This window comes from Salmo salar, chromosome ssa09, assembly GCF_905237065.1.
Source record: "Salmo salar chromosome ssa09, Ssal_v3.1, whole genome shotgun sequence".
Taxonomy (NCBI): Eukaryota; Metazoa; Chordata; class Actinopteri; order Salmoniformes; family Salmonidae; genus Salmo; species Salmo salar.
This window is the reverse complement of record NC_059450.1, coordinates 37,074,491-37,218,669: the sequence shown is the minus strand read 5'-3', so window position 1 is coordinate 37,218,669 and position 144,179 is coordinate 37,074,491. Positions and strand designations below refer to the sequence as shown.

General features: G+C 43.8%; 3 protein-coding genes across 3 annotated transcripts; 2 read left to right on the top strand and 1 right to left on the bottom strand.

The window, feature by feature from the left end:
- Window positions 1-8,509: 8,509 nt before the first annotated feature.
- Window positions 8,510-37,513, top strand: rin3 (Ras and Rab interactor 3). The gene is made up of 14 exons (XM_014211312.2): window positions 8,510-9,056; window positions 17,303-18,512; window positions 18,767-18,881; window positions 20,005-20,077; window positions 20,621-20,712; window positions 21,721-22,889; window positions 23,132-23,295; window positions 28,482-28,636; window positions 31,313-31,509; window positions 31,735-31,846; window positions 32,189-32,323; window positions 32,483-32,646; window positions 33,814-33,947; window positions 34,559-37,513. Exons 1-14 carry the CDS (start codon window positions 9,010-9,012, stop codon window positions 34,941-34,943), a joined length of 4,152 nt encoding a protein of 1,383 aa, XP_014066787.1. The 5' UTR covers window positions 8,510-9,009; the 3' UTR covers window positions 34,944-37,513.
- Window positions 37,514-52,805: 15,292 nt separating this feature from the next.
- Window positions 52,806-53,714, top strand: pth2 (parathyroid hormone 2). Its single transcript, XM_045687066.1, has 2 exons — window positions 52,806-52,921; window positions 53,405-53,714. The coding sequence occupies exons 1-2, from the start codon at window positions 52,806-52,808 to the stop codon at window positions 53,712-53,714; spliced, it is 426 nt and encodes a 141-aa protein (XP_045543022.1).
- An 18,427-nt stretch (window positions 53,715-72,141) lies between these two features.
- tmem121aa (transmembrane protein 121Aa) lies at window positions 72,142-135,756 on the bottom strand. Its single transcript, XM_045723621.1, is given in 5 exon segments — window positions 72,142-73,556; window positions 73,558-73,710; window positions 74,535-74,705; window positions 74,993-75,891; window positions 135,277-135,756. Coding segments are annotated over 4 exon segments (969 nt in total). The 5' UTR covers window positions 75,107-75,891; window positions 135,277-135,756; the 3' UTR covers window positions 72,142-73,025.
- Window positions 135,757-144,179: the final 8,423 nt, after the last annotated feature.

Below are 144,179 nucleotides of genomic sequence, written 5' to 3'. Positions count from 1 at the left end.
TCACATCACATCATCACATCACCACATCATCTCATCACATCACCACATCATCAGATCACCACATCACATCTCATCATCACATCACCACATCATCAGATCACATCACATCACCACATCTCATCATCACATCACTGCATCACATCACCACCACATCACATCATCTCATCACCACATCATCAGATCACCACATCACCACATCATCAGATCACCACATCTCATCACATCACATCAAAAACATCATCGCCTCATCTCATCATCACATCACCACATCACATCACCACCTCATCTCATCACATCACCACATCATCTCATCATCACATCACCACAACATCTCATCATCTCATCACATCATCTCATCATCACATCACCTCATCACATCACCACATCATCACATCACATCATCTCATAATCACATCACATCATCATCTCATCATCACATCATCTCACCACATCACCACATCATCACATCACATCACCACATCACATCATCATCACTTCCCATCATCACATCATCACCACATCACATCATCACCACATCACATCACCACATATCATTACATCACATCACATCACCACCAACTACCTGATGTCTCAATGTGCTCAATTACTGTTTTGTGCCTTGTTTTGTAAAGACTACAGGTACAAACCTAGATGACCAGCCTATGTACAATCATTTATATTAAGTGGTTTGTAAGGATGGTAAATTAATACTGCACAAAAAGTGGTTGTTTTCCATGTTATTGATCAAGACAAATATTACATTTGATGTGGATGTTTTGAGTCTTTGCCCATAACTTTGCACCTTTTTATGTAAATGTTTGAGTACAGCATTTTGATCTTTCTGGATTCCATTAGAATGAAAATCGGAAAGAAAGGGACAGGGCAACAACTCTTACAATTCCAACTATTAAATCCTGCAAGATATTGTTCTTAATTATACAATTACATTTTTTGTTGTTGTTGCCTGCACTACAGACTTCTATATAGGTCCACTAATACTATTGTAAGAGTTGTTGCCCTGTCCCTTTCTTTCCGATTTTCATTCTAATGGAATCCAGAAAGATCAAAATGCTGTACTGAAACATTTACATAAAAAGGTGCAAAGTTATGGGCAAAGACTCAAAACATCCACATCAAATGTAATATTTGTCTTGATCAATAACATGGAAAACAACCACTTTTTGTGCAGTATTAATTTACCATCCTTACAAACCACTTAATATAAATGATTGTACATAGGCTGGTCATCTACTTTTGTGTTCTCCAATGTTTTTTTAAAATAATATATATTTTTTAAATTCAGGGGGTGCTGTAGCACCCCTACTACCTATGTACACAATAAGTATAGTATGTCTCACACACTCTTTCCTATCTTTCCCACTATATTTCCTTCTCTCATTTTCTCTCTGTCTTTGTCTCTCTGTTTCTGTGTGGATGTCTCAATAAAGAGTGTCAAAAGTCAAGGTCCCCGCTTTCTCGCTCTCTCTCGCTCTCTCTCGCTCTCTCAAATCCACTGCCCGGCAGGGGTCACACACTCCACTAACAGGAAGCACCTGCTTTGTTACGCTCGGTTGCTTTAGATAAACAAAAAGAGGAAAAGCATTTGTGCAGATGTCGTTTAGATTTTCAGTGACTGCTCACTCAAACAGCCAAAGTAATTGCACTGGCTGAAACTCCAAAAAGTTCCATACAATTATTCTATGAAGATTCAAATACAATACTTCTATGGGCAGGTGAGAAGTAGGGATTGAGATGAAGAGTGGAGACTGGGTAGCCTGCATCCAAAATGAACTATGGTGTGAAACGGAGCGAATAGAGTAAAATGGAACAATTCAGTTTGAGGGGGGGGGTTAAGAATGCCATTGTGCAGTGTGCACTAGCAGCAGTGAAACCGACCACATGCTATAGTACCCTACATTCCCCGGGTCTGGGTTTGGGGGGGAGTAAAGGTGGTCAGCATCTGGATCTGTTTAAGCACCAAAGGGACTATATGGGGAGCAGGTCAAAACCTGTTGGGGCTAGGGGGCAGTATTTGCACGGCTGGATAAAAAACGTACCCGATTTAAACTGGTTACTACTCTTGCCCAGAAACAAGAATATGCATATAATTAGTAGATTTGGATAGAAAACACTCTAAAGTTTCTAAAACTGTTTGAATGGTGTCTGTGAGTTTAACAGAACTCATATGGCAGGCCAAAACCTGAGAAGATTCCATACAGGAAGTGCCCTGTCTGACAATTTGTTCTCCTTCATTGGCATCTCTATCAAAAATACAGCATCTCTGCTGTAATGTGACATTTTCTAAGGCTTCCATTGGCTCTCAGAAGGCGCCAGAAAGTGGAATGACGTCTCTGCAGTCTCTGGGCGAAAAACAGCAGGAGTTTTTGTGAGTGGTCCGGCTGAGAACAGTGACACTGGAGATGCGCGTTCATGTGAATTCTCCACGTTTTTCTTTCTCTCTTTGAACGAATACAACGTCGCCCGGTTGGAATATTATCGCTATTTTACGAGAAAAATCGCATTAAAATTGATTTTAAACAGCGTTTGACATGCTTCGAAGTACGGTAATGGAATATTTTGAAATGTTTTGTCACGAAATGCGCTCGCGCGTCACCCTTCGGATAGTTACCTGAACGCATGAACAAAACGGAGCTATTTGAATAAACTATGGATTATTTCGAACCAAAACAACATTTGTTGTTGAAGTAGAAGTCCTGGGAGTGCATTCTGACGAAGAACAGCAAAGGTAATACAATTTTTCTTATAGTAAATCTGAGTTTGGTGAGGGCCAAACTTGGTGGGTGTCAAATTAGCAACCTGTGATGGCCGGGCTATCTTCTCAGAATATTGCAAAATGTGCTTTCGCCGAAAAGCTATTTTAAAATCTGACACCGTGATTGCATAAAGGAGTTCTGTATCTATAATTCTTAAAATAATTGTTATGAATTTTGTGAACGTTAATCGTGAGTAATTAACCTCTCTAGGGTCGGCGGGACAAAATCGTCCCACCTACGTAACAGCCAGTGGAATCCTGTGGCGCGTTATTCAAATACCTTAGAAATGCTATTACTTCAATTTCTCAAACATATGACTATTTTACACCATTTTAAAGACAAGACTCTCGCTAATCTAACCACACTGTCCGATTTCAAAAAGGCTTTACAACGAAAGCAAAACATTAGATTATGTCAGCAGAGTACCCAGCAAGAAATAATCAGACACCCATTTTTCAAGCTAGCATATAATGTCACATAAACCCAGAAGACAGCTAAATGCAGCACTAACCTTTGATGATCTTCATCAGATGACAACCATAGGACATTATGTTATACAATACATGCATGTTTTGTTCAATCAAGTTCATATTTATATCAAAAACCAACTTTTTAGATTAGCATATGACGTTCAGAACTAGCATACCCCCCGCAAACTTCCGGTGAATTTACTAAAAATTTACTAAATTACTCACGATAAACGTTCACAGAAAACACAACAATTATTTTAAGAATTATAGATACAGAACTCCTCTATGCACTCGATATGTCCGATTTTAAAATAGCTTTTTGGTGAAAGCACATTTTGCAATATTCTCAGTAGATAGCCCGGCATCACAGGGCTAGCTATTTAGACACCCAGCAAGTTTAGCACTCACCAAAGTCCGATTTACTATAAGAAAAATGTTATTACCTTTGGTGTTCTTCGTCAGAATGCACTCCCAGGACTTCTACTTCAATAACAAATGTTGGTTTGGTTCAAAATAATCCATAGTTATATCCAAATAGCGGCGTTTTGTTCGTGCGTTCAAGACACTATCCGAATGGTAAAGAAGGGTGACGAGCACGACGCATTTCGTGACAAAAAAATTCTAAATATTCCATTACCTTACTTCGAAGCATGTCAACCACTGTTTAAAATCAATTTTTATGCCATTTTTCTCATTAAAAAAAGCAATAATATTCCGACCGGGAATCTGCGTTTAGGTAAAAAGACGAAAGAAAATAATGCATGGGGTCGACTCGTGCACGCGCCTAAGCCCATTGTCCTCTGATCGGCCACTTGCCAAAGGCGATAATGTGTTTCAGCCAGGGGCTGCCTCGATATCGTTCAGCTTTTTCCTGGGTTCTGAGAGCCTATGGGAGCCGTAGGAAGTGTCATGTTACAGCAAAGATCCTCAGTCTTCAATAAACAGAGACAAGAAGCTCAAGGAATGGTCAGAGAGGGCACTTCCTGTAAGGAATCTTCTCAGGTTTTTGCCTGCCATATGAGTTCTGTTATACTCACAGACACCATAAAAACTGTTTTAGAAACTTTAGGGTGTTTTCTATCCAAAGCCAATAATTATATGCATATTCTAGTTTCTGGGCAGTAGTAATAACCAGATTAAATCGGGTACGTTTTTTATCCGGCCATGTAAATACTGCCCCCTACCCCCAACAGGTTAAGTAAATTCACCGGAGGTTTGCGGTGGGTATGCTAGTTCTGAACATCACATGCTAATGTAAAAAGCTGGTTTTTGATATAAATATGAACTTGATTGAACAAAACATGCATGTATTGTATAACATAATGTCCTAGGAGTGTCATCTGATGAAGATCATCAAAGGTTAGTGCTGCATTTAGCTGTGGTTTTGGTTTTTGTGACATATAGGCTTGCTTTGAAAATGGCTGTGTGATTATTTTTGGCAGGGTACTCTCCTGACATAATCTAATGTTTTGCTTTCGCTGTAAAGCCTTTTTGAAATCGGACAGTGTGGTTAGATTAACGAGAGTCTTATCTTTCAAATGGAGTAAAATAGTCATATGTTTGAGAAATTGAAGTAATAGCATTTATGAGGTATTTGTATTTCGCGCCATGCGATTCCACTGGCTGTTGACTAGGTGGGACGCAAACGTCCCACCTTGCCCAGGGAGGTTAACAGCTAAAACACACATTATTCTACATATGAACCCAGAGCAAGACGTAACACTGTAAAACACACATTATTCTACATATGAACCCAGATCAAGATGTAATTTATTTTTAGTCTCCACACTCCTTCCAGAGAAAAGAAGACGTGACCATTGAGGAACTACGTGTGCATGAGAGAGAGACAGAGAGAACTACCATGTGTGTGTGTGTGTGTGAGAGAGAGAGAGAGAGAGAACTACTGAGAGTTTTTGAGAGAGAGAACTACCAAGTGTGTGTGTGTGTGTGTGTGTGTGTGTGTGTGTGTGAGAGAGAGAGAGAGAGAACAACACTAGACAATACGGAACACAAAGATTTTACTATCTCATCCTGGATAATAACAGGGTTGGAGGTCATCTGCCTTTGGCCTAAAGAGCAGGATCCCAGACTTCATCAAATAAATTGGAAATATAGACATTGTCATCCTACAAGAAACATGGTATAAAGGCGACGGACCCACTGGTTGCCCTCTAGGTTACAGAGAGCTGGTAGTCCCATCCACCAAACTACCAGGTGAAACACGGAAGCGTCTCAGGGGTATGCTAATTCGGTATATAGCTAACCCACTCTATTAAATTAGTCCAAACAGGAACATTTTACATCTGGCTAGAAATGAATAAGGAAATTACCTCAACAGAGAAAAATGTCTTCATGTGTGCTACCTATATCCCCCCAATAAAATCCCCATACTTTAACAATGACAGCTTCTCCATCCTAGAGGGGGAGATCAACCATTTCCAGGCCCAGGGACATGTACTAGTCTGTGGCGGCCTAAATACCAGAACTGGACAAGAACCTGACACCATCAGCACACAGAGGGACAAACACCTACCTGGAGGTGACAGCATTCCCTCCCCCATATTCCCCCCAAGACAAACTATAACCACATAACCAACAAAAACATGTCACAACTCCTGCAGCTCTGTTGGACGCTGGGTATGTACATAGTCAATGTTAGGCTTCGAGGGGACTCTAATGGTAGGTACACCTACAGCTCATCTCTTGGCAGTAGTACTGTAGACTACTTTATCGCTGACCTCAACCCAGAGTCTCTTGGAGCGTTCACAGTCAGTCGACTGACACCCCTATCAGATCACACCAAAATCATATTCTACTTGAACAGAGCTTTGCCCAATCATGAGCCATCAAAGCCAAAGGAACTGAATAATATTAAGAAATGTGGAAATCTACAAAAAAATCTATTAGGCAACAACAAATTCAATCCCTTCTAGACAATTTCATGGACAAAATGTTTCACTGTAATAGTGAAGGTGTAAACTTGGCAGTAGAAAACCTAAACAGTATATAAAATATTTGTTTTTCAAGTAGACAATCTAAGAAAGATTAACAACAATGACAAATTGTTTGATGAAGAATGCAAAAACCTAAGAAAGAAATAGAGAAACCTATCCAACCAATAAAATAGAGACCCAGAAAACCTGAGCAAACGCCTTGACTATGGTGAATCACTAAAACAATACAGAAATACACTACAGAAAAAGAAGCAACAACACGTCAGAAAACAGCTCAATGTTGATTTCCAAAAAGTTTGACACAATTTGGCATGAGGGCCTACTATATTGATGGAAAGTGGTGTTGGGGGAAAAATATACAACATTATAAAATCCATGTTCACAAGCAACAAGTGTGTGGTTAAAATTGGCAAAAAAACACACACCTTTCTTTCCACAGGGCCGTGGGGTGAGACAGGGACGTAGCTTAAGCCCCATCCTCTTCAACATATATATCAATGAATTGGCGAGGGTACTAGAATGGTGTGCAGCACCCGGCCTCACCCTACTAGAATCTGAAGTCAAATGTCTACTGTTTGCTGATGATCTGGTGCTTCTCTCCCCAACCAAGGAGGGCCTACAGCAGCAAGACAAGTAAGACAGACAGTAAGACAAAATTAATGATGTTCCAAAAAAGGTCTAGTTGCCAGGACCACGAATAAGAATTCCATCTAGACACAGTTGCCCTAGAGCACACAAAAAAATGTACATACCTCGGCCTAAACATCAGCGCCACAGGTAACTTTCACAAAGCTGTGAACAACCTGAGAGACAAGGCAAGGACCTTCTACAACATCGAAAGGAACATAAAATTCTGACGAAAAATACTTGAATCAGTTATAGAACCCATTGCCCTATACGGTTGTGAGGTCTGGGGTCCGCTCACCAACCAACAATTCACAAAATGGGACAATCACCAAACTGAGACTGAATGCAGAATTCTGCTAAAATATACTCTGTGTACAACGTAAAACAACAAATAATGCAGGCAGAGCACCCGCTAATGATCAAAATCCAGAAAAGAGCCGTTAAATTCTGCAACCACCTAAAAGAAAGGGATTCCCAAACCTTCCATAACAAAACAATTACCTACGGAGAGATAAACCTGGAGAAGTGTCCCCTAAGCAAGCTGGTCCTGGGGCTCTGTTCACAAACACAAACAGACCTCACAGAGCCCCAGGACAGCAACACAATTAGACCCAACCAAATCATGAGAAAACAAAAAGATAATTACTTGACACATTGGAAAGAATTAACAAAAAAACTGAGCAAACTAGAATACTATTTGGCTCTAAACAGAGAGTACACAGTGGCAGAATACCTGACCACTGTGACTGACCCAAACTTATGGAAAGCTTTGACTATATACAGACTCAGTGAGCATAGTCTTGCTATTGAGAATGGCCACCATAGGCAGACCTGGAGAGAAGACAAGCTATGTTCACACTGCCCACAAAATGAGGTGGAAACTGAGATGCACTTCCTAACCTCCTGCCAAATGTACGACCATATTAGAAACACATATTTCCCTCAGATTACACAGATCCACAAAGAATTCGAAAAACAAACCCAATTTTGATAAACTCCCATATCTACTGGGTGAAATACCACAATGTGCCCTCACAGCAGCAATATTTGTGACCTGTTGCACAAGAAAAGGGCAACCAGTGAAGAACAAACACCATTGTAAATACAACCCATATTTATGTTTATTTATTTTCCCTTGTGTACTTTAACCATTTGCACATCGTTACAACACTGTCTATATACATAATATGATATTTGAAATGTCTTTATTCTTTACACTCTTCTGTGAGTGTAATGTTTACTGTTCATTTTATTGTTTATTTCACTTTTGTATATTATCTACTTCACTTGCTTGGGTAATGTTAACATATGTTTCCCATGCCAATGAAGCCCCTTGAATTGAATTGAATTGAAAGAGAGAGAGAGAGAGAGAGAGAGAGAGAGAGAGAGAGAGAGAGAGAGAGAGAGAGAGAGAGAGAGAGAGAGAGAGAGAGAGAGAATAACTAACAAGTGTGTGTGAGAGAGAGAAGTACTACCAAGTGTGTGAAAGTGAGAAGAACTGCCAAGTGTGTGTGAGAGAGAGAGAAGTCCTACCAAGTGTGTGAAAGAGAGAGAAGAACTGCCAAGTGTGTGTGAGAGAGAGAATAACTACCAAGTGTGTGTGTGAGAGAGAGAGAGAGAGAGAATAACTACCAAGTGTGTGTGTGAGAGAGAGAGAGAGTGAGAGCGAGAGAGAGAATAACTACCAAGTGTGTGTGTGAGAAAGAGAAGCGGGACAAGAAGAGGAGAAAGAGAGGGGGGGTCTAGAACTAGAACCGTTTTTTTAGGAGATCTGTGATCTTGGCAGACCTGAAGGCGAGCTGTGTGAAAGGGGTAGTGGAGTGGAGGAGAGGAGAGGAGGGCGGCAGGCTGACCACACTGGTCTACCTCTTCCTGAAAGCAACGCCACTCAGAGACAGGAAGTAAAGACACACAGAAAGAGGGGAGGGGAAAAGAAAGAGTCAGAGAGAGAGAATACTTTTCCTGTCACCTAACTTTTTGAAAACTGTGGAACTAGAGTGTGAAAAATAAAGATAGAGAGGAACACAGTGTGAGATAGAAAAAGGAGATTGAGAACAGATCCAAGGACATGGAGGAGTTCTCAGGCTACCAACATGGATTGTTCCAGTGGAGTTGTGTGTGACTGACGGAGGGGGTTGCTTTGAAGACGGACTTTAGGAAAGAGTTTGGAGTCTGAACGACAGAATGATGAAAACAGCTGTTCTCTCTCAGGAGACCGGAGCATCTACTGGGTATGAAGAATCAAACTCTGTTCCAACCATAGAAATATAATATCTAGAATGGGCTTAGAGCCTCTAACTGGTCCACGCCAGCGGTAGTAGAAAATATTTTTGTATCTCAGATTGTTATGACAATTCTCACATAGAAACTTAATTGGGAGGAAGGATGTTTTAAATGTTTTTACATTTGTATCACAAACCATTTTTGAGAAAATCATTATAAAAGTGGCCATTTTAGGTCCTTTTTAGACACGTCTCTTGTAAGACCCAATGATCTGTCAACCGTACATGATACAGACAACGTCTTGGAGCCATTATACTCCTTATAGTGTGCTCTAACATATGGAGTATGTCTAGATTCTGAAATATAATTTTCATGTTCCTTCATTCAACATAAAACATATTAACCTTTTTGATTTTGCTTATTTTTTACACATATAGTTTTTAACAATTTACTCTTCAAACACGTCAACTTTCCAGAGTGGGCTCTCTGGTACTTTTAATGACACATTCTATACATAGAAATTGACATTAAAGGTCATTAACCAATCCCCACCCTCCTTTAGGATTGCACATTCAGCAAGTTTATTGCACCTTTATTTAACTAGGCAAGTCAGTTAAGAACAATTGCTTATTTTCAGTGACAGCCTAGGAACAGTGGGTTAACTGCCTTGTTCAGGGGCAGAAAAACTGATTTTGACCTTGTCAGCTCAGGGATTCAATCTTGCAACCTCTCGGTTAATAGTCCAATGCTCTAACCACTAGGCTACCTACCACCCACAACAGCAGAGGGAGTTTCCTTTGAATCCATTTTCCCATTCACTGCATTGCTGGTGCTCTTAAAATGTATCATACCTTCAGAATTAGCAGAGAGCCCACTATGGAAATTTGATGTACTTGTAGATTATATTGTTCTGAACAATATCTATTCAAATTAACAAAATCAAAAAGAGTAGTTTTGAGATATCAATATTTTTTATTATGAATAAATTAATGTGAATAATTGCATTTCAGAATCTAGCCATACTCCATATTTGAGAGAACACTATAGGGAGTCTGTATCATGTACAGTTTACAGAGGTCTTACAAGAGACGTGTCTAAAAAGGACCGAAAATGCCCACTTTCATAATGATTTTTCAAAAAAATGGCCTTTTCAACAAACTGTCACCTTTTCTTTACTGCAACTCAGTATTAGGAAAGTAATATTACTGTTTAGTATACTCAGTGTATATGTACACCCTCTGGATGCTAATCTATCACAGGGCCTTACACCCAATCTATCTCCCTACTGCTGAGTGCCAAACAGGGATGCACCAGGTCCCATTTTTACAGTCTTTGGTATGACTCGGCCACGGATCCAACTCCCAACCTTCCAAACTCAGGGAGGCCATTGACTTGGTCTTCAGAGTAAATAGTATACATTTACCCCCAAGCTTTATTGCACAGAAAATTTTAAATTGGGTTGTGAACCCCCTGCCAGGACTGGGTAGAAATGAAAGCAAGGAGAAAGCAGCTTCAGAGGAAAATTGATTTTTAGATAAACTGAATCTGCTGAGAATGGGGGAAAATGTTCCAAACTGGAAAGGAATGAGACCGGCATATATGATGGAGGGCCCTGTGTTTTGGGATGTCACGTCACATGACCTCGATTTTTACCTTCATTTTAAGCCTTTTCCAGGAATGAGAATTACACCTAAATGAAATCAATTGTCTGAGGATGGTGCTGTCCATCTGACATAAAAAGAAAAGGTGACAGTTTGTTGAAAAGGCTTTAAATAGAGGTCCAGGTCAGGTGACATAGTTATCCAAAACACATGGCCCTACACATGAGTCATGGTTTACAAGCTTTTTCATGAACCTTCTCATCCCGCGGATCCTCCAGCAGAGGAGGCGGCTCCGGTTAGGGGCGTAACCCCCGCTCCGCCCGCTGATCCCTCCGCTTTTGTGTCACCGGACTCTGGATCGTCGCCGAAGGACCCGGACCGTGGATCATCACCAGAGGTTCTGGACTGCGGACTGCCGCTGGAGGTTTTGGACTGCGGGCCGTCTCAGGAGGTTCCGGACTGCGGGCCGTCTCAGGAGGTTCCGGACTGCGGGCCGTCTCAGGAGGTTCCGGACTGCGGGCCGTCTCAGGAGGTTCCGGACTGCAGGCCATCTCAGGAGGTTCCGGACTGGGAACTGTCGCCGGAAGCTCTGGACTGGGAACTGTTGCCGGAAGCTCTGGACTGGGAACTGTCGCCGGAAGCTCTGGACTGGGAATGCGCACTGAAGGCCTGATGCGTGGGGCTGGCACAGGTGGCGCCAGACTAGTAACACGCACCTCAGGGCGAGTGCGGGAAGCAGGAACAGGACACCCCGGACTGGGCAGGCGCACTGGAGGCCTGATGCGTGGGGCTGGCACAGGTGGCGCCAGACTGGTAATACGCACCTCAGGGCAAGTGCGAGGAGCAAGCACAGGGCATACCAGGCTGGATAGACTCACTGGAGGCCGGGTACGTGGGCAGGCACAGAATATACTGGGCCGTGGAGGCGCACTGGAGATCTCGAGCGTAGAGCTGGCACAACCCGTCCTGGCTGGATGCTCAACCTAGCTAGACATATGCGGGGCATGGGCACAGATCGCACCGGGCTGTGAATGCGCACTGGCGACACAGTGCGCATCACCGCATAACACTGTGCTTGCTTCGTCACTCACTCCCCACATTAAGCACGGGGAGTTGGCTCAGGTCTCCAACCTGACTCTGCCAATCTCCCCGTGTGCCCCCCCCAATTTTTTTTTTGGGGGGGGGCTGTCTCTCGCACTTGCCTCGTGGTTGGTATAGTGCCTCGTAATATCGCCGCTCCGCTTTCGCTGCCTCAATCTCCTCTTTAGGACGGCGATACTCCCCAGCCTGCCTCCAGGGTCCTTTCCAGTCCAATATCTCCTCCCAGGTCCATTCCTGTTTCTCCTGGGCACGCTGCTTGGTCCTTTGGTGGTGGGAGATTCTGTCACGGTTGTAGTAGGAAGGAGCTGACCAAAGTGCAGCGTGATTATCGTTCCACATTTTTATTGAACTGTGAAACTATGCAATATATATAAATAAACTGAATAACAAAACAACAAACCGTGACGCAGAGGTGAAACATACACTAACTCAAAGACAATCTCCCACAAACCCAGGTGGGAAAAACACCTACTTAGGTATGACCTCCAATTAGAGACAACGAGGACCAGTTGCCTCTAATTGGAGATCATCCCAAACAAAACCCAACATAGAAATACAAAACTAGAACATAGCAACATAGAAAAACTAAACTAGAAAACCCCCCTGTCACGCCCTGACCTACTCTACCATAGAAAATAACAGCTTTCTATGGTCAGGACGTGACATACAGTATATACACTTTTGTAATGATGTACAAAAGAGAAAATAAGTAAACATAAATATGGGTTGTATTTACAATTGTGTTTGTTCCTCAGAAATATTGCTGCTGTGATGGCACACTGTGGTATTTCACCCATTCTTTGTGGGTCTGTATAATCTGAGGGAAATATGTGTCTCTAATATGGTCGTACATTTGGCAGAAGGTTAGGAAGTGCAGCTAATTTTGTGTGCAGTGTGCACATAGCTTGTCTTTTCTTGAGAGCCAGGTCTGCCTACGGCAGCCTCTTTCAATAGCAAGGCCATGCTCACTCAATCTGTACATAGTCAAAGCTTTCCATAATTTTGGGTCAGTCACAGTGGTGCCAATGTGCCACTATTCTGCCAGCATGTACTCTCTGTTTAGGGTCAAATAGCATGCTACTTTACTCATTTTTTTTGTTATTTCTTTCCAATATGTCAAGTAATTATCTTTTTGTTTTCTCATGATTTGGTTGGGTCTAATTGTGTTGCTGTCCTGGGGCTCTGTGGGGTCTGTTTGTGTTTGTGAACAGAGCCCCAGGACCAGCTTGCTTAGGGGACTCTTCTCCAGGTTCATCTCTCTGTAGGTAATGGCTTTGTTATGGAAGGTTTGGGAATCGCTTCCTTTTAGGTGATTTTAGAACTTAACAGCTTTTTTCCGGATTTTGATCATTAATGAGTATCGGCCTAATTCTGCTCTGCATGCATTATTTGGTGTTTTACGTTGTACACAGGGGATATTTTAGCAGAATTCTGCATGCAGTCTCAATTTATTGTTTTCCCATTTTGTGAATTGTTGGTTGGTGAGCAGACCCCAGACCTCACAACCATAAAGGGCAATGGGTTCTATAAATTATTCAAGTATTTTTAGCCAGATCCTAATTGGTATGTCAAATGTTATGTTCCTTTTGATGGTATAGAAGGTCCTTGCCTTGTCTCTCAGATCGTTTACAGCTTCCCGTACCCCTTAATACATTCAACCTCCAGCTGCGTACCCTCTCTAGTACCAGGGTCAGGGCACTCTCAAATGTTGTTTTTTGCCATCATTGTAAGCCTGCCACACACACACTGTACGACACATATATTAAACATAACAATGAGTGTAAGTTGTCACAACCCGGCTCGTGGGAAGTGACAAAGAGCTCTTATAGGACCAGGGCACAAATAATAATATAATAACAATCAATAATTTTGCTCTTTATTTAGCCATCTTACATATAAAACCTTATTTGTTCATCAAAGATTGGGAAAAACTCACCACAGGTTAATGAGAAGGGTGTGCTTGAAAGGATGCACATAACTCTGCAATGTTGGGCTGTATTGGAGAGTCTCAGTCTTAAAACCTCTCTTGGGGAGGTGGGACGCTAGCGTTTCACCCACGGTTCACACTATTCAACAGCCAGTGAAAAATCAGAGCGCCAAATTCAAAACCACCAAATGTCATAATTCAAAGTTCTCAAACATACGACTATTTTACAACATTTTAAAGATACACGTCTCCTTAATGTAACCACATTGTCCGATTTCAAAAAGGCTTTATGGCGAAAGCATGAAGTTAGATTATGTTAGGACAGTTCCAACACAAGAAAAACCACACAGCCATTTTCCTAGCAAGGACAGGCGTCACAAAAACCAGAAAACCAGCTAAAATTATGCAATAACCTTTGACGATCTTCATCAGATGACACTCCTAGGACATCATGTTACACAATACAGTCATTTTATGTTCGATCAAGTTGATATTTATATCCAAAAACAGCATTTTACATTGGCGCGTGATGTTCAGAAAATATTTTGCCTCCAATACTGTCGGTGAATCAGCACTACAATTTACAAAAATACTCATCATAAACGTTGATAAAATATTAAACTGTTATTCAAAGAATTATAGATGAACATCTCCTTTATGCAACCGCTGTGACAGATTTCAAAAAAGCTTCACGGGGAAAGCACACTTTGCAATAATCTGAGTACTGTGCTCAGAAAAAGACATCAAGCAATACAGATACCCGCCATTTTGGAGTCATCTAAAATCATAAATAGCATTAGAAATATTCACTTACCTTTGATGATCTTCATCAGAAGGCACTTCCAGGAATCCCAGGTCCACAATAAATGTTGTTTTGTTCGATAAAGTCCATAATTTATGTCCAAATACCTCCTTGTTGTTTGCGCGTTCAGTAAGCTACTCCAAGTGTAGGAAGCGCGGCCAAAATGTCACGACGAAAAGTAAAAAAAAGTAATATAAAAGTAATATCATTGCATAATGAATTAAATACATTACAGTTCAGGGGCCTTGCTTTAACAAAGTTAATCATTTTCACTGTAGTGTCCAAAACGTATTTCAAGCTGTCAGGCATTCCCTTGGCAGCAAGAGCCTCTTGGTGGATGCTGCAGTGTACCCAAGTGGCGTCGGGAGAAACTGCTTGCACGCATGTACCAGGAGCTGTGCCAGGCCTGCCACGTCTGTTGACTCATCCAGCTGTAACACATAGAAATCACTGGCTTGTATGCGAAGCAGTAATTGTTTCAAAACATCTCCTGCCATGTCACTGATGCGTCGTGAAACAGCGTTGTTTGATGAAGGAATTGTCGGGAAAGGTTTTTTGGGTCTTTTCCCCCAGCATTGTCCCAGCCATATCCACAGCATCAGGAAGAATTAAGTCCTCCACAATAGTATGGGGCTTGCCTGTCCTAGCCACTCGGTAGCTCACTGTATAAGACGCTTCTAGCCCCTTCTTATTAATGGTATCTGTTGCTTTTATACGTCTTACTACTCGAAAGTTGTCTTTATTCTCGCTCAAAAAACTCCCGTGGCTTATTTTTCAAATCGTCATGTTTCTTTTCTAAATGTCTGCGCAAGAGTGAAGGTTTCCCGCGAGAGAGTAATGGTTAATGTGATTGGATGTTAATTATTTGACTAGGCTACCTGTATTTGACATTGTGTTGTTATTTCGCTGAACACTAGATGGTTTCATTTTATTTTTGGCAGTGAAATGAGGCTACTCAAGTGAGAAAAAAACCTTACCCAAATGTATAGCCCCATTGGAAAATATACTGCTCAAAAAAATAAAGGGAACACTTAAACAACACAATGTAACTCCAAGTCAATCACACTTCTGTGAAATCAAACTGTCCACTTAGGAAGCAACACTGATTGACAATAAATTTCACATGCTGTTGTGCAAATGGAATAGACAACAGGTGGAAATTATAGGCAATTAGCAAGACGCCCCCAATAAAGGAGTGGTTCTGCAGGTGGTAACCACAGACAACTTCTCAGTTCCTATGCTTCCTGGCTGATGTTTTGGTCACTTCTGAATGCTGGCGGTGCTCTCACTCTTGTGGTAGCATGAGACGGAGTCTACAACCCACACAAGTGGCTCAGGTAGTGCAGCTCATCCAGGATGGCACATCAATGCGAGCTGTGGCAGAAAGGTTTGCTGTGTCTGTCAGCGTAGTGTCCAGAGCATGGAGGCGCTACCAGGAGACAGGCCAGTACATCAGGAGACGTGGAGGAGGCTGTAGGAGGGCAACAACCCAGCAGCAGGACCGCTACCTCCGCCTTTGTGCAAGGAGGAGCAGGAGGAGCACTGCCAGAGCCCTGCAAAATGACCTCCAGCAGGCCACAAATGTGCATGTGTCTGCTCAAACGGTCAGAAACAGACTCCATGAGGGTGGTATGAGGGCCCGACGTCCACAGGTGGGGGTTGTGCTTACAGCCCAACACCGTGCAGGACGTTTGGCATTTGCCAGAGAACACCAAGATTGGCCACTGGCGCCCTGTGCTCTTCACAGATGAAAGCAGGTTCACACTGAGCATGTGACAGACGTGACAGAGTCTGGAGACGCCGTGGAGAACGTTCTGCTGCCTGCAACATCCTCCAGAATGACCGGTTTGGCGGTGGGTCAGTCATGGTGTGGGGTGGCATTTCTTTGGGGGGCCGCACAGCCCTCCATGTGCTCGCCAGAGGTAGCCTGACTGCCATTAGGTACCGAGATGAGATCCTCAGACCCCTTGTGAGACCATATGCTGGTGCAGTTGGCCCTGGGTTCCTCCTAATGCAAGACAATGCTAGACCTCATGTGGCTGGAGTGTGTCAGCAGTTCCTGCAAGAGGAAGGCATTGATGCTATGGACCGGCCCGCCCGTTCCCCAGACCTGAATCCAATTGAGCACATCTGGTACATCATGTCTCGCTCCATCCACCAACACCACGTTGCACCACAGACTGTCCAGGAGTTGGCGGATGCTTTAGTCCAGGTCTGGGAGGAGATCCCTCAGGAGACCATCTGCCACCTTGTCAGGAGCATGCCCAGGCGTTGTAGGGAGGTCATACAGGCATGTGGAGGCCACACACACTACTGAGCCTCATTTTGACTTCTTTTAAGGACATTACATCAAAGTTGGATCAGCCTGTAGTGTGGTTTTCCACTTTCATTTTGAGTGTGACTCCAAATCCAGGCCTCCATGGGTTGATAAATTGGATTTCCATTGATTATTTTTGTGTGATTTCGTTGTCAGCACATTCAACTATGTAAAGAAAAAAGTATTTACTAAGATTATTTAATTCATTCAGATCTAGGATGTGTTATTTTAGTGTTCCCTTTATTTTTTTGAGCAGTGTATAAAAATGTACTATTTGAAAATATTTTCTTTAATTTTTTAAAATGTGAATCACATTTTTATTTGCCGTACCCCCGATGGCATTGCACATACCTCAGTTTGGGAATACCTGCTCTAGGGCAATGGTGTCTAGATGGAATTTGTATTTGTGGTCCTGGCAGCTGGACTTTTTTTCGAAGAACATTATTTTAGTCTTTCTCTCTCTCTCTTTCCTATCTTTCTCTCATATCTCTCGTCTCTCTCTATAGGGTGAATGCTGAGCCTCGCTCCCCACCTAGACCCCTCCTCACCCCTACCTTATCTTCAGGATCAACAGCACTATTCCCTCCTCCCAGACCTGCTCTCTCCCCAGGACCACCCCTGATGGCTCCTCCGACTCTCCACTCCAAACCCTCCCCTCACCCTGACCCAACTCCCTCACCTCCACCTGTCTACCTGGACTCCTTCTCCCTCCTCCCTTCACCCCTCATACCCTTCTCACCCTCCTCACCCACACCGCCCCTTCATTCAGCTTCTGAACCACTCCCTTCTCAAATTGACTTGGCCATTGATGCCACTGACACAACTGATGTCCCCGATGCAGCTGTCCCTAAGGAATGTATTCCCCCTTTATCCAGACCCCTAGTCCTCGATGTCCCGGACATCTCTACTTCCACCCTTGTCACATCACTACCCCCTCAAGTCTTAGAGACCTCAACTCCTCCACTCCCCACACCCCAGGTACCTGATGTTCCAGAGACATCTACTCCTCCCCTCCCCACACCAGTACCCCCTCAAGTCTCAGAGCCCTCTACACTCCCCCTTCCTGACATCCTGGATGTCTCTGCTCCTCCCCTCCCCTTACATATGTCCTCTTCAGTCCCAGAGCTTTCCTCTTCAGAACTAACCCTACCAGCACCTTCATCTCAGCCAGTCCCAAAGCCCTCATCTATGCTCATCTCTTCTCCCACTGTAACTCCCATCTCAAAACCCTCCTCGCTTCCTATCTCTTCTCCCCACGTACCCCCTATAGCAAAACCCCCTCTGTCCACTCCCCCCATTCCTCCTCTCTCAAAACCCTCCGTACCGCCGTCTCCCCGTGTTCCTCCTTTCTCAAAGATCTCCTCACCCCCTCTTCCTAGACCCTCAGCACCTCGAAAACTCTCTGGTCCACCCCAGCCGAGACCCCCCGTACCTCACCCTCACTCGATAGCCAAACCCTCCTCTCCAGCTCTCCCCAGACCCCCACTTCCATCCATGAAGTCCTCCTCTCCCCCTCTACCCTCCCCACTAGTCCCTCTAGCTCCCAAGCCCGCCCCAGCTTCGGCCTCATCGCCAGCCCCATCTCCAACCCAAGCCACAGCCCCACGTGCCAGCATCAGTATCCTGGAGAAACTGATCAAAACTTGCCCGGTGTGGTTGCAGCTGGGTATGGCCCAGGAGAGGACCACACTCATACTGAAGAAAGAAATCCCTGGGGTGAGAGTTACTAACATGTTCTTTACATAAACACATAGGCACATGATGTATCTGTGGTCGACTGTGGTCGACTGTTCTGCAGCCGAACAACGGTAATGTAGCTGTACAAACCATTCACACACTCATTCATTGGTCACATACTCATCAAAAATACTTACAAAACACATGTAGGGGCAGCCATCGTTGAAAGATTTCCTCATGTATATTAGTTGTATGATAATAGATATTAAAAGCATTACTTTGTGTACCCACAGATATTTTTAGTGCGTAAAAGCCCCGACCAGAAATCCATGGTGCTGTCAGTAGGTGTATCTGACAAGCAGGAGGAGCTTCAGGTCCAGGACGTTCTGATTAAGGAGGAGAAGTCACGTGAGTATCCTAACCAGAGAAGGTCAATATAGGGTTAGGATAAATCCAGGCTTGTAATTGGATCTATCCTAACCCTAAGCCTCAACTGTCTCCCACTGAAATGTCTGTGTCCTGTCCTCAGACCCTGGTGAACAGTCTGTGGTAAAAAAGTATGGGGACTATCTGTGTTACAGCCATCGGTCTTGCTACGCCATCCATCAATCCAAACACAGAACACATGATGCTACCCCATCCATCAATCCACACACTGAACACATGATCCTACGCCATCCATTATCCACACACAGAACACATGATGCTACGCCATCCATCAATCCAAACACAGAACACATGATGCTACGCCATCCATCAATCCACACACAGAACACATGATGCTACCCCATCCACCAATCCACACACATAGAACAAATGATGCTACCCCATCCACCTATCCACACACAGAACACGTGATGCTACCCCATCCATCAATCCACACAAACAGAACACATGATACTACCCCATCCATCAACCCACACACAGAACACATGATGCTAGCCCATCTATCCACACACACAGAACACATGATGCTCGTCCATCCATCAAACCACTCACAGAACACATTATGCTAGTCCATCCATCAAACCACACACAGAACACATGATGCTAGCCCATCCATCAAACCACACACAGAACACATGATGCTAGCCCATTCATCTACACACACAGAACACATGATGCTAGTCCATCCAGCCACACAGCTGCTCTATGTGACATGCTCTATGTATGACTCCTGTGGGGGAGAAGGGTGGGGGTGCTGTGTGACCACAAGCTTCCTGTCCTGGGCTGGATGTTGACACTACTTTGAGCTCACCAGACCCTGGTTGCAGCATAGGGGTGTGTGTGTGTGTGTGTGTGTGTGTGTGTGTGTGTGTGTGTGTGTGTGTGTGTGTGTGTGTGTGTGTGTGTGTGTGTGTGTGTGTGTGTGAATCTGTTGAAAAGTATGTTTGCAGTTTCATCTGTTGAATCATGTGTGCAACCTCTCGGTCCCAATCTATCTCTACTGCATGACTAAGAGATCATTCTGAAGTAGAATGTCAGTATTCATATAATATTCTGTTATAACAACCTCTCCCTCCTCTACCAGTGATATACCTGGAAGGGTCTGTTTTGGTCTTTGACAACATCTTCAAACTCATCGCCTTCTACTGTGTCAGCCGGTAAGACAAGACAATCCCCATCAGATCCTATGGTTCAACATAAAAACAAACTAAAACATATTCAAAGATGACAAAAAATGTAATGTGATACAATTTTGTATCACTTATTTTCAATTTAAATCCGTATAATAAAATGATAGCAACACCAATGCTAGTATCCTGTAGTATCTACTGAGTAAGTCGACAAGACAAGACTATCTTGCAGATCCTACAGATGTAGGATCTTAATTTGAGCCAGTTTGATACAGCAGGAAAATAATCTTGCCGCAACAGCAAGTTTGAATTATTATGTGGATTATAATTCATGGACATTTTAGTAGGGGTTGATACATTTTTCTTAAGGGAAAATCAAGTCTGAAATTTTAAAGTGTAAATTAGAAACTTCAGAAGCCTTTTTCAACCTCAAATACACTACAAGTTTAAAATGTCCTGAATTACAGGAACGTTCTCCTGCAACAGGCTGATCAAATGAAGATCCTTCATCTCGCACTTGAAAATATTTTTTATAATAAATTAATAATAATGTGATTAATTATCTTCCAGGGATATTCTACCCTTCACCCTGAGGTTGCCTCAGGTCATCGTCCAGGCAACCAAGTATGAAGATATAGAGATGATATCGACATTAGGCTCAGGTAGGTAGTGGGACATTCTGAACACCTCTGTAGCATGTCATTATATCACTTTCAGGCAAGGTTGACTAGAGAAAGACCCTGTGAGCGAAATGGAGGTGAAGTGTCTCAACAGTGTGAGTGAGTGTGTGGACTGTGTGTTTCAGTTTCAAGTTTGAATGTCACACGCACAAGTACTGTGTGTGTGTGTGTGTGTGTGTGTGTGTGTGTGTGTGTGTGTGTGTGTGTGTGTGTGTGCGTTATATGGGCTAGCTTCCTCCTTTAATAGCTATGAAACAAAACCCTCCCAATTAATCATAGAACAGAGATCCATTTATAGTCTAATGTATTTAGTTCCTCTCTGCATTGTGAATACTGATCGCTCATCATCAACCAGTTGTCTTTGATAAAGCTTGTTATTTAGTGAAAATAAAAGTATAATTATCTGACGATAATAGTGTCAGAGTTCAGCCCTAGTGATGGTAGACTGGTAACTCTTTCTGATGGTGGACTGGTAACTATTTCTGGTGGTAGACTGGTAACTATTTCTGGTGGTAGACTGGTAACTATTTCTGGTGGTAGACTGGTAACTCTTTCTGGTGGTAGACTGGTAACTCTTTCTGGTGGTAGACTGGTAACTCTTTCTGGTGGTAGACTGGTAACTCTTTCTGGTGGTAGACTGGTAACTCTTTCTGGTGGTAGACTGGTAACTCTTTCTGGTGGTAGACTGGTAACTCTTTCTGGTGGTGGACTGGTAACTCTTTCTGGTGGTGGACTGGTAACTCTTTCTGGTGGTGGACTGGTAACTCTTTCTGGTGGTGGACTGGTAACTCTTTCTGGTGGTGGACTGGTAACTCTTTCTGGTGGTAGACTGGTAACTCTTTCTGGTGGTGGACTGGTAACTCTTTCTGGTGGTGGACTGGTAACTCTTTCTTTCTCACCTCTATGAAATAGATCACCATCACACAGAAATAAAGCATTACTTTGAAATGTTCTCAGTAATCACAGTGACCTATTTCTTTCTCCTCACAGATTTCTGGGGTTCTCAGCTTCACAGCTCCTCAGAAATGGTCAAACGTGAAGACCCGGGTCAGGGCCACAGCAGTTCGTCCTGTGAGATCCAGCTGTCCACCGGGAATAGTAATGACCGTCTGTGGTACATCAACCCCATCTTCATCAAGGAGTACTGCAGCAGCCTGGAGGCCTCCACCCTCGTCCCAGCTCCCATCCACAGGAACCAGAGTCTGAACACCCCAGGCCCGGGGCAGGTGCAGGTACCCCCCAAGTTCAAACGCCCCCCACCCAGGCCCCCAAATGTCCCAGAGGGCTTGATTCTGTCACAGGGGGCTAAGCAGGGTGCCAGAGGGGAAAGTGTCTCCCCCAGGTCTCCACCCCCACCGCGAACAGTAATAGCCAAGGCAGCAGGTCAGAAAGCAGAAGGAGACAGCAGCAAAGACACTGAGGAGGGAGAGGGAGCTGCTTCTCAACTCGTCTCGGAGAAAGAGGTGTCAGTTACTGTTACTGACTCAGTAGCAGCTACTCAGCCTCTACAGCCACTGTCATCGCGCGGAGCAACAGCAGGACAGAAACACCCAGCACCCCGACCACCCCCACACAGGATACCACTCGTACCCCTTCGGCGGAAACCCTCAGAGAACCGTCCCTCAATCCCGGGACAGGAGGCCGGTGTTGGTCCAGTGCCTGTTGCTTCACTGGTCTGCATCGATGACACCACTAACATGGCAGAGGAGAAGTTAGGAGTGGAATCCCATGCATGTGAGACAGAGACACTGCAGAACAAAGGGACATCAGGGGCTTCAAACATCAGTGAGGTTGTTACCGTGGCTACAGCCCCGCTGACGAAGAGGGCCACACATCCAGTCCCGCCTCCCAGGAAGAAGAAACCCTCTCAGTTCACGCCCACCAGACCTCTCTCCAGAAACATGATAAGCGGAGGACTTCTGTCAATCAATTCATCATCGGATACCCACCAGAACTCTAGCACCCCCTCGCCTGCTTCGAGGCCGACCTCCTTCCCCGTAAGGGAGGCCAGGGGGACAGATGTGTCCCTGTACTCCCCTGATGGTGAAGCTGTCTTCCCTGCCCTGGAACATGACTCCTACTCTACCAGCAGTACAGAGGAGGAGGCTGACACTGTGGCCAGCGGGGCTGTAGGGACCGGTGGGACCAACAACACCAAGGTTCATATATCTTTAATTGATTTATTTCACCTTTATTTCACCAGGAAGTCCCCTTGACTTCCCATTTAACATTATTACGAACTGTATAACTAACATCATACACTAACCTAACTAAAAGCTTCATTTCTGTACCTATTCAATTGCTGCTGTGACTTTGTTACTGTATGTGAATCTGTATGACATTTTCCTGTAACATAATCAAAATGAAATACTTATCATTAAAAATCAATAATACCCTCCAGGTGTCGATGAAGAGGACCCCTACCATCATGCTGGACCGAGCCAAGCACCGCTTCTCCAGCGTGTTCACTAACTTCATGAACACCGACCACAAGCTCCAGAAGAGAATCCTAGAGCTGTCCAGGGATGGGAGCTCCTACTTCGGCACCCTGGTGAAGGACTACAGGTAGAAGATCCGTTCAACACAGATTTCTCAGAATCGCTTAGTTGATGGTTAGGGCCACACATATTTTGACTCACAACTGGATCTTGTTCATATCTGTCTAATGGGCAATTGTAATGCTTTTCGTAGGAGAAGTATTGGAGTCAGGCGCAGGACACAGGGATGAGTGCAAACAAAACGTTTTACTCAAAAAACAATAATCCAACTTCTCCCACAGTAATAAAACATGGCTGGGAGAAAACACCTCCAACAACTACAAAACAGGAAACAATCACAGACAAGACAAACATGAAAGCCAGAGGGTTAAATAATGAACATAATCAGGGAATATGAAACAGGTGTGTATAATTAAGACAAAACCAAACGAACAGGGAAACATAGATCGGTGGTAACTAGTAAGCCGGTGACGTCGATCGCCGCCTGAACAAGGAGAGGGGCCGACTTCGGCAGAAGTTGTGACAGTACCCCCCCCCCTTGACGCGCGGCTCCAGCAGCGCGCCGACACCGGCCTCGGGGACGACCCGGAGGACGGGGAGCAGGGCGATCCGGACGGAAGCGGTGAAACTCCTGGATTAATGATGGGTCCAGGATGTCCTCCGCCGGTACCCAGCTTTGCTCCTCCGGACCGTACCCCTCCCACTCCACGAGGTACTGAAGGCTCCTCGCCCGACGTCTTGAGTCCATAATGGCTCGTATTGTATACGCTGGGCCCCCTCGATATCCAGAGGAGGCGGAGGAACCTCCCGTACCTCAGACTGCTGGAGCGGACCAGTCACCACCGGCCTGAGGAGAGACACATGGAATGAGGGGTTAATATGATAATCAGGGGGGAGTTGTAACCTATAACAAACCTCGTTCAATCTCCTCAGGACTTTGAAAGGCCCCACAAACCGCGGATCCAGCTTCCGGCAGGGCAGGTGAAGGGGCAGGTTTTGGGTCGAGAGCCAGACCCGATCCCCCGGTGCATAAACCGGGGCCTCACTGCGGTGGCTGTCGGCACTCGCCTTTTGCCGCCTGATGGCTCATTGTAGTCGTACATGGTCAGCTTTCCATGTCTCCTCCGAGTGCCGAAACCATTCATCCACCGCAGGAGCCTCGATCTGGCTCTGATGCCATGGAGCCAGGACCGGCTGATACCCCTTTTCAGTGTGTGCTAGGTTAAGATTAGTCGAAGAGTGGCGTAATGAGTTTTGGGCCATCTCCGCCCAGGGGATAAACGACGCCCACTCTCCTGGCCGGTCCTGGCAATAGGACCGCAGAAACCTACCCACCTCTTGGTTGACTCTTTCCACCTACCCGTTACTTTCGGGGTGGAAACCTGAGGTAAGGCTGACCGAGACCCCCAGGCGTTCCATAAACGCCCTCCAGACTCTAGATGTAAATTGGGGACCCCGATCAGACACTATGTCCTCAGGCACCCCATAGTGCCGGAATACATGGCTGAACAGAGCCACCGCAGTTTGTAGAGCCGTAGGGAGACCGGGCAAAGGAAGGAGACGGCAGGACTTAGAAAACTGATCCACAATGACCAGGATCGTGGTGTTACCCCGTGACGGGGGAAGATCCGTCACGAAATCCACAGATAGGTGTGACCACGGTCGTTGCGGAACGGGAAGGGGTTGTAATTTCCCTCTGAGCAGATGTCTAGGTGCCTTGCACTGTGCGCATACCGAACAGGAGGAGACATAAAGCCTCACGTCCTTAACTAACGTGGGCCACCAGTACTTCCCAGCAAGGCAGCGCACCGTCCGACCGATACCAGGATGACCAGAGGAGGGTGATGTGTGGGCCCAACAGATCAAACGATCGCGGACATCAAACGGAATGTACACGTGCCCAACGGGACACTGGGGGGGAGTGGGTTCTGCACGTGGCGCCCGTTCGATGTCCGTGTCCACCTCCCATACCACCAGTGCCACCAGGCAAGAAGCTGAAATTATGGGAGTGGGCTCCGTGGACCGCTCCTCTGTATCATACAGCTGGGACAGTGCGTCTGCCTTCATGTTCTGGGAACCTGGTTTGTAGGAAAGGGTGAAAGCAAAGCGTGTGAAAAACATAGCCCACCTAGCCTGGCGAGGGTTCAGTCTCCTCGCTGCCCGAATGTACTCCAGATTTCGGTGGTCAGTCCAAATAAGGAAAGAGTGTCTAGCCCCCTCAAGCCAATGTCTCCACGCTTTCAGAGCCCCGACCACAGCCAACAACTCCCTATCCCCCACATCATAGTTTCGCTCCGCCGGCTGAGTTTCTTTGAAAATAAAGCACAGGGGCGGAGTTTTGGTGGCTTACCCGAGCGCTGAGATAGCACAGCCCCTATTCCAGCCTCGGATGCGTCCACCTCAACTATGAACGCTAAGGAGGGATCAGGATGCGCCAGCACTGGAGCCGTGGTAAACAGAGCCTTCAGGTTACCAAAAGCTCTGTCCGCCTCAGCCGACCACCGCAGTCGCACCGGTCCCCCCTTCAGTAAGGAGGTAATGGGAGCCGCCACCTGGCCAAAACCCTGGATAAACCTCCGGTAGTAGTTGGCAAACCCTAAAAACTGCTGCACCTCCTTTACCGTGGTTGGAGTCGGCCAATTACACACGGCTGAAATGCGGTCATTCTCCATCTCTACCCCTGACGCGGACAAACGGAACCAAGGAAGGAGACGGACTGTTGGAAGAACAGACATATCTCCGCCTTGACGTAAAGGTCATGCTCCAACAGTCGACCAAGCACCATGCATACAAGGGACACATGCTCAGCGCGGGTAGTGGAGTATATTAGAATGTCATCTATATACACCACTACACCCCGCCCGTGCAGGTCCCTGAAGATCTCATCCACAAATGATTGGAAGACGGACGGAGCATTCATTAACCCATACGGCATGACGAGGTACTCATAGTGCCCAGAAGTGGTGCTAAATGCCATCTTCCACTCATCCTCTCCCTTGATACGCACTAGGTTGTACGCGCTCCTGAGGTCCAATTTTGTGAAGAAGCAATGACTCTGTCATACTAGCGATAAGAGGCAGCGGGTAACTGTATTTTACCGTAATCTGGTTCAAACCTCGATAGTCGATGCACGGGCGTAAACCTCCATCCTTCTTCTTCACAAAAAAGAAACTCGAGGAGACAGGTGAAATGTAGGGCCGAATGTATCCTTGTCCCAGAGATTTGGTGACATATGTCTCCATAGCCTTCATCTCCTCCTGTGACAGAGGATACACGTGACTCCTGGGAAGTGCAGCGCCCTCCCGGAGATTTATCGCACAATCCCCCGGTCGATGGGGTGGTCATTGAGTCTGCCAAATCGGCATATTCGGGGGGAATGTGCATGGTGGAAACCTGGTTTGGACTTTCCACCGTAGTGGCACCTAAGGAAACACCTAAACATCTCCCTGAACACTGACAGGACCATCCCTTGAGAACCCTCTGTTGCCACGAAATAATAGGATCATGAGAAGCCAACCAGGGAAGACCCAAAACAACGGGAAACGCAGGAGAGTCAATCAGAAAGAGACTAATTCTCCCCTCATGACACCCCTGCGTTACCATAGCAATGGGAGCTGTGACCTCCTTAATCAGCCCCGACCCCAAAGGACGACTATCTAGGGCATGTACAGGGAAGGGAACATCAACGGGAACAATAGGAATCCCTAATCTGTGAGCCAAAGACCGATCAATAAAGTTCCCAGCTGCACCTGAATCTACTAGCGCCTTATGCTGGGAATGTGGGGAGAACCCCGGAAATCCTATAGATAACCACATGTGAGCAACAGGGGGTCTGGGTGAGTCGTGTGCCTACTCACCTGAGATGAACCACCGGTGTTCCGCCTACCACCTCGACTTCCTGGAGAACCTCCCCAGCACTGACCAGCAGTGTGTCCTCTGCAGCCACAGCTAGTGCATGGAATGGTTCCCCCTCCAGTCTCCCTCGTACCAGCCCCTCCCAACTCCATAGGTGTTGGGTCTAAGGGGCTGGGGGATGGAACCAACGAACCCCAAGCCGGGCGTCCGCGGGAGGCCAACAGATTATCCAGCCGGATTGATAAGTCCACCAGCTGGTCCAGGTGGATGGTGGTGTCCCTACAGGTTAGCTCCCGACGAATGTCCTCTCGCAAACCACACCTGTAGTGGTCGATCAGGGCCCACTCATTCCATCCCGCACCCGCCGCCAGAGTTCTAAAGTCCAGCGCAAACTCCTGAGCGCTCCTCTTCCCCTGTCTTAAATGCAACAATCGCTCCCCCGCCGCTCTCCCTTCCGGTGGATGATCAAATACTGCCCGAAAGCGGCGGGAGAAGTCCTCGTAGTTATCCAGAGTAGGGCCTTCCCCTTCCCAGATGGCGTTGGCCCACTCCAGGGCTTTACCAGTCAGACAGGAGATGAGAGCGCTCACTCTCTCACGTCCCGAAGGTGCCGGCTGGACAGCCGCCAGGTAGAGCTCCAGCTGGAGTAGGAACCCCTGGCACCCGGCAGCTGTTCCGTCATACGCTCCCGGGAGTGAGAGCCGAATCCCACTGGATACTGACGACGGATGGTTGAGCACGTGTGTATGATGTGGATCTGGTGGCGATGGAATGGCTGGGTTGAAGGGAAATCCTCTTCTCTCAATACTGTCCATAGTCTGCAGCACGCGATCCATGGCTGTCCCAAGACTCTGTAACATGATCGCGTGCTGCTGGATGCGCTCCTTTACTGGAATAGAAGTACTGGCTGCTCCTGCTGACTCCATTATAGTGGTCCGTGACTCTGTAATGCTTTTCGTAGGAGAAGTATCGGAGTCAGGCGCAGGACACAGGAATGAGTGCAAACAAAACGTTTTACTCAAAAAACAATAATCCAACTTCTCCCACAGTAATAAAACATGGCTAGGAGAAAACACCTCCAACAACTACAAAACAGGAAACAATCACAGATAAGACAAACATGAAAGCCAGAGGGTTAAATAATGAACATAATCAGGGACTATGAAACAGGTGTGTATAATTAAGACAAAACCAAACGAACAGGGAAACATAGATCGGTGGTAACTAGTAAGCCGGTGACGTCGATTGCCGAACGCCGCCCGAACAAGGAGAGGGGCCGACTTCGGCGGAAGTCGTGACAGCAATGGAAAATGTCATTTACATTTGTTCAATGTCCCTAATTTTGTAATCGATTTGGACACCCTTGATGTACTAATCAATAAATGTATCTGACCCCAGATTGTATATCCTGGAGACCATGGGGAAGCACAGCTCCAGCACTGAGCTGCTGCAGGAGATCAGGCAGATGATGACCCAGCTGAAGAGTTACCTCATCCAGAGCACTGAGCTGCAGAACCTACTGGAGCCCAACATCTACACAGAGGACAAACTAGGTGAGATACAGTCTAATTAGAGGCTAGATACAGTAACATAGTCTAGCAGTTGTAATCTTAGAGTTACTGCAGTTAGTAGAGCATAGCGTTGCAATTGAAGGATTCTGGGTTCGATTCCCTGGGCCTGCTTAATTCTCCTTGATATACTCAACATGCATCTGTCAATACACAACGTTAGACACACCATTTTCAAGACTCTTTACACACTCAAAATACTGAGTTCCTCTTGCTCCTTATTTTGAGACACCCCCCCCCCAAAAAAATACATTTTATTTGTCTGATACAGTTTGTAATAATAGTAATAATACATTCCATTAGCAGACACGTTTATCCAAAGCGACTTACAGTCATGTGTACGTACACATTAACACTGTCTTTCACATGAATGCTTCAGTTCTCACTAATCTTCAAATTAACATGCGTAACATATTCAGTGTCCAACATCACATTTGGCAAACAGGATGTTCCCCTTATTTACTGTCAAACAGGAGACAGTTGTATATCACAGTCTTCACTGTGTGCATTGGAAATGAGACTTTCTAGTGACACCTGTGAAATTACAACAGGGACAGACAACATGGTTGTTTATGAGGGTTGTCACTGTTAACATTTGATGGTATAATTGTGTTTAATATCAAACTTATTTGGCCTCCACCGTGAATGCTGGATGTCAGGTTTTCTTACATATAAATGCAGTATATATGCAAGTGATGATAAAATTCTTACTGAATTAATAAGCCGACATACACTACATGACCAGAAGTATGTGGACACCTGCTCGTCGAACATCTCATTCCAAAATCATGGGCATTAATATGGAGTTGGTCCCCCCTTTGCTGCTATAACAGCCTCCACTCTTCTGGGAAGGCTTTTCACTAGATGTTGGAACACTAGATGTTGGACTTGCTTCCATTCAGCCACAAGAGCATTAGTGAGGTCGGGCACATTGATGTTGGGCGATCAGGCCTGGCTCGCCGTCGGCATTCCAATTCATCCCAAAGGTGAGGTAAGGGCTCTGTGCAGGCCAGTCAAGTTCTTCCATATCAATCCAGATCGACCAATTTCTGTACGGACCTCGCTTTGTGCACGAGGGCGTTGTCATGCTGAAACAGGAAAGGGCCTTCCTCAAACTGTTGCCACAAAGTTGGAAGCACAGAATCGTCTAGAATGTCATTGTATGCTCTAGCGTTAAGATTTCCCTTCACTGGAACTAAGGGGCCTAGCCCGAACCATCAAAAACAGCTCCAGACCATCCTCCTGCACCAAACTTTACAGTTGGCACTATGCATTCAGGCAGGTAGCGTTCTCCTTGCGCCCTGCCAAACCCAGATTAGTCCGTCGGACTGCCAGATGGTGAAACGTGATTCATCACTGCAGAGAACACGTTTCCAGTGCTCCAGAATTCAATGGCAGCGAGCTTTACACAACTCCAGCCGACACTTGGCATTGTGCATGGTGATCTTAGGCTTGTGTGCGGCTGCTTAGCCATGGAAACCCATTTCATGATGATCCCGACGAAAAGTTATTGTGCTGACGTTGCTTCCAGTTGTAGTTTGGAACTCAGTAATGAGTGTTGCAACTGAAGATTTTTACGCGTTTCAGCACTTAACGGTCCCGTTCTGTTAGCTTGTGTGGCCTACCACTTCACGCTGAGCTGTTGTTGCTCCTAGACATTGCCACTTCACAATAACAGCACTAACAGTTGACCGGGGCAGCTCTAACAGGCCAGACATTTGCATGGCTGTGTACACCTGTCAGCAACGGGTGTGGCTGAAATAGCCAAATCCACTAATTTGAAGGGATGTCCACATACTTTTGTATATATATTGTAGACGGATGTGGTGGATTGAGACACACCCCATGCAAAAAACTCTCTAGATTAAAGATAAACTCCACCCAAAAACGATATTTCGATATTTGTTTCATTAGTTCATTCTTGACAGAGTCCCAAATGTTTTGCTTGTCAGCAATCAAGTTTTCAAGATATGTAACTTTGAAAATAAAGAAATCATCCCCGTATGATGCATTTTGCATCAGTTGATGGGGATTTTTTTTATTACGTTACTTAGATGGACACACGGGTGCGTCAATAGACTCTGGATTAATATAAACTGGGTGGTTTGAGCCCTGAATGCTGATTGGCTGACAGCCGTGGTATATCAGACCATATGACAAAACATTTATTTTTACTGCTCTAATTACATTGGTAACCAGTTTATAACAGCAATAAGGCACTTCGGGGGTTTTTGGTATATGGCCAATATTCCACGGCTAAGTGCTGTGTCCAGGTGCCACGTCATGCCTAAGAACATCCCTTAGCCGTGGTATATTGGCCATATACCACACCCCCTCTGGCCTTACTGCTTAAATATAATAACTTATTTTTCCTCCAGCGTGAATGCTGAATGTCAGGTTTTCTTACACAGTGTACGTATAAATACTGTATATATTCAAGTGGGGATAATATTCAGACTAAATGAATAAACATTTGGTTATCTTTTGTCCATAAAGAACTATAACTGCAGGCAGAAATATATTAGTCAGAGCGCGTAGAGTAGACAGGGAATCTAACATAAAGTCGAATCATTACGTAGCTGCCTGCAACAAGCTCTCTTCTCAACTAGAAATGGTGCCCACTGATTTCTAACCAGTGGGTTTTGCCATGTTCCTCTCCAGAGGTGATTATTGAGGCTGCCATGTGTAAGGCTATGCTGAAGCCTCTGAGGGAGGCTGTGTATTCAGGCCTGAAAGACATCCACGCCAGGGACGGCTGTCTGAAGAGACTGAGGGTGAACCAGAGTGTCGTCCTGGGTACCACCACCACAGAACTGGGGATCACCACCAGCGTCCCAGAGACCCCTGTCATGGAGAAGGTAGACAGTAATGGGCTGCATCTGAAATGGTACCTTAATGGTTCCTATGTAGTGCTTTACTGTTGACCGGGGCACTCACCTTTACATGGCCCCTGACCCTGCATTCTGTTTTGGTCTTGTACAGTGTGGGTTTTGTCTGCTGCTGTATGACATGAATTTCCCATCAGGAATTAACAAAGTACATCTTTCCATCCATCTATCCATCCGTCCGTCCGTCCATCTTAGATCCAGCTGAAGTTGACGACCCTCCACCAGGAATACTCCCCTCAGAAGAAGATTGATCTGCTCCTTAAGACCTGCAAGATCATCTATGAATCCATGTCTATAGGCTGTCCAGGTGAGGAGGCGTCTTTGTTGCTGGGCAGATTTTGGTGGTTGAATTATAACGAACTTTGTTATGTTGTTTGTTAGCATAAGAGTAGTCTCACGATGCCATCCTCCCAAGTCTCTTTTTAATTAGGACTCCACTATCTCCAAACGAAAGCCAGGAAGCATGAAAATCAGGGCTAGTTTACGAGCGCAGATTGACTTTGATAATGATTATTACTGCTGGACGACACCAGTGTCTACAAATACCTGAATGAGAGGGGAGATTGAAGTTGATGTTGATTGATCATTACTGCCACACAAATACCTGACTGTCAGGTGAACTGACTAAGATGGTGGTTGACGTTTCCAGCAGGGAGAGCCCATGGTGCAGATGACTTCCTCCCGGTGCTGATGTACGTCCTGGCCAGGAGCAACATGGCCTTCCTGCTACTGGATGTAGAGTATATGATGGAGCTGATGGACCCTGCACTGCAGCTAGGAGAGGGTAGGGACAATCTAAATTTGATAAACGCACGCACACACACACGCGCGTAAACACACACACATACAAACACACACATAACAGCACTGACGCACACATAGTACCAATGTTAGATGCAGTGTATGTGCCTCATAATGATGACTATCTTGTGTGTGTCACCAGGCTCCTACTACCTGACGACTACGTATGGAGTGTTGGAGCACATAAAGAACTATGAGAAGCAGGTGGTGACACAGAAGCTCAGTCTGGAGATCCAGAACTCTATCCACCGCTGGGAGAAGAGACGGACCCTGAACAAAGCCAGCGTGTCACGTTCATCTGTTCAGGTCAGTACCACTAGGGTAGCACACACAGAGGGTTAGGGTTAGGGATAAGGGTTAGGGATAAGGATTAAGGATAAGGGATAAGGATTAAGGATAAGGATTAAGGGTGAAGGATTAAGGGTTAGGGATAAAGGTCAGGGATAAGGGTTAAGGATAAGGATTAAGGATGAAGGATTAAGGGTTAGGGATAAAGGTTAGGGATAAGGGTTAGGGATAAGGGTTAGGGATAAGGGTTAAGGATAAGGGTTAAGGATAAGGATTAAGGATGAAGGATTAAAGCTAGGTTAGGGATATAGCTAGAGCTAGGGTTAGGGTTAATGCTAGGGTTAAGGGTTAGGGTTAGGGATATAGCTAGGGTTAGGGATAGGGATATAGCTAGAGCTAGGGTTAAGGTTAGGGTTAGGAGTTAGGGTTTGAAAGGAGAGGGTTAGGGTTAGAGTTAGGGTTGGAAAGGAGAGGGTTAGGGATAGGGTTAGGGATAGGGTTGGAAAGGAGAGGGTTAGGGTTAGGGGTTAGGGTTAGGGTTTGAGTTAAGGTTAGGGTTGGAAAGGAGAGGGTTAGGGTTTGAGTTAGGGTTAGGGTTTGAGTTAGGGTTAGGGATTGGGATTGGGTTTGAGTTAGGGTTAGGGATTGGGTTTGAGTTAGGGATAGGGTTTGAGTTAGGGTTAGGGATAGGGTTGAGTTAGGGTTAGGGATAGGGATAGGGATAGGGTTTGAGTTAGGGTTAGGGTTGGAAAGGAGACCCTCCTGAACTAGGCCTGGTAGTCCAGTCAGGCTGGGTTAGGGTTAGGGTTAGGGATAGGGTTTGAGTTAGGGTTAGGGTTAGGGATAGGGTTTGAGTTAGGGTTGGAAAGGAGACCCTCCTGAACTAGGCCTGGTAGTCCAGTCAGGCTGGGTTAGGGTTAGGGTTAGGGATAGGGTTTGAGTTAGGGTTAGGGTTAGGGATAGGGTTTGAGTTAGGGTTAGGGTTGGAAAGGAGACCCTCCTAAACTAGGTCCGGTAGTCCAGTCGGACTCAGAGTAATGGAATAGAAAATGTCACTGCAGTATTTTGATATTTGATCATTATGACTATATCAGTATTCTTTGAAATTGTATTGTCATTATGTTGACAATAACACAAATTGTCATATGATATTTCATGTCCTCTTTTTGCGCTGTCCCGTTGCAGGGCTTCATCAACGTGTCGTTCCTGGAGGCGGGGTGCAACACTAAGACCATGAGGGTCTGCCCCAACACCACAGCCCAGGACCTGTGTGCCCAGTGTGCTGACAAGTTTGAGGTGGCAGAGCCAGAGTCCTACAGGTACAATCTCCTGCCGTTGTGCCCTTGAATAAGGCACTTAACCACTCCAAAACGGCTCTCTCCATCCAGGGGCGTTGCTCCGTGGCTGACCCTGTGCATGTCAATATGTTTATGCTGACCCTGTCTCACAAAATGAAAAGAAAGTATTTATGGCATTCTATTCTGTTCTATTCCATTCTGTTCTATTATGTTCACTTCTGTTCTATTATATTATATTCTGTTCTGTTCCATTCTATTCTGTTGTATTCTCTTGTATTGTGTTCTGTTCTATTCTATTCCATTCTATTATGTTATATTCTATTATGTTCTGTTCTATTCTGTTGATTACTGTTCTATTCTGTTCTCTTCTATTCTGTTATATTGCTCTATTCTGTTCTTTTCTATTCTGTTCTATTCTATTCTGTTCTATCATATTATGTTCTGTTCTGTTCTGTTCTGTTCTGTTCTCTTCTGTTCTATTCTATTATGTTGTATTCTGTTCTGTTCTGTTCTCTTCTCTTCTGTTCTTTTCTATTATGTTATATTCTGTTATGTTTTGTTCTGTTCTATTCTGTTCTGTTCTGTTCAATTCTATTCTATTCTGTTCTATTCTTTTCTATTCCATTTTACAGCCTGAGTGTGCTGGTGGAGGGCCACCACCAACTCCTGGCCCCTGAGGAGTTCCCCCTCACCATCAAGTCCAGTCTCCACCACAGTCAGCCCCTCAAGGAGTACTACATTGTTTACCGGCCTGGAAGGACAGAGTCAGAAGGACAGGAGTCAGAAGGACAGGAGTCAGAAGGACAGGAGTCAGAAGGACAGGAGTCAGAATCCCAGGAGTCAGAATCCCAGGAGTCAGAATCCCAGGAGGCAGAATCCCAGGAGGCAGAATCCCAGGAGGCAGAATCCCAGGAGGCAGAAGGACAGGAGGCAGAAGGACAGGAGGTGGAGAGCGAGCAGCCAGCTCCCGCAGCCGAGCCAGAGCCTGAGGAGGAGGAGAGTCTGATCGAGATATGATGAGATCAGTGTGCGGGAGCGTGTGTGTGTGCGTGCGTACATGCATGTGTGGGACAAAGGATCAAGGAGCTGCTCAAGTGAATACAATGGCTTCCGCCTCAATCATTATAGCCATTTTAAATTAGATATTGGTTTTTGCCTTATACACAACCATATAGACAATGTTTAGGTCTGCCCTTGACAATGTGGATACATTCTGAAAGACGAGAACCACCATTATCACCTCACCTTGATCTTCAGGTCTGAATATCAAATCACACAACAGGAGACTCAAGTTTACTTTAGCTTCCATACAGATGTGCTCTATGTTTATTTGATCCGTTTCTCACAGCAGGACAATAATCCTGCAGCAACAGGAAATGTGAATTATTATGTGTATTATAATCAATGGATATTTTTGTAGGGGTTGACACATTTTTCGTTAGGGAAAATCAAGTCTAAAATGTTTAGTGGAAATTACAAACTTTAGAAGCCTTTGAAAAATCGAATACACTACAACTTTGCATTTCCTGCTGTGCAGGAACAACAGAGTGATCAAATTAAGACAGTACATCTGTATGGCTTCTATTGTAAGTCATATTGCTCAGTGAAGAAGATCCACCACCGTCAACTCATGTAGAACTGGTTCATACTTCAGACTTTGAATATCATACAGGGGATCCACTCAAGTTCACTTCAGCTTTTATATTACTTCTATGATAACTAGCGCTGTGAGTCCTTCTTCCTCTTTCTGCAAGGTTGACCAAAGCTACAGAGATAAAGAGGATATCGTCCTCCTCTAGTTTGAAAGGGCACAATAGGCTGTAGAATTAAACTGTAATGGATCTGGATAAGGAGTCTCTGCTTGCATCCCAAATGGCACATTATTCCCTATGTAGTGCACTACTTTCGACCATGGCCCATAGTCTGGTCAAAAGTAATGCACTATGTAGGGAATAGGGTGTTATTTGGGACACAGTCCATGTATCCTGTCCGGATGGTGTTCGTTTTCATATTTAACAGATTATTTGCTTCTGCCACAGTTCAGATTGACAATCAGCTGTTCATTGGTTTTGCTAATTGAATTTAGCATGACAATATCCTTGCCAATAATTATGTCACTGGGTTTATATGCTCAAGAAAGACTCTGCGACTCTCTGTACTGTACATCCATATTTGCTGTGCTGGTTTGTATACTCTTGTAGCTGTGCTGTGGCCACATTACATTGGTGTCCTGGAAGAACCATTGAAGTCTCATTCTGGAGGGGATCTGCTACAATGCCATTCATTTTAAGTTAAAATCCAAGTCTACCAGGCACTGATTGTGTACAGCAATATTATACTGTAATTACATTATATAGCATTATGGCTTTGATCGGTTTTTTTTCACATTGATGAGTTGGCTGTTTTGTTTTTATAAGGTGAAAGTTGAAATGGTTTATGTGGATGTATCAAGAGATGAAACCCAGTAAAACATAGTTTTTTTTATCATTTCATGAATTCCAATATTTCCCATTTTAAATATTTGGGAGTAAATATATTTCCTTTCTTTGTTAAAACCATTGCCAGAACTTTAACAGAACTCTAAAATCAATTCAATCTGCCTCAGTAGATGGAATAATATCCCAGTTGCTTTAACAGGCAGAATATCTATTGTCAAAATGAATATATTGCTATGGCTGAATTTCTATAGTTCTATGCTTTCCATGTCTCCCCGTTCTGGATATTGGGATACAGTTCATAGTGAGGTTACGAAATGTATAGTATATGGCAAGGTATGGCAAAATTAGCAAACTTGCAAAGAGGGAAAGACGTAGGAGGACCCAAGTTTAAATTGTATTTCCAGGCACTAGCATTTCGCCCCATCCTGTTTGTTTAGAAATGATTCTTCTGCCCCCTGGCTGAGTACAGAAATACATATTGCCCTGGAAGACGAATTCTTCACTGATATATCCCTTAAACCAGGGATCATCAACTAGATTAAGCTGCGGACAGATCTTTTTCTTTTTCTTGAGCGATGGTCAGGGCAGAACATAATTAAAAATCATTTGTACACTGCAAATTGACCGCAAGAAGCCCAAACATATCTAATATTTGACTAAAACATAATCATTTCAAACCTTACTTACATTTGCATTAGTGCTGCGCTATTAACCAAAATGTCTGTTATTTTTCGGCTTTTGAACAACTAATTGACTGACATCGGTTCAATTATTTGAATTTGTTAGTTTTTTTCTTCTGTGAGCTCAATGCACAGTTTCTCTAGAGATAAATCAGATCCAGCCTGAACTCTGCGGTGTAGTAGGGAGTTGAAGTTTCCAACAGGCCAGTATTGTCACATCTTCTCCTGCTCTTCCCGTCTGGCATACGACGTCGCCGACCAACGGTCCTGGGATTCATCATTACGCGCACCTGTTAATCATTATGATTCACACCTGGACTTCATTACCTTCATAATTTCCTCCCCTTTATATGTCACTCTCTTATGTTCACTCACCAGTTGGTATTATTCTTGTGTACCGGTGTGTAGCCACATGGAATTGTCTCATTCATGGTTTTGTTGTTTTATTAAACGTTTCACCTGCACCTGCTTCCCGACTCACAGCTCCATTATTACACGTATTCTACATAGTTTAGCGAATAAAACGTGGTAATTAACTACAATGACCATAATCCATTGCTGATCTACCTGTTCGGTCTGTCTTTCTTTTAGGCTGCTATGGAAGAGATAATGCGCGATCATGAGGCGATATAGAGAGCAGATGTTGCTTAGCTAGGTATCTCTATCTAAAAATACATGATCTAAGGGATTTATAGTTGGTATGCAGCAATCATAAAAGTATGCCTTATTTACTTGGAAGAACTACAAAATTGTGTTTTTGTCAGACAGCAGAGATGAGATTATGACTTGGAATTAAATAATAAAGTCATTAAATAAAACAAATGCATTCCACAACAACTACTGGTCCGACTGGTACTAGATGGGTATACCTACTGAGTGTATAGTAAGACAGAGAGGCGCTATTTCGCTCTCTTGGATTCTTTCTCTGGTGAGATAGTTTCAGCCACTTGCTAATTGTAAGACGGTGCCTACAGACATGGAAGCTATGCTTGTATTTCTTACATTATTAGCCCTGTTGTTGTGTTATTACATACAGCTGGAAATAACTTTTGGGTATCAGAGTGGAGGTAACTCACCAGCATTACGACCAGCAATACAACTTTCCTGAATTGGATTCTTTGTTCGTACATCCCAGGACAATTTAACTTATCCCAGAGACTGCTCCAAGTCACCGCCGGCAGAGAAGAGGTATTCGGAGTGGACTTCTAATCTGACTCAGGAGGTATGCACACCATCCACCACTTCAGAGTAATGTTCAGTCTCTGGACAATAAAGTAGATGAGCTCAGGGCAAGGATGTCCTTCCAGAGAGACATCAGGGACTGTACCATACTCTGTTTCACGGAATAATGGTTCTCTCCGGATATACTGTCGCTGTCCATACAGCCAGCTGGGTTCTCAGTACATCATACAGACAGGAATAAAGAACTCTTGGGGAAGAAAGGTGGTGGTGTATGTTTCATGATTAACTACTCTTGGTGTGATTGTGATAACATACAGAAACCCAAGTCCTTTTGTTCACCTGACCTAGAATACCGTATTATCTCCCAAGATAATTCTCTTCAGTTATTGTCACAGCCCCATATATCCCCCCTCAAGCCGATACCACGACGGCCCTCAAGGAACTTCACTAGACTTTATACAAACTGGAAACCGAATATCCTGAGGCTGCATTTATTGTAGCTGGGGATTTTAACAAAGCAAATTTGAGGAAAAGGCTACCTAAATTCTATCAGCATATCGACTGTAGTACTCGCGCTGGAAAAACACTTAACCATTGTTATTCCAACTTCATGCATACAAGGCCCTCCCCACCCTCTTTTTGGCAAATCGGACCATTTTGCTCCACCCTTCCTATAGTCAGAAACTCTAAAAGGAAGTACCCGTGCTAAGGACTATTCAACGCTTGTAAGGTGTCTAGGTGTAGCAGGTAAGGCGGAGTCAGGCGCAGGACACAGAGATGAGTAATTCACGTAACTTTACTCAAAACAACAACATTCCAAGAAGGAAAATAATCAAGCTCACAAATACAGACCAACTTACAACGAACAAACACGCACAAAACCATGGGGGAAACAGAGGGTTAAATAAGGAACATATAATTAAGGGAATGGAAACCAGGTGTGTACAATGAAGACAAAACAAATGGAAAATGAAAAGTGGATTGGTGGCGGCTAGAAAACCGGTGATGTCGACCGCCGAATGCCGCCCGAACAAGGAGAGGGACCAACTTCGGCGGAAGTTGTGACAACACTGGTCTGACCAATCGGAATCCACGCTTCAAGATTGTTTTGATCACGCAGACTGGGATATGTTCCAGGTAGTTTCCGAGAATAATATTGAGGTGTACACTGAGATGGTTACTGATTTCATCAAGAAGTGTATAGGAGATGTTGTACCCACTGTGACTATTAAAACCTTCCCTTACCAGAAACCATGGATAGATGGCAGCATTCGCGCAAAACTGAATGCGCGAACTACCGCACTTAACCATGGCAAGATGACTGTGAATATGGCAGAATACAAATAGAGTAGTCATTCCCTCCACAAGGCAATTAATTAACAGGCAAAACGTCCATATAGAGACAAAGTGGAGTCGCAATTCAACGGCTCAGACACGAGACGTATGTCGCAGGGTCTACAGACTACGAAAGGAAAACCAGCCAAGGACACCAAAGTCTTGCTTCCGGACAAGCTAAACACATTCTTTTCCCGCTTTGAGGATAACACAGTGCCACCGACGTGGCCAGCTACCAAGGACTGTGGGCTCTCCAACTTGAATAAGACATTTAAACGTGTTAACCCTCGCAATGCTGCCAGCCGAGACGGCATCCCTAGCCGCATCCTCAGAGCATGCGCAGACCAGCTGGCTGGTGTATTTACGGACATATTCAATCTCTCCCTATCCCAGTCTGCTGTCCCCACATGCTTCAAGATGGCCACCATTGTTCCTGTACCCAAAAATGTAAAGGTAACTGAACTAAATGACTATTGCCTCTTAGCACTCACTTCTGTCATCATGAAGTGCTTTGACAGGCTAGTCGAGGATCATATCACCTCCACCTTACCTGTCACCCTAGATCCACTTCAATTTGCTTACCGCCCCAATAGGTCCACAGATGATAGGTATTCCTCTTGTCCAGATGGACCTATGTAAGAATGCTATTCATTGACTATAGCTCAGCATTCAACACCATAGTACCCTCCAAGCTTGTCATTAAGCTTGAGGCCCTGGGTCTGAACCCCGCCCTGTGCAATTGGGTCCTGGACTTCCGGACAGGCCGCCCCCAGGTGGGGAAGATAGGGAACAACATCTCCACTTCACTGATCCTCAACACTGGGGCCCCACAAGGATGCGTGCTCAGCCCCCTCCTGCACTCCCTGTTCACCCATGACTGAGTGGCCATGCACACCTCCAACTCAATCATCAAGTTTGCAGACTATGCTACAGTAGTAGGCTTGAATAAAAACAATGATGAGACAGCCTACAGGGAGGAGGTGAGGGCTCTGGGAGTGAGGTGTCAGGAAAATAACCTCTCACTCAACGTCAACAAATCAAAGGAGATGATTGTGGACTTCAGGAAACAACAGAGGGTGCACCCTCCTATCCACATCGACGGGACAGCAGTGGAGAAGTTTTAAGTTCCTCGGCGTACATATCACTGGCAAACTGAAATGGTCCACCCACACAGACAGTGTGGTGAAGAAGGCGCACAGTGCCTCATGAGGTTGAAGAAATTTGGCTTGTCACCTAAAACCCTCACAAACTTTTACAGATGCACAATTGAGAGCATCCTGTCGGGCTGTATCACCACCTGGTACGGCAACTGCACCACACACAACTGCAGGGCTCTCAAGTGGGTGGTGAGGTTTGCACAACATATCACCGGGGGTAAACTACCTGCCATCCTGGACACCTACAGCACCCGGTGTCACAGGAAGGCCAAATAGACAATCAAGGACAACAACCACCCGAGCCACTGCCTGTTCACCCCACTATCATTCAGAAGGTGAGGTCAGTACAGGTGCATCAAAGCTGGGATCGAGAGACTGAAAAACAGCTTCTATCTCATGGCCATCAGACTGCTAAATAGCCTTCACTAGCCGTCTACCACCCGGTTACTCAACCCCGTACCGTAGAGGCTGCTGACCTATATACATAGACATGGAATCACTGAGCTTTGAGGGCACTATGGTGTTGAACGCTGAGCTGTAGTCAATTGATAGTATTCTTACATACTAAGTGTTCCTTTTGTCCAGGTAGGAAAGGGCAGTGTGGAGTGCAATAGAGATTGCATCATCTGTGGATCTGTTGGTGCAGTATGCAAATTGGAGTGAGTCTAGGGTTTCTGGGATAATGGTGATGATGTGAGCCGTGACCAGCCTTTCAAAAGATTTCATGGCTACAGACGTGAGTGCTACGGGTCGGTAGTCATTTAGGCAGGTTACCTTAGTGTTATTGGGCACTGGGACTATGGTGGTCTGCTTGAAACATGTAGGTATTACAGACTGGGACAGGGAGAGGTTGAAAATGTCATTGAAGACACTTGCCAGTTGGTCAGCGCATGCTCAGAGTACACGACCTGGTAATCCGTCTGGCCCTGCGGCCTTGTAAATGTTGACCTGTTTAAAGGTCTTACATCGGATGCGGAGAGCTTGATCACACTGTCGTCCGGAACTGCTGATGCTCTCATCCATGTTTCAGTGTTACTTGCCTCGAAGTGAGCATAGAAGTTGTTTAGCTCATCCCTTTGTAGTCTGTAATAGTTTGCAAGCCCTGCCACATCTGATGAGCGTCTGAGCCAGTGCAGTACGATTCGATCTTAGTCCTGTATTGATGCTTTGCCTGTTTGATGGTTCATCGGAGGGCATAGCGGGATTTCTTATAAGCTTCTGGGTTAGAGTCCCGCTCCTTGAAAGTGGCATCTCTATCCTTTAGCTCAGTGCAAATGTTGCCTGTAATCCATAGCTTCTGGTTGGGGTATGCATGTACAGTCACTGTGGGGACGACGTCCTCGATGCACTTATTGATAAAGCCTGTGACTGATGTGGTGTACTCCTCAATGCCATTGGAAGAATCCCGGAACATATTCCAGTCTGTGCTAGCAAAACAGTCCTGTAGTTTAGCATCTGCTTCATCTGACCAATTTTTTTATAGCCCGAGTCACTGTTGCTTCCTGCTTTAATTTTTGCTTGTAAGCAGGAACCAGGAGGATAGAGTTATGGTCAGATTTGCGAAATGGAGGGCGAGGGAGAGCTTTGTACGCATCTCTGTGAATGGAGTAAAGGTGGTCTAGAATTTTTTTCTCCCTCTGGTTGCACATTTAACATGCAGATAGAAATGAGGTAAAACTGATTGAAGATTCCCTGCATTAAAGTTCCCGGCTAGTATGAGCGCCGCCTCTGGATGAGCGTTTTCCTGTTTGCTTATGGTGGAATACAGCTCATTGAGTGAGGTTTTAGTGCCAACCTTGGTCTGTGGTGGTATGTAGACAGCTAAGAAAAATACAGATGTAATCTCTGTAAGTAGATAGTGTGGTGTACAGCTCATCATGAGATACTCAACCTCAGGCGAGCAAAACACGGAGACTTCCTTAGATATCGTGCACCAGCTATTGTTTACAAATATGCATAGGACACCGCCTCGTGTCTTACCAGTGTCTTACCATACACTCCGTTCTGCCGACGGAGTGTATAACCCGCCAGCTGTATGTTCTTCATGTCGTCGTTCAGCCACGACTCGGTGAAACATAAGATAATACAGTTTTTAATGTCCCGTTGGTAGGATATACACTCATTCATTTTGTCCCATTTATTTTCCAGCGATTGAACGTTAGCTAGCAGAACGGAAGGCAAGGGCAGATTGGCCACTCATTGCCTGATCCTCACAAGGTATCCTGATCTCTTTCCGCGAAACCTACGTTTCCTTTTCCAGCGAATCACGGGGATCTGGGCCTGGTCGGGTGTGCGTAGTATATCCCTCGCGTCCGACTCATTGAAGAAGAACTCCTCGTCCAGTTAGAGGTGAGTAATTCCAGTTCTGATGTCCAGAAGCTCTTCTCAGTCATAAGAGACCACAGCAGCAACATTATGTACAAAACAAGTTACGAACAACGTGAAAAAACAAACAAAATAGCATGTTTGGTTAAGAGCCGATAAGACGGCAGCCCTACCCTCCGGCGACATCATTACTAGTATTTGATTTGATTTGAAGGAATGTTGGCGGGTGCACAGTTCTCTGTTAGGATGTTAGGTGTGATTTCTTTCTTTCTGTTTGTGATGTTTTTGGGCTGCAAAGAAATGAGGGGGTGTGCTGTTTGTCTGTCAGACAGCGAGAGGGAGAGATGAAGATAGGGAGATGGCGAGAGGTAGAGATGGCTAGAGGGAGAGATGGCTAGAGGAAGAGATGGAGATAAGGAGATGGCAAGAGGGAGAGATGGCTAGAGGGAGAGATGGAGATAGGGAGATGGCGAGAGGGAGAGATGGCTAGAGGGAGATGGCGAGAGGGAGAGATTGCTAGAGGGAGAGATGGAGATATGGAGATGGCTAGAGGGAGAGATGGTTAGAGGGAGAGATGGCGAGAGGGGGAGATGGCAGGAGGGAAAGATGGCAAGAGGGAGAGATGGCTAGAGGGAGAGATGGCGAGAGGGAGAGATGGCTAGAGGGAGAGATGGCTAGAGGGAGAGATGGCTAGAGGGAGAGATGGCGAGAGGGAGAGATGGCTAGAGGGAGAGATGACTAGAGGGAGAGATGACTAGAGGGAGAGATGGCTAGAGGGAGAGATGGTGAGAGGGAGAGATGGCGAGAGGGAGAGATGACTCGAGGGAAAGATGGCTAGAGGGAGAGATGGCAAGAGGGAGAGATGGCGAGAGGGAGAAATGGCTAGAGGGAGAGATGGTGAGAGGGAGAGATGGCTAGAGGGAGAGATGGCTAGAGGGAGAGATGGCGAGAGGGAGAGATGGTTAGAGGGAGAGATGACTAGAGGGAGAGATGACTAGAGGGAGAGATGGCTAGAGGGAGAGATGGTGAGAGGGAGAGATGGCTAGAGGGAGAGATGACTAGAGGGAGAGATGACTAGAGGGAAAGATGGCTAGAGGGAGAGATGGCGAGAGGGAGAGATGGCTAGAGGGGGAGATGGCTAGAGGGGGAGATGACTAGAGGGAAAGATGGCTAGAGGGAGAGATGGCGAGAGGGAGAGATGGCTAGAGGGGGAGATGGCTAGAGGGAGAGATGACTAGAAGGAGAGATGACTAGAGGGAGAAATGGATTGAGGGGAAGATGACTAGAGGGAGAGATGGCTAGAGGGAGAGATGACTAGAGGGAAAGATGGCTAGAGGGAGAGATGACTAGAGGGAGAGATGGTTAGAGGGAGAGATGACTAGAGGGAGAGATGACTAGAGGGAGAGATGGCTAGAGGGAGAGATGGCAAGAGGGAGAGATGGCTAGAGGGAGAGATGACTAGAGGGAGAGATGGCTAGAGGGAGAGATGACTAGAGGGAGAGATGGTTAGAGGGAGAGATGACTAGAGGGAGAGATGACTAGAGGGAGAGATGGCTAGAGGGAGAGATGGCAAGAGGGAGAGATGGCTAGAGGGAGAGATGGCGAGAGGGAGAGATGGCGAGAGGGAGAGATGGCGAGAGGGAGAGATGGCTAGAGGGAGAGATGGCTAGAGGGAGAGATGGCGAGAGGGAGAGATGGCTAGAGGGAGAGATGGCTAGAGGGAGAGATGGCGAGAGGGAGAGATGGCTAGAGGGAGAGATGACTAGAAGGAGAGATGACTAGAGGGAGAGATGGTTAGAGGGAGAGATGACTAGAGGGAGAGATGACTAGAGGGAGAGATGGCTAGAGGGAGAGATGGCAAGAGGGAGAGATGGCTAGAGGGAGAGATGGCTAGAGGGAGAGATGGCAAGAGGGAGAGATGGCTAGAGGGAGAGATGACTAGAGGGAGAGATGGCTAGAGGGAGAGATGGCGAGAGGGAGAGATGGCTAGAGGGAGAGATGACTAGAGGGAAAGATGGCGAGAGGGAGAGATGGCGAGAGGGAGAGATGGCGAGAGGGAGAGATGGCTAGAGGGAGAGATGGCGAGAGGGAGAGATGGCTAGAGGGAGAGATGACTAGAAGGAGAGATGACTAGAGGGAGAGATGGTTAGAGGGAGAGATGACTAGAGGGAGAGATGACTAGAGGGAGAGATGGCTAGAGGGAGAGATGGCAAGAGGGAGAGATGGCTAGAGGGAGAAATGACTAGAGGAGGAGATGGCGAGAGGGAGAGATGGCGAGAGGGAGAGATGGCTAGAGGGAGAGATGGCGAGAGGGAGAGATGGCTAGAGGGAGAGATGGCTAGAGGGAGAGATGACTAGAAGGAGAGATGACTAGAGGGAGAGATGGTTAGAGGGAGAGATGACTAGAGGGAGAGATGACTAGAGGGAGAGATGGCTAGAGGGAGAGATGACTAGAAGGAGAGATGACTAGAGGGAGAGATGGTTAGAGGGAGAGATGACTTGAGGGAGAGATGACTAGAGGGAGAGATGGTTAGAGGGAGAGATGACTAGAGGGAGAGATGACTAGAGGGAGAGATGGCTAGAGGGAGAGATGACTAGAGGGAGAGATGGCTAGAGGGGGAGATGGCTAGAGGGAGAGATGGCTAGAGGGAGAGATGACTAGAGGGAGAGATGGTTAGAGGGAGAGATGACTAGAGGGAGAGATGATTAGAGGGAGAGATGGCTAGAGGGGGAGATGGTTAGAGGGAGAGATGGTTAGAGGGAGAGATGGCGAGAGGGAAAGATGGTTAGAGGGAGAGATGACTAGAGGGAGAGATGACTAGAGGGAGAGATGACTAGAGGGGGAGATGACTAGAGGGAGAGATGACTAGAGGGAGAGATGACTAGAGGGAGAGATGACTAGAGGGGGAGATGACTAGAGGGAGAGATGACTAGAGGGGGAGATGGTTAGAGGGAGAGATGACTAGAGGGAGAGATGGCTAGAGGGAGAGATGGCTAGAGGGAGAGATGGCTAGAGGGAGAGATGACTAGAGGGAAAGATGGTTAGAGGGAGAGATGACTAGAGGGAGAGATGACTAGAGGGAGAGATGACTAGAGGGGGAGATGACTAGAGGGAGAGATGACTAGAGGGAGAGATGACTAGAGGGGGAGATGACTAGAGGGAGAGATGACTAGAGGGAGAGATGACTAGAGGGAGAGATGACTAGAGGGGGAGATGACTAGAGGGAGAGATGACTAGAGGGGGAGATGACTAGAGGGGGAGATGACTAGAGGGAGAGATGACTAGAGGGGGAGATGACTAGAGGGGGAGATGACTAGAGGGGGAGATGACTAGAGGGGGAGATGACTAGAGGGAGAGATGACTAGAGGGGGAGATGACTAGAGGGGGAGATGACTAGAGGGAGAGATGACTAGAGGGAGAGATGACTAGAGGGGGAGATGACTAGAGGGAGGACAAAGCGTTGCTACACTAGATGACATCTAACAGGATATCAGTTTTCACATTGACATGGCACCTGGGCTCTCTATCTGTACTCTTAGAAAATAGGGTTCCAAAAGGGTTTGTCAGCTATCCCCATAGGAGAACCCTTTCTGGTTCCAGGTAGAACCCTTTTGGGTTCCATGTAGGGTTCTACGTAGAACCCATCAGGGTTCTACCTGGAACCAAAAAGGGTTCTTCAAAGGGTTCTCCTATTGGGAGAGCTGAAGAACCCTTTTAGATTCTAGATAGCACCTTTTTTTCGAAGAGCGTATAGTTTAATCCCTATTTGCATTAAGTGTACAAGGTGATGATTCAATATGTTAGATGTTTGTTTGCATCCTCTATACATTTCCCAAATTCATAAGGAGGCCAATGGGACTCAGCCATATGGACCTAGAGGACAATAGTGGTCGCTGTACTCTACGTTGTCTAACAATACATTTCGTAATTGTAGAACAGAAAGGAGCACATTTTCCTAACACAGCACCCCATTTGAGAATTGATAGTATGAGATTTGTAAAACACTTATAGGAGAACAGTGTCAATGATTTTTGAGCTCAGAAAATTATATGGTATTCAGAGATGGCATGCTGACAGAGCAATTTAAATTTGAATTTGATTGGACATAGCGGACACCAGTATAAGGAGGCAGCAGAGAGAATGTTGCAGAGAAGAGATTATTGAGGATATGAGAAGAAAGAGGGTGAGCTGTAGACCATATGAGTATCATTAGAGGGTGAGCTGTAGACCATATGAGTATCATTAGAGGGTGAGCTGTAGACCATATGAGTATCATTAGAGGGTGAGCTGTAGACCATATGAGTATCATTAGAGGGTGAGCTGTAGACCCTGTTTTAACTTGGGGTCAGCTGAGTGAGTCAAAGACATTACACCCTTCTATTTTTTCCATTTCCTCTTCTCTCTATTTCAGCACAGTTTTCGCATCTGCAACAATGACACTGTTATCCCTGTTCTGCTCAACACAATGACACTCTGTTAGCTGTCTCTTACTGCTGACCCCTCATCACCTCTCTTCCCCATCACCCATCCTGTCTCTTACTGCTGACCCCTCATCACCTCTCTTCCCCATCACTCATCCTGTCTCTTACTGCTGACCCCTCATCACCTCTCTTCCCCATCACCCATCCTGTCTCTTACTGCTGACCCCTCATCACCTCTCTTCCCCATCACTCATCCTGTCTCTTACTACTGACCCCTCACCACCTCTCTTCCCCATCACCCATCCTGTCTCTTACTACTGACCCCTCACCACCTCCCTTCCCCCATCTCTCATCCTGTCTCTTACTACTGACCCCTCATCACCTCTCTTCCCCCATCACTCATCCTGTCTCTTACTACTGACCCCTCACCACCTCTCTTCCCCATCTCTCATCCTGTCTCTTACTACTGACCCCTCACCACCTCTCTTCCCCATCTCTCATCCTGTCTCTTACTACTGACCCCTCACCACCTCCCTTCCCCCATCACTCATCCTGTCTCTTACTACTGACCCCTCACCACCTCCCTTCCCCCATCTCTCATCCTGTCTCTTACTACTGACCCCTCACCACCTCCCTTCCCCCATCACTCATCCTGTCTCTTACTACTGACCCCTCACCACCTCCCTTCCCCCATCACTCATCCTGTCTCTTACTACTGACCCCTCACCACCTCCCTTCCCCCATCACTCATCCTGTCTCTTACTACTGACCCCTCACCACCTCCCTTCCCCCATCACTCATCCTGTCTCTTACTACTGACCCCTCACCACCTCTCTTCCCCCATCTCTCATCCTGTCTCTTACTACTGACCCCTCATCACCTCTCTTCCCCATCTCTTATTCTGTCTCTTACTACTGACCCCTCATCACCTCTCTTCCCCATCTCTCATCCTGTCTCTTACTACTGACCCCTCACCACCTCTCTTCCCCCATCTCTCATCCTGTCTCTTACTGCTGACCCCTCATCACCTCTCTTCCCCATCTCTCATCCTGTCTCTTACTACTGACCCCTCATCACCTCTCTTCCCCCATCTCTCATCCTGTCTCTTACTACTGACCCCTCACCACCTCCCTTCCCCCATCACTCATCCTGTCTCTTACTACTGACCCCTCACCACCTCTCTTCCCCATCTCCCATCCTGTCTCTTACTACTGACCCCTCACCACCTCTCTTCCCCATCTTTCATCCTGTCTCTTACTACTGACCCCTCACCACCTCTCTTCCCCATCACTCATCCTGTCTCTTACTACTGACCCCTCATCACCTCTCTTCCCCGTCACTCATCCTGTCTCTTACTACTGACCCCTCACCACCTCCCTTCCCCCATCACTCATCCTGTCTCTTACTGCTGACCCCTCACCACCTCCCTTCCCCCATCACTCATCCTGTCTCTTACTACTGACCCCTCACCACCTCCCTTCCCCCATCTCTCATCCTGTCTCTTACTACTGACCCCTCACCACCTCCCTTCCCCCATCACTCATCCTGTCTCTTACTGCTGACCCCTCACCACCTCCCTTCCCCATCACTCATCCTGTCTCTTACTGCTGACCCCTCACCACCTCCCTTCCCCATCACTCATCCTGTCTCTTACTACTGACCCCTCATCACCTCTCTTCCCCATCACTCATCCTGTCTCTTACTACTGACCCCTCACCACCTCTCTTCCCCATCTCTCATCCTGTCTCTTACTACTGACCCCTCACCACCTCCCTTCCCCCATCACTCATCCTGTCTCTTACTGCTGACCCCTCACCACCTCCCTTCCCCCATCACTCATCCTGTCTCTTACTACTGACCCCTCACCACCTCTCTTCCCCCATCACTCATCCTGTCTCTTACTACTGACCCCTCACCACCTCCCTTCCCCCATCTCACATCCTGTCTCTTACTACTGACCCCTCATCACCTCTCTTCCCCATCTCTCATCCTGTCTCTTACTACTGACCCCTCACCACCTCCCTTCCCCCATCTCACATCCTGTCTCTTACTACTGACCCCTCATCACCTCTCTTCCCCATCTCTCATCCTGTCTCTTACTACTGACCCCTCATCACCTCTCTTCCCCATCTCTCATCCTCTCTTTTACACAGCTTCTCTTTCTCTTACTCATTCTCCCTCTCTTTCTGTCACAATCTCTTTCTGTCTCCATCTTTCTCCCCCTCTCTTTCTTTTCCCCTCTCTCTCCCTTTCCCCTCTTTGTCTTTATTTCCCTCTCTCCTTCCTTCCGTTCTATCAGTCCTTAATAAGCGGGAGGTAAGGAGTTATAAGGTTACTTTTCTCACAAACAGCTCCTTCCCCGCCGGCCATTATTTTTAAATGACTATCTAATGAAATTCCACCTGGGTGATGAGACTAGGCGTATGCAAATGCCTATGGATCGTCTCGCAAGGATGAGAATGTCCAGATCTTAGCCGTCAATCAGACCTGTTCTGCTTCTATGAGTAAGGAGTTCAGTGATGTTGAAACACCAGTATGGATATAGATGTTGAGACACCAGTATGGATATAGATGTTGAAACAACGGTACGGATATAGATGTTGAAACACCGGTATGGATATAGATGTTGAAACACCGGTATGGATATAGATGTTGAGACACCTTTATGGATATAGATGTTGAGACACCGGTATGGATATAGATGTTGAGACACCGGTATGGATATAGATGTTGAGACACCGGTATGGATATAGATGTTGAGACGCCGGTATGGATAGAGATGTTAAAACACCGGTATGGATATAGATGTTGAGACGCCGGTATGGATAGAGATGTTAAAACACCGGTATGGATATAGATGTTGAGACACCGGTATGGATATAGATGTTGAGACGCCGGTATGGATATAGATGTTGAAACACCGGTATGGATATAGATGTTGAGACACCGGTATGGATATAGATGTTGAAACACCGGTATGGATATAGATGTTGAGACACCGGTATGGATATAGATGTTGAGACACCGGTATGGATATAGATGTTGAAACACCGGTATGGATATAGATGTTGAGACACCGGTATGGATATAGATGTTGAGACACCAGTATGGATATAGATGTTGAGACACCGGTATGGATATAGATGTTGAGACACCGGTATGGATATAGATGTTGAGACACCGGTATGGATATAGATGTTGAGACACCGGTATGAATTGTGCATTTACAAAGTGAAGTGGAATAGTACGTAATAGTTGTCACAGAAGACACGTCTTTGTTCTCTAGAGCGTATTTTCTGTTTTAACACTCACTTTCATGTTGGAACGGGGTCTCTCTCTGCATCTTTGCTCAGATTTCTGTGTGTGTGTGTGTGTGTGTGTGTTCGTTGAGAGTGATTTGTCTGTATTTGACAGGTATGTAAAGGGACTCTTCAATTTTAATGAGACCAATACATCTCTTCTCGCTGCATCCCTGTATTCCACGGTGTGTGTAGGCAGCTAACAGAATGAATGCAACAAACACCACTCTTATGTATTCTGTACTGCACATTCAATGTTCCCTTTGAGTCAAGCCCTTAGTCCCTATTATTGTTGCTCTGATATTCCACCCTGGGTTCAGGAAAGGTTGTGAAGACTTCCGGGGTCATGGAATCAACATAATGGAGTGTGTTTCTAGATTATAACACAGTTTGGATTTCTCAGGGGCTGGGCACATGTATCTATCTTCAACAATGTTTTCTTTTATTCCTCAAGACATCATTATGCTCTGTGATGTCCAAGCTAGTCTCTCTCTCTCTCTCTCTCTCTTTCTGATTCCTCCTGTCTATATTAAGAATCACACCAAACAATACATCCATCCATGGTGTCATTAGTGATGTTTCAGGTAGCTTTTAAAAAAAGACAACGAGCTGTGGCCTTTTATCAAAAACCATCTTTCCCTGCTCTACTCTACCCTACCATCCATCAGAAGCATCCCTTCCCCAAGGGTATATAAGAGCTGGCAAACTCTGACTCCTTCTATCGTGAGCTGTACATACCCCTGTACCCCATTTCTCACACACCTGAGAGTACTTAAACTCTCCACCACACAGTAAGAGACTCTGCTCAGATCGGTGTACCTGCGGTGTACCTGCAGTGTACCTGTGGTGTACCTGCAGTGTAACTGCGGTGTAACTGCAGTGTACCTACGGTGTACCTGCAGTGTACCTGTGGTATGAGGTGAAGCCAGGAGCAGGAGACTCACTGGAGAAACAAGCCAACATTTCTAAACACACTGTATGGCAGAGGAACTAACCATCCTGAAAGTCAGAAAAAAGCTGAAGACTTTGGTTCCTGACATCAACACATTGGAGACAAGGCACTGGTCATTCACTAGTGTAAGAGAAACATTCATGAAATTACTTTGAGAATTACTTTGTAATTTAATGTCTAATTTAATGTTTTTTTATTTAATGTTACTTTGTCTTGCTTTTCTGTGTATTGTTGATTTATTGTATTATATTTAATATGATTAATTTACACTGCTCTCTGGTGTCTGTGAGATTGCTTATGTTTTTAGACAGGAGAAAAGTCACCAAGAATTTTTTTAAAGAAATAGAGTAGGCCGAGTATAAATAATATTGACAGCAATTTAGCACTTGTTTCATTATACAGAACATTACAAGGTTACAATACAAATGTATTTAATAACAGTACATACTGATTTCTGGACTGTGTGATGCGAGTGTCAACGCATTAACACATTGATGTATAATTCAGTGAGAATATCTAGCGTACTGACAGGGTGTTTGTATGATATGCTAGACAACTGGTATAGGAGAAGGTACTGCGTTTATATCCAGTAAAGTAGGAATTTAAAGTGACCTTCATTTTTTCACTGAGTATAAATGTAAAAGTAATATTTCAATGAGTGAGTAATCTCTCGTGGACTGACTACGTAAGCACAAATGGTACCGTCGATCTGACACAACAGGATGCGCAAGATAACAAGCAAAATTAGTTCTGGTTCCTGGGTTTATCCTCACTGGCTATTTGGACAAACCATGATTTCGCAAGGTGTTAGCATCTTTCGAATTTCAGAAGAAGAGGGTACATTTGGACCATAGACTTGAAGCTCTTCGTTCTGGTTCCGATCCTCGTTCTCTCTCTTCTCTTAACACATATGGACCCAGAACTTAATCAAGCATCTGACCAATTACGCAAGACTTTAGTTCTGGGTTAACCGATATTAAATAGTTAGTGAATATGAATGTACTGTATCACAAGAGAATAAAACACTAATGTATTTTCTTCCTATTGGCTGGCTGTGTTGCCTGGCGGGCTTGTAGAGTGGGTTTAAGCATGGCTGGCTTGGTTCCTCCCGCTGCCTCATGCCCCGCCCTCCTGCTGATGACCCTAATGGCCATAACTCTGGTGACCTCCAGCTACCCTCAGCCACGCCTCCGACCCATACACAGGTAACACTCAGTGTCCCAATTACTTGTCCTTTCTCCCTCTAAGACAGAAGACAGAGAGTGCATCTCAAAAGTGTTTCCTCGTTCTTCCCGTCCTGTATCTTTCATCTTCTCCATGTCTCCTTCTCAAAATGTCAGAGGTAAGCGAGAGAGAGGGATTGAGGACAGGACTTGTTTTCTCTGCCATATTCAAAAGGAGGCTAGTTGAGACGGTCGAAAGAGGTCATGGGGAACAAGTAAACAATTTTGAAATTTATCCAGATGCTCCATTCTGTTTATCCCTCTTATGCCCAAAATCAACCCTTTTACTGTTGCAATTGGAGAATACGACACCATGGTAGTGAGATCAATCTTTCTATTGTTGTGAACACTATTGTTCCTAAATGGAAGTTATATCTATAGAAATGGTTATATTGTTCCTAGTGAGATCCATTGTTCATATATGGAAGTGAGTTTTATCATTCCTGTTATTTTGTCTGCTTCCAGAGGCACCTCTCCAGGCAATCCAGGAGACAAGAGGGAAGATTGGGAGGTTCTCTGGCCCTCCATCTTGCTCCGTGATTGGAGCATGCAGATGATGTCAGCCCCAGACTTTGGTGTGGCCAAGAGCAAGGCGGAGCTCCTGGGGGAGCAGTGGCTCCCAATGGTGGGCCAGTCGCAGATGGACGAGGACATGGCCAAGGGCTGGCTGGGTGACTGGGATCTGCAGGGATCTAACAATGAGGACAAGAGGAACATCATGGTGGCAGATGATGCAGCGTTCAGGGAGAAGAGTAAGCTGCTAACCGCCATTTAGAGACAGACGTGGCTTAATTCCTATATGTAGAAACTGTTGGTTGTCAACTCCCAGTAGTAATATGACTGCTAAGCCTATACCTAACGTACCCTGATTAAAATAAACTATTTAATATTGTACACTGATTTAAATAATGGCATTTTCGTTCCGAATTGAAAAGTCAATAAAGATATTTATATTCATCTTGGCCATGTTCTGTTATAATCTCCACCCGGCACAGCCAGAAGAGGACTGGCCACCCCTCATAGCCTGGTTCCACTCTAGGTTTCTTCCTAGGTTCTGGCCTTTCTAGGGAGTTGTCACGATCGTCGTAAGAACTGGACCAAGGCGCAGCGTACGTAGCGTTCCACATCTTGATTATAAAGTGAAACTTTAGCAAATACAAAACAATAAACGAACAAACGAAATGTGACATTCTGGAGTGCTCACGGGCAACTACACACAAACAAAACAAGATCCCACAAAACACAGTGGGGCTACCTAAAATGGCTACCTAAAATATGATCCCCAATCAGAGACAACGATAAACAGCTGCCTCTGATTGGGAACCATACCAGGCCAACATAGAAATAGAATAACCTAGATTACCCACCCTAGTCACACCCCAACCTAACCAACATAGAGAATAAAAGGCTCTCTATGGTCAGGGCGTGATAGTACCCCCCCCCAAAGGTGCGGACTCTGACCGCAAAACCTGACTCAATAGTGGAGGGTCCAGGTGGGCATCTAGCGTTGGTGGCGGCTCCGGTGCAGGTCGTAACCCCCGCCAAGACCCCGGATCCGGCCATGGCGCCGGGCTGAACGTCGTGCCTGGACTGGGCACCGGCGCAGAAGAGGGCTCTGGCCATGGAGCTGGGTAGGACGCCGTGTCTGGACTGGGCACCGGCGCAAAGGAAGGCTCCAGCCTTGGAGCGGGACTAGACGCAGTGCCTGGACTGGACATCGGCGCAGAGGAAGGCTCCGGCCTTGGAGCTGGACTGGACGCCATGCCTGGACTGGGCACCGGCCAAAGGAGGGCTCCGGCCTGTGGACCGTTGTAGGAGGTTCCGGACTGTAGACCGTCGTAGGAGGTTCCGGACTGGGGTCCATCGCCGGAAGCTCTGGACTAGGGACCGTAGCCAGAAGCTCTGGACTGGGGACCGTTGCCGGAAGCTCTGGACTGGGGACCGTTGCCGGAAGCTCTGGACTGGGGACCGTTGCCGGAAGCTCTGGACTGGGGACCGTTGCCGGAAGCTCTGGACTGGGGACCGTTGCGGAAAGCTCTGGACTGGGGACCGTTGCCGGAAGCTCTGGACTGGGGACCGTTGCCGGAAGCTCTGGACTGGGGACCGTTGCCGGAAGCTCTGGACTGGGGACCGTTGCCGGAAGCTCTGGACTGGGGACCGTTGCCGGAAGCTCTGGACTGGGGACCGTTGCCGGAAGCTCTGGACTGGGGACCGTAGCCGGAAGCTCTGGACTGGGGACTGTAGCCGGAAGCTCTGGACTGGGGACCATTGCCGGAAGCTCTGGACTGTTAATGCGTACTGGAGGCCTAGTGCGTGGAGCCGGTACAGGTGGCACCGGACTGGTGACACGCTCTTCAGGGCGAGTGCGGGGAGCAGGCACAGGACATGCCGGACTGGGGGGGGGGGCGCACTGGAGGCCTGATGCGTGGGACCGGCACAGGTTGCACCGGACTGGTGACACGCTCTTCAGGGCGAGTGCGAGTAGCTGGCACAGGACGTACTGGGCTGTGGAGGCGCACTGGAAACCTGGTGCGTAGGGCCGGCACAAATCGTACCGGAACGATGACACACGTCGCATGGCGAGAGCGGGGAGCTGGCACAGGACGTACTGGGCTGTGAAGGCGTACTGGAGACTTGGTGCGTAGAGCCGGCACATATGGTACCGGACAAATGATACGCTCCTCAAGGCGAGTGCGGAGAGCTGGCACAGGATGTACAGGGCTGTGGAGGCGTACTGGAGACTTGGTGTGCCGAGCCGGCACAAATTGTACCAGAACGATGACACATTTCACACGGCAAGTGCGGGGAGCTGGCACAGGACGTACTGGGCTGTGAAGGCGTACTGGAGACTTGGTGCGTAGAGCCGGCACACATGGTACTGGACAAATGATACGCTCCTCAAGGCGAGTGCGGAGAGCTGGGACAGTACGTATAGGGCTTTGGAGGCGTACTGGAGACCTGGTGCATGGAGCTGGCACAGTTTTTACCAGACTGCTAGCACACTCCTCAGGACGAGTACGGAGAGCTGACTCAGGTGGCATCAAACAGATAACACGCTCCTTAGGGCGAATGTCGTGCATCATACACCAACACATCTCTCTCATTTCTCTCTCCTCCAATTTCTCCATCAACTCACTGATGGTCTCTGACTCTCTTGGTTCACTCTCCTCCAATTTCTCCCTCTTCTCCCAGATTGGCTCTGGTTCGCTCCTCGGCTCCGCCGACCACCCCGTGTGTCCCCCCTACAAAAAAAATGTGGGCTGTCCTTTGGGCTTTCTTTGTGGCCGCGAACCCCGTCGTCGTCGCTGTCCTCCCTTCTCTCCTTGCGTCTGCCGCCAAGGAAGGCGATCCTGTCCTGCCAGGATTTCCTCCCAAGTCCAGGATCCCTTCCCATCCAAAATCTCCTCCCAAGTCCAGGATACTCTCTCCTCCTGGGCACGCTGCTTGGTCCTGTTGTGGTGGGATCTTCTGTCACGAACGTCGTTAGAAGCATACTCGGACCAAATCGCAACGTGTTCTGGGTTGCACATGTTTATTAAATGCGAACTTCCAAAAAAACCCAATAAAGAACAAACAAAACGTGACGTTCTGGAGTGCTCACAGGCAACTACAAAAAAAAAAAGATCCCACAAAACACAATGGGGAAATGGCTGCCTAAATATGATCCCCAATCAGAGACAACAATAAACAGCTGCCTCTGATTGGGAACCATACCAGGCCAAGATAGAAATAGAATAACCTAGATTACCCACCCTAGTCACACCCTGACCTAACCAACATAGAGAATAAAAGGCTCTCTATGGTCAGGGCGTGACAGGAGTTTATCCTAGCCACTGTGCTTCTACACCTGCATTGCTTGCTGTTTGGGGTTTTAGGCTGGGTTTCTGTACAGCACTTTGTGACATCAGCTGATGTAAGAAGGGCTTTATAAATACATCTGATTGATTTTATCAGATCTTTTTGTGATGTTTGATGAAGAATAAACTCTGAATATGGAGCATCAGTCGACACAGGATATACATGCATATGTTAATATCATTATTTTGATCCAGTTTAATTCTTAATTGAAATAATGAATACTTTGAGATACTTTCATTGCGATGGCGCCATTGTTGTACAGCTGTGGGTCTACCATGGGACTGTCAATATGTTGTTAATATTAATGAGCCTAAAATAAAACAAACGATTGATCACTGTATTAATACGGTTATTGTTCCTCCATGGTTCCTATATGCTTATGTTTTAGTATCTTTTTGTCATACGTAAATGAATTATATTTTTTTAGCTGATAAACTTAACTGATGGTCTCCTCAGTCTGGTGGAAGGTGTAATACAGGGCTGTCCAACTCATTCCATGGAGGGCCTAGTGTCTGCCGGTTTTCGTTTTTTCCTTTCAATTAAGACTTAGACAACCAGGTGAGGGAAGATTCTTTACTAATTAGTGACCTTAATTCATTAATCAACTACAAGGGAGGAGCGAAAACCTGCAGACACTCGGCACACTGGAATGAGTTTGGTGTAATATACAGCGGGGTTAATTGAAAAGCAGTTGTAATTTACTTCTCGAAGGGACTGCAACCGGGATTCAAGCTGAGGCGGGTTGCAGGGTGCTTGATTTGAAGGTCACTTCTGAATGAGCCGTCATCTGCGAAGGAACATTGACTTCAAAAGGTGCAATGTCGACAGGACTCGACAACACACCTCACATTGAATCCTGGCCTGCATTTTGTACATACGTGTGTGTGTACGTGTGTGTGTGCGTCTGTGTCTGTGTGTGTGCGTGGGTCTGTGTGCGTTTCCGAGTGTGCGTGTGTCTGTGTGTGTGTGTCTGTGTGTGCGTTTCCATGTGTGTGCGTGTGTGTCTGTGTGTGTGTGTGTGTTTTCATGTGTGTGCGTGGGTCTGTGTGTGCGTTTCCATGTGTGTGTGTGTCTGTGTGTTTCCGTGTGTGTGTGTGTATGTGTGCCCGTTTCCATGTGTGTGCGTGGGTCTAGGTGTGTGTGTGCGTTTCCGTATGTATGTGTGTGTGTGCGCGTTTCCATGTGTGTGTGTCCATGTGTGTGCGTGCTAAGAACTTGGACTGCAGATGGTGATCTATTCCCTAACACCCAAGTTATGTGTTTAAAATTGAATATTTTAATAAACTTATGATGAGAAAATCAATGGGGGTCGAAGCTAAATACACCAGCCTGACCCCATTACTTCTGGAGCGTGGACCATTAATCTGGTGATGCGGCAGACCTCTCTCTCTCTCTCTCTCTCTCTCTCTCTCTCTCTCTCTCTCTCTCTCTCTCTCTCTCTCTCTCTCTCTCTCTCTCTCTCTCTCTCTCTCTCTCTCTCTCTCTCTCTCTCTCTCTCTCTCTCTCTCTCTCTCTCTCTCTCTCTCTCTCTCTCTCTCTCTCTCTCTCTCTCTCTCTCTCTCTCTCTCTCTCTCTCTATATATATATATATATAAACATGTTTTACATGTACTTATGACAATATAGGCAGACTTGTGGCTATAATAAGTAGAGAGCTGTCATTCAGCAACATGTGTATTTTTATGTATGTGTACATGCTTGCCTGAGCGTGTGTGCGTTTATTTGTGTGTGCATGTTGGGCTTTTACTTTAAAAACCTTAGACTCCGACCTCCTGTATTGGTTCCTTATTGTCCAGGGGGAAGTGTGGTAGATGAATGATAGGGAAACATTTTAATTTCTGCCTAAATAGACATACCCAAACGTAATTATATTCCATGAGACGGCCATAAATAATAACTGGCAATGTTTCATAGTTTTACAAAGTTCTGGAACTCACCTTTCTGGTAAACATGGTTAGACATTGCTGAGGTGTACTCACTTTTGAGGACACTAGCTCAAGTACATAGTACTAATATTATATAAATATTTAAAATCATAGCGACTTGAAATGACTGAAATGCTTTCTAAATATAATGACAATTCAATTGTAAACAACTTACTATAAGATTTGACATTTCTTATCACCGTAAAATAAATATGATCATGCTTATTGACAGAATAATATTGGCACTATTTCATATAATTACAGAGAGATCATTTTCTCCTAAACGTCCACTGAGTGACGTAGAGACACCATTCAAATGTGTGCAGTTGCTACAACTTCAGTTTTAAGAACGAAGTGATTTTGTCCATCTGTGTCCAAGACAAAGTGATCGTAGTTCAATTCTTATGAAATTGTTTGATATTTTTTCATGTTGAGAGCTCTAAATCCGGCTAAGAGTATAACAGACACAGGAAATCATTCCATTGTCTGGATAGGCCAGAAGATGTGACAAGTCACTCCCTATGCAAATATGGGGTCTGAAACCTGACACTGCAAGTCAGCCCTGCTGGGAGAGTGGGAGTGGAGAGCAGAGAGATGGGGCAAGGTTTGCCAAGTCTAACTTAATTTCTAGAACAATGACCACTCATAACCCGCCCACAAGGCCTGAAAAACTAGCCCCCGAAAATGTTTCCCAGCAAAAGAGGAGTTGGCACACGAGCGAGAAGTACACTGAGGGAAAAAAGTATTTGATCCCCTGCTGATTTTGTACATTTGCCCGCTGACAAAGAAATGATCAGTCTATAATTTTAATGGTAGGTTTATTTGAAGAGTGAGAGACAGAATAACAAGAAAAAAATCCAGAAAAACGCATGTCAAAAATGCTATAAATTGATTTGCATTTTAATGAGGGAAATAAGTATTTGACCACCTCTCAATCAGAAAGATTTCTGGCTCCCATGTGTCTTTTATACAGGTAACGAGCTGAGATTAGGAGCACACTCTTAACTATGGGCTAGGTGGGACGCTAGCGTGCCACCCGTGGTGCACTCCATCAACAGCAGGTGCATTTCAAGAGCGGCAAATTTGAATCCAAATAAATGTCAAAATTCAAATTTTTCAAACATACAACTATTTTACACCCTTTGAAAGATAAACATCTCCTTAATCTAACCACGTTTTACGATTTCAAAAAGGTTTTACGGCGAAAGCATAAATTTAGAGTATGTTAGGACAGTACATTTACAAGAGTTGTGTGTAATGTTTTGTCAATTCAAAGACAGGGTCACCAAAACCATAAAACCAGCTAAAATGATGCACTAACCTTTTACAATCTCCATCAGATGACACTCCTAGGACATTATGTTAGACAATGCATGCATTTTTAGTTCTATCAAGTTCATATTTATATCCAAAAACAGCGTTTTACTATGGCATTGATGTTGAGGAAATCGTTTCCCTCCAATAACCGGCAGTCAAGTCAGCGTCACAAATTAAATAATTAAAATTAGAAAACATTGGTAAAATATTATATTGTCATTTAAAGAATTATAGATTTACATCTCTTGAACGCAATCAACTTGCCAGATTTAAAAATAACCTTACTGGGAAATCACACTTTGCAATAATCTGAGCACTGCGCCCAGAAAAATACGCGTTGCGATACAGACTAGACGTCATGTTGGGGAGATCTAAAATCGAAAATACTATGTAAATAATCCATTACCTTTGATTCTCTTCATCAGATGTCACTTCCAGGTATCACAGGTCCATAACGAATGTAGTTTTGTTCAAAAAAGCTCATCATTTATGTCCAAAAATCTCCGTCTTGTTAGCACATGATGTAAGCCAGCCGGACTTCTCGTCATGAACGAGGGGAAAAAATATATTTCCGTTCGTTCAAACATGTCAAACGTTGTATAGCATAAATCATTAGGGCCTTTTTTAACCAGAACATGAATAATATTCAAGGTGGACGAATGCATACTCTTTTATAACGTATTGGAACGAGGGTACCCAACATGAACTCGCGCGCCAGGTGTCTAATGGGACATCATCGTTCCAAGGCTCTTGTTCGGTCAGATCTCCCTCCAGAAGACTCAAAACACTTTGTAAAGGCTGGTGACATCTAGTGGAAGCAATAGGAAGTGCCAAAATATTCCTCAGCCCCTGTGTTTTTCAATGGGATAGGTTTAAAGGCAATACAACACATCAGGTATCCACTTCCTGTCAGAAAATGTCTCAGGGTTTTGCCTGCCAAATGAGTTCTGTTATACTCACAGACACCATTCAAACAGTTTTAGAAAATTTAGGGTGTTTTCTATCCATATGTAATAAGTATATGCATATTCTAGTTACTGGGTAGGAGTGGTAACCAGATTAAATCGGGTATGTTTTTTTATCCAGCCGTGTCAATACTGCCCCCTAGTTAAAGAGAGTGCTCCTAATCTCAGTTTGTTACCTGTATAAAAGACACCTGTCCACAGAAGCAATCAATCAATCAGATTCCAAACTCTCCACCATGGCCAAGACCAAAGAGTTCTCCAAGGATGTCAGGGACAAGATTGTAGACCTACACAAGGCTGGAATGGGCTACAAGACCATCGCCAAGCAGCTTCGTGAGAAGGTGACAACAGTTGGTGCGATTATTCGCAAATGGAAGAAACACAAAAGAACTGTCAATCTCCCTCGGCCTGGGGCTCCATGCAAGATCTCACCTCGTGGAGTTGCAATGATCATGAGAACGGTGAGGAATCAGCCCAGAACTACACGGGAGGATCTTGTCAATGATCTCAAGGCAGCTGGGACCATAGTCACCAAAAAATCAATTGGTAACACACTACGCCGTGAAGGACTGAAATCCTGCAGCGCCATTAAGGTCCCCCTGCTCAAGAAAGCACATATACATGCCCGTCTGAAGTTTGCCAATGAACATCTGAATGATTCAGAGGACAACTGGGTGAAAGTGTTGTGGTCAGATGAGACCAAAATGGAGCTTTTTGGCATCAACTCAACTCGCCGTGTTTGGAGGAGGAGGAATGCTGCCTATGACCCCAAGAACACCATCCCCACTGTTAAACATGGAGGTGGAAACATTATGCTAAGAGGACAGGACAACTTCACAGCATCAAAGGGACGATGGACGGGGCCATGTACCGTCAACTCTTGGGTGAGAACCTCCTTCCCTCAGCCAGTGCATTAAAAATGGGTTGTAGATGGGTATTCCAGCATGACAATGACCCAAAACACACGGCCAAGGCAACAAAGGAGTGGCTCAAGAAGAAGCACATTAAGGTCCTGGAGTGGCCTAGCCAATCTCCAGACCTTAATCCCATAGAAAATCTGTGGAGGGAGCTGAAGGTTCGAGTTGCCAAACGTCAGCCTCGAAACCTTAATGACCTGGAGAAGATCTGCAAAGAGGACTGGGACAAAATCCCTCCTGAGATGTGTGCAAACCTGGTGGCCAACTACAAGAAACGTCTGACCTCTGTGATTGCCAACAAGGGTTTTGCCACCAAGTACTAAGTCATGTTTTGCAGAGGGGTCAAATACTTATTTCCCTCATTAAAATGCAAATCAATTTAGAACATTTTTGACATGCGTTTTTCTGGATTTTTTTGTTGTTATTCTGTCTCTCACTGTTCAAATAAACCTACCATTAAAATTATAGACTGATAATTTCTTTGTCAGTGTGCAAACGCACAAAATCAGCAGGGGATGAAATACTTTTTTCCCTCACTGTAGGCAGCTAGCTAGTGCCGTTTGTTCGTTCCCGCTGGGCACAGGCGTCATTTCAACGTCTATTTTTAATTTCAATTTTCTTGAGATGTCAATTAACCTCTAGAGGACCCCTTCCCGCTCTGATCCCGGTAACGGGATTTATTGACAAGATACCATGGCGGGAAATTCAAAACTGCAAGAATCTAATAATTTCAATTTCTCAAACAAACAACTATTTTTCACCATTTGAAAGATAAACATCTCCTAAATCCAACCATATTGTCCAATTTCAAAGAGGCTTTACGGCGAAAGCATAAAGTTAGGTTATGTTAGGAGAGTACATTGAAAATAGCTGTGTGTAATGTTTTGTCAATTCAAAGACAGGCGTCACCAAAAGCAGAAAACCAGCTAAAATTAGGCACTAACCTTTGACAATCTTCATCAGATGACACTCCTAGGACATTATGTTAGGCAATACATGCATTTTTTGTTCCATCAAGTTCACATTTATATCCAAAAACAGCATTTTACAGTAGCGGTGAAATTCAGATTTTTTTTTCTCCCTCAAATGCTTCCGGTGAATCAGCGTTACAATTTACAAAATTACTATTCGAAAACATTGGTAAATTATAATATTGTCATTCAAAGAATTATAGATTAACATCTCGTAAATGCTACCGCATTGCCAGATTTCAAAATAACTTTACTGGGAAATCACACTTTGCAATAAACGGTTGCTATGCTGAGAACAATAGGCTAGGCTATACAGGTTAGCACCATCTTGGAACCATCTAATATCAATAATACTATTGTAAATATTCCCTTACCTTTGATTATCTTCATCAGAAGGCACTTCCAGGAATCCCAGGTCCACAACAAATGTTGTTTCTTTCGACAAAGTTCATAATTTATGTCCAAATAACTCCAAGTTGTTCCATGTTGTTAGCGCGTTCAGTAGGCTCGTCAAAATGTAGGGCAGGGGGGGGGGAAGTCACGACGAAAAGTTAAAAAAAATCTATTTACGTTCGTTCAAACATGTCAAACGTTGTTTAGCATCAATCTTTAGGGCCTTGAGAACGTGAAACGGATAAATATTTCAACAGGACCTCTCCTGTGTCTTGATAAACGTCTTGATAAACATTTGAAATACAAAGTCTCATCTCACATGAACGCGCATGTGTGCGCAATAATGAAGTGACGACATCCCAGGGACGTCAACTTCCCTTCCTTGTCATCCGGTCTCTGTTCATCATAGACGCTTCAAACAACTTTATAAAGATCGTTGACATCTAGTGGAAGCCGTAGGAAGTGCAAAATGAATCCTTTGTAACTGTGTGTTCTATTAGCAATGACTCGAAAATAGTACAGCCACAAAATTTTCATTTCCTGCTTGTATTTTTCTCAGGTTTTTGCCTGCCATATGAGTTTTGTTATACTTACAGACACCATTCAAACAGTTTTAGAAAATTCAGAGTGTTTTCTATCCAAATCTGTTAATAATATGCATATCCTAGCTTCTGAGTTGGTGTAGGAGGCAGAAACGGGCACATATGTTTTTCAAAATTCTCAATATTGCCCCCTAGCCCCAACAGGAATTCAATGTCAAATCAACAACAAATCAACAACAAAATGTCACCCTGCCATTAGATTTAGGTAAAACATTTGGACGAAAAAAATACGAAAGGCCCTTAATCCAATCAGTTTTCCACGTTGATTCGAAGTCATCAGATTTATTAGTAAACCAGTTTTTGCCCAGTTGGTTGTTCTCACATCACTTCACATGCACGTCATGACATGTGCTGGCGCTGCTCTCCTCCTGCTTGCTCTCTCAACACACACACACACACACACACACACACACACACACACACACACACACACACACACACACACACACACACACACACACACACACACACACACACACACACACACACACACACACACACACACACACCCCTACACTCTGGCCTTCCCCCTCCCTCCTTCCCCACCACTCACTCTCCCAGCAACAGCCTGCCTCACTGCCTGATAGTCAGCAGCAGCAGGTCACAGTGAAATTAATAGATAGGAAAAAAAAGAAGAGAAATGCCATAGCAGCCGCGGGGCAATTTAGAAGTAGCCCAAAAATCTGCATCCCACGACCAATACAACCGCAACATTGTTTTCAAAGTAGCCCAGTTTGCAGGAAAACCATGGACATAGCAACCCCGGTTGGGACTTTTTTGCAATATAAAACACTGAACCCCAAGACATTCACAGGATGCTTTGTACACCAAAACGTCTGTCGGAACCGGTCCAGAAATGCTCAAAGTCCCTCAAATAGGGATTTAACATCTAAGAGTTAAAGATTAAGATTTGCCTCCTCATCTGTCCTGTTTGGATATCCGTTCTGTAGTCATCTGCAACAATGTTCATTGGTTATTTCTTGTCTAGGGTCCAAGGGGAAGTGGCCATAGAATCAGAATCAGCTAGAGACCCAGATACCCGGCCAGCTCTTTGCTCTGCTGTGATAGATAAGTAGACCCAGAATAACAGAGACTATTATTTATCACCAGAACCAGTGGTGCTACCTGGCAGACTCACCCAATCGGCAGACTCTAAATTGCTTTCTGCAAACCATTGATTCCCCACCATTGATTCTGCTTCTCTATCCTACTATACGGTACCCTATACGGTACCCCCTTATTGCTGTAATCTGTTCTCTCTCCTGGCCATGCTACTGTATCTCCAGCCCTGGTCGTCTTTTTCATACTCCTGGGCCAAAGCACCCAAACACTCATTTACAGGAACTAAGTAAGAGTTGAGCATCTTATTGTGCATTTTGCATTGTAATGTATAGCCTGGGTCTTGGGACTGTATAGCCTGGGTCTTGGTACTGTATAGCCTGGGTCTTGGTACTGTATAGCCTGGGTCTTGGGACTGTATAGCCTGGGTCTTGGGACTGTATAGCCTGGGTCACGGGACTGTATCGCCTGGGTCATGGTACTGTATAGCCTGGGTCATGAGACTGTATAGCCTGGGTCTTGGTACTGTATAGCCTGGGTCATGGGACTGAATAGCCTGGGTCTTGGTAATGTATAGCCTGGGTCATGGTAATGTATAGCCTGGGTCTTGGTAATGTATAGCCTGGGTCTTGGTAATGTATAGCCTGGGTCTTGGTAATATATAGCCTGGGTCATGGTACTGTATTGCCTGGGTCTTGGTACTGTATAGCCTGGGTTTTGGTACTGTATAGCCTGGGTCTTGGTAATGTATAGCCTGGGTCTTAGTAATGTATAGCCTGGGTCATGGTACTGTATAGCCTGGGTCATGGTACTGTATAGCCTGGGTCATGGGACTGTATAGCCTGGGTCATGGGACTGTATAGCCTGGGTCTTGGTAATGTATAGCCGGGGTCATGGTAATGTATAGCCTGGGCCATTGTACTGTATAGCCTGGGCCATGGTACTGTATAGCCTGGGTCTTGGTACTGTATAATCGTTTGTCCTCGGTTGCAACACTCACTACCGAGTTCCAAACTGCCTCTAGAAGCAACATCAGCACAAAAACTGTTCATCGGGAGCTTCATGAAATGGGTTTCCATGGCCGAGCAGTCGCACACAAGCCTAAGATCACCATGAGCAATGCCAAGCGTCGGCTGGAGTGATGTAAGGCTCACCGCCATTGGACTCTGGAGCACTGGAAACGCGTTCTCTGGAGTGATGAATCACGCTTCACCATCTAAAAGTCCGATGGATGAATCTGGGTTTGGCGGATGCCAGGAGAACGCTACCTGCCCCAATGCATAGTGCCAACAGTAAAGTTTGGTGGAGGCGGAATAATGGTCTGGGGCTGTTTTTCATGGTTCGGGCTAGGCCCCTCCCAGTGAAAGGACATTTTAATGCTACAGCATACAATGACATTCTAGAAGATTATGTGCTTCTAACCTTGTGGCAACTGTTTGGGGAAGACCCTTTCCTGTTTCAGCATGACAACGCCCCGTGCACAAAGCGAGGTCCATACAGAAATGGTTTGTCGAGATCGGTGCGGAACAACTTGACTGGCCAGCACAGAGCCTTGACCTCAACCCCATCGAGCACCTTTGGAATTGGAACGCTGACAGCGAGCAAGGCCTAATCGCCCAACATCAGTGCCCGAACTCACTAATGCTCTTGTGGCTGAATAGAAGCAAGTCCCTGGAGCAATATTCAGCGGAAAGCCTTCCCAGAAGAGTGGAGGCTGTTATAGCAGCAAAGGGGGACCAACTCCATATTAATGCACATGATTTTGGAATGAGATGTTTGACGAGCAGGTGTCCACATACTAGCGTATTCTGTTTCCTCCATTAAAATGACAAGTAAAGACATTGTGTGATTATCTCTCAGTTTAACACATCTATGGTCATTTGAACGTTGTTTGAGAGCTTGGTCTTTGGTGTTTTACGCTAAATATTATGCATGTTTCCTGCCAAAGAGAGAGCATATATATACACACCCACACGCACGCACACGCACGCACGCACGCACGCACACACACACACACACAAAGACACAAAGACACATTGAGAAACTATAGGGGCTGTGGGCCCTCTTTATTATTCATTCTATATATAGTGCTGAGCTCAGGGAAACAGAGGATTCCAAATCACCTAATGTACAGTGCCCATATTAGGAACAGGCTCTGAGTCAAAAGGAGTGAATATAGTCAGAGCCAGTATTCACAAAGTATCTGATTGCTGAACTACCGTAGGATCAGGTCCCTCATCTTATTCATTATTATTTACTCTGAAATGCTTGATACATACGGGCCCTGGGGTCTGACACCTCTTTCTTGTGACTCTAAGGATGTCCTAATATGGACACCATTCATACGGTCTGGTCTCGTACTTTAAAAGCCTCACAATAGCAGGGAAATTGGATCCCCTTCTGAGAGGCTTACACCTAATAAGCAGCTTTACCCATCCTCCATCCCTCCATCCCTCTATTAAACACACACACACTGCCCCTCTTCCCAGCCCTTTTTCTCCCACTCCCACCCACTCTTCCTCCCATAGTTCTGTTTCTCACTCGCTCCCTGTCTAAATTCTTGCTTCTCTTCCACCCCACCCTCTCTTTGTTTCCCTCTAACCATCCTCGCTCTGAAATTCTCTCACAGAGTATAGAAGTCCTCAAATGAATGTTGCTTCATTGGCAGTGTCTATATATACACTGCTCAAAAAAGTAAAGGGAACACTTAAACAACACAATGTAACTCCAAGTCAATCACACTTCTGTGAAATCAAACTGTCCACTTAGGAAGCAACACTGATTGACAATAAATTTCACATGCTGTTGTGCAAATGGAATAGACAACAGGTGGAAATTATAGGCAATTAGCAAGACACCCCCAATAAAGGACTGGTTCTGCAGGTGGTGACCACAAACCACTTCTCAGTTCCTATGCTTCCTGGCTGATGTTTTGGTCACTTTTGAATGCTGGCAGTGCTCTAGTGGTAGCATGAGACGGAGTCTACAACCCACACAAGTGGCTCAGGTAGTGCAGCTCATCCAGGATGGTACATCAATGCGAGCTGTGGCAAGAAGGTTTGCTGTGTCTGTCAGCGTAGTGTCCAGAGCATGGAGGCGCTACCAGGAGACGTGGAGGAGGCCGTAGGAGGGCAACAACCCAGCAGCAGGACCGCTACCTCCGCCTTTGTGCAAGGAGGAGCAGGAGGAGCACTGCCAGAGCCCTGCAAAATGACCTCCAGCAGGCCACAAATGTGCATGTGTCTGCTCAAACGGTCAGAAACAGACTCCATGAGGGTGGTATGAGGGCCCGACGTCCACAGGTGGGGGTTGTGCTTACAGCCCAACACCGTGCAGGACGTTTGGCATTTGCCAGAGAACACCAAGGTTGGCAAATTCTCCACTGGCGCCCTGTGCTCTTCACAGATGAAAGCAGGTTCACAATGAGCACGTGACAGACGTGACAGAGTCTGGAGACGCCGTGGAGAACGTTCTGCTGCCTGCAACATCCTCCAGCATGACCGGTTTGGCGGTGGGTCAGTCATGGTGTGGGGTGGCATTTCTTTGGGGGGCTGCACAGCCCTCCATGTGCTCGCCAGAGGTAGCCTGACTGCCATTAGGTACCGAGATGAGATCCTCAGACCCCTTGTGAGACCATATGCTGGTGCGGTTGGCCCTGGGTTCCTCCTAATGCAAGACAATGCTAGACCTCACGTGGCTGGAGTGTGTCAGCAGTTCCTGCAAGAGGAAGGCATTGATGCTATGGAGTGGCCCGCCCGTTCCCCAGACCTGAATCCAATTGAGCACATCTGGGACATCATGTCTCGCTCCATCCACCAACGTTGCACCACAGACTGTCCAGGAGTTGGCGGATGCTTTAGTCCAGGTCTGGGAGGAGATCCCTCAGGAGACCATCCGCCACCTCATCAGGAGCATGCCCAGACCTTGTAGGGAGGTCATACAGGCACGTGGAGGCCACACACACTACTGGGCCTCATTTTGACTTGTTTTAAGGACATTACATCAAAGTTGGATCAGCCTGTAGTGTGGTTTTCCACTTTAATTTTGAGTGTGACTCCAAATCCAGACCTCCATGGGTTGATAAATTGGATTTCCATTGATTATTTTTGTGTGATTTTGTTGTCAGCACATTCAACTATGTAAAGAAAAAAGTATTTAATAAGATTATTTAATTCATTCAGATCTAGGATGTTATTTTAGTGTTCCCTTTATTTATTTTGAGCAGTATGTATATATAGAGTACTAGTCAAAAGTTTGGACACACCTACTCATTCAAGTTCGTTTTTTTTTGACTATTTTCCAGATTGTAGAATAACAGTGAAGACATCAAAATTATGAAATAACACATATGGAATCATGTAGTAACCAAAAAAGTGTGAAACAAATCAAAATATATTTTATATTTGAGATTCCTCGAAGTAGCCTTGACGACAGCTTTGCACACTCTTAGCATTCTCTCAACAAGCTTCATGAGGTAGTCACCTGGAATGCATTTTAATTAACTGGTGTGCCTTGTTAAAAGTTCATTTGGGGAATTTCTTTCCTTCTTAACCTCTCTGGGCCAGTGGGACGCCCACCTACTCAACAGCCAGTGTAATCCTGTGGCGCGATATTCAAATACCTTAGAAATTCTATTACTTCAATTTCTCAAACATATGACTATTTTACACCATTTTAAAGACAAGACTCTCATTAATCTAACCACACTGTCCGATTTCAAAAAGGCTTTACAACGAAAGCAAAACATTAGATTATGTCAGGAGAGTACCCAGCCAAAAATAATCACACAGCCATTTTTCAAGCTAGCATATAATGTCACATAAACCCAAACCACAGCTAAATGCAGCACTAACCTTTGATGATCTTCATCAGATGACAATCCTAGGACATTATGTTATACAATACATGCATGTTTTGTTCAATCAAGTTCATATTTATATAAAAAAAACAGCTTTTTACATTAGCATGTGACTAGCATGTGACTAGCATTCCCACCGAACACTTCCGGTGAATTTACTAAATTACTCACGATAAACGTTCACAAAAAACATAACAATTATTTTAAGAATTATAGATACAGAACTCCTTTATGCACTCGCTATGTCCGATTTTAAAATAGCTTTTCGGTGAAAGCACATTTTGCAATATTCTGAGTAGATAGCCCGGCCATCACAGGCTAGCTATTTTGACACCCACCAAGTGTGGTGCTCACCAAAGTTAGATTTACTATTAGAAAAGTTTGATTACCTTTGCTGTTCTTCGTCAGAATGCACTCCCAGGACTTCTACTTCAATAACAAATGTTGGTTTGGTTCCAAATAATCCATAGTTATATCCAAATAGCGGCGTTTTGTTCGTGCGTTCAAGACACTATCCGAAGGGTAAAGAAGGGTGACGCGCCCGACGCGTTTCGTGACAAAAGCATTCAAAATATTCCATTACCGTACTTCGAAGCATGTCAACCGCTGTTTAAAATCAATTTTTATGCTATTTTTCTCGTAAAAAAGCGATAATATTCCGACCGGGAGTCGTTGTTTTCGTTCAAAGAGAGAGAAAGTAATCATGGTGTCTGCTCGTGCACGCGCCTCCAGTCTCATTGTCCTCAGATCGACCACTTACCAAATGCGCTAATGTTTTTCAGCCATGGCCTGCAAAGCCACCATTCATCGTTCTGGCGCCTTCTGAGAGCCTATGGGAGCGTTAGAAAATGTCACGTTATGCCAGAGATCCCCTGTTTTGGATAGAGATGATCAAGAAGGCCATGAAATGGTCAGAGAGAGCGCTTCCTGTTTGGAATCTTCTCAGGTTTTGGCCTGCCAAATGAGTTCTGTTATACTCACAGACACCATTCAAACAGTTTTAGAAACTTTAGGGTGTTTTCTATCCAAATCAAACAATTATATGCATATTCTTGTTACTGGGCAGGAGTAGTAACCAGATTAAATCGGGTACGTTTTTTATCCGGCCGTGCAAATACTGCCCCCTTATCCCCAACAGGTTAATGCGTTTGAACCAATCAGTTGTATTGTGACAAGGTAGAGGTGGTATACAGAAGATAGCCCTATTTGGTAAAAGACCAAATCCATATTATAGCAAGAACAGCTCAAATATGCAAAGAGAAACGACAGTCCATCATTACTTTAAGACATGAAGTTCAGTCAATGCAGAAAATATCAAGAACTTTGAAAGTTTCTTCAACCATCAAGCGCTATGATGAAACTGGCTCTCATGAGGACCGCCACAGGAAAGGAAGACCCAGAGTTACCTCTGCTGCAGAGGATAAGTTCAGTAGAGTTAACTGCACCTCAGATTGCAGCCCAAATAAATGCTTCAGAGAGTTCAAGTAACAGACACATCTCAACATCAACTGTTCAGAGGAGTCTGCGTGAATCAGGTCTTCACAGTCGAATTGAATTGAAGAAACCAATACCAAAGGACACTAATAATAAGAAGAGACTTGTTGGGCCAAGCAACATGTGCAATGGACATTAGACCAGTGGAAATCTGTCCTTTGGTCTGATGAGTCCAAATTCAGGTTACAACCAGTTCAAATCGGTTACAACTGTCTTTGTGAGACGCAGAGTAGGTGAACGGATGATCTCCACATGTATGGTTCCCACCGTGAAGCATGGAGGAGGAGATGTGATGGTGTGGGGGTGCTTTGCTGTTGACACTGTAATTTATTTAGAATTCAAGGCACACTTAACCAGCATGGTTACCACAGCATTCTGCAGCGATATGCCATCCCATCTGGTTTGCGCTTAGTGGGACTATCATTTGTTTTTCAACAGGACAATGACCCAACACACCTCCAGGCTGTGTAAGGGCTATTTGACCAATGAGAGTGATGGAGTGCTGTATCAGATGACCTGGCCTCCATAATCACCCGACCTCAACCCAATTGCGATGGTTTGGGATGAGTTGGACCGCAGAGTGAAGGAAAAGCAGCCAACAAGTGCTCAGCATATGTGGGAACTCCTTCAAGACTGTTGGAAAATAATTCCTCATGAAGCTGGTTGAGAGAATGCCAAGAGTGTGCAAAGCTGTCATCAAGGAAAAGGATGGCTGCTTTGAAAAATCTATAATATAAAATATATTTTGATTTGTTTAACACTTTTTTGTTTACTCCATGATTCCATGTGTGATATTTCATAGTGTTGATGTCTTCACTACTATTATACAATGTAGAAAATAGTAAAAATCTAGAAAAACCCTTGAATGAGTAGATGTGTCCAAACTTTTGACTGGTACTGTATAAATATTTAAAATGACAAAGAGAATTACAGCATTACACCATCACTTAAAAACAATGTCTTGGAATTACAAAAAATACCAGTGAGTCAAAAAGGACAAGGAGTTTACAGGAGACCTGGGTTCAAGTACTACTGGAAATCTTAAAAAAAAAAAATTGTGTTTGTTCAGCCTGCCTGGAGTGCCAGATGGGTGTGGTTTGCAGTCTTGATACTATTCCATTGGTTCCATTGTACCAGGCAAGCTCAATCAAGTCCAGATAAAGTATTTGAAGTTATTTCAAATAGTACTTGCACCCAGGTCTGGTTACAGGTGGACTATAAGCTCATGTCAGCTGAGCTGGGCTTTGTATCTGAGGTCACCTGTATGTGTCTGTCTGTCTGTCTGCTAGTCCACCATAGAGAAGTATAGAAACACTCACAATAGAATAGAAAAACACATCAGTCTTTATCAGAATGATCTCATCAGTTCATCTGGTAGGCTGGCTGGCAAGGCGCTGGGCCGTTTTCCTGAGCTGGAGCGGACTCAGTGAAACATGGTGTTTCTTTCTGCCACCCCATTGGACGGAAACAGTCTTTGTTGGGTTCATACTGTGCTCTGAGATGTCTAGTCCAGTCTAGCTGAGCTCTGAGAAGTCTAGTCCAGTCTAGCTGTGCCCAGGGCCAGACACTTGCCACACTTTTCACACTACTGAGCCAAGTTAAGCCAAGCTGTACTGCGCTGGTAGTTGCTGGAAAGCACAGTGTGAAAGAAAAATATCCAAGCCATCACAGTATGGATCCACTCAGCATTACAGTGTGAAAAGGATGTAACTATCCATGGGCGAGGGTCATGTGTCTATGACCTCGGTCGGTGATGGTTCGTCGGGGAGGCTAGTGGTGGCATTGGGCAAGGTCTGGTTGTGCCCGTGGCTGTGACCCACAGAGTTCCCTTGCTGCAGCTCTAATGCTATACCTGCCATGCTAGGGTCCTGTGGAGGGAACTCCTTCACCTGCCTCCTGTACTCCAGAAACGTACAGGCCTTTGTGGCTATGGCCACAACGTTCTTCCCTATGAAGATTGTGGAAACCCTACTATCCTGGAACAGCACCATGTTGACCCCACGGATCAAGATCGTCACTATGTTTATGGTAACAAGACTAAGAATGGGGTAGAGCATCATCTTCTGGGGCGAGACGTGCTCCCCCTGGACACTGATCTCAGACAGGGAGACACAGGGCAGGATAAGGAGGAGGATGTAGCAGTAGAAGAACATCAGTCCCTCTGCCCAGATGGGTAGGCCCGTCCGCTGGGGCTCCCACAGGTTGGCCTGGATGTCCAGAACATCCAGCAGGTCCAGGGCCACCCAGAACAGCCTCCCCACGCATGTCCTCCTTCTTCCGGAAGGTTCTCACGTACTCCATGCTGTCCAGAGCAACAAGGACCAGGTACAGCCCCGGGACGCACACAGAGAGGAGTAAGGTTAGAGCCTTGCGGGCCACCGTCTCCAGGCTCTTCCTGTCCGCCTTGTAGTTCTAGAAGATACAAGACATTCTTTGTTGTTAATTGTCAGAGAGATATTGAAATGTGTCTTTTTCAGGATTTCTGTGAATATCCAGCCCTGTCAAATCCTGACTTGAAACTATGAGATCAGGTTGTAGCATCCCCTCCCCGCCACCCAGCCAATACACACACATACACACTCCACGGTTAGCCACAGTGCAGCGTCCCTGGAGCAGTTTAGGGGTGGAGTATCCTGCTCAAGGGCACAATGAAAGGAGATGGTATTTGGGATACTGATGCCAGCAACACTCCGGTTGCCGGCTGTAATGGGAATATTTAAAATGAATGAAGTTCATATTCAGTTTAGAGTGTTTAACGCAATGTTTAGCATATTTCTGTGTTTTCCCGTTCTGTACTACACATGATTCCAAGTGTTCTGTTTGTAACACTCGGATTGATGGTCACTAGATGTTATGGATTAAACTCATATCTGTTGATAGTGATTGACGCCAGACTGGAGGTACAAGGACTGAGGACACTGATTATCATTCTATTATGTGAAACACTGTGTGATTTTGTAGCAGCAGACAATCACTGCCTTTTGTTCAGACTTCCTTGAAGCCTCTCTGGCTGGTGTTTACACTTGGTGCTGTCTGACTAGAATATTAAGAGGCCAGTTAGAAACATTCTATGCATCTGTTCTGGAGGTGTCTCCCTGCATTACTGTAATTAAATCGTATTGATTTTGAATGACTTTATCAATGACTGCTCTCCTTTTTATTCAGCTGGAAATTCCTATTACAGCGGCCCATTCGAACCCGTGACCCTCTGGTTTCTGACCCACCTGTCTACCTACCTGGAATACGAAGTAGAGTTTGATCTCCAGGACGAAGATGTAGAGGAACCAGAGGATCATGGCATAGCCACGCTTGGCAGTTTTCACCTCGGCCCCGACCCAAACAGCCACATAGCGCAGCACGATGAGGAAACAGATGTCTCCCACCAGCACGATTATGCACACCCCAATCTACAAATACACATCATACTTTATTTACCTAACATTAAAATCACAACACAGTTTTTACAGTAAAACAATATATTGACATAAATTAAAAGCAAACAATTGAAAGGCAATGAAAGAGATGCAAAAAAACTAAGGATGTCAAAACAGTAAAATCACTGATTAAAGGCCAAGTTTAAAACATTTTGTAATTCAAAGATACAGTCTCCGATTGGTACATCTATTTTTGGACTTTTAATAGTTTTATTCTTTTTGAATCACAGACTATAGCTTTAAAAAAAATGGCCTCTTACCTTCCTGGGCCCTTGGTTCTGCTCTACTAGGTAGGCATCCATGAAGGCCATGCTGGTCATGATCACCATTGTGGTCAGGCACACATGGCGCTTGTCTGGCTGTGGCAACACCATGGTGGGTAATGGGGGTTATAGTTCTACTGAACTTCCTGTTGTAGTCCTCCAAAACAAAAGTTGTAGTCCGACTTCACTTGTAGTCCTACTTTACAGTTTGTTCTCAAAGTTATTTTAGGGGCAAAAGTCAAGTGTACCATATCAATCCCTACTAGATTAAGAGATACATTCAGATTTTTTTACATTATTGAAAAGAATGCACTCCCACTCCTTAGACTAACGCAACATGTCCTCCATTGATTGGTTTGAAAAAGACAACACTCCTAGGACCGAGAGGGAAATGGGACAAATTCAGGTTGGGAGAATTGCATTGATATATTATGGTTTGTTTAAGCCATACAGACTGGTGCATTCCCTCTCTCAGCGCAGTTCCATTGAGTCTGCTGTTCTACTGCTGACATCACGGTCTCACAACACAACTCCATAACCTGGGAATCCCCTCAGTAATAAAGTGAACATAGCAGCTGGGCTTTATTGCTCCATAGGAAAATGACAAAACCACATATCTTCAGTTGTAGACTTTGTTGTGGCCGAGTACTCACGGAAGCAACATGGACTGGCAGAGGACAACAGCAGCAGAACATTTCCTGAGGCAAATGTGTGCGCTTGCTTCAATTGTCCAAAGGTATCACTGTGTCTTCACTGTGGGGCTTCTAAAGAGAATCTACTGAGGAGGAGAGAATGGAGTCCAACGCACTTCTGATCAGACAGACCTCAGAGAGAGTTGTTCCTGTGATGAGTTCTGTACAAGTCCACAGTAACTCTCCTCTTTCAGTCCGTAGAGTCTAAGGAAGAGAGAAGAGAATAAGGGGTTAGTTTAGCACAATCTGGGTTGTAGTTGTATGCTGCGTCTAAACTCCTGTGATTACACACTGTTACAGCAGGGGGCAGTAGTAGGACTTGGATTCGTGTCATAAAGGGAACCACATACAGAAGACAAGGGATACACACATAGGTGTGTATAACACACACACACACACACACACCAAAATATATATATATCCTGTGAAATTTACATTTGGCTGAATTGCAAAAATACGCCTGTGTTAATCCGGCTTAGTGGGCTGGCATTGGAAAAACTACAATAAAGGGAAAGGAGAGTAGACTCAATAAACATGCCTATACAACCCCATACCTCCAGAGCTGCCAAACACGTCCATGTTCATTACCTTAAACCTTCTCAATATACAGTTACCGTCTTCTCTAGATTCAGACTGTAAAAATAACACTCCCTATTTCCACCATGTAATGTTCTTCAGGTATTCAATATTTCATGCCAGTGGATTTCTTTGACCTTTGCATGATACTGTAAGTGGCTGCCTGCTGCTGTATCTGTAAAGTGAGGTACATCTAGGGCTAATCCAGTCACTCCTCTTTTTTTGGAGGGGTTGCAAAATCAATAATTTCCCGCTTATTAAGCGAGGGCTTGCAAATTTTACCACACTATATACATTTGTGTGACTGCCCTTGTCTATCAGTGTACCAGTGTTTTGTTACTTGTCATGTTGTGTTTTTTGTGGACCCCAGGAAAAATAACTACTGTCTCTGCAAAAGTTAATGTGGATCAAAATAAACAAATAGTAAACAAATAAACTATTTCTGCATAAAACAGTCAAATCCTCGCAATGTTATTGCATAAAAAAGTCAAATCCTTGCAATGTTATTGCATAAAACAGTCAAATCCTCGCAATGTTATTGTCACGCCCTGACCATAGTAAGATGTGATTTTCTATGGTAGAGTAGGTCAGGGCGTGACAGGGGGTGTTTTGTGTTTTTCTATGTTTTCTATTTCTATGTTTAAGTTCTAGTTTTTCTATTTCTATGTTGGGCTTTTTTGGGTTGATCTCCAATTGGAGGCAGCTGGTCCTCATTACTTCTTATTGGAGATCATATTTAAGTAGGGTTTTTTTCTTCCTGGGTTTTGTGGGCGATTATCTTTTGAGTAGTGTTTGTTTCTCTCTGCGTCATGGTTTGTTGTTTTTGTAAATTCAGTTATTTTGTGTATTGCAAAAGTTTCACGGCGTTAATAAAATGTGGAACTACAACCACGCTGCACTTTGGTCCAATCCTTTTGACAGCTGTTACAGTTATTGAATAAAACAGTCAAATCCTCACTGTTATTGCATAAAACAGTCAAATCCTCACAATGTTATTAGATAAAACAGTCAAATCCTCGCAATGTTATTGCATAAAACAGTCAAATCCTCGCAATGTTAATGCATAAAACAGTCAAATTGTCACGTCCTGACCATAGGAAGCTTTTATTTTTCTATGGTAGAGTAGGTCAGGGCGTGACAGAGGGTTTTGTCTAGTTTATTTATGTCTATGTTGGTTCTAGTTTCTATGTTGGGTTTTGTCTAGTTTATGTATTTCTATGTGGAGTTCTAGTTGTTGTATTTCTATGTTGGGGATTTTTGGGATGATCTCCAATTAGAGCCAGCTGGTCATCGTTGTCTCTAATTGGGGATCATATTTAAGTGGTTGTTTTTCCCACCTGGGTTTGTGTGAGATTATTTTGAGGTAGTGTATGTTTCACCTCTTCGTCACGGTTTGTTATCTTGTTTAGTAGTTTATTTGTATGTCTTGCATAGTTTCACAGTTATAATAAAATGTGGAACGATACACACGCTGCGCCTTGGTCTCCTTCATCGTACGACAACCGTGACACATATCCTCACAATGTTATTGCATAAAACAGTCAAATCCTCACAATGTTAATGCATAAAACTTACCACAGTACAATAAGAGGGCTCGCAATGTCAACCACTCACCGCACATTTACCTCATATGGTTTAATCAAGCCACATATCAGCAAACTTTTTCCCTCGTCAGTGCATTTTTGCCCCAAAATATCACAAAGAAATCCTTGAGAAATCGTGGAGACACTGTTTATCTCCTAATATAGCTAATGCCATCAACAGAATAACTAGAATGGAAATCTTATCCATTCTAGGTATTCTATTTCTATGTCTAACACTCTCCAGGCAGCGCCTAGAACAGAGCTACTGCTGGCTTCCATAGCAACCACAGGCTTCTATTGAGGAAGTGTAATAATACAGGATGATGAGCCTCAAGCAGTGGGGAGCCAGGGCTTTCTGGGAACAGAGAGATTATCACCACAAGCCACTGAGACTATGATGTGTGCGGAGAGAAGAGGAGAGAGGAGGAGAGGAAAGGAGAGGAGAGGAAAGGAGAGGAAAGGAGATGAGAGAAGAGGAGGAGAGGAAGAGGAGAAGAGAGAAGAGGAGGAGAGAAGGAAAGGAGAGGAAAGGAGATAAGAGGAGAGAGAAGAAGAGGAAAGTAGAGAAGAGCTACAGTATGTGTTCTTAGAGAGAAGGACAGGAGGGGAGGAGTGTGTGGATTTTGTGTGGGAGAGAGGAGAGGAGGAGAGGCAGAGGGGAGGAGAGGGACTAGGCTGTGCGCTGTGGGTTGAGGAGAGGAGGAGAGAGGCTGAGTGCTGTGGGTGAGGAGAGGAGGAGAGAGGCTGAGTGCTGTGGGTGAGGAGAGGAGGAGAGAGGCTGTGGGTGAGGAGAGGAGGTATTTGGATGACAGCAACATACAGTATGTGGCACACAAGGGGAAGGGACATGCTCCATCTTGTACCTCATTGGAATGTTTAACACACACACACAAATGTCAAAGGGTTGAGACACGCAAGCACGCACACACACACAAGCACACCAGTGGACGCTCTTTAGAGGAGGAAGGAGAGGACCATCCTCCTCAGTGAATTTCTGAAAAATAAAATAATGAAACATTTTAAAAGTTTTCCTTTTTAGATACAGCTACGCTAAATATATTCACGTCACAAATCATTGATTAAAACACACTGTTTTCCTATGAATGTCTACAGTAGCCTCAACAGCACTCTGTAGGGTAGCACCATGGTGTAGCCGGAGGACAGCTACTTTACATTCTCCTCTGGGTACATTGACTTCAATGCAAAACCTAGGAGGCTCAAGGTCACCTACTTCCATAGATTACACAGTAATTATGACAACTTCCAGAGGACGTCCTCCAACCTATCAGGGCTCTTGCAGTATGAACTGATATGTTGTCCACCCAATCCAAGGACCAGAGAATGAATTTAGTACTGAAAGCAAAAGCTACAGCTAGCTAGTATTGCAGTGCATAAAATGTGGTGTATAGTTGACTCAAAGAGAGAGGAAGACATTAGTTGAACAGTTTTGTACAAATTCATTTATTCTGAAATTAAGGAGGACCAAGAGAGAGAGTGTTAGCTAATCCAAGTTTATAATTTTAAAAGGCTAATTGATCATTAGAAAACCGTTTTGCAATTATGTTAGAACAGCGCAATCTGGCTCTAACCAGAATAGAAAGCGGAGTGGGAGGCCCCGGTGCACAACTGAGCAAGAGGACAAGTACATTAGAGTGTCTAATTTGAGAAACAGACGCCTCACAAGTACTCAACTGTGAGTCGCCTCTTCACTGTTGACGTTGAGACTGGTGTTTTGCGGGTACTATTTAATGAAGCTGCCAGTTGAGGAATTGTGAGGCGTCTGTTTACTCAACCAGTCTAAAGAAGGCCAGTTTTATTGCTTCTTTAATCAGGACAACAGCTTTCACCTGTGCTAACATAATTGCAAAATGATCAATTAGCCTTTTCAAATGATTAACTTGGATTAGCTAACACAACATGCCATTGTAACAAAGGAGTGACGGTTGCTGATAATGGGCCTCTGTACGCCTATGTAGATATTCCATAAAAAATCGGCCGTTTCCAGCTACAAAAGTAATTTACAACATTAATGTCTACACTGTATTTATGATCAATTTGATGTTATTTTAATGGACAAAAAATGCGCTTTTCTTTCAAAAACAATGAAATATCTAAGTGACCCCAAACTTTTGAATGGTGGTGTACTGTATATATTAATGTTAGGATAATTTGCATACTGATAGGCCGGCATACTGTAGTGTATCCTACTCCAACACCCAGCTCAAACAGAGAGGGATGCTGTGTTTGCTAGCTGGCTATGGTTATCCAACACTGAAACTCTTCCAAGTTAAAGTAAGCTTTTGGTTTTATAAAGGTATTGCCACCTGGGCCTGTCGGTGTAACTGCTAAACTGCTTGCTGTACACTGTACTGCGTTATTGTAGTGGGTTTACTAACATGTTAGTACTCGTAGCTATGTTAACTATGACGTTAGCTAATATGGTGACAAAGATGTAGGCTGTGTGTAGCGGTTCGCGGTCATGGTATGCTTTGGCTTGGAAAGGTTTTTTCGCCTGTTCACAGACAGCTGTGAAGTCCAGAAGTGAAGGAAAAAGGTGAGAGAAAAAGAGCGCAGATGCGAGCAAAGTGATCATGCTGTTTGAATGTGGCTGCTATCAACATGACCTGTGTGTGTGGGTGATCAGGGGTGTATTCATTCTTCCGATTCTGTTGAAAAACATTTTTTAAATGAAAACAAACGTAACGAAATGGGGATAAACAGTTTGCAACTGTTGGGACTAATGATTACAATGTTGGTCCCATGTGGCTCAGTTGGTAGAGCATGGTGTTTGCAACGCCATGCTCTACCATTGTGTTTGCAACGCCAGGGTTGTGGGTTCGATTCCCACGGGGGACCAGTACGGAAAACAAAGAAATCTATGCATTCACTACTGTAAGTCGCTCTGGATAAGAGCGTCTGCTAAATTACTAAAATGTAAATGTAATTACACCCTAGATCAGCTACTGTAGACGCAGGCAAGAGAGTGCAAAGTGGTACTGAATGTGTCACTGTGTCACCATGATTACACACATTTCTATCTCAACCTGTGCACCTTTGTTGTAAGCTTTCATTTGTAGGTTGTAGCAACCTCATGATGGGTATAGGGGAAATGTAAGTATCATGTAGTAGCCTAAACCAATTCATGTTACATTGAGCTGGGTGAATGGAATTTGAATGACAGTCATCCAATATGCTGTAACAGAAATAAGGCCATGCTAATCTTAAACAGCACCAACCGCCACTGACGCACACACTCTCTCATCTCTTTGATGGCCAGCCCTCAGCTGGAGGAAATGAAAAGGTCATGTGGGTCAGCTTTTGTCTAGTCCGACGTCAAAATGGAGTGTTTCTCTCGCTCTATGTTTAGCTGAGACAATGTAAAACCTTATGTGTTTAAGCCTTTGGGATCAATTCCATTTCAATACAATCACTTCAGGAAGTAACCTGAAATACTAATTCATTGGAATTTAAATGGAATTGATCCCAAACCATGCTGAGCAGCATTACCTAAATGAAAACCACCCATTAATTTGCTAGTAGCTGAATGTCTATTTTCCTGCTATTGACTTTGTTTCATAACGAATACATTCCAATAAAGCTTGTTTGATGCATGAACACGTATTTCATCACGAAATTGCCTTTTTAATATAATAGGAAAACAACTTTCGACTGGCTCTGAAATTGGCGTCTGGGGTAATACGGCGTTTGGTTGATTTATCACACATTGAAGCAGATATAGAGATACTCCCATTTGGAGGAGATGAAGCTGCAGCGGATAGCAGCCGCTGTACAGGCTCCTGACCGATTCTGCTATTTAGTGTGTGCTTTTTTTACCGTTTGTTTTGTACATAATGTTTCCGCCATCATTTCCTATGACCAAAAACAGCTTCTGGACATCAGAACAGTGTTGAATTGGATGAACATTTCTACTTTTCATTTCTACTTCAAAGAGTAGGCAGCTCTGGATCATTTCGGACCAGGCCCTAATCCCCGTAATTTGAAAGAGGAAGAGACGGCACAAGAGAGGCAAACGAGCGGGTATCGTGATGAGACAATGTCGGCAAGTAAATAAACCGCCTCTACCCTCGATTCTATTGGTGAATGTACAATCACTAGAATACACACTGGAAAAGCTCTGTTCGAGACTATCCTATCAACAGGACCTGAAGAAATGTAACATCTTATGTTTTCTCGGAGTCAAAGCTGAACAAGAACATGGATAATATACATTTAGCTGGTTTTCTATGTATCTTCAAAACTGAATGTCAGCCTTCGGTAAGGGGGAGGGGTGTGTATCTTAACAACAGCTGGTGCACAATCTCTAATGTTAAGGAAGTCTCAAGTTTTTTCTCGCCTGAGTTAGAATACCTCATAAAAAACTGCAGACCATACTACTATATTTTTTTGTAACTGTCTATTTACCCCCACAAACCAATACCGGCACTAAGACCACACTCAACGAGCTGTATAGGCGCCATAAGCAAACACGAAAATGCACATCTTTAGGCTGCACTCCTAGGGGCCATGGATTTTAATGCAGGGAAACTGAAATCTGTTTTGACTCATTTTTAGCAGGAATATATATATTTTTAACATTTTCATGTAGTCTACCTAGTTCTTTAATGTCCTCATTTTAAAATAACAATCCTGTATATTTTTCTTAACCTGTGCAACTAGAGAAGAGAAAACTCTGGATCACCTTTACTCCACACACTGAAACGTATATAAAGCTCTCCCTTGCCATCACTTTGGCAAATCTGACCATAATGCTATCCTTCTGTTTCCTGCTTACAATCCAAAACTAAAAAAGGAAGTATCAGTGAAGAGCTCAATATAGAAGCGATTCGCTGATGCGGATGCTAAGCTACAGGACTGTTTTGCTAGCACAGACTGGAATATGTTCCGGGATTCATCCGATAACATTGAGGAGTTTATCACATCAGTCACCAGCTTCATTAACCTGTTGGGGCTAGGGGGCAGTATTGAGAATTTTGAAAAAAATATGTGCCCATTTTTAACTGCCTCCTACACCAACTCAGAAGCTAGGATATGCATATTATTACCAGATTTGGATAGAAAACACTCTGAATTTTCTAAAACTGTTTGAATGGTGTCTGTAAGTATAACAAAACTCATATGGCAGGCAAAAACCTGAGAAAAACAAAATAATTTTGTGGCTGTACTATTTTTCGAGTCATTGCTAATAGATCACACAGTGACAAAGGATTCATTTCGCACTTCCTACGGCTTCCACTAGATGTCAACGATCTTTATAAAGTTGTTTGAAGCGTCTATGATGAACAGAGACCGGATGACAAGGAAGAGAAGTTGACGTCCCTGGGATGTCGTCACTTCATTATTGCTCGCACCTGCGCATTCATGTGAGTTCATGTGAGGCGAGACATTTTTCAAAAACGTTTTTCAAGACACAGGAGAGGTCGGGTTGAAACATTACTGATGTATCACGTTAAAAATTGCTCTAAAGATTGATGCTAAACAACGTTTGACATGTTTGAACGAAAGTAAATAGATTATTTTTTTTACTTTTCGTCGTGACTTTCCCCCCCCGCCCTACTTTTGAGTATCCTACCGAAGCCTAACAACTTGGAGTTATTTGGACATAAATTATGAACTTTGTCGAAAGAAACCACATTTGTTGTGGACCTGGGATCCCTGGAAGTGCAAATGGATGAAGATAATCAAAGGTAAGGGATTATTGACAATAGTATTATTGATATTAGATGGTTACAAGATGGTGCTAACCTGTATATCCTAGCCTATTGTTCTTAGCACAGCACCCCGCTTATTGCAAAGTGTGATTTCCCAGTAAAGTTATTTTGAAATCTGGCAATGCAGTAGCATTTACGAAATGTTAAACTATAATTATTTGAATGACAATATTATAATTTACCAATGTTTTCGAATAGTAATTTTATAAATTGTAACGTTGATTCACCGGAAGTATTTGCGGGGAAAGAAATTCTGAATTTCACCGCTACTGTAAAATGCTGTTTTTGGATATAAATATGAACTTGATGGAACAAAAAATGCATGTATTGTATAACATAATGTCCTAGGAGTGTCATCTGAGGAAGATTGTCAAAGGTTAGTGCATAATTTTAGCTGGTTATCTGCTTTTGGTGACGCCTGTCTTTGAATTGACAAAACATTACACACAGTTATTTTCAATGTACTCTCCTAACATAACCTAACTTGATGCTTTCGCCGTAAAGCCTCTTTGAAATCGGACAATGTGGTTGGATTTAGGAGATGTTTATCTTTCAAATGGTGAAAAATAGTTGATTGTTTGAGAAATTGAAATTATTAGATTCTTGCAGTTTTGAATTTCCCGCCATGGTCTCTTGACAATAAATCCCAATACCGGGCAGGGATCCTCAACAGGTGCATTGACAACATCATCCCCACAGTGACCATACGTACATATCCCAACCAGAAGCCATGGATTACAAACAACATCCACACTGAGTTAAACAGGTTACCATTCAAATGCCGGATTACCAGGAAGCATACTCAGAGCATGCACTGACCAGCTGGCAAGTTTCTTCACTTACATTTTCAACCTCTCCCTGAACCAGTCTGTAATACCTACATGTTTCAAGCAGACCACCTCTAGTCCCTGTGCCCAAGAATGCCAAGGTAACCTGTCTAAAAAGCTATTACCCGGTAGCACTCACATCTGTAGCCATGAAATGCTTTGAAAGGCTGGTGATGGCTCACATCAACACCTCTGCAACTGTATCCTGGACTTCCTGACGGGCCGCCCCCAGGTCGTGAGGGTAGGCAATAACACATCCGCCATGCTCACCCTCAACACGGGGGCCCCTCAGGGGTGCATGCTTAGTCCCCTCCTGTACTCCCTGTTCACCCACAACTGTGTGGCCATGCACGACTCCAGCACCATCATTAAGTTTGTTGACAACACGACAGTGGTTGGCCTGATCACAGACAACGATGAGACAGCCTATAGGGAGGAGGTCAATGACCTGGCTGTGTGGTGCCAGGACTACAACCTCTCATTTTTGCTTGATCTCATGGGAAAATCATAAGAAATTAGCCAAGACCTCAGAATAAAAATTGTAGGCTCTACAATTTAAGGGCTCTACGTCATTTCCGGTCACAACTTGCAGACTTGTTTATGTGCTGCTATGCGTTTTGTTGTCAAACTCTCTTTTCTTCCTGACAACTTTACGGTTTTTACTTTTTAATTACCGTTTATATTTGTAGTTTTTCCCTCACTCAACTTTTTTCATTCAAGTTTTTCCCTCCAGACGTTTTATCTGGACATGGTTCGTCAGGACTTCCAACAGCCGAAGCTAAGTAGTAACATTAACCTGTTGAGTATAGGGGGCAGTATTTACACGGCCAGATGAAAAACGTACCCAAATTAAACTGCCTCCTACTCAGACTCAGAAGGTAGGATATGCATATTATTAGTATATTTGGATAGAAAACACTCTGACGTTTCTAAAACTGTTTGAATGATGTCTGTGAGTATAACAGAAGTCATATGGCAGGCAAAAACCTGAGAAAAATCCAACCAGGAAGTTTGACCTCACATGGTTGTAGTCATTTCAAATGATGTTCTATCTAAACTACAGTGTCTGTGATGTCATATTGCACTTCCTAAGGCTTCCACTAGATGTCAACAGTCATTAGAACCTTGTTTGAGGCTTCTACAATGCAATTTCATTGAATAATACCCGGAACAGTAAGTGGTCGACCTGTTGTCATTGACTTACCTCGTTCGCACTCACGTAGGGCTAGCCATTTTTATTTTTTTTCTTCTGTAATGAATCTGCTATTGTCCGGTTGGAATATTATCGAAGTTCTACGTTAAAAACACCCTAAAGATTGATTGTGAACATGGTTTGTAATGTTTCTACAAACACTGAGGGAACTTTATAACTTTTCGTGGACGGTGGATAGATGCATTTTGGAATGGTGATCTGGATGCGCCATCAAAACGGATTTATTTCGACATAAATTATGGACTTTATCGAACAAATGAACATTACTTGTGGAAGTGGGAGACCTTCCGAGTGCATTCAGCTGAAGATCAGCAAAGGTAAGATAACATTTTTAACATATTTCAGCGTTTTGTGGATGCCGTTGCTGGACGGCTAAATGAATAGCTTGGGGCTCAGTACTCAGAATATTGAACAATGTGCTTTCTCCGTAAAGTTATTTTGAAATCTGACAAAGCGGTTGCATAAAGGAATAGTTAATCTATACTTCTTTAATTAATTGTTATATATTTTGTCAATGTTTATGATTTCTGTAAATGATGGTGCCCATTCACTGGAAAGTTTGGGGTGAATACATTTGTGATGTGACACCTCACATCTCAAAATAGGGCTACTTAATGTTAGATCCCTCACTTCAAAGGCAGTTATAGTCAATGAACTAATCACTGATCATAATATTGATGTGATTGGCCTGACTGAAACATGGCTTAAGCCTTATGGATTTACTGTGTTAAATGAGGCCTCACCTCCTGGTTACACTAGTGACCATATCCCCCGTGCATCCCGCAAAGGCGGAGGTGTTGCTAACATTTACGATAGCAAATTTCAATTTACAAAAAAAAACAACGAGCTTTTCGTCTAGTCATGAAATCTATGCAGCCTACTCAGTCACTTTTTATAGCTACTGTTTACAGGCCTCCTGGGCCATATACAGCGTTCCTCACAGAGTTCCCTGAATTCCTATCGGACATTGTAGTCATAGCAGATAATATTCAAATTTTTGGTGACTTTAATATTCACATGGAAAAGTCCACAGACCCACTCCAAAAGGCTTTCGGAGCAATCATCGACTCAGTGGGTTTTGTCCAACATGTCTCTGGACCTACTCACTACCACAGTCATACTCTGGACCTAGTTTTGTCCCGTGGAATAAATGTTGTGGATCATAATGTTTTTCCTCATAATCCTGGACTATCGGACCACCATTTTATTACGTTTGCAATCGCAACAAATAATCTGCTCAGACCCCAACCAAGGAGCATCAAAAGTCGTGCTATAAATTCTCAGACAACCCAAAGACTCCTTGATGCCCTTCCAGACTCCCTCTGCCTACCCAAGGACATCAGAGGACAAAAATCAGTTAACCTGTTGGGGCTAGGGGGCAGTATTTGCACGGCCGGATAAAAAAACGTACCCGATTTAAACTGGTTACTACTCTTGCCCAGAAACGAGAATATGCATATAATTATTAGATTTGGATAGAAAACACTCTAACGTTTCTAAAACTGTTTGAATGGTGTCTGTGAGTATAACAGAACTCATATGGCAGGCCAAAACCTGAGAAGATTCCATACAGGAAGTGCCCTGTCTACTGTTTACAGGCCAGTAGACAGGGCACTAACAAATTGTCTGACAATTTGTTATCCTTCTAGGGCATCTCTATCAAAAATACAGCATCTCTGCTGCAACGTGACATTTTCTAAGGCTTCCATTGGCTCTCAGAAGGCGCCAGAAAGTGGAATGACGTCTCTGCAGTCTCTGGGCGAAAAACAGCAGGAGTTTTTGTGAGTGGTCAGGCTGAGAACAGTGACACTGGAGTGCGCGTCCACGAGAGGACTTTTTCTTTCAGTCTATGAATGAATAAAATGTCGCCCGGTTGGAATATTATCGCTATTTTAAGAGAAAAATCGCATAAAAATTGATTTTAAACAGCGTTTGACATGATTCGAAGTACGGTAATGGAATATTTTGATTTTTTTTGTTACGAAATGCGCCCCCGCGTCACCCTTCGGATAGGGACCTCAACGCACGAACAAAACGGAGCTATTTCAATATAACTATGGATTATTTGGAACCATAACAACATTTGTTGTTAAAGTAGAAGTCCTGGGAGTGCATTCTGACGAAGAACAGCAAAGGTAATCCTATTTTTCTTATAGTAAATCTCAGTTTGGTGAGGGCCAAACTTGGTGGGTGTCAAATTAGCTAGCCGTGATGGCCGGGCTATCTACTCAGAATATTGCAAAATGTGCTTTCGTTGAAAAGCTATTTTAAAATCTGACACCGCGATTGCATAAAGGAGTTCTGTATCTATAATTCTTAAATAATTGTTATGTATTTTGTGAATGTTAATTGTGAGTAATTAAGTAAATTCACCGGAAGTTTGCGGTGGGTATGCTAGTTCTGAACATCACATGCTAATGTAAAAAGCTGGTTTTTGATATAAATATGAACTTGATTGAACAAAACATGCATGTATTGTATAACATAATGTCCTAGGAGTGTCATCTGATGAAGATCATCAAAGGTTAGTGCTGCATTTAGCTGTGGTTTTGGTTTTTGTGACATATATGCATGCTTTGAAAATGGCTGTGTGATTATTTTTGGCAGGGTACTCTCCTGACATAATCTAATGTTTTGCTTTCGCTGTAAAGCCTTTTTGAAATCGGACAATGTGGTTAGATTAACGAGAGTCTTGTCTTTAAAATGGTGTAAAATAGTAATATGTTTGAGAAATTGAAGTTATAGCATTTATGTGGTATTTGTATTTCGCGCCACGCGATTCCACTGGCTGTTGACTAGGTGGGACGCAAACGTCCCACTTTGCCCAGGGAGGTTAACCACTTAACTGAGGAACTCAATTTAACCTTGAGCAATACCCTAGATGCAGTTGCACCCCTAAAAACTAAAAACATTTGTCATAAGAAACTAGCTCCCTGGTATACAGAAAATACTCGAGCTCTGAAGCAAGCTTCCAGAAAATTGGAACGGAAATGGTGCCACACCAAACTGGAAGTCTTCCAACTAGCTTGGAAAGACAGTACCATGCAGTATCGAATAGCCCTCACTGCTGCTCGATCATCCTATTTTTCCAACTTAATTGAGGAAAATATGAACAATCCGAAATGTATTTTTGATACTGTCGCAAAGCTAACTAAAAAGCAGCATTCCCCAAGAGAGGATGGCTTTCACTTCAGCAGTAATAAATTCATGAACTTCTTTGAGGAAAAGATCATGATCATTAGAAAGCAAATTACGGACTCCTCTTTAAATCTGCGTATTCCTCCAAAGCTCCGTTGTCATGAGTCTGCACAACTCTGCCAGGACCTAGGATCAAGGGAGACACTTGATCCTTTTAGTACTATATCTCTTGACACAATGATGAAAATAATCATGGCCTCTAAACCTTCAAGCTGCATACTGGACCCTATTCCAACTAAACTACTGAAAGAGCTGCTTCCTGTGCTTGGCCCTCCTATGTTGAACATAATAAACGACTCTCTATCCACCGGATGTGTCGCAAACTCACTAAAAGTGGCAGTAATAAAGCCTCTCTTGAAAAAGCCAAATCTTGACCCAGAAAATATAAAAAACTATCGGCCTATATCGAATCTTCCATTCCTCTCAAATATTTTTGAAGAAGCTGCACTGATAGCACTGAGACTGCACTTGTGAAGGTGATAAATGACCTTGTAATGGTGTCAGACCGAGGCTCTGCATTTGTCCTCATGCTCCTAGATCTTAGTGCTGCTTTTGATACCATCGATCACCACATTCTTTTGGAGAGATTGGAAACCCAAATTGGTCTACATGGACAAGTTCTGGCCTGGTTTAGATCTTATCTGTCGGAAAGGTATCAGTTTGTCTCTGTGAATGGTTTGTCCTCTGACAAATCAACTGTACATTTTGGTGTTCCTCAAGGTTCTGTTTTAGGACCACTATTGTTTTCACTATATATTTTACCTCTTGGGGATGTCATTCGAAAACATAATGTTAAATTGCACTGCTATGCGGATGATACATAGCTGTACATTTCAATGAAACATGGTGAAGCCCCAAAATTGCCCTCGCCAGAAGCCTCTGTTTCAGACATAAGGAAGTGGATGGCTGCAAACTTTCTACTTTTATACTCGGACAAAACAGAGATGCTTGTTCTAGGTCCCAAGAAACAAAGAGATCTTCTGTTGAATCTGACAATTAATCTTGATGGTTGTACAGTCGTCTCAAATAAAACTGTGAAGGACCTCGGCGTTACTCTGGACACTGATCTCTCTTTTGAAGAATATATCAAGACTGTTTCAAGGACAGCTTTTTTCCATCTACGTAACATTGCAAAAATCAGAAACTTTCTGTCCAAAAATGATGCAGAAAAATGTATCCATGCTTTTGTTACTTCTAGGTTGGACTACTGCAATGCTCTACTTTCCGGCTACCCGAATAAAGCACTAAATAAACTTCAGTTAGTGCTAAATACGGCTGCTAGAATCCTGACTAGAACCCAAAAAAATTATCATATTATTCCAGTGCTAGCCTCCCTACATTGGTTTCCTGTTAAGGCAAGGGCTGATTTCAAGGTTTTACTACTAACCTACAAAGCATTACATGGGCTTGCTCCTACCTATCTTTATGATTTGGTCCTGCCGTACATACCTACACGTATACTACGGTCACAAGACGCAGGCCTCCTAATTGTCCCTAGAATTTCTAAGCAAACAGCTGGAGGCAGGGCTTTCTCCTATAGAGCTAAATTTTTATGGAATGGTCTGCCTACCCATGTGAGAGACGCAGACTCGGTCTCAACCTTTAAGTCCTTACTGAAGACTCATCTCTTCAGTAGGTCCTATGATTGAGTGTAGCCTGGCCCAGGAGTGTGAAGGTGAACGGAAAGGCTCTGGAGCAACGAACCACCCTTGCTGTCTCTGCCTGGCCGGTTCCCCTCTCTCCACTGGGATTCTCTTCCTCTAAACCTATTACAGGGGCTGAGTCACTGGCTTACTGGTGCTATTCCATGCCGTCCCTGGGATGGGTGCATCGCTTGAGTGGGTTCAGTCACTGACGTGGTCTTCCTGTCTGGGTTGGCGCCCCCCCTTGGGTTGTGCCATGGCGGAGATCTTTGTGGGCTATACTCGGCCTTGTCTCAGGATGGTAAGTTGGTGGTTGAAGATATCCCTCTAGTGGTGTGGGGGCTGTGCTTTGGCAAAGTGGGTGGGGTTATATCCTGCCTGTTTGGCTCTGTCCGGGGGTATCATTGGATGAGGCCACAGTGTCTCCTGACCCCTCCTGTCTCAGCCTCCAGTATTTATGCTGCAGTAGTTTGTGTCGGGGGGCTAGGGTCAGTCTGTTATATCTGGAGTATTTCTCCTGTCTTATCCGGCGTCCTGTGTGAATTTAAGTATGGTCTCTCTAATTCTCTCTTTCTCTCTTTCTTTCTTTCTTTCTCTTTCTTTCTTTCTCTCTCTCGGAGGACCTGAGCCCTAGGACCATGCCTCAGGACTACCTGACATGATGACTCCTTGCTGTCCCCAGTCCACCTGGCTGTACTGCTGCTCCAGTTTCAACTGTTCTGCCTCCGCTATGGAACCCTGACCTGTTCACCGGACGTGCTACCTGTCCCAGACCTGCTGTTTTCAACTCTCTAGAGACAGCAGGAGCGGTAGAGATAGTCTCAATGATCGGCTATGAAATGCTAACTGACATTTACTGTTGAGGTGCTGACTTGTTCCACCCTCGACAATACTGAGATTATTATTATTTGACCATGCTGGTCATTTATGAACATTTGAACATCTTGGCCATGTTCTTTTATAATCTCCACCCGGCACAGCCAGAAGAGGACTGGCCACCCCTCATAGCCTGGTTCCTCTCTAGGTTTTTTCCTAGGTTTTGGCCTTTCTAGGGAGTTTTTCCTAGCCACCGTGCTTCTACACCTGCATTGCTTGCTGTTTGGGGTTTTAGGCTGCTTTTCTAGGCTGCGTTTCTGTACAGCACTTTGAGATATCAGCTGATGTAAGAAGGGCTATATAAATACATTTGATTTGATTTGATTTAGACCTTAAAGTCAGCAAGACAAAGGAGCTGATGGTGAACTACAGGAAACGACGGGGATGTAGTGGAGAGGGTCGAGAGCTTCATGTTCCTCAGTGTCCACATCACTAAGGAATTATCATGGTCCACACACACCAACACAGTCGTGAATAAGGCACGACAAAGCCGATTCTCCATCAGGAGACTGAAAAGAGTTGTCATGGGCCCTCAGATCCTCAAAAATATTACAGCTGCACCATTGAGAGCATCTTGACTGGCTGCATAACCGTTTGGTATGGCAACTGCTTGGCATCTGACTGCAAGGCACTACAGATGGTAGTGTGTATGGTCCAGTACATCATTGGAGCCGAGCTCCCTGCCTTCCAGGACCTCTATACCAGGCTGTGTCAGAGTAAGGCCCTAAAAATTGTCAAACTCCAGATACACAAGTTGTAGACTGTTCTCTTTGCTACCACACAGCAAGCGGTACCGATGCACCAAATCTGGAACCAACAGGAACCTGAGCAGCTTCTACCCTCAAGCCATAAGACTGCTAAATTGTTAGTTAATTAGTTAACAAATACTACCCAGTCTGTCTGCATTGAGCCTTTTTGCAATAACTCTTTTGACTCACATACACTGCTGCTACTGTTTATTATCTATCTTGTTGCCTAGTCACTTTATCACTACCTATATGTACATACAGTATATACTTCAATTACCTCATACCCCTGCACATCAACTCGGTACTGGTACACGAGTATATAGATAGCTAAGTTATCGTTACTCATTATGTATTTATTCCTTGTGTTATTATTTTCTGTTATTTCTAAATATTTCTCTCTGCATTGTTGGGAAGGGCCCATAAGTAATCATTTCACTGTTAGTCTACACCTGTTGTTTATGAAGCTTGTGACAAACAACATTTTATTTGATTTTGATTTGACATTAAAGAATGATCAATCAGACATGCAAACATAATAAGAAAGGCTTCACACAGACACAAATGAAAGCATGCATGCACGAGGGCTGTTAAGCTGAGGCTTTAAATCAACAGTTGAATTAAAATGGCAGAACACATGGGGACCAGCGAGAGGTTGTGGCGGTGCAGTGCAGAGCAGAGCACTGAGGTATTGGTATGTGGTGTTTTATTAGGATCCCCATTAGCTGTTGCGAAAGTAGCAGCTACTCTTCCCGGGGTTCACACAAAACATGAAACATGACATAAACCAGGTTTGCTGTACATTTGAGTAATATGAGATGGAAGGGAGTTCCATGCAATAATGGCTCTATATAATACTGTTCACTTTCTTGAATTTGTTCTGGATTTGGGTCTTTTAGCCACTCCTTTTTCTTAATCTCTTTCAACCATACAGTTTTTAAATTCCTCATTAATCCATGGAGCCTTAACAGTACTAACATTCAGTTTCTTAACAGGTGCATGTTTATCAATAATTGGAAGAAGCAATTTCATAAAATCATCAAGCACACCGTCTGGATGCTCCTCATTAATCACATCAGACCAACAAATATTTTTAACATCATCCACATAAGAGGCATAGCAAAATCTTTTGTATGATCTCTTTACACTATTTTAGGCCCAGCTTTCGGAACTTTGGCTTTTGTCACGCTTGTCGTCGGTTAAAGAGGACCAAAACGCAGCAGGCATGCGGTTGTTCATGTTGAACATTTAATTAAATCAAAACGAACACAAAAACAACAAACAAGAGAACGAACGATCTACTGACAGTCTGCAAGGCACAAGGCTAACACAGAAAAATCTCCCACCAATAACAAACACACCCTAATATATGGGACTCTCAATCAAAGGCAAATAGACAACACCTGCCTTCAACTGAGAGTCCCAACCCCAATTAACCAAACATAGAAACAGACACACTAGACTAAACATAGAATACATGAAAACCAAACAGTGCCCAAAAACCCCGGAATACTTAAATCAAATGCCCCTTCAACAAACACACCACCCCGAACCACATAAAACGAATACCCTCTGCCACGTCCTGACCAAACTACAATACCAATTAACCTTATACTGGCCAGGACGTGACAGCTTTCCTGGATATAGCCACTATATTGTTATCACTGCATCCAATGGGCACGGATACAGCTTCAGAACAAAGTTCTACAGTATTAGTAAAAATGTGATTGATACATGTGGATGATCTTGTTCCTGAAGTGTTTGTAAACACCCTTGTAGGTTGATTAATAACCTGAACCAGATTACAGGCGCTGGTTACAGTGAGAACCATCCTCTTGAGCGGACAGCTTGTTGAAAACCAGTCAATATTCAGGTCCCCAAGAAAGTAGACCTCACAAGCATTTCACACATATTATTTAGATACTTACTGTTAGCACTTGATGACCTATAGCAACACCCCAAAAGAAAAAGCTTTTGATGTGCCAAGTAAACCTGCAACCACAACACTTCAATAACACATGACATAAGATCTTCTCTAAGCATTAAAGGGATATGGGTCTGAATATATACAGCAACACCGGATGTCCTTGCCGTGTCTGAATCCTGGCTTAGGAAGTCCACCATAAACTCTGAAATCTTTATCCCTAACTACAACATTTTCAGACAAGATAGAACGGCCAAAGGGGGCGGTGTTGCAATCTACTGCAGAGATAGCCTGCAGAGTTCTGTCCTACTATCCAGGTCTGTACCCAAACAATTTGAACTTCTACTTTTAAAAATCCATCTCTCTAAAAACAAGTCTCTCACCTTTGCCGCCTGCTATAGACCACCCTCTGCCCCCAGCTGTGCTCTGGACACCATATGTGAACTGATTGCCCGCCATCTATCTTCAGAGCTCGTGCTGCTAGGTGACCTAAACTGGGACATGTTTAACACCCCAGCCATCCTACAATCTAAGCTTGATGCCCTCAATCTCAAACAAATTATCAATGAACCTACCAGGAACCACCACAAAGCCATTAACACGGGCACCCTCATAGATATCATCCTAACCAACTTGCCCTCCAAATACACCTCTGCTGTTTTCAACCAAGATCTCAGCGATCACTGCCTCATTGCCTGCATCTGTAATGGGTCAGCGGTCAAACGACCTCCACTCATCACTGTCAAACGCTCCCTGAAACATTTCAGTGAGCAAGCCTTTCTAATCGACCTGGCCCGGATATCCTGGAAGGATATTGACCTCATCCCGTCAGTAGAGGATGCCTGTTTTTTTTTAAATGCCTTCCTCACCATCTTAAATAAGCATGCCCCATTCAAGAAATTTAGAACCAGGAACAGATATAGCCCTTGATTCTCTCCAGACCTGACTGCCCTTAACCAACACAAAAACATCCTGTGGCGTTCTGCATTAGCATCGAACAGCCCCCGTGATATGCAACTTTTCAGGGAAGTTAGAAACCAATATACACAGGCAGTTAGAAAAGCCAAGGCTATCTTTTTCAAGCAGAAATTTGGTTCCTGCAACACAAACTCAAAAAGGTTCTGGGACACTGTAAAGTCCACAGAGAATAAGAACACCTCCTCCCAGCTGCCCACTGCACTGAGGATAGGAAACTCTGTCACCTCTGATAAATCCACTATAATTGAGAATTTCAATAAGCATTTTTCTACGGCTGGCCATGCTTTCCTCCTGGCTACCCCTACCGCGGTCAACAGCACGGCACCCCCCACAGCAACTCGCCCAAGCCTTCCCCATTTCTCCTTCTCCCAAATCCAGTCAGCTGATGTTCTGAAAGAGCTGCAAAATCTGGATCCCTACAAATCAGCTAGACAATCTGGACCCTTCCTTTCTAAAATTATCTGCTGAAATTGTTGCAACCCCTATTACTAGCCTGTTCAACCTCTCTTTTGTGTCGTCTGAGATTCCAAAAGATTGGAAAGCAGCAGCTGTCATCCCCATCTTCAAAGGAGGGGACACTCTTAACCCAAACTGCTACAGACCTATATCTATCCTACCCTGCCTTTTTAAGGTCTTCGAAAGCCAAGTCAACAAACAGATTACCGACCATTTCGAATCCCACCGCACCTTCTCCGCTATGCAATCTGGTTTTAGAGCTGGTCATAGGTGCACCTCAGCCACGCTCAAGGTCCTAAATGATATCATAACCGCCATCGATAAGAAACAATACTGTGCTGCCGTATTCAATGACCTGGCCAAGGCTTTCGACTCTGTCAATCACCACATCCTCATCGGCAGACTCAATAGCCTTGGTTTCTCAATGATTGCCTCACCTGGTTCACCAACTACTTCTCTGATAGAGTTCAATGTGTCAAATCGGATGGCCTGTTGTCCGGGCCACTGGTAGTCTCTATGGGGGTGCCACAGGGTTCAATTCTTGCGCCAACTCTTTTGTCTGTATACATCAATGATGTCGCTCTTGCTGCTGGTGAGTCTCTGATCCACCTCTACGCAGACGACACCAATCTGTATACTTCTGGCCCTTCTTTGGACACTGTGTTAACTACCCTCCAGATGAGCTTCAATGCCAAACAACTCTCCTTCCGTGGCCTCCAACTGCTCTTAAATACAAGGAAAACTAAATGCATGCTCTTCAACCGATCGCTGCCTGCACCTGCCCGCCCGTCCAGCATCACTACTCTGGATGGTTCTGACTTAGAATATGTGGACAACTACAAATACCTAGATGTCTGGTTAGACTGTAAGCTCTCCTTCTAGACTCACATCAAACATCTCCAATCCAAAGTTAAATCTAGAATTGGCTTCCTATTTCGCAACAAAGCAACCTTCACTAATGCTGCCAAACATACCCTCGTAAAACTGACCATACTATCGATCCTCGACTTCGGCGATGTCATTTACAAAATAGCCTCCAATACCCTACTCAATAAACTGGATGCAGTCTATCACAGTGCCATCCATTTTGTCACCAAAGCCTCATATACTATCCACCAATGCGACCTGTACACTCTCGTTGGCTGTCCCTCGCTTCATACTCATCACCAAACCCACTGGCTCCAGGTCATCTACAAGATCCTGCTAGGTAAAGTCCCCCCTTATCTCCGCTCACTGGTCACCATAGCAGCACCCACCTGTAGCACGCGCTCCAGCAGGTATATCTCTCTGGTCACCCCCAAAGCCAATTCCTCCTTCGGCCGCCTCTCCTTCCAGTTCTCTGCTGCCAATGATTGGAACGAACTACAAAAATCTCTAAAACTGGAAACGCTTATCTCCCTCACTAGCTTTAAACTCCAGCTGTCAGTGCAGCTCACAGATTACTGCACCTGTACATAGCCCATCTATAATTTAGCCCAAGCAACTGCCTCTTCCCCTACTGTATTTATTTATTTTGCTCCTTTGCACCCCATTATTTCTATTTCTACTTTGCACTTTCGTACACTGCAAATCTACCATTCCAGTGTTTTACTTGCTATATTGTATTTACTTCGCCACCATGGCCTTTTTTACCTTTACCTCCCTTATCTCACGTCATTTGCTCACATTGTATATAGACTTATTTTTCTACTATATTATTGACTGTATGTTTGTTTTACTCCATGTGTAACTCTGTGTTGTTGTATGTGTCGAACTGCTTTGCTTTACCTTGGCCAGGTCGCAATTGTAAATGAGAACTTGTTCTCAACTTGCCTACCTGGTTAAATAAAGGTGAAATAAATAAATAAATAAAAACATTGCGGGATCCAAACTCAAAAGGTAGCTAGCTACTAAGAATCTTTTCAATAGAATTTCAAAACTTTCCAAAACAACAAACCGAGCTCTATCTCATTCCGCGTTCAACAGGAAATTACGTGTACAGTGAGGGTACAGTAGCAGCCCATACCATTGCATATGGAGTTTTCTTCATCAACAAACTAGAACAAGAAAACGCGCGCGTGTGTGTGTGTGTGTGTGTGTGTGGGGGGGGGGGTGTGTGGGTGTGTGTGGGTGTGTGTGTGGGTGTGTGTGTGTGTGTGTGTGTGTGTTTGTGTAGTCTCATCTGTGATAACGCATCCATGCTATTTGATTTTAAAAATCACCAGCCAGTTTATTTAAGATAGTACAGTATTTCCACTTCTGAAGGCATCCACATAAACAGGCCATGCAAATGAAGAACCAACTAGACAGCTTCTCTACACAAACATCGTTCCTTAAACTGTTTACATTAGGAATGATTTGCATTCTACGTTACACCTCAGATATTCATACATTTTTGATGAGCACATAACTCTAAATTCTACCGCTCTAAAACATATTTAGATGGTAAATTATACACTGTCTGGCATAGGAGGACAGTCTGTAGTGAAGCCCTATCTGAGCTGCTAATTACTTAATCATGCTACTTGAGAAATCTTTCCACAAAGAACGCTTGCCCTCATTAGGTGGTCAGTGATGTAGAATGTTAGCCTGGGCACAAGACCTGTTTGTGTTTTCATTCCACTCCTTGCCACTTCTTGTCATATGTCAAACATGAGTGGAATGATTATAATCGTGCCGTTTGGCGTGACTATAGTATACATTGGTTGAAGCTCAATGTTAAATAAAAATTTCTCTACCATCATATGTAAGCCAATATGACACCAATGTCGATGAGAATTCGCAAATCAACTTGATTGGTGGTACACAACACACTCCCCACCGGTTGTCATGATCCGTCCAGCTGTTACCAATAATCATTATATCATATTTTAGACAGGGTTGTTAGCACTAGGGTCATCAGACAATTTTTTACCCAAACCTAGCTCAAATTCTAGACATCAGATCAAAACGAGTTACAGCGTCCATAAAGTGACCATTAGACTTAGATCCATTTGGACTGTAACGTCTACTCCTGCTCCCCCGTTTTAAGAAGATAGGCATATGTCGCACGTCACTAATTCACAGGAGAGGCATTTGAACGTAAAAAATTTTGTTTTTTATCAAAATGCGTTTTTTTGGCAGGAATTCCTTCTGGAACATGTGAACTTTCATGTGCCTTAATAACAAACTTGTATCACATCTGTAAATGTGAATCAAATCGTTAAATTACAAGCCTAGTTGGTTTAGCCATGGAAAAAGGCAGGAGCCTTCCCACTTCCCATGATTGGCTGGCTGATGTGTTTTTTTGTAGTGCAAATATTTTTGTGGAAGGTACTACGCAGTGCACAGACCCGCTCATGCACTCAATGTTGTCGAGATACGTCAAGTTTCTATAAGGGCACAAGGCGAGACACATATGCAGACATAGGAGGCAGATGGTTGAGCTCCGATATTTATTATAACCCAAGGGGTAGGCAAAAGGCGTACAGGGTACAGGCGAGAGTTCATAAACCAGGTCAGAGTCCAAACAGTACAGGGCATTAGACAGTCTCGAGGTCAGGACAGGCAGGGTTTCAGTAACCAGGTCCGACTCCAAACAGTACAAGGTGTTAGGCACGCTCGAGGTCAGGGCAGGAAGAATGGTCAGGCAGGCAGGTTCGGTGTCAGGACAGGCAATAGTCAAAACCAGTAGGACTAGGAAAAACAGAGACTAGGAAAAATAGGAGCTAGGAGATAAATGCTGGTTGACTTGGCAAACAAGACGAACTGGCACAGAGAAACAGAAAACACAGGGATAAATACACCGGGAATGATGAGCAACACCTGGAGGGTGTGTAGACAAGCACAAGGACAGTTGAAACGGATCAGGGCATGACAGTTTCCTGTTTGGCCTATTTGGCAGGGAAACTGTGAAGCCAGCTGTAAAGCCAACTGCCTGTTTCTGTTTATGAGTATTTTATTAAAGTCAATACAATATTCTGCCACACATGAACACATTTAATTTAGGCCATAACTGAATCAATTTCTGTAGACTATACAGTATATACACTATTCTGGCCATATGAACTTATGTGTACAGTATACAATATTTGTAGCCATACATGATTTAATGAAAAGCAGTTAACATACACATTTAATAACAGACTCATGAACACAATCATGCAATAGTTAACTTACACAACATTGTTTAACTTTTTTTAAACATTCCATAAATACAATCATGCAATAGATACATGTTGCTTCAGCTTCCCCAGCGCTTCATATCTTCCCAAGGAAACTCAATGTATTGTAGCCTCATGCAGACAAAAAAGTAGAGGAATAAGGAGTTCACTTCTGCTGTAGTGCTCACGGTAAAATATTACGCGTTGTGGCAGTACCTTCGTATTGGCTGAGATAATGGATGGGCTGGACATGCCGAGAGATGAGTTTCCATTGGTCTGCCATGTAGCATGCTTCAGTCTATAACTTGAGCTGCTCAGTAGATAATCTTTTCTACCGTAGCTTTTTTGAAAGATATGATGGAAAACTGCAAAAGTGTTGCTACTGCTCTCAACATTGCTGCCCTGAATTTAATAGGTGCTATTGACAAAGATCTGTGGGAAAAAGTTGTGATGGACTACTGTCTGGAGGACGATCGTGCCATTCTGACTTTCTCTGACTCTGAAAATAAATCAGACAATGAGGAAATTCCTGATTTAGGTTAAACATTGATGTTTTTCCACAGTGATGTGGAAAAAAATAGCACAGAAAAAGTTGACAGAGTTTTGAAATCAGTGGAATGCCCGATGGAAGCAGAGTTTGATTGCAAATGTGGAAGGAGTTGAAAAGAGAACACAGAAGGCTGTTGTATAAAACACCTGTCTCCAGATTACATCTTTAAACTAAGGGCAACCATGGCATCCATGACAATGAGGGAGAAGTGATAATCCATGTATACGTGTAAGAGTTTAGCTACATTTTCAGATATATGCTTCTAATTTTGTCAGCAAGTCGTTTTCATTGCAAGTTAAAAATGTACAGTTAGCTAGCTAGCTAACGTTAGGTGGCCGGCTCGCTGGCTAACATTACGTGTATGATCTGTGTAGTAATATTATTTGTATTTCAGAAAACCATTTTCATTGCTAGTTATAGCCTAATGTTAATTCACTAGCTAACAACATCGAACCTAGTTGGTTAGCTTTAGCTACCTGCAGATTCATGCATTGTGGCTAGGTATGACAATCAGTTTGTATGGGTTGGGATCATGGTTCATTGTTTAGCTCACTCTGTTTAGCACATGGCCTTACATGTGAATCCTTAAAGAAATGGGTGGGTCTAAGGCTTAAGAGGGTGTGAATGATGCTGTATAGGTGTAGACAAAGAAGAGCTCTCCAGTAGGTGTACAGGGAAGACATCCTCCTCCCTCATGTGGTACTCTTCCTGCAGGCTCATCCTGACATGACCCTCCGGCATGACAATCCCACCAGCCATACTGCTCGTTCTGTGCATGATTTCCTGCAAGCCAGGAATGTCAATGTTCTGCCATGGCCAGCAAAGAGCCTGGGTCTCAATCCCATTGAGCACGTCTGGGACCTGTTGGATCAGAGGGTGAGAGCTAGGGCCATTCCCCCCAGAAATGTAAGGGAACTTGCAGGTGCCTTGGTGGAAGAGTAGTGTAACATCTCACAGCAAGAACTGGCAAATCTGGTGCAGTCCATGAGGTGGAGATGCACTGCAGAACTTAATGCAGCTGGTGGCCACACCAGATACTGACTGTTACTTTTGATTTTGACCCCCCTTTGTTCAGCAACACATTATTCCATTTCTGATAGTCACATGTCTGTGGAACTTGTTCAGTTTATGTCTCAGTTGTTGAATCTTGTTATGTTCATTCAAATATTTACACATGTTAAGTTTGCTGAAAATAAACGCAGCTGACAGTGAGAGGACGTTTCTTTTTTTGCTGAGTTTATATGCACACACCAGAACAGACGTGTCGCTGTTAGAAGATTCAGAGCTAATTCTAACCCTTACCTATAGCATTAATTCAGCACGCTCCCTCCTCTGTCAATGCTATTTTCTTCTTGTCATTATAATCCAAATGTGCGCTGACTGATCCACACAGTGTTACTTTTCAATGTGTTCCCGAAAACCTGAAGTCGACATCCATAAGTAAAAATTGGCAACGGGTGCGGGTTGCACAAGAAGCATACTGTTAAAAGAACAACAACATCATAATGATCATTGCTTGCTGTGCGCAATCAAAGAAAATGCCATGCTTGCTAACTTGGTTAGCTACGTGATAAAATGTTACTGTTTTCAATACATCAACCGTTTTAGACAAAATACATTTACCAAGCAAGATAAATAAATGTTCTGTCAGTACTGAGTGAAGGAACAAAACCAACGTGTGCTGTCATCACCAGACTGTCCATTTAAAGAGAGTGTCAAACTGACATATATATAACAGGGTTCATAGCGTAACGGTTAGCATCACCGCCCTGGGATTTGAAGGTCCTGGGTTTGTCTACCGGAGGGGAAATTTTGAACATTCTCTTTCAAAATACGTAGTTTTTGACAACCCCCTCCCTTCACCGACACACACACCGGAACGCTTATTTTCATTTATTAGGTGTCTCTTAAAAGAGCCTTTGGGTTCGTTGGGCACTGTTAAGTGGCAAGGGACAGTGAGTGTGACGTGTACTAGTACTAGTGAGCTCATCTTGCTACGGAGAAGACAACGGTAGAGAGACCAGCTCTCAAACTCTCAAGGAAGATGTCGCTGCCCTCATCTGTCAGATGCACACCATCCCTACAGTACAAATGCATGCAATAAGTTGCACAGTTTGTAAACGTTTCTCCTTTTCAGATGCTTCTTTTTGTCAGTTGAGAAGCTAAGAAATTTGTAAAGCTGGCCCATGTGGAGCTGACAAACGACTTACATTGATTCATATGCACACAGTACATCGCACACTATCAGTAGCACTTACAGCATGTATGTTCTGTTACAGATCTGTGAGTACTCCCATCTGTTTTCATATTTATACTGCCATGTATACTGTAAATGTGGGAATGTGTGCTATTTTAGAGGAGTTGGACAGCTGTGTACAGCATTACTAAGAACATTGGGAGCTGAAGCATTTAGATCACCTATCCAATGTCAGATTTGTAAATTTGTATTCTTTAAATAGTTTTGTACTTGTGTAATGACCTTGTATTTTACAGGTGTTTCTCAGCAGTTTGTCATCTGTCACAGTGTTTGTATCAGGTGTTATTGACAAGCCTCGTGGTTATGTAGGCTTTGTTAATCAAGCCCAGTGCTACCACAACTGATTCTACTCAGCTGTTCATCAAGACATCAGCTGTTCATCGAGACCTTGAAAGTTAATATCAGGTTTGGCAGAACTGGGCTTGAACAAGAAAGCTGTGTAGCTCTTCAAGAGCAATTGTGGCCATCCCTGAATTGTATGTACAAAGTTGACTATATCTGATGAATGTACGTTTAATTGTAAATTATATATTTTGTAATAACTCACTATTGTTTACAGGTAATGTAGTACTAGGCCTTTCTTCAGCAAACCTTAAAGTAGATTTTCTTTTAAATAGTTAATGGGTACATGTTCATTATTTTGTGTATTTTCTAGGTGCTTTCTCGATTGTCTTGATAAAAGAGATCAGGGATTTCATTTCCAGTTTATTCCATATTGGCTTAAATGGGTTTCTGGTTTTTCGCTTCCCTCTGAAATATCTGCTGTTAATATTAAATAAACACAAATAACTTTATTATTTATTTTGTCATTATTGTGAACTTTTACTTTACTTTTATAGCTGTGTTTTACTGTATTATAATGTTGTATAATCACCTTCCAGTGAAATAAACATGGAAATAAAAAAAGTTAAGCGAGAAGTAGGCATTGGTCTGAAGCCGAGAAATAAAGAAAATTCACTTGAGCACCACAATGCCTACTTCACCCATGCTCTACGAAGGTTTTCCAGCACACTGCTTTCACCTACTACATTAGCTATGTCGGTCTATTGTACTTCCAACAATGCATAGGCAGGTTGCTTAGGATTCAAACCTTCTCAAACAGCCTAATTCATACTCTTAGAGGAGGTGCTCCCACAATAATGTGATTTGTACCTCATACAAGGTAATGTATTGCCCACCCCACACTAAGACATTACCCCATTCCGCTACTTTTTCAAGCTTTTTTTTATTATACGAAAGTGTTTCGGGAACACCATTCATTTTTCCCATAGAGGATTTTAGAAACATTTAAAGTAAGGGCTGTGTTTGGTGTAGGCTTACCTTGGCGTGACGTTTTGAAAACCATGTAAATCTCTCTCGGACAAGGTGACTTTTATCAATATATTCAGCTCTATTTACACAGAGATTCAAAAATGCTAATTAGCATCAAAGTAGACATCATGCAAAACTACAAATCCCTGCAAGCTCCTGCACATCATCCCTAGCTAACACCTTTGCTAACAGGTATTGTGTCAATTTAAAGCCTGCACAAGACAGTTCACAGAATTTTCCATTTAAAGAAATGTAGCCAATTTATTCATTACTACAATCGGCCTTGTGTGTGGCTCAGTTGGTAGAGCATGGTGTTTGCAATGCCAGGGTTGTGGGTTTGATTCCCACGGGGGCCAGTGCAAAAAAAAATGCATGAAATGAAAATGAAATGTATGTATTCACTACTGCAAGTCGCTCTGGATAAGAGTGTCTGCTAAAATGTAAATGTACATTTAGCTAACATTAGATAGTTAATCCAGAGATTCTTACCTTTGCCTCGATTCGGCAGTCTCGTCTAGATCATCATGGCATTTGTAGCTCTTTCTGATAGCAGCTAATTAGCATTTCATTTTGGGGGGGTAAATACAGGCGAATAAAATTATAAAAGTCACCTTGTCCTAGGGAAAAATTAATGGTGGAAAAACAATTGAAACAATTTCCCTGTTTGACTGCTAGGTTTTATGGATATTATGACATACTGTGGTACTCGATGACCTCTGTCAAATGAGTATGCAGCTTAAAGTTGAGTGTATTTGTACTTATTTTTGCAACAATGGCCCTCCCTGTGGCTCAGTTGGTAGAGCATGGTGTGTGCAACGCCAGGGTTGTGGGTTCGATTCCCACAGGGGGCCAGTAAAGAAAAATGAAATGTATGCATTCACTACTGTAAGTCGTTCTGGATAAGAGCGTCTGCTAAATGACTAAAATGTAAATAAAGATGACGACCTAAAAAAATTTACCAAAATGAACGAATTGCGCAAATCAATGCAATTGTATATTAGATTATGCATTCTCAGTATGGATACATGCCTAGGATGTTGATATTTATTTGATTTTACTAAACAGTACTTTCTAAAATAGTGTGTAGTACGATTAGTACACAGCATGCAGTTTTAATAAGTAGTAGGCAAGACAGATTTGGGACACACCCAGTGATTGTGCTTGTCTTAACACCTGATCAAACAGGGATCAATAATTTCCTATCCTCCTCTATCCTCCCAGAATGCATCCCAAATGGAACCCTATACAGTGCACTACTTTTGACCTGGACCCATGGGGCCCTATGTAGGGAATAGGGTGCCATTTGGGACACAACCAAGTGTAATAGGGAGAATGAGGCTCAAGTAGTTGGTTGGTGGGCCAGACAAGGCCCTAGGGAGAAGATACAATCAGACAGAACCAGATATGATCTGCAGGACCAGCAGGACTCTTCCAATAATCATATCAGGCTTTTAATTAGGTTTGGCAACAGAAACATGAGCTACCGGTCCCTGTGGAGCCATCATGGCTGACTGGAAACACATTCAACACTGGATTGGACTGTCATCTGTTAAACTGTGGAGCCATCATGGCTAACTGGAACTAAACTGGCTAGCTGAGCAAAAACACATGGAAGTTGGAACAGTAATTTGGATTGGACAGTGCTAGACTAAAAACATATTTAAGTCTTAAGTGAAGTCTGAAGTAGTGTGTTACATTTAATTCAGTATATGAACTCTGGACAGGCTGGACAGGAGACAAACACATTGAACAGCACTAAGCTCGATTGGATTACAAAAAAACATATATTTCCACTCCTATTTAAAATAAGAAAGAACATTACTTCTTATCATATGGGAAAAATGTAAACTGTAGGTGCTCTTTGCTGTTATTACACACGAGGACATGACATCAATGATTGTGGCAGAAAAAAGTAGCTTCATGCTGCTGAATTACGTTATTGAACAAAAAACAATCTGTTTGCGTTAGCTACATAGATCTATGTCTGTCTTATTCATTATGCTAGCTAGAGTACTATTTCTATAGAGAGAGAGAGCGAGAGAGAGAGAGAGAGAGAGAGAGGAAACAGATGGGCAGTAGAGAACACAGCATCTCTACATCTCTTCCTTTTCTATGATCCAGCCCATTCATCCTGCCATTGAAACGCTAATCTGAGGCCTGTTCTCTTTTGTAGCTGGCATATAAAAACTGCCCTATGATAAACCCTGTCTCTGTAGTGATGAGAGCTAGTGATGAGAGCTCAAATGGCTACTCAGACTACTTGCATTGTGTGTCCCCCCCCCCCCGTTACACTGCTGCTGCTCTCTGCTTGTTGTCTATGCATAGTCACTTTAACTCTACCTACATGTACATATTACCTCAATTGCTTCGAGTAGCCTGTGTCACGTTGTATAAATGATTGGAGACAGGCACAGGAATACATAATAGGGGGTATTAATACTCCATGAAAGGCATGGGGACGAACCCCAAAACAAACAAGTATACAAAAACAGAGGGATGTAACCCAAACAGAAAAGCGAGGTTAAACCTCTAATAAACACACGGAATGAGACCCATAATAATTAGTGTACAACAATACACGGGACCCGTAATAACGAGTAAACAATACACGCAGCACGAATGCCGAAACAACAACCGACAAAACAATGGTGAACAGAGGGTACATACAGCTGAAGTCGGAAGTTTACATACACTTAGGAAGGAGTCATTAAAACTCATTTTTCAACCACTCCACAAATGTCTTGTTAACAAACTATAGTTTTGGCAAGTCAGTTAGGACATCTACTGTGTGCATAATACAAGTAATTTTTTTAAACAATTGTTTACAGACAGATTACTTCACTTATAATTCACTGTATCACAATTCCAGTGGGTCAGAAGTTTACATACACTAAGTTGACTGTGCCTTTAAACAGCTTGGAAAATTCCAGAAAATGATGTCACGGCTTTAGAAGCTTCTGATAGGCTAATTTACATCATTGGATGTATTTCAAGGCCTACCTTCAAACTCAGTGCCTCTTTGCTTGACATTATGGGAAAATCAAAAGAAATCAGCCAAAATTGTAGACCTCCACAAGTCTGGTGTCACGCCCTGACCAGTAAAGGGGGTTATTTGTTATTGTAGTTTGGTCAGGGCGTGGCAGGGGGTGTTTGTTTTATGTGTTTCGGGGTTTTTGGTTTATGTTCTATGTTAGTATATTTCTATATTTATTCTAGTGTGTCTATTTCTATGTTTAAGTTTCTTGGGTTGACCTTCAATTGGAGGCAGCTGTTCCTTGTTGCCTCTAATTGAAGGTCCTATTTAGTAGGGGTGTTTTTCCTGTGTTTTGTGGGTGGTTGTTTCCTGTTTTGTGTATGTTGCACCTGACGGGACTGTTTTCGGTCCTTTGTTGTTTGTTTGATTTTGAGTTAAATAAAAGTAATTATGAGCACGTCACACGCCGCGTCTTGGTCCCCATTAGACGACCCACGTTACACTACCACCACCCTCTGAGCCCTGTACACTATCATTACCCTGAAAGCCCTGTACACTACCATTACCCTGTAAACCCTGTACACTACCATTGCCCTCTGAGCCATGTACACTACCATTGCCCTCTGAGCCATGTACACTACCATTACCCTCTGAGCCATGTACACTACCATTACCCTCTGAGCCATGTACACTACCATTACCCTCTGAGCCATGTACACCACCATTACCCTCTGAGCCCTGTTCACTACCATTACCCTGTAAACCCTGTACACTACCATTACCCTGTAAACCCTGTACACTACCATTACCCTGTAAACCCTGTACACTACCATTACCCTGTAAACCCTGTACACTACCATTACCCTGTAAACCCTGTTCACTACCATTACCCTGTAAACCCTGTACTCTACCATTACCCTGTAAACCCTGTACACTACCATTACCCTGTAAACCCTGTACACTACCATTACCCTGTAAACCCTGTACTCTACCATTACCTTCTGAGCCCTGTCATGATGGTTGCCCTCTTTGGGTACAGCGAGCACTATTCCCCCTCCCTCTGCACCATCCCCCTCTCTCTGTCTCTCCTAGGTGACCTCAGGTCGTAAATTCCTGGAGGAGAATCCTGCCTCATGGCCAGACAGTATAGAGAGAGTGAGTTTTCATAGAGAGATCAAAGGAATTTCTTCCAACTCAGAATTGGAGGTCCGAACAATATTTATGTTGAATAAAAGATTGGTGAATAATCCAGCTACAAACTGGTCCGTTTAGTACGATTTTGTGAAACTTATGAGAAACAATACGGCCACATTACCATAACGCTGTTTATACAATAGCCTCAGTTATGAGGCTAACATCTAATGGTTGTATAAAATGAATGAATAAGGATGAAGCTATTTGTGAGATGATGGGATGCTATGTAATGATGTTAATGTGAGAGAATTGTATTTCTGTTCAAAGTTTCACTAAGTCATTGGCACGCCCCCAGGGGCACAGATAGGACCTGGCGTCATGAGACAGGCCTTTTCGATGTTCCGAATAAAACCCTCAACTGGGTTTTCTATCAGCGGGCTGAGCTTACCTCAATTACGAGATGGCTAAAGGTTGCAGACCAGCTTACCACGAGAGAGCCAAGGTTTGAGGAGAGACCATAAACCTGAGTATAAGCTAAGGTTTGAGTAGATGGCTGAATCTTTTAACCATACCACGTGGTTAAACTCTTAGACTATCGATGCCGACAGAATAAGAACAAGTCGTTGATATTAATTACTAGTCTGCAGCTAGGAATTCAGTATCATTGAACGCGCAGACCAACAACCGCCGAAACATCTATTCCATAACAACATGACTGAATGTCACTCTAAACTATCCATTCTAACCACGACACAGAGAGAGAGAGAGGGCGGACAGACTCTCCAACAGAAACAAACTTTTCAACAGAGATCCTGACGACACACTGAGCATAAAAATATATATATATTGATTGCAATTGTTCCCGAATGAGTGAGCGTTCATGTGCAAAGGGTTAGCATTTCAATTGTTATAATATTCAACTCTGTAGTGTCTCCTCAGCTGACCCCCCCACTCCCCTTTTGTCTAACAAGCCGCCATGCTGATTTAGCCCACTAGGGCACATTCTCCTATCATTTCCTTGTAACCATATCTACTGTCTGTTATGCATTTCTGTGAATTACCTAGTTAGTAAATAAATTATTTTAACCTGTTAGGGCTAGGGGGCAGTATTGACACGGCCGGATAAAAAACGTACCCGATTTAATCTGGTTACTACTCCTGCCCAGTAACTAGAATATGCATATAAGTATTGGCTTTGGATAGAAAACACCCTAAAGTTTCTAAAACTGTTTGAATGGTGTCTGTGAGTATATCAGAACTCGTATGGCAGGCCAAAACCTGAGAAGATTCCATGCAGGAAGTGGCCTGTCTGACAAGTTGTTTTCATTTTGGCTCTTTTTATTGAAGACTGAGGATCTATGCTATAACGTGACACTTCCTATGGCTCCCATAGGCTCTCAGAGCCCGGGAAAAAGCTGAACGATATCGAGGCAGCCTCTGGCTGAAACACTTTATCGCGTTTGGCAAGTGGCCGATCAGAGTACTATGGGCTTAGGCGCGTGCCCGAGTCGACCACATGCTTTATTTTCTTTCGTCTGTTTACCTAAACGCAGATTCCCGGTCGGAATATTATCGCTTTTTTATGAGAAAAATGGCATAAAAATTGATTTTAAACAGCGGTTGACATGCTTCGAAGTACGGTAATGGAATATTTAGACATTTTTTGTCACGAATTGCACCATGCACGTCACCCTTATTTACCCTTTCGGATAGTGTCTTGAACACACGAACAAAACGCCGCTATTTGGATATAACTATGGATTATTTTGAACCAAACCAACATTTGTTATTGAAGTAGAAGTCCTGGGAGTGCATTCTGACGAAGACAGCAAAGGTAATAACATTTTTCTTATAGTAAATCTGACTTTGGTGAGTGCTAAACTTGCTGGGTGTCTAAATAGCTAGCCCTGTGATGCCGGGATATCTACTGAGAATATTGCAAAATGTGCTTTCACCGAAAAGCTATTTTAAAATCGGACATATCGAGTGCATAGAGGAGTTCTGTATCTATAATTCTTAAAATAATTGTTATGCTTTTTGTGAACGTTTATCGTGAGTAATTTAGTAAATTCACCAGCAGTGTTCGGTGGGAATGCTAGTCACATGCTAATGTAAAAAGCTGTTTTTTTATATAAATATGAACTTGATTGAACAAAACATGCATGTATTGTATAACATAATGTCCTAGGGTTGTCATCTGATGAAGATCATCAAAGGTTAGTGCTACATTTAGCTGTGGTTTGGGTTTATGTGACATTATATGCTAGCTTGAAAAATGGGTGTCTGATTATTTCTGGCTGGGTACTCTGCTGACATAATCTAATGTTTTGCTTTCGTTGTAAAGCCTTTTTGAAATCGGACAGTGTGGTTAGATTAACGAGAGTCTTGTCTTTAAAATGGTGTAAAATAGTCATATGTTTGAAAAATTGAAGTTTTTGCATTTTTGAGGAATTTGAATAACGCGCCACGGGATTACACTGGCTGTTGAGTAGGTGGGATGCAAGCGTCCCACCTAGCCCATAGAGGTTAAGACAATTGATGTATGGATGACTCATAGTGAAGACTGGGTTCGTGCAGATAACCAACAATTTACGACGTTTGGAATGAGACTAACGTGAGGTAAATAATAATTCATTAATTCGAAGACTAATTGAGCAGATATTAAAACATCTGAAAGTTACAGTATATTAGGAAAATTATAACTATGTAATCTGAATATTTTTCTTGGAGCCCCGACTTCCTAGTTAATTACAGTTACATGATTAATCAGTTTAATTGTGTAATAATAATTAGAGAGTTAGAGAACCAAGGGCTCTCTATGGTCAGAGTGTGACAGCTTTGGTCAAAAGTAGTAGGGTTCCAGCCAAAAGGATTGCTTTAGGGAACTGTTCCAGCCAAAAGGATTGTTTTAGGGAACTGTTCCAGCCAAAAGGATTGTTTTAGGGAACTGTTCCAGCCAAAAGGATTGCTTTAGGGAACTGTTCCAGCCAAAAGGATTGTTTTAGGGAACTGTTCCAGCCAAAAGGATTGTTTTAGGGAACTGTTCCAGCCAAAAGGATTGCTTTAGGGAACTGTTCCAGCCAAAAGGATTGCTTTAGGGAACTGTTCCAGCCAAAAGGATTGCTTTAGGGAACTGTTCCAGCCAAAAGGATTGCTTTAGGGAACTGTTCCAGCCAAAAGGATTGTTTTAGGGAACTGTTCCAGCCAAAAGGATTGTTTTAGGGAACTGTTCCAGCCAAAAGGATTGTTTTAGGGAACTGTTCCAGCCAAAAGGATTGCTTTAGGGAACTGTTCCAGCCAAAAGGATTGTTTTAGGGAACTGTTTCAGCCAAAAGGCAGGTAAGTCACTTATGAGGATTTACGGACACGGTCTTATGGCCAGATAATTAATATGGCCATGCCTGTTTGGCTGCTACACTACGGCTGGGGCTGACTTTGTGACTGACGCCAGAGGTAGGGGCTGGAGGAATAGAGGGATGGAGAGATGGAGGGATGGAGGGAGAAGAAAGGAGGGAGAACATGCCAAGAACTAGCCCCAAACAAAGCTGTGAAAATCACTGTGATAACATTACACACACACACACACACACACACACACACACACACACACACACACACACACACACACACACACACACACACACACACACACACACACACACACACACACACACACACACACACACACACACACGATCACACAAGCACGCAGGCACACACACACACACGCACAGCTCAGTTCAGTTAGAAGAAGTCAGGTCATCATGGTAAGTAGTAAAACATTTGGCAAGGTGTTGTAAGGCGTGACATAGCAGCCTGTGTCACTCCTTACAACACCTTGTCGAGACAGACAGGTGATTGTCCCCTTAGCACTACAGTGAGGCCTAGGGTGTCTCCCAAATGGCACCCTATTCTCTATGTAGGGCCCCATGGGCCCAGGTCAAAAGTAGCGCACTAAATAAGGAATAGGGTGCCATCATCTGTGTCTTACTGACAAAACATCTAGCTAACTAACGAGCTGTATCCCTGAGTCAGAGAAACTAGTTGTCCTTCCTTTACAATAACAAATTCCACAAAAATAATGAATCGTCTTCCCACCTGTTGTAAATTTGGGTCTCTAAACCTTTTAACTTGTTCTAAATGCCGCTGTTTACCCATGGAATGAAGAGACACGACAAGTACACCACTTAAGTGGCAGGATCCCTGCTGTGCCATGTTGTGACGAGCTGCGTGTGTGTGTGTGTGTGTGTGTGTGTGTGTGTGTGTGTGTGTGTGTGTGTGTGTGTGTGTGTGTGTGTGTGTGTGTGTGTGTGTGTGTGTGTGTGTGTGTGTGTGTGCATGTGTGTGTGTGGGCGTGTGCATGTGCGTGTTTGAGCCAGGCTTTGCCTGCTGAGAGAGGAATAGGAAGCACCAGACACACAGATGATGACAGGAGAGAGGGAGGAGAGGACATTTTAAATACAGATATGAAAGTGGGATGAAAGAGAGGGATGAATAAACCCCAGATATAAATGAGTAATGAGTGATTAGCCTTGTGTTGTCTGCGGGAGATGAAGGTACATCAATAACAGACAGTCGGTGTGAAAATCTGAATCTCTTTTTTATATTATCTTACTCCAGCTGTTTGTTTCTTTAACCACTCTCTACAACCACTCTCTCTACAACCACTCTCTCTACAACCACTTTACAACCACTCTCTCTACAACCACTCTACAACCACTCTACAACCACTCTACAACCACTCTCTACAACCACTCTCTACAACCACACTACAAACACTACAACCACTCTCTACAACCACTCTACAAACACTATACAACCACTCACCACAACCACTCTCTCTACAACCACTTTACAACCATTCTCTACAACTCCTCTACAACCACTCTACAACCACTCTCTACAACCACTCTCTCTACAACCACTTTACAACCACTCTCTCTACAACCACACTCTCTACAACCACTTTACAACCACTCTCACTACAACCTCTCTACAACCACTCTCTCTACAACCACTCTACAACCACTTTACAACCACTCTCTACAACCACTCTACAACCACTCTCTACAACCACTCTCTCTACAACCACTTTACAACCACTCTCTAAACACTCTACAAACACTCGACAACCACTCTCTCTACAACCACTTTACAACCACTCTCTACAACCACTCTACAACCACTCTCTCTACAACCACTCTCTACAACCACTCTCTACAACCACTCTCTAAACACTCTACAACCACTCTACAACCACTCTCTACAACCACTCTCTCTACAACCACTTTACAACCACTCTCTAAAACCACTCTACAACCACTCTCTACAACACTCTACAACCACTCTCTACAACCACTTTCTATATCCTTTCTACAACCTCTTTACAACCACTTTCTACAACCACTCTACAACCACTCTCTACAACCACTCTACAACCACTCTCTACAACCGATCTACAACCACTCTCTACAACCACTCTACAACCACTCTCTACAACCACTGTACAACCACTCTCTACAACCACTCTCTCTACAAACACTCTCTACAACCATTCTATAACCACTCTACAACCACTCTCAACAACCACTCTACAACCACTCTCTACAACCACTCTCTACAACCACTCTACAACCACTCTACAACCACTCTACAACCACTTTCTACAATCACTCTACAACCACTCTACAACCACTCTCTACAACCACTCTACAACCACTCTCTACAACACTCTACAACCACTCTACAACCACTCTACAACCACTCTCTACAACCACTCTACAACCACTCTCTACAACACTCTACAACCACTCTACAACCACTCTACAACCACTCTCTACAACCACTCTCTACAACCACACTACAAACACTACAACCACTCTCTACAACCACTCTACAACCACTCTACAAACACTATACAACCACTCACCACAACCACTCTCTCTACAACCACTTTACAACCATTCTCTACAACTCCTCTACAACCACTCTACAACCACTCTCTACAACCACTCTCTCTACAACCACTTTACAACCACTCTCTCTACAACCACACTCTCTACAACCACTTTACAACCACTCTCACTACAACCTCTCTACAACCACTCTCTCTACAACCACTCTACAACCACTTTACAACCACTCTCTACAACCACTCTACAACCACTCTCTACAACCACTCTCTCTACAACCACTTTACAACCACTCTCTAAAACCACTCTACAACCACTCTACAACCACTCTCTAAACACTCTACAAACACTCGACAACCACTCTACAACCACTCTCTCTACAACCACTTTACAACCACTCTCTACAACCACTCTACAACCACTCTCTCTACAACCACTCTCTACAACCACTCTCTACAACCACTCTCTAAACACTCTACAACCACTCTACAACCACTCTCTACAACCACTCTCTCTACAACCACTTTACAACCACTCTCTAAAACCACTCTACAACCACTCTCTACAACACTCTACAACCACTCTCTACAACCACTTTCTATATCCTTTCTACAACCTCTTTACAACCACTTTCTACAACCACTCTACAACCACTCTCTACATCCACTCTACAACCACTCTCTACAACCGATCTACAACCACTCTCTACAACCACTCTACAACCACTCTCTACAACCACTGTACAACCACTCTCTACAACCACTCTCTCTACAAACACTCTCTACAACCATTCTATAACCACTCTACAACCACTCTCAACAACCACTCTACAACCACTCTCTACAACCACTCTCTACAACCACTCTACAACCACTCTACAACCACTCTACAACCACTTTCTACAATCACTCTACAACCACTCTACAACCACTCTCTACAACCACTCTACAACCACTCTCTACAACACTCTACAACCACTCTACAACCACTCTACAACCACTCTCTACAACCTTTCTATAACCACTCTACAACCACTCTCTCTACAACCACTTTACAACCATTCTCTACAACTCCTCTACAACCACTCTACAACCACTCTCTACAACCACTCTCTCTACAACCACTTTACAACCACTCTCTCTACAACCACACTCTCTACAACCACTTTACAACCACTCTCACTACAACCTCTCTACAACCACTCTCTCTACAACCACTCTACAACCACTTTACAACCACTCTCTACAACCACTCTACAACCACTCTCTACAACCACTCTCTCTACAACCACTTTACAACCACTCTCTAAAACCACTCTACAACCACTCTACAACCACTCTCTAAACACTCTACAAACACTCGACAACCACTCTACAACCACTCTCTCTACAACCACTTTACAACCACTCTCTACAACCACTCTACAACCACTCTCTCTACAACCACTCTCTACAACCACTCTCTACAACCACTCTCTAAACACTCTACAACCACTCTACAACCACTCTCTACAACCACTCTCTCTACAACCACTTTACAACCACTCTCTAAAACCACTCTACAACCACTCTCTACAACACTCTACAACCACTCTCTACAACCACTTTCTATATCCTTTCTACAACCTCTTTACAACCACTTTCTACAACCACTCTACAACCACTCTCTACATCCACTCTACAACCACTCTCTACAACCGATCTACAACCACTCTCTACAACCACTCTACAACCACTCTCTACAACCACTGTACAACCACTCTCTACAACCACTCTCTCTACAAACACTCTCTACAACCATTCTATAACCACTCTACAACCACTCTCAACAACCACTCTACAAACACTCTCTACAACCACTCTCTACAACCACTCTACAACCACTCTACAACCACTCTACAACCACTTTCTACAATCACTCTACAACCACTCTACAACCACTCTCTACAACCACTCTACAACCACTCTCTACAACACTCTACAACCACTCTACAACCACTCTACAACCACTCTCTACAACCTTTCTATAACCACTCTACAACCACTCTCTACAACCACTCCACAACCACTCTACCACTCTCTACAACCACTCTACAACCACTCTACAACCACTCTACAACCACTCTACAACCACTCTCTACAACCACTCTCTACAACCACACTACAAACACTACAACCACTCTCTACAACCACTCTACAACCACTCTACAAACACTATACAACCACTCACCACAACCACTCTCTCTACAACCACTTTACAACCATTCTCTACAACTCCTCTACAACCACTCTACAACCACTCTCTACAACCACTCTCTCTACAACCACTTTACAACCACTCTCTCTACAACCACACTCTCTACAACCACTTTACAACCACTCTCACTACAACCTCTCTACAACCACTCTCTCTACAACCACTCTACAACCACTTTACAACCACTCTCTACAACCACTCTACAACCACTCTCTACAACCACTCTCTCTACAACCACTTTACAACCACTCTCTAAAACCACTCTACAACCACTCTACAACCACTCTCTAAACACTCTACAAACACTCGACAACCACTCTACAACCACTCTCTCTACAACCACTTTACAACCACTCTCTACAACCACTCTACAACCACTCTCTCTACAACCACTCTCTACAACCACTCTCTACAACCACTCTCTAAACACTCTACAACCACTCTACAACCACTCTCTACAACCACTCTCTCTACAACCACTTTACAACCACTCTCTAAAACCACTCTACAACCACTCTCTACAACACTCTACAACCACTCTCTACAACCACTTTCTATATCCTTTCTACAACCTCTTTACAACCACTTTCTACAACCACTCTACAACCACTCTCTACAACCGATCTACAACCACTCTCTACAACCACTCTACAACCACTCTCTACAACCACTGTACAACCACTCTCTACAACCACTCTCTCTACAAACACTCTCTACAACCATTCTATAACCAATTTACAACCACTCTCAACAACCACTCTACAACCACTCTACAACCACTCTACAACCACTTTCTACAATCACTCTACAACCACTCTACAACCACTCTCTACAACCACTCTACAACCACTCTCTACAACACTCTACAACCACTCTACAACCACTCTACAACCACTCTCTACAACCTTTCTATAACCACTCTACAACCACTCTCTACAACCACTCTACAACCACTCTCTACAACCTTTCTATAACCACTCTACAACCACTCTCTACAACCACTCCACAACCACTCCACCACTCTCTACAACCAATCTACAACCACTCTACAACCACTCTACAACCACTCTACAACCACTCTCTACAACCACTCTCTACAACCACACTACAAACACTACAACCACTCTCTACAACCACTCTACAACCACTCTACAAACACTATACAACCACTCACCACAACCACTCTCTCTACAACCACTTTACAACCATTCTCTACAACTCCTCTACAACCACTCTACAACCACTCTCTACAACCACTCTCTCTACAACCACTTTACAACCACTCTCTCTACAACCACACTCTCTACAACCACTTTACAACCACTCTCACTACAACCTCTCTACAACCACTCTCTCTACAACCACTCTACAACCACTTTACAACCACTCTCTACAACCACTCTACAACCACTCTCTACAACCACTCTCTCTACAACCACTTTACAACCACTCTCTAAAACCACTCTACAACCACTCTACAACCACTCTCTAAACACTCTACAAACACTCGACAACCACTCTACAACCACTCTCTCTACAACCACTTTACAACCACTCTCTACAACCACTCTACAACCACTCTCTCTACAACCACTCTCTACAACCACTCTCTACAACCACTCTCTAAACACTACAAACACTCGACAACCACTCTACAACCACTCTCTCTACAACCACTTTACAACCACTCTCTACAACCACTCTACAACCACTCTCTCTACAACCACTCTCTACAACCACTCTCTACAACCACTCTCTAAACACTCTACAACCACTCTACAACCACTCTCTACAACCACTCTCTCTACAACCACTTTACAACCACTCTCTAAAACCACTCTACAACCACTCTCTACAACACTCTTCAACCACTCTCTACAACCACTTTCTATATCCTTTCTACAACCTCTTTACAACCACTTTCTACAACCACTCTACAACCACTCTCTACAACCACTCTACAACCACTCTCTACAACCGATCTACAACCACTCTCTACAACCACTCTACAACCACTCTCTACAACCACTGTACAACCACTCTCTACAACCACTCTCTCTACAAACACTCTCTACAACCATTCTATAACCACTCTACAACCACTCTCAACAACCACTCTACAACCACTCTCTACAACCACTCTCTACAACCACTCTACAACCACTCTACAACCACTCTACAACCACTTTCTACAATCACTCTACAACCACTCTACAACCACTCTCTACAACCACTCTACAACCACTCTCTACAACACTCTACAACCACTCTACAACCACTCTACAACCACTCTCTACAACCACTCTACAACCACTCTCTACAACCACTCTCTACAACCACTCTACAACCACTCTACAACCACTCTACAACCACTCTCTACAACCACTGTACAACCACTCTCTACAACCACTCTCTCTACAACCACTCTCTACAACCATTCTATAACCACTCTACAACCACTCTCAACAACCACTCTACAACCACTCTCTACAGCCACTCTACAACCACTCTACAACCACTCTCTACAACCACTCTACAACCACTCTACAACCACTCTCTACAACCACAATACAACAACTCTCTACAACCACTCTCTACAACCTTTCTATAACCACTCTACAACCACTCTCTACAACCACTCCACAACCACTCTACCACTCTCTACAACCACTCTACAACCACTCTACAACCACTCTCTACAACACTCTACAACCACTCTCTACAACCACTCTACAACCACTCTACAACCACTCTACAACCACTCTCTACAACCACTCTACAACCACTCTCTACAACCACTCTACAACCACTCTACAACCACTCTCTACAACCACAATACAACCACTCTCTACAACCACTCTCTACAACCTTTCTATAACCACTCTACAACCACTCTCTACAACCACTCCACAACCACTCTACCACTCTCTACAACCACTCTACAACCACTCTACAACCACTCTCTACAACACTCTACAACCACTCTCTACAACCACTCTACAACCACTCTACAACCACTCTACAACCACTCTCTACAACCACTCTACAACCACTCTCTACAACCACTCTACAACCACTCTACAACCACTCTCTACAACCACAATACAACCACTCTCTACAACCACTCTCTACAACCTTTCTATAACCACTCTACAACCACTCTCTACAACCACTCCACAACCACTCTACCACTCTCTACAACCACTCTACAACCACTCTACAACCACTCTCTACAACACTCTACAACCACTCTCTACAACCACTCTACAACCACTCTACAACCACTCTACAACCACTCTCTACAACCACTCTACAACCACTCTCCACAACACTCTACAACCACTCTACAACCACTCTCTACAACCTTTCTACAACCACACTCTACAACCACACTCTACAACCACACTCTACAACCACTCTCTACAACCACTCTACAACCACTCTACAACCACTTTCTACAACCACTCTCTACAATCACTCTACAACCACTCTACAACCACTCTCTAGAACTACCCTCTACAACCTCTCTACAACCACTTTACAACCACTCTCTACAACCACTCTACAACCACTTTCTACTGCACTCTACAACCACTCTCTCTACAACCATTCTCTCTATAGCTATTGTCTCTACAACCACTCTCTCTACAACCACTCTCTCTACAACCACTCTCCTCTCCTCTCCTCTCCTCTCCTCTCCTCTCCTCTCCTCTCCTCTCCTCTCCTCTCCTCTCCTCTCCTCTCCTCTCCTCTCCTCTCCTCTCCTCTCCTCTCCTCTCCTCTCCTCTCCTCTCCTCTCCTCTCCTCTACTCTACTCTACTCTACTCTACTCTACTCTACTCTACTCTACTCCCACCCCCTCCTCTCCTCCCCTCCCCTCTCCTCTTTATCTCTTTCTAGTTGAGCAGCAGGAGATGGTGAGGTGCCGTGTCCTCCAGTCTCCCAACTGTGAGATATAATATATCCAATCTGTTTGTTCTCAGCAGTGGAACATGACTGTCTGCAGGCCCACAGGCAACTGAAGAAGTTTAACTCCCCCTCGTCTATCAGCCTCAGCCCTGTGGAGCCCTGTAGGCAGCAGGGTAAAACTAGCCTCCCCCACCAGGACGAAGCTGAAAGACAGGGAGAGTTAAACGTCTAGAGGCTTTTAACTGGACAATTCTCAGGAGGTGGTCTGGGAGAGAGTGATATCTTTCCTGTAATGAACCGCCTGAAGGACATGTGTAAATGTTTCTGGCCAGTGTCCACCGACTCAGGGGGGACAAGGCAAAGCTCTCACATTTCAAGTTGTAAAAAAAGTATTTATCTAGGTTAAAGGCATTGACTTTTCGACGTATTGGTCTTCATTAGAAGCACTGTTTTTCGGAGTGCTAGGGCTCGCTCTCCACAGAAATCAATCAATCTGAAAGACATTAACATGCAGACAGTAGAAATGTATCATTTTATTTCCCCATTGTAATGCTACTGTCCCTCCAGTGACTCTCTCTCCTTGTCTGGTATGTTATGGAATCATGACAGGATGTGAGGAGGTTAAACCTAGAAAACAATCACTCTCGCTGTATCTACTGTAAGACCTAAGCTCCATCTCTCCCACTCTCTTCATCGCTCTCTCTAATCTCTCTCTCATTTTCTTTTGTCTTTGTCTCTTTGGTTGTAGATGATAGAGACAGAAAGGAGAGAGGAGAGAGGGGAGAGGGGAGAGAGGAGAGAGGAGAGGGGAGAGAGGAGAGAGAGAGGGGAGAAAGTTTGGCGGCTGAGGGGGACGTTTTGGAGTCTGCTCACGTCAGGGCGATTCTTTATCTCAGCGTGACACCGCTGTCCCTGCCTGCCTGTCTGTCTGTCTGTTCCTGGGGAGAGGGGAGACGGAGGATATCTCAGTGACAGCTCTTTCACTGACTGACAGACTGGAAGCAGAGAACGAGAGAGAGAAAGAGAGACAGAAAGAGAGTGTGTGTATGTGTGTGAGAGAGAGAGAAAGAAAAAGAGAGAGAGAGAGGGGGGAGGAGATAGACACAGATGCACACTGAAAGTTAGAGATAGATTGGGCCTGTGAGAGAAATATTGCTGCGTTGATGAGCGAGGTGATGAAAAATAAGCATGATGATGAAAGAGGGATTGGAGAGATTGATGAAGGTTATGATGAAGGGAAAGAGATAAAAGAGAGCAACAGAGAGAGGGGAAAGTGTGGAAGACAGCTATTGTGAGGTTGTCAGAGAGAGAGAGAGAATGCTGGGTAAATGAGTGAGCAGCTAGGAGTCAGACAGAAGGGTTGGAGAAAGTGAGAGAAAGGTCAACAGAGGGAGAGAGGGAGTATGTACAGTGGGGGAAAAAAGTATTTGATCCCCTGCTGATTTTGAACGTTTGCCCACTGATAAAGAAAGGATCAGTCTATAATTTTAATGGTAGGTTTATTTGAACAGTGAGAGACAGCATAACAACAAAAATATCGAGAAAAACACATGTCAAAAATGTTATAAATTGATTTGCATTTTAATGAGGGAAATAAGTATTTGACCCCCTCTCAATCAGAAAGATTTCTGGCTCCCAGGTGTCTTTTATACAGGTAACAAGCTGAGATTAGGAGCACACTCTAGTGCTCCTAACCGCAGCTTGTTACCTGTAAAAAAGACACCTGTCCACAGAAGCAATCAATCAGATTCCAAACTCTCCACCATGGCCAAGATCAAAAAGCTCTCCAAGGATGTCAGGGACAAGATTGCAGACCTACACAAGGTTGGAATGGGCTACAAGACCATCGCCAAGCAGGTTGGTGAGAAGGTGACAACATTTGGTGCGATTATTCGCAAATGGAAGGAACACAAAAGAACTGTCAATATCCCTCGGCCTGGGGCTCCATGCAAGATCTCACCTCGTGGGGTTGCAATGATCAGGAGAACGGTGAGGAATCAGCCCAGAACTACACGGGAGGATCTTGTCAATGATCTCAAGGCAGCTGGGACCATAGTCACCAAGAAAACAATTGGTAACACACTACGCCGTGAAGGACTGAAATCCTGCAGCGCCCGCAAGGTCCCCCTGCTCAAGAATACATATACATGCCCATCTGAAGTTTGCCAATGAACATCTGAATGATTCAGAGGACAACTGGTGAAAGTGTTGTGGTCAGATGAGACAAAAATGGAGCTCTTTGGCATCAACTCAACTCGCCGTGTTTGGAGGAGGAGGAATGCTGCCTATGACCCCAAGAACACCATCTCCACCGTCAAACATGGAGGTGGAAACATTATGCTTTGGGGGTGTTTTTCTGCTAAGGGGACAGGACAACTTCACAGCATCATTTGACGGGGCCATGTACTGTCAAATCTTGGGTGAGAACCTCCTTCCCTCAGCCAGGGCATTGAAAATGGGTCGTGGATGGGTATTCCAGCATGACAATGACCCAAAACACACGGTCAAGGCAACAAAGGAGTGGCTCAAGAAGAAGCACATTAAGGTCCTGGAGTGGCCTAGCCAGTCTCCAGACCTTAATCCCATAGAAAATCTGTGGAGGGAGCTGAACGTTCAAGTTGCCAAGCGTCAGCCTCGAAACCTTAATGACTTGGAGAAGATCTGCAAAGAGGAGTGGGACAAAATCCCTCCTGAGATGTGTGCAAACCTGGTGGCCAACTACAAGAAATGTCTGACCTCTGTGATTGCCAACAAGGGTTCTGCCACCAAGTACTAAGTCATGTTTTGCAGAGGGGTCAAATACTTATTTCCATCATTAAAATGCAAATCAATTTAGAACATTTTTGACATGCGTTTTTCTGGATTTTTTTGTTGTTATTCTGTCTCTCACTGTTCAAATAAACCTACCATTAAAATGATAGACTGATAATTTCTTTGTCAGTGTGCAAACGCACAAAATCAGCAGGGGATGAAATACTTTTTTCCCTCACTGTTAATGTAGACCTGCTATACCTTGCACTCCCCAGGTCAGTACAGAGGAAATAGAATAGACTGAGTCTATATTACTAGTTGCACTAAAGATAGGCCTATAAGTGTCCTCTCTACACTTGACATCTAAACCTGAGCTCACACAGGCTGAACTTGGAGTCATTGAGGCAGAGAAGATGATTTCATAATGATACATGAAGCCTGTTTACTGGTTCATTAACCAGCTGTAATACCCGGCTCTGCAGCCGGCCTGACCCTGGCTCCGACATCTAACGAGAGAGAGAGAGAAAGAGAGAGAGAGAGATGTGCACATGTTACAACACTGCATATAGACATAATATGACATTTTAAATGTCTTTATTCTGGAACTTGTGTGAGTGTAATATTTACTGTTAACTTTTTATTGTTTATTTCACTTTTATTTTTCCATTTCACTTGCTTTGGCAATGTAAATGTATGTTTCCCATGCCAATAAAGCCCCTTGAATTGAATTGAGAGAGAGAGAATTTCAACGTCCAGTTTGACCCCTAAATGGAACATCTAATGACAGATCCTTACAGCTTAGGAAAAGAAGGTAGCTACACTATTACTCTGATGCAATATATTGGCTAATTGGTAAATGAGTGATACCTTAATTTTCAAAGTGTCTTTTATCATTCCACCAGCCTGGTCCTCAGGTAACTCAGATGTAACTAAATTTCCCTTCTCTAGAAAAGATCCCACTACTTCCCACCTCCCACCCACTGGCTGAGTACATGAACGGACACGGTGAAAAAAAATAATATTTTTTTACACGTCTCTGATATCTTTGAAAAGGTACAGTAATGAACATGAGGTAGAATAAGCAGTCCCATGTACAGTGCCTTCAGAAAGTATTGATACCCCTTGACTTATTTCACATTTTGTCGTGTTACAGCCTGAATTCAAAGTTGATTAAATAGATTTTATTTCTCACCCATCTATACTCAATACCCCATATTGACAAAGTGAAAACATGTTTTTAGAACTTTTTCTAAAACAGGCAAATGTATTGAAAATGAAATACAGAAATCTTTAATTTACACAAGTATTCACACCCCTGAGGCAATACATGTTAGTATCACCTTTGGCAGAGATTACAGCTGTCCTAAGTGTAATTAATAACTTCACCATGCTCAAAGGGATATAAAATGTCTGCTTTTTTTATGTTTACCCATCTACCAATACTGTAGGTGCACTTCTGTACGGAGGCATTGGAAAACCTCCCTGGTCTTTGTGGTTGAATCTCTGTTTGAAATTCACTGCTTGACTGAGAGATCTTACAGATAATTGTATGTGTGGGGTACAGAGATAAAGTAGTCATAAAGAAAATCATGTTAAATACTGTTATGGCACACTGAATGAGTCCATGCAACTTATTATGTGACTTGTTAAGCACATTTTTACTCTTGAACTTATTTAGTCTTGTCATAAGAAACGGGTTGAATACCTATTGACTCAAGACATTTCAGCTGTGTATCAATGTGTAAAAATGTCTACAAACATAATTCCACTTTGACATTATGTGGGGTATTGTTTGTAGTGACACAAAATTCAATTCAGGCTGTAACACAACAAAATGTGGAAAAAGTCAAGAGGTGTGAATACTTTCTGAATGCACTGTATGCAGTACACTAGTGAGAGTGGTAACAAAGAACTAGAGTATTAACACTCCATGATCCTGTTGAAGTCCCCAAGACAGGACAATGACACATATATTGCCTTCAGAAAGTATTCATAACCCTAGATGTATTATTCCACATTTTGTTGTGTTACAAAAGTAAATCAAAATGGATGAAATATATATTTTTCTCACCCATCTACACACAATACCCCATAATGACAAAGTGAAAACATGTTTTAGTACATTTGTGAAAATGTATTGAAAATGAAATACAGAAATATCAAATTTACTTAAGTATTCACACCCCTGAGTCAATACATTGTAGAAGGACCTGCGGCGGCCATTACAGCTTTGAGTCTTCTTCGGTATGTCTGATCAGCTTTGAACATCTGGATTTGGGGATATTCTCCCATTCTTCCTTGAAGATTTTTTCAAGCTCTGTTACGTTAGATGGGGAACAGCAATCTTCCAATTCTTTCCAAAGATTTTCAGTGTGATTCAATTTTGGGCTTTGGCTGGGCCACTCAAGGATTTTCACATTCTTGTTCTGAAGCCATTCCAGCGTTGCTTTGGCTGTATGCTTGGGGTCATTGTCCTGTTGGAATGTAAATCTTTGCCCCCAGTCTAAGGTCTGAAGCAGGTTCTCATCAAGGATTTGCCTGAATTTGGCTCCATTCATTGTTCCCTCTATGCTTACCAGTCTCCCAGTCCCTGCTGCTGAAAAGCATCCCCATAGCATGATGCTGTCACCACCATGCTTCACAGTAGGGATGGACTTAGATGGTTGGTTTTCTCCAGACATAGCGCTTTGCATTCAGGCCAAAGAGCTAGATTTTTGTCTCATCAGACCACAGAATATTTTGTCTTATGCTCTCTGAGTCTTTCACGTTTCTTGTTGCAAGCTCAAGGCATGCTGTCATGCGCCTTTTTCTCAGGAGTGGCTTCCGTCTGGCCACTCTCACATAAACCCAGATTGGTAAAGTGCTGTAGAGACTGTTGTCCTTCTGGCAGGTTCTCCCATCTCAGCCAAGGAACTCTGTGAAGTGGCCATTGGGTTCTTGGTCATCTCCCTGACCAAGGTCCTTCTTGCTCTGTTGTTCAGTTTGGTTGGACGGCCAATGATGTAGACCACTGTGCTCATGGAAACTTTCAACACTCTAGAAATTGTTTTATACCCTTCCCCAGATATATGCCTCATCACAGTTCTATCTCGGAGATGTACAGACAGTTCCTTGGACTTCATGGTATAGTTTGCTCTGACATGCACTGTCAACTATGGGACCTTACTGTATATAGACCGGTGTGTTTCTTTCTAAATCATATCCAAACAATTGAATTGGCCACAGGTGTACTCCAATCAAGTTGTAGTGACATCTGAAGGATGATCAAAGAAAATTGGATGTACTGTACCTGAGCTCAATTTAGAGTATCAAATGCCCTTTGCCATTATGGGGTATTGTGTGTAGATGGGGGGAAAAATCATATGTTGACTCCATCATACTGCAACAAGGGGTATGAATATTTTCTGAAGGCGCTGTACTGTACTTGTTGTATTACTGTATGTTCTGTCCACCTGCCCTGCCCTCTCTCTCTCTCTCTCTATACCCTCTCTCTCTCTCTCTCTCTCTCTCTCTCTCTCCCTCCCTCTCTCTCTCTCTCTATACCCTCCCTCTCTCTCTCTCTCTATACCCTCCCTCTCTCTCTCTCTCTCTGTCTCTCTCTCTCTATACCCTCCCTCTCCCTCCCTCCCTCTCTCTCTATACCCCCTCTCTCTCTCTCTCTCTCTCTCTCTCTCTCTCTCTCTCTCTCTATCTCTCTCTCTATCTCTATCTCTCTCTCTCTATATCTCTCTCTCTCTCTCCCTCTCTATCTCTCTCTCTCTCTCTCCCTCTCTCCCCTCCCTCTCCCTCTCTCTCTCTCTATACCCTCCCTCTCCCTCTCTCCATCTCCCCCTCTCTCTCTCTCTCTCTCTCCCTCTCTCTCCCTCTCTCTCTCTCTCTATACCCTCCCTCTCCCTCTCTCCCTCTCTCCATCTCCCTCTCTCTCTCCCCTCCCTCTCCCTCTCTCTCTCTGCAGCCTCCCTCTCCATCTCCCTCTCTCTCCCTCTGCACCCTCCCTCTCCCTCTCCCTCTCTCTCTCTCTCTCCCTGTCTCTGTGAGTTCTGAATCACTATTCAAGGTCTCTATATTCTGTTTAACTATCATGCTGTGTTGTGACATCATGGTAACTGGCCAACTGGCTACTGACAGACACACAGACACATAGACACAGACAGACACACACACACACACACACACACACACACACACACACACACACACACACACACACACACACACACACACACACACACACACACACACACACACACACACACACACACACACACACACACACACACACACACACACACACACACACACACCGTCCCTGTACTGGGGATCAGTGGACCTCAAGTCTGATGCAGGTTGGGAGTTACATGTATGTAATACATCTGTCAATCATCCTTGGACGTGCCAGACCAGGGTCGTGTGCATTATGCCTCAATGTAGCAAAACGGGTCAAAACTAAAAAACAAACGTTTCTTATTGGTAAAGTACAGATAGAATCTCAATGTTTCAGTCTGTTTTTGTCTGCTTTGGTGCCTAATGAACACAACCCACAGCATCAGTCAGATCAGGACTGCAACAATACTAGTAACATGCCCCATTTTATCTTCTCTAGTACTTTGCCATTGTCTGTGCAACCTGCACCCCAGGGCATAGAACCAGAGCACAGAGCCACCGATCAGCTATACATCAGCTGGTCACACATGTAATAACAAGCCTGCTACGAGCCTAAACTGTTTGCTATCCAAAAAGCAGTCGAATTGTTTCAAAGTAATTGATATTTGGAACCCCAACCATAGTTCTATTGGGGGAAGCATGTGCTGCTTGTGATGGTGATGGGGTTGTCATGGGAACTCATGTTGACATGGTCGGTTGGGATAAATGATATCTGTGGTTGAGCTGTGTGTTTAATTGTTGTCTTTTCAAGGTTTAAAAGGGTTTTTAAAGTTTGTAATTTCCACTTAAAAATGTCAGACTTGATTTGCCCTTCCCAGAAAATGTATCAACCCCTTAAAAAATGTACATTAATTATAATTCACATTTCCTGATGCTGCAGAATGATTTTCCTGCGGAGAGAAATGGATCAAATGAAGATAGAGCATGTGTACATGCGTGTCTCTCTGTCGCTGTGATTCAGCTACAGGCATGTATTGACTGTGTGATCAGAGTGGTCCTGTGAGTCATCACTGCAGCGTGCTGACCAGATAATCATGTTGCCTGGGCCCAGGAGTCCCGGCGGCATGTCAACACTTAGTTCATCTCATGGGAAATCGTACAGGTCACATAGGTTAGATGCCAGAACCACCAGCCTCAGCACAAAATAACAGTTCATTACCTAACATTCATCGTATATTAGTGCTACCCATTACACAACTGTTTGGTAACACTTTATAATTATGTTCACCTGGGGTGGTATATGAATGAATACTTATAATGTGTATAAATGTTTACACATAATGAAATACTTATTTCTGAATACATTATCAATAGTGTATTCATGATAGTTACTTTAAAGTGTTACCAACTAATTCCTTACCGACTACCTATTACAAAATAATTTCCTTATATTTTGCCAAGCTTGGTTCACATTCAGACTATAGGGCCGAACCTTCCTATGCTGGCTCTGATACGTTATTTTCATCAATGTTCCAGTAACTATGGTGATTGAATAACCAGGACAGCATAGTACAGTTTGGCTTCACTCATCTGGGCTCAGTATCTAAAAGGTGAATGGTCAGTCTCTGACTGAGAGAATGACTGTGAAACAGTGAGAGCAGACCTTTTATTTTTATTAAACTAGGCAAGTCAGTTAAAACCTGTTGGGGCTAGGGGGCAGTATTTGCACGGCCGGATAAAAAACGTATCCAATTTAAACTGGTTACTACTCTTGCCCAGAAATGAGAATATGCATATAATTAGTAGATTTGGATAGAAAACACTCTAAAGTTTCTAAAACTGTTTGAATGGTGTCTGTGAGTATAACAGAACTCATATGGCAGGCCAAAACCTGAGAAGATTCCATACAGGAAGTGCCCTGTCTGACAATTTGTTATCCTTCTATTGCATCGCTATCGAAAATACAGCATCTCTGCTGTAACGTGACATTTTCTAAGGCTTCCATTGGCTCTCAGAAGGCGCCAGAAAATGGAATGACGTGTCTCCTGTCTCTGGGCGAAGAACAGCAGGAGAATTTGTTAGTGGTCAGGCTGGGAACAGTGACACTGGGGATGCGCGTTCATGAGAATTCTCCATTTTTTTCTTTCAGAAAAATAGCATAAAAGTTGGTTTTAAACAGCGTTTGACATGCTTCGAAGTACGGTAATGGAATATTTTGAATTTATTTGTCACGAAATGCGCTCACGTGTCACCCTTCGGATAGTGACTTGAACGCACGAACAAAACGGAGGTATTTGGATATAACTATGGATTATTTGGAACCAAAACAACATTTGTTGTTGAGGTAGCAGTCCTGGGAGTGCATTCTGACGAAGAACAGCAAAGGTAATCCAATTTTTCTTATAGTAAATCTGAGTTTGGTGAGGGCCAAACTTGGTGGGTGTCAAATTAGCTAGCTGTGATGGCCGGGCTATGTACTCAGAATATTGCAAAATGTGCTTTCGCCGAAAAGCTATTTTAAAATCTGACACCGCGATTGCATAAATGAGTTCTGTATCTATAATTCTTAAAATAATTGTTATGTATTTTTTGAACGTTAATCATGAGTAATTTAGTAAATTCACCGGAAGTTTGCGGTGGTTATGCTAGTTCAGAACATCACATGCTAATGTAAAAAGCAGTTTTTTGATATAAATATCAACTTGATTGAACAAAACATGCATGTATTGTATAACATAATGTCCTAGGAGTGTCATCTGATGAAGATCATCAAAGGTTAGTGCTGCATTTTGCTGTGGTTTTGGTTTTTGTGACATATATGCTTGCTTTGAAAATGGTTGTGTGATTATTTTTGGCAGGGTACTCTCCTGACATAATCTAATGTTTTGCTTTCGCTGTAAAGCCTTTTTGAAATCGGACAATGTGGTTAGATTAATGAGAGTCTTGTCTTTAAAATGCTGTAAAATAGTCATATGTTTGAGAAATTGAAGTTATAGCATTTTTTAGGTATTTGTATTTCACGCCACGCGATTCCACTAGCGTCCCACCTAGCCCAGGGAAGTTAAGAACAACTTCTTATTTACAATGACAGCAGGTTAACCTCTATGGGCTAGGTCGTCCCACCTACTCAACAGCCAGTGTAATCCCGTGGCGCGATATTCAAATACCTAAAAAATGCAAAAACTTCAATTTTTCAAACATATGACTATTTTACACCATTTTAAAGACAAGACTCTCATTAATCTAACCACACTGTCCGATTTCAAAAAGGCTTTACAACGAAAGCAAAACATTAGATTTTGTCAGCAGAGTACCCAGCCAGAAATAATCAGACACCCATTTTTCAAGCTAGCATATAATGTCACATAAACCCGAACCACAGCTAAATGCAGCACTAACCTTTGATGATCTTCATCAGATGACAACCCTAGGACATTATGTTATACAATACATGCATGTTTTGTTCAATCAAGTTCATATTTATATCAAAAAACAGCTTTTTACATTAGCATGTGACTAGCATTCCCACCGAACACTGCTGGTGAATTTACTAAATTACTCACGATAAACGTTTACAAAAAAACATAACAATTATTTTAAGAATTATAGATACAGAACTCCTCTATGCACTCGATATGTCCGATTTTAAAATAGCTTTTCGGTGAAAGCACATTTTGCAATATTCTCAGTAGATAGCCCGGCATCACAGGGCTAGCTATTTAGACACCCAGCAAGTTTAGCACTCACCAAAGTCAGATTTACTATAAGAAAAATGTTATTACCTTTGCTGTCTTCGTCAGAATGCACTCCCAGGACTTCTACTTCAATAACAAATGTTGGTTTGGTCCCAAATAATCCATTGTTATATCCAAATAGCGGCGTTTTGTTCGTGCGTTCAAGACACTATCCGAAAAGGTAAATAAGGGTGACGAGCATGGCGCATTTCGTGACAAAAAAATTCTAAATATTCCATTACCGTACTTCGAAGCATGTCAACCGCTGTTTAAAATCAATTTTTATGCCATTTTTCTCGTAAAAAAAGCGATAATATTCCGACCGGGAATCTGCGTTTAGGTAAACAGACGAAAGAAAATAAAGCATGGGGTCGACTCGGGCACGCGCCTAAGCCCATAGTACTCTGATCGGCCACTTGCCAAACGCGATAATGTGTTTCAGCCAGAGGCTGCCTCGATATCATTCCGCTTTTTCCCGGGCTCTGAGAGCCTATGGGAGCCGTAGGAAGTGTCACGTTATAGCAAAGATCCTCAGTCTTCAATAAAAAGAGCCAAGATGAACAACAACTTGTCAGACAGGCCACTTCCTGCATGGAATCTTCTCAGGTTTTGGCCTGCCATATGAGTTCTGTTATACTCACAGACACCATTCAAACAGTTTTACAAACTTTAGGGTGTTTTCTATCCAAAGCCAATAATTATATGCATATTCTAGTTACTGGGCAGGAGTAGTAACCAGATTAAATCGGGTACGTTTTATATCCGGCCGTGTCAATACTGCCCCCTAGCCCTAACAGGTTAACTGCCTTGTTCAGGGAAAGAACAACAGATTTTTACCTTGTCAGCTCAGGGATTCGATCCTTGCAACCTTTTAGTTATTAGTACAATGCTCTAACCACTAGGCTACCTTGCTTACGTTGTTGCTTTCTGTGCAGGAGATCTTTAGTTAAGTGTTACCCACTATCACTTAAATGTTGCGAGATGACAGAGAGACTAAGACAGGGAGAGATCTTCTTAAACAGTGATAGTTTAGTCACCCTATAGTTGATAGTGTATAGCACCCTATTCCCTACATAATGGGCCCTGGTCAAAGGTAGTGCACTATATAGAAAAAAAATTGCAATTTGGGACGCAAACAAATGCATCTGGTGTTTCTGCTATCGTTCTGTACGGGTAGCCCAGTGTCAGTTTAGTATCCCCCAAAAGGAGGGTGGTGATTTGGCAGGATGGCAGGGAACAGGATTTGTACTAACCCAGTGCCCCAGTCACCCTGGGTAATAAAACAACATAATGATGATGATTAGGTCCATCTGGTTAGCCAATCCTACAGCCTACTGAGCATTAGACACATTTATTTTCATTTGATTGTGTGCTCATTGTCAGGAAAGCCCCCAGGTCTCTACTAAAAACCTACTTACGGTTTAGTGGCAGGTGGCAGCAGAATCCAACCTGAAATTTGATGAAATAATATAATAAAATATGCCATTTAGCAGACACATTTACCCAAAGCGACTTACAGTCACGTGTGTACATATTTTACGTATGGCGTTTCTCGGGAATCGACTCCACTATCCTGACTTTGCAAGCACCATGCTCTACCAACGGAGCTTCAACTGCCCCTATCCTCACAGAGGGAGAGCTGAGGTATCATGGCCATTATTATCACCATATTGAATTTGTCCATCAATGGCTGTAACCAGGCAGATCAACATGGCTGTAACCAGGCAGATCAACATGGCTGTAACCAGGCAGAGCAAAATGGCTGTAACCAGGCAGAGCAAAATGGCTGTAACCAGGCAGAGCAAAATGGCTGTAACCAGGCAGAGCAACATGGCTGTAACCAGGCAGATCAAAATGGCTGTAACCAGGCAGATCAAAATGGCTGTAACCAGAAATATCAAAATGGCTGTAACATGGCTGTAACCAGGCAGAGAAATATGGCTGTATCCAAGCAAAGCAACACAGATGTAACCAGGCAGATCAACACAACTGTAACCAGGCAGAGCAACACGGCTGTAACCAGGCAGAGCAACACGGCTGTAACCAGGCAGAGCAACACGGCTTTAACCAGGCAGAGCAACACGGCTGTAACCAGGCAGAGCAACACGGCTGTAACCAGGCAGAGCAAAACGGCTGTAACCAGGCAGAGCAACACGGCTGTAACCAGGCAGATCAACATGGCTGTAACCAGACAGATCAACATGGCTGTAACCAGGCAGAGCAACATGGCTGTATCCCCCCCCGAACCAGAAGGGCCAGCTAAACACTCCACTTCCCATAACAGCCTTTACGTGTGTGTGTGTGTGTGTGTGTGTGTGTGTGTGTGTGTGTGTGTGTGTGTGTGTGTGTGTGTGTGTGTGTGTGTGTGTGTGTGTGTGTGTGTGTGTGTGTGTGTGTGTGTGTGTGTGTCTCAGGGGGTTTCAGTTAAAAGACAGAAAACAAGTCCGTAGCAGTATCCAAATCTCTCTTCAAATCAATTTGGTAAAAACTCATTTTTTTAAGAGATAATGCTTTAATAGCATCAATTACTTATTTAATATGAAATCCTTAATAATAAATGCATACATTCATCTTGTAAGGCCAAAGACAAGGCATAGACCCCTAAAGAGACCATTAAACCTGAAAGCATCTGTAATGATCTGAGAGGCAGAATGAGATAGAGAGAGAGAGAGAGAGAGAGAGAGAGAGAGAGAGAGAGAGAGAGAGAGAGAGAGAGAGAGAGAGAGAGAGAGAGAGAGAGAGAGAGAGAGCAAGAGAGAGAGAGCAAGAGAGCGAGAGAGCGAGAGAGCGAGAGAGAGACCATAGTTGACCATAGAAAAGAGTCCCATCAGCCACCTGGTTCTGAGTCTCAGTTCATTAAATCCTACCAACAAAGCCTCAGGACAGTACTCATAAAATCTGGCCCAACCATCACAAAGCAAAAATACAAATATTTCACCTATTGGAAAGACCACAATAGACAGTACATGGTGGCAGACTATCTAACCCCCGTGACTGATAGAAAACGGAGAAAAACACTGTCTATCTAGAGACTCAGTGAGCACAGCCTGTCCATAGAAACCGTCCGTCACAGACACATCTGGCTCCCAAGAGATGACTGGTTGTACTCATTCTGCACTCAGAGACAGGTATAGAAAGAGCTGCATTTTCTCCTACACTGACAGAACTATATAGACTTACGGCCACTTTTCTTTCCCAAAATTGAAAACAAATACAAATATTTTGAAACCAAAACAGAAAAGGAGAAAATCCAGCATCTATTGGGAGAAAAACCCCTTTTCGCCATATTAGCTGCAGAATACAGTATGTAGCTGCTTGACATACCTGTAGGGACAGCCAGTGGAATGACCAACCAGAGCAATAACTTTGCTATCTGTGTCTTTCTCACAATTTCATTATTGTCCACATTCATTTCTTACTGTATTGTCCTGTTAATTGTTACTACTCATTGAGCATTATTATTTTTCCTTTTATTATCTATCTGCGTCATCATTGATTTGAAATGTGTCTATATGTTTGCTTTGGCAATGTATGTTGTAACACTTTCCATTTTCCAATGTATGTTGTAACAAAGCCATTTGAGAGAGAGAGAGAGAGAGAGAGAGAGAGAGAGAGAGAGAGAGAGGGAGAGAGAGAGGGGGAAATAAAGCAAGAGAGAGAGATAGAGTCAGACAGAGAGAGATGAATACAGCAGCTACACAAAGAATGATAGAAGACAGATTGAAGATGTTGAGAAGTGTTCAGTATAGCAGCAAAGACGCGTAGGCTAGCTAATGGAGGGCAGAGAAGTGAGGGTTTCAACTGCATGTTTATGTGTGTCGTCTATCATATGGGATGTTTAAGTGTGTTCTCCATATTATAAGATGTGCCTGGGGCTGGGCGAAGCTCTGGCTGGGAGGCTGTAAGGAGTTGATGAGGGAACACACTGCAGTATTATGTCCCTCAGCCTCAGCCCAGAGCAGTGGCCCTGACAGATGACCATGGGCTACTGGCCAGTGCAGTAAGTGCAAACGAATGAAGAAGCCATTCATCCCGTTTAGAACACTGTTGAGCTACTAAACTCTTATCTGGACAACGGAAATAACGGAAATACAAGGGGCTACATCAAAGACAATAGAACAAACTGCATGTCAGTTGAATACATGGCATGTAATTCAAATGACAGTTTCCAGCAGCAGCGCGAGGCTTCGGTGAGATGCCAAGAAGCACAGCGCGCGCCTCTGGCTGGCTGAAGCCCTCGCGGGACTTTCGTGGTGTGGGGGGAAGAGGAGCCGCTTTTTTCAGCTGCTGAGTTGACACACGCTGCCTGGCAGGCTGGCGCCGAGAGATTAATGTCAGTCCGAAATGAAGCAGGATCGTTTTCCTAACGTAAACACCTTCTCGTGTGAATTTAGCACTCTCACTCTAGAAAGCAGCAATCATAAATGATCGGTTTGGGAACAATACCAACTATCGATTATACAAAAAACACCGGGCTAGAAGTGATATGTTTTTGCCAAGTAACCTGCAAACAAACCAGTGGCTATATGTCTTTATTAACTTGTAACAGTGGTTTAGAACCCCAAATCGTAGCGCTTAGATTCAAAAAACCAGTCTAATTTTCACATGTGCGTGTTTGTCCGCTATAAAATGCTTAACCGCCTCATGCAGATGTAGACATTTCACAAATTAAAATGTGGTTCCCTTCAAAGCCATCGTTTTTCAATAACACACCTGAATCAAATAGCCTGTGTTGTGCCCGTCTAAACTTGCACCATCTCTTGTCAAACAGTTAAAGGATTTTTTTTTTTCAGACTTCGGCATGCTAAATGAAAGCATCGGTCCTACCGCTGTGCTAGTCGCTGTCCGTGGTTCTGATCTGTCGGAGCATACGGCAGCTTTGAGGGTGATTTAGTCCGCGCTGATGCGCATAGTGAGCTAAGCTGCAGTCTGAAACAGGCTACCGGCAAGTGTGGCAATTTAAGGTTATGGTTACACACGACTGAGACCACGAGAACGTGGTGAATTCAGAATGCATCCCCAAATCAGTCAGTGCTGAGGCAAAGATGAACTGGGGGCCGACTTTTCCGGTCCAATTGACATTAGGCAGTTTTTTTCTTTCCGCTCTGATGTGCTCTCTCTCTCTCTCTGTCTCGCTCTCTCTCTGGTATAGCTTCCCCTCACCCTCCCAGCATAGAGTATAAGTTATTAGCAATTTGCTTATGCTGAGAGACCGTCAGTCCACTGCTCTCTCTCCTCTCTCCCTCCCCTCTCTCTCCTCTCTCTCTCCTCTCTCCCTCCCTGGCCTGGACAGTAGTGCAACACAGATGCAGCATGGACTCAGGAGCAGACATAACATAGGAAATGACACTCCAGTTAGTATGATATCTTATGTTTTGCATGATGTCCATCATCCATTTTGTGTGATATGTGTTACGAACTGTGTTGTGAACAAATTTGTTGTGGCTAACATTAGCTAGGTGGTAAACGCTAACTTTAGCTAGGTGGATAACATTAGTTAGGTGGCTAGGTGGCAAACGCTGACTTTAGCTAGGTGGCTAGGTGGCACACTAACTTAAAGCTAGGTGGCTAGGTGGCAAACAAACTTTATCTAGGTGGCTAGGTGGCAAGCGTTATCTTTAACTAGGTAGCTAACGTTAGCTAGGCTAGGTGTTAGGATTTGGTTAGGGCTAGGGTTAGGAGTTAGGTTAAATGGTTAAGGTTAGGGTTAGGAGAAGAGTTAGCTAACATGCTAAGTAGTTGGAAAGTAGCTAAAAAGTAGTAAATGGTTGGAAAGTTGCTAATTAGCTAAAATGCTAAAGTTGTCTGTGATTAGATTCAAACACTCAACTTTTGGGTGGCTAGACGTTCGCGTTATACACCCACACATCCACCTGACCCACAATCCTACTTCTGTGTGCGCGCGTGTGTGTGCGTGTGTGTATGCGTGTGTGTGTGTGATATTTCTTCACTGGTAAATTTAGTATAACTCCTGAAATTGAGGACAGCAGCAGCCAGGGCAGCAGTATATTTTGGTCTTCAAGGCTTTTCTAATTTCCCTAAAACTGCAGTGTAGTTGTTAGATTAATTATTCTACTTATTAGTAAAGTGATAAACAAGTAATTACACAGCAGCGAACAAGAGTTATGTGTAAATACATTAGTGGTCGACAGCACGTTCTATCACTTTTGCCATTCTCATTCGAACTGCAGTGTGTGAACAGCAATATCTTTAATATTGCATTGACGGGGGCTCATGCATTTTCTTCCACAGGAATGAATTCTCTTCACTTTGCCAACGGGGATACTTTTCAGGATTTATGTTGAGAAACACATTAATAATGGAACATATTTATCCGCTTATAGCACAGGGAGTTGGCTAGCACAACACCCTAGGGACAGGACACTAAGTTCTAAAAACACACACACATACACAGTTCTATCATCAGGTTCAGAGAATAAAGAATTGAAGACAGAGGTCTCCAAAGAACCAACTACAGATGCAAACAACAAGATCTGATTCAATCCCACGAGATCTGATACAATCCCACGAGATCTGATACAATCCCACGAGATCTGATACAATCCCACGAGATCTGATTCAATCCCACGAGATCTGATACAATCCCACGAGATCTGATACAATCCCATGAGATCTGACACAATCCCACGAGATCTGATACAATCCCACGAGATCTGATACAATCCCACGAGATCTGATACAATCCCATGAGATCTGATACAATCCCATGAGATCTGACACAATCCCACGAGATATGATACAATCCCATGAGATCTGACGCAATCCCACGAGATATGATACAATCCCATGAGATCTGATACAGAATAACTAAGTAGTATTATGTATTAGCTCAGAAACCGAAATTAATTTTAATATCTTAACTTCTGTATTGATCATCTCAGCTAACTGAGGCACTGCATCAAATAAATCTATAAGGTCATCAAGTATAAAGTTCTTAAAAACAAGTCTAATAGCAGAGCTCCACGTATACACTATAGGCCTAAAGAAACACAGCCATCCGATGAACACAGCCCAAGAAGCCTCTACCACTTATGCAGTGGTATGCACTTATGGTATTGCACCAACACCTGCACATGACACTGTATGCCATTTCAGTTTGTGTGTGTGTGTGTGTTTGTGTAGGTGTGCGTGTGCGTGTGCACATCCACATTTGTGTGTGCACACGTGCATCCTTGTGTGTGTGTGTGTGTTTCAATGTGTGTCCGTGTGTGTATCCATGTGTATTTGCGCGCGCCTGCATGCATGTGTGTATGAGTGTGTGTATGTGTGTGTGTGTGTGAACTGTGTGTGTGTGTGAACTGTGCAGGACTTTGTTATCTCAACTGTATCCTGCATAGCAACCCTCAGCAGTTCCACCTGTCAGACAGCCTCTATAGAGATGTGTCTCTGCCCCCTTGTTAAACACTCAGCCTTTCAGTAGCTATTTCCTGCAGTCAAATGACCAAATCGACCTCTAGTGGCCCCATGGGTGGAATTTTATTCATATTTCTATGTCAAACGGTTTTGTTATATTTCAGTCTTCTGTGATGTATATAAGTGTAATATTTGGATGCAAACTCAAAATGAAATACATTTCATCTCTATATCTGACATGATACGGTGTCTTCTTTTTTAAGCCCATAACCACGTGTCTGAGGTGTATACTTTAGTTTCAAAGTAGATTTGTTTAAGACTACCAAGAAACACTCTGATTGTGTGACCTTGATTTAGCCCACTGCACAGAGCGCACTCTGACTTGTCTTCTGTGGGCATCGTTCACAAGCTCTGCTAGCATGGTCTCTACTCTGAGGAGATTTATCAATGCAAATTTCCTTGGAATAAAGAGCAAATCCTAGAGCCACACACACACACACACACACACACTCACACACACTCGTATGCTAATCATATACACACACACTGCAAGAGAGAGAGAGAGAGAGAGAGAGAGAGGGTAGCAGAGTGTGTGAAATGTGACTGATGGGTAATTAGTTCTGTGTGTCAGTCCCTTCATACACCACACACACACACACACACACACACACACACACACACACACACACACACACACACACACACACACACACACACACACACACACACACACACACACACACACAGAGTGCAGATGTACACGTCCCCTGTCGTAATGACTCCAGCAGCGTGACAACACTAATAATAAATGAGATGCTGGGAGTCTATGAAGGCTCATCACGCATGCCCATGCATATAGGTCCAGTACACATCGGAGCAATGAGAGTCTATGAGACTCTGATACATCAAAGCATCTTTCCATTAAAAAGGTCTCTATCAGTTACATGTCATATAGGAAGGCTGTACTGGTAGGCTGCACGGACAGGCAGCAGCATAATCATATGCAGACATAATCAAACAGATATTGAAATGTGAAATTGAAAATCACAGACGCATACATGCAAACGCAAGCACACATATTAATGCATTCATGAACGCACACGTGCACACACATACAGTGTCTTCAGAAAGTATTCAGACCCCTTGACTTTTTCCACATTTTCTTACATTGTAGCCCTAGTCTAAAATTGATTCAATAGTTTTTCCCCCCTCATCAATCTGCACACAATACCCCATAATAACAAAGCAAAAACAGGTTTTTAGAAATTTTTGCCAATTTATTTAAAAAAAATATCATTAAATATCACATTTACATAAGTATTCAAACCCTTTACTCAGTACTTTGTTGAAGCACCTTTGGTAGCTATTACTGCCTAGAGTCTTCTTGGGTACAACGCTTCAAGCTTGGCACACCTGTATTTGGGGAGTTTCTCCCATTCCTCTCTGCAGATCCTCTCAAGCTCTGTCAGGTTGAATGGGGAGCGTCGCTGCACAGCTATTTTCAGGTTTCTCCAGAGATGTTTCGGATTCAAGTCCGGGCTCTGGCTGGGCCACTCAAGGACATTCAGAGACTTGTCCCGAAACCACTCCTGCGTTGTCTTGGCTGTGTGCTTAGGGTTGTTGTCCTGTTGGAAGGTGAACCTTCGCTCCAGTCTGAGGTCCTGAGCGCTCTGGAGCAGGTTTTTATCAAGGATCTCTCTGTACTTCGCTACGTTGCTGACTAGTCTCCCAGTCCCTGCTGCTAAAAACCATCCCCACAGCATGATGCTGCCACCACCATGCTTCACCGTAGGGATGGTGCCAGCTTTCCTCCAGACGTGACACTTTACATTCAGGCCAAAGTGTTCAATCTTTGTTTCATCAGACCAGACAATCTTGTTTCTCATGGTCTGAGAGTCTTTAGGTGCCTTTTGGCTAACTGCAAGAAGGCTGTCATGTGTCTTTAACTGAGGAGTGGCTTCCGTCTGGCCACTCTACCATAAAGGCCTGATTGGTGGAGTGCTGCAGAGATGGTTGTCCTTCTGGAAGGTTCTCCCATCTCCACAGAGGAACTCTAGAGGTCTGTCAGAGTGACCATTGGGTTCTTGGTCACCTCCCTGACCAAGGCCCTTCTCCCCCAATTGCTCCGTTTGGCTGGGTGGCCAACTCTAGGAAGAGTCTTGGTGGTTCCAAACTTCTTCCATTTAAGAATTATGGAGGCCACTGTGTTCTTTGGGACATTCGTTTTAGTACCCTTCCCCAGATCTGTGCCTCGACACAATCCTGTCTTCGACCTCATGGCTTGGTTTTTGCTATGACATGCAATGTCAACTGTGGGACCTTATATAGTCAAGTGTGTGCCTTGCCAAATCATGTCCAATCAATTTAATTTACCATAGCTGGACTCCCATCAAGTTCTAGAAAAATCCCAAGGATGATCAATGCAAACAGGATGCACCTGAACTAAAATTCAAGTCTCATAGCAAAGGGTCTGAATACTTATGTAAAAAAGGTATTTCTGTTTTTTTTATTTTAAATGTATTTGCAAACATTTCAAAAAACCTGTTTTTGCTTTGTCATTATGGGGTATTGTGTGTAGATTGCTGAGAGAAAAAAAAACATATTTAATCAACATTAGAATAAGGCTGTAACGTAACAAAATGTTGAAAAAGTGAAGGGGTCTGAATAATTCCCGAAGGCACAGTATGAATACTGTGAGAGTGATATTGGTATCAAATATAAACAGTTATAATGTGATTTATTTATAAAACACCTTCATCTGATCTGAGGAGTAACGGTAACAAGGCTCAAGCATGGCATCTAGCGCACTTTGAGACTAGTTAATATAGTAGTTTAACATGAGATGCTATAGGTCATATAGTATATTTTAACATGAGATACTAAATCAAATCAAATCAAATGTATTTATATAGCCCTTCTTACATCAGCTGATATCTCAAAGTGCTGTACAGAAACCCAGCCTAAAACCCCAAACAGCAAGCAATGCAGGTGTAGAAGCACGGTAGCTAGGAAAAACTCCCTAGAAAGACCAAAACCTAGGAAGAAACCTAGAGAGGAACCAGGCTATGAGGGGTGGCCAGTCCTCTTCTGGCTGTGCCGGGGTAGAGATTATAAGAGCACATGGCCAAGATGTTCAAATGTTCATAAATGACCAGCATGGTCAAATAATCATAGTAGTTGTCAAGGGTGCAACAAGTCAGCAACTCAAGAGTAAGTGTCAGTTGGCTTTTTCATAGCCAATCTTTGAGAGTATCTCTACCGCTCCTGCTGTCTCTAAAGAGTTGAAAAGAGCAGGTCTGGGACAGGTAGCACGTCCGGTGAACAGGTCAGGGTTCCATAGGCAGAACAGTTGAAACTGGAGCAGCAGCACGGCCAGGTGGACTGGGGACAGCAAGGAGTCATCATGCCAGGTAGTCCTGAGGCATGGTCCTAGGGCTCAGGTCCTCCGAGAGAGAGAAAGAAAGAAAGAGAGAAAGAGAGAATTAGAGAGAGCATACTTAGATTCACACAGGACACCGGATAACAGAAGAAATACTCCAAATATAACAGACTGACCCTAGCCTCCCGACACATAAACTACTGCAGCATAAATACTGGAGGCTGAGACAGGAGGGGTCAGGAGACACTGTGGCCCCATCCGATGATAGCCCCGGACAGGGCCAAACAGGCAGGATATAACCCCACCCACTTTGCCAAAGCACAGCCCCCACACCACTAGAGGGATATCTTCAACCACCAACTTACCATCCTGAGACAAGGCCGAGTATAGCCCACAAAGATCTCCGCCACAGCACAACCCAAGGGGGGCGCCAACCCTATAGTTCATATAGTATATTTTAACATGACATACTATAGTTCATATATTACATTTTAACATGAGATGCTATGGTTCATATAGTAGTTAACATGGGATGCTATAGTTAATATAGTATATTTTAACTTGAGATGCTATAGTTCATATAGTAGTTTAACATGAGTTACTATAGGTCATATAGTATATTTTAACATGAGATGCTATAGGTAATATAGTAGTTTAACATAAGATGCTATAGTCCAGACCAAGTCTCTACCGTGCACATTCCTTCAGAGTATGCCGATTTGGCTTTCGCCTTCAGTAAAACGAATGACAACAAAAAAAGAGCGCGGACCGTCGCCGCAGTGAGGCCAAAGTGTTTGCCCCAGGGGAGAGATTCTGGCTCTCAACCCGGAACCTGCCCCTCCGCCTGCCCTGCCGGAAACTGGGTCCGCGGTTTGTAGGGCCATTTAAAGTCCTGAGGAGAATAAACGAGGTGTGTTACAGGTTACAACTTCCTTCTTATTATCGTATTAACCCCTCGTTTCATGTGTCTCTCCTCAGGCCGGTGGTAGCTGGTCCGCTGCAGGAAGATGAGGTGCTGGAGGTCCCTCTGCCCCCCCTGGACATCGAGCGGCGTATACAGTCCGGTCCATCTTGGACTCCAGGCGCCGGGTGAGGGGTCTGCAGTACCACGTGGACTGGGAGGGGTACGGCCCGGAGGAGAGATGCTGGGTACCGGTGGGGGACATATTGGACCCTACACTAATCCAGGACTTCCACTGCCTCCATCCGGATCGCCCTGCGCCTCGCCCTCCGGGGCGTCCTCGAGGCCGGTGTCGGCGCACTGCGGGAGCCGCGCGTCGGGGGAGGGTACTGTCACGACACCTACGGAAGGTGGCGCCCCTCCTCGCCCGGGCGGCGCTCGGCGGTCGTCGTCGCCTGCCTACTAGCTGCCACTGATCTATGTTTCACATTCTGTTAGGTCTAGGTTAGTTATGCACCTGTTTTGTATTAGTTGTTAGTGGGGAGGGGTATTTAGGCTAGCTAGTTAGGTTTGTGGGTTGTTCGGGATTGTTTGATGTCAGGGTTCATGTTGCTGATGAGGGTTTGTGTTTTTTTCTTTTTGGGGTTACGAGGAATTATATTTGGGCTGCGTCCCTGGGTTTCTTTCGTAGAGGGTGGTGCCTTTTATTTTGCACACCCTGCACTCCGTTCTTGTGATTTTTTCCGTGCGAATATTTATTAAAGTTTATTCCCGGAATCATCTGTCTCCTGCGCCTGACTCCACCTCTCCTGATTCCTCAAGCCACCCATTGTGACAAGATCTTTAAAGTTTAAGGCATATATTATATCGCTATTTCTGACTTTCGTGTCGCAACTCCCTGGTTGAAAATGATTTGTTATGCATTTGTGTGCTGGACACTGTCCCCAGATAATCGCATGGTTTGCTTTCGCCGTAAAGCCTTTTTGAAATCTGACACCTTGGCTGGATTAACAACAAGTTAAGCTTTATTTTGATGTATTGCACTTGTGATTTCATGAAAGTTTAATATTTATAGTAATTTAATTTGAATTTGGCGCCCTGCCATTTCACCGGATGTTGGCCAGGTGGGATGCTACCATCCCACGTATCCATAAGAATTAACATGAGATGCTATTGTTCATATGGTATATTTTAACATGAGATACAATAGTTCATATAGTAGTTTAACATGAGACGCTATAGTTCATAGAGTAGTTTAACATGAGATACCTTAGTTAATATAGTACATTTTAACATGAGATGTTATAGTTCATATAGTACATTTTAACAGGAGATACATTAGTTAATATAGTATATTTTAACATGAGATGCTATAGTTCATATAATAGTTTAACATGAGATGCTATAGTTCATATGGTAGTTTAACATGAGACGCTATAGTTCATAGAGTAGTTTAAGATGAGATACCATAGTTAATATAGTATATTTTAACATGAGATTCTATGGTTAATAAAGTACATTTTAACAGGAGATACATTAGTTAATATAGTATATTTTAACATGAGATAATATACTTCATATAGTACATTTTAACATGAAATGCTATAGGTGACAGTATATTTTAACATGAGATGCTATAGGTCATATAGTATATTTTAACATGAAATGCTATAGGTGACATAGTATATTTTAACATGAGATGCTATAGTTCATATGGTAGTTTAACATGAGATGCTATAGGTCATATAGTATATTTTAACATGAGATGCTATAGTTCATATAGTATATTTTAACATGAGATGCTATACTTAATATAGTATATTTTATCATGAGATTCTATGGTTCATATAGTAGTTTAACATGAGATGCTATAGGTCATATAGTAGTTTAACATGAGATTCTATGGTTCATGTAGTAGTTTAACATGAGATGCTATAGGTCATATAGTAGTTTAACATGAGATGCTATAGGTCATTTAGTATATTTTAAAATGAGATGCTATAGGTCATATAGTATATTTTAGCATGAGATTCTATGGTTCATATAGTAGTTTAACATGAGATGCTATAGGTCATA

Coding starts and splice junctions, on each gene's coding strand:
- rin3 (XM_014211312.2), top strand. CDS start 9,010: ATGATGAAAACAGCTGTTCTCTCTCAGGAGACCGGAGCATCTACTGG. Junction 18,882..20,004: donor GATTAAGGAGGAGAAGTCAC/GTGAGTATCCTA, acceptor CTCCTCTACCAG/TGATATACCTGGAAGGGTCT. Junction 31,847..32,188: donor CATGTCTATAGGCTGTCCAG/GTGAGGAGGCGT, acceptor TGACGTTTCCAG/CAGGGAGAGCCCATGGTGCA.
- pth2 (XM_045687066.1), top strand. CDS start 52,806: ATGGCTGGCTTGGTTCCTCCCGCTGCCTCATGCCCCGCCCTCCTGCTG. Junction 52,922..53,404: donor CGCCTCCGACCCATACACAG/GTAACACTCAGT, acceptor GTCTGCTTCCAG/AGGCACCTCTCCAGGCAATC.